Source organism: Anomaloglossus baeobatrachus, chromosome 7, assembly GCF_048569485.1.
Source record: "Anomaloglossus baeobatrachus isolate aAnoBae1 chromosome 7, aAnoBae1.hap1, whole genome shotgun sequence".
Taxonomy (NCBI): Eukaryota; Metazoa; Chordata; class Amphibia; order Anura; family Aromobatidae; genus Anomaloglossus; species Anomaloglossus baeobatrachus.
This window is the reverse complement of record NC_134359.1, coordinates 48,694,684-48,838,862: the sequence shown is the minus strand read 5'-3', so window position 1 is coordinate 48,838,862 and position 144,179 is coordinate 48,694,684. Positions and strand designations below refer to the sequence as shown.

At 44.5% G+C, this 144,179-nt stretch overlaps 1 protein-coding gene across 2 annotated transcripts; it reads left to right on the top strand.

Moving 5' to 3' along the window:
* Positions 1-34,377: 34,377 nt before the first annotated feature.
* GRB14 (growth factor receptor bound protein 14) lies at positions 34,378-124,160 on the top strand. 2 transcript variants are annotated; one of them, XM_075318843.1, is made up of 13 exons: positions 34,378-34,517; positions 56,179-56,335; positions 60,756-60,877; positions 79,051-79,125; positions 80,822-80,959; positions 86,089-86,199; positions 92,263-92,358; positions 100,835-100,912; positions 102,193-102,309; positions 104,873-104,942; positions 109,629-109,716; positions 118,933-119,026; positions 123,747-124,160. In XM_075318843.1, exons 1-13 carry the CDS (start codon positions 34,455-34,457, stop codon positions 123,891-123,893), a joined length of 1,356 nt encoding a protein of 451 aa, XP_075174958.1. In that variant the 5' UTR covers positions 34,378-34,454; the 3' UTR covers positions 123,894-124,160. The 2 variants fall into 2 exon arrangements, with proteins under 2 accessions (XP_075174958.1, XP_075174959.1); XM_075318844.1 differs by lacking the exons at positions 79,051-79,125; positions 80,822-80,959.
* Positions 124,161-144,179: the final 20,019 nt, after the last annotated feature.

Below are 144,179 nucleotides of genomic sequence, written 5' to 3'. Positions count from 1 at the left end.
GGACACTACCATGCTCGGGTGCTCAGTACTGGTAACTAGTGATGACCGGGCACTACCATGCTCGGGTGCTCTGTACTCATAACTAGTGATGAGCGAGCACTACCATGCTTGGGTACTCAGTACTCGTAACTAGTGATGAGTGGGCACTACCATGCTCGGGTGCTCGGTACTCGTAACTAGTGATGAGCGAGCACTACCATGCTTGGGTACTCAGTACTCGTAACTAGTGATGAGTGGGCGCTACCATGCTCGGGTGCTCAGTACTCGTAACTAGTGATGAGCGAGCACTACCATGCTTGGGTACTCAGTACTCGTAACTAGTGATGAGCGGGCGCTACCATGCTCAGGTGCTTGGTACTGATAACTAGTGATGAGCGGGCGCTACCATGCTCGGGTGCTCTGTACTCGTAACTAGTGATGAGCGGGCGCTACCATGCTCGGGTGCTCAGTACTCGTAACTAGTGATGAGCGAGCACTACCATGCTCAGGTGCTCAGTACTCGTAACTAGTGATGAGCGGGCACTACCATGCTCAGGTGCTTGGTACTCATAACTAGTGATAAGCGGGCACTACCATGCTCAGGTGCTCAGTACTCGTAACTAGTGATGAGCGGGCACTACCATGCTCAGGTGCTCAGTACTCGTAACTAGTGATGAGCGGGCACTACCATGCTGAGGTGCTTGGTACTCATAACTAGTGATGAGCGGGCACTACCATGCTCAGGTGCTCAGTACTCGTAACTAGTGATGAGCGAGCACTTCCATGCTCAGGTGCTTGGTACTCGTAACTAGTGATGAGCGGACACTACCATGCTCAGGTGCTTGGTACTCATAACTAGTGATGAGCGGGCACTACCATGCTCAGGTGCTCAGTACTCGTAACTAGTGATGAGCGAGCACTACCATGCTCAGGTGCTTGGTACTCGTAACTAGTGATGAGCGGGCACTACCATGCTCGGGTGCTCGGTACTGATAACTAGTGATGAGCGAGCACTACCATGCTTGGGTGCTCAGTACTTATAACTAGTGATGAGCGGGCACTACCATGTTCGGGTGCTCAGTACTTGTAACTAGTAATGAGCGAGCACTACCATGCTTGGGTGCTCAGTACTCGTAACTAGTGATGAGCGAGCACTACCATGCTCGGGTGCTCAGTACTCGTAACTAGTGATGAGCGAGCACTAGCATGCTTGGGTGCTCAGTACTGGTAACTAGTAATGAGCGAGCACTACCATGCTCAGGTGCTCAGTACTCGTAACTAGTTATGAGTGAGCACTACCATGCTCGGGTGCTCAGTACTCGTAACTAGTGATGAGCAAGCACTACCATGCTCAGGTGCTTGGTACTCATAACTAGTGATGAGCGGTCACTACCATGCTCAGGTGCTCAGTACTCGTAACTAGTGATGAGCGAGCACTACCATGCTCAGGTGCTTGGTACTCGTAACTAGTGATGAGCGAGCACTACCATGCTCGGGTGCTCAGTACTCGTAACTAGTGATGAGCGGGCACTACCATGCTCGGGTGCTCTGTACTCGTAACTAGTGATGAGCGGGCACTACCATGCTCGGGTGCTCAGTACTGGTAACTAGTGATGAGCGGGCACTACCATGCTCGGGTGCTCTGTACTCGTAACTAGTGATGAGCGGGCACTACCATGCTCGGGTGCTCAGTACTGGTAACTAGTGATGAGCGGGCACTACCATGCTCGGGTGCTCTGTACTCGTAGCTAGTGATGAACGAGCACTACCATGCTCGGGTGCTCGGTACTCGTAACTAGTGATGAGTGAGCACTACCATTCTCTGGTGCTCAGTACTCGTAACTAGTTATGAGTGAGCACTACCATGCTCGGGTGCTCCGTACTCGTAACTAGTAATGAGCGAGCACTACCATGCTCGGGTGCTCAGTACTCGTAACTAGTGATGAGTGAGCACTACCATGCTCAGGTGCTCAGTACTCGTAACTAGTGATGAGCGGGCACTACCATGCTCTTGTTCTCAGTACTCGTAACTAGTGATAAGCGGGCACTACCATGCTCGGGTGCTCAGTACTGGTAACTAGTGATGAGCGGGCACTACCATGCTCAGGTGCTCAGTACTCATAACTAGTAATGAGCGAGCACTACCATGCTCGGGTGCTCGGTACCCGTAACTAGTGATGAGCGAGCACTACCATGCTCGGGTGCTCAGTACTCGTAACTAGTGATGAGTGAGCACTACCATGCTCGGGTGCTCGGTACCCGTAACTAGTGATGAGCGAGCACTACCATGCTCGGGTGCTCAGTACTCATAACTAGTAATGAGCGAGCACTACCATGCTCGGGTGCTCGGTACCCGTAACTAGTGATGAGTGAGCACTACCATGCTCGGGTGCTCAGTACTCGTAACTAGTAATGATTGAGCACTACCATGCTCGGGGGCTCAGTACTCGTAACTTGTAATGATTGAGCACTACCATGCTCGGGGGCTCAGTACTCGTAACTAGTAATGATTGAGCACTACCATGCTCTGGTGCTCAGTACTCGTAACTAGTAATGAGTGAGCACTACCATGCTCTGGTGCTCAGTACTCGTAACTAGTAATGATTGAGCACTACCATGCTCGGGTGCTCAGTACTCGTAACTAGTAATGATTGAGCACTACCATGCTCTGGTGCTCAGTACTCGTAACTAGTAATGAGTGAGCACTACCATGCTCTGGTGCTCAGTACTCGTAACTAGTAATGATTGAGCACTACCATGCTCTGGTGCTCAGTACTCGTAACTAGTAATGATTGAGCACTACCATGCTCTGGTGCTCAGTACTCGTAACTAGTAATGATTGAGCACTACCATGCTCGGGGGCTCAGTACTCGTAACTAGTAATGATTGAGCACTACCATGCTCGGGGGCTCAGTACTCGTAACTAGTAATGATTGAGCACTACCATGCTCGGGTGCTCAGTACTCGTAACTAGTAATGATTGAGCACTACCATGCTCTGGTGCTCAGTACTCGTAACTAGTAATGATTGAGCACTACCATGCTCGGGGGCTCAGTACTCGTAACTAGTAATGAGTGAGCACTACCATGCTCGGGTGCTCAGTACTCGTAACTAGTAATGATTGAGCACTACCATGCTCTGGTGCTCAGTACTCGTAACTAGTAATGATTGAGCACTACCATGCTCTGGTGCTCAGTACTCGTAACTAGTAATGAGTGAGCACTACCATGCTCGGGGGCTCAGTACTCGTAACTAGTAATGATTGAGCACTACCATGCTCGGGGGCTCAGTACTCGTAACTAGTAATGATTGAGCACTACCATGCTCGGGGGCTCAGTACTAGTTCAAGGTTTGGTTCACCCATATTTATTATTGGTCACATCGATATTATGTTGAGAAACAATGTTTCTCTCAAATACCTTGTGTTGCCAGTAGTGCCCGTGAGCAGCAGTACTGTGGGCCGCTCTTCCCCATCGCTTGACCCCCGGGGCTCCATGACTTCGGGGATCCGGTGATGTCACGTCAACTTCCTGTTCACCTGTCATCACCGAGGCATGCCCTAGTCTTCCTGAGTGACTGGGCTGTGGGCAGCGTTTCACCGCTCAGCACAGCCCAGCGTCACAGTCCATCATCAACCTGCTCCCTCCTCCACATCACAGCCAAGCAGGAGACATGCTGAGCTGTGACGAGCGGTGAAACTCCGTCCTCAGCCCAGTTACTGAGGAAGACAGGGGCCGGCCGAGTTGTTTCAAGCCTTAATCCTACAATTTTACGATGGTGCTAGCCTAATGAATTGTCCCTCTTTCTGTGATATATATTGCATAAGAAAAATAAATGTTCCTTAGGGAATCATTAATATGCGAGCTCCTTTTTTAGATAACCTGAAGGCTTTCTTCAAATCACACAACAGCTATACCTTGGAGGTATTTATATATCCAGATAATTCTGCAGTCGATTCTTCTGTATGACACTGTATACCCTATGGACACACATTTTACGGGACATAAGTGTCTTCCTCTGGCATGATTTTCCTGCACTTAAGGCTACTTTCACACTTCAGTCTTTTTGCATCAGTCACAATCCGTTGCTTGAGAATATACGGTATCCTGCAAAATATTTTGCAAAATTCAGTTTTTTCCCCATAGACTTAATAACCTTGCGTTGCATCCGTCGCGCGACGGGTCAGTCGTAGAATGACTGACCATCGGGCAGAAGGAACTGACAATGTAACGTTTTTTGGAGCGTCAAAATAACTCACTGAGCAGGATTCCGTCACAATCCGTCAAGAGGTATAATGGTTGTCTATGGTGCTGGATTCCATCATGTTCTACTGAGCGTGCCCAGTATGTACACAATCACATTGCAAGGCTCCAGATAGGCATATTCCAAACACAATTTTAGCTATAACAACATTTATTCTGCCCCTTTCTCTCCAAACTACAGATGGCCTATGAAAACACAGTAATAGGTCACCAAAATGTCTGGCACTCCCATTGGGCTGTCCCAAAAACAAATGAATCATGACGGATCGGTCGTAAAACGGACGCACAGCGTATGTAACAGACGCGACGGATCAGTTATTTCACAGGATTCCTGTGAACGGAATCCTGTGAAATAACACATCCGTTGCGTCCGTTGACAGCTAAAAAACGACGGATCCGTCGTTCTGTCGCAACGACTGACCTGACGGATTTGAAACGACTGAAGTGTGAAAGTAGCCTTAAGGGTACTTTACACACTACGACACTGCAGCAGTGACGCACATCTGGCGTCACTGTCGACATCAGAATGTGTAAATCGTTTTTGATACGATTAACAAGCGCAAAAGCGTTGAAATCGTATCATCGGTGTAGTGTCAGTCATTTCCATAATGTGGTGGCAGCGACAGGTCCGATGTTGTTCCTCGTTCCTGCGGCAGCACACATCGCTGTATGAGAAGCCGCAGGAGCGAGGAACATATCCTTACCTGCATGACCGCGGCTCACGCCGGCTATGCGGAAGGACGTAGGTGGGCGGGATGTTTACGTCCTGCTCATCTCTGCCCCTGCGCTTCTATTGGACGCCTGCCGTGTGACATCGCTGTGACGCTGCATGACCCGCTCCCTTAGGAAGGAGGCGGTTGGCCGGCCAGAGCGACGTCGCAGGGCAGGTAAGTGCATGTGAAGCTCCCGTAGCGATAATGTTCACTACAGCAGCTATTACAAGATATCGCAGCTGCGACGGGGGCGGGGACTATCGCACTCGGCATCGCTAGTATCGGCTTGCAATGTCGTAGTGTGCAAAGTAACCCTTACACTGGAAATATGCTTCACAAATGTACTTTTTGCAGTTTTGAGCAAATCTGTATGTGTTGTTCTAATTTTCCTCACTAATATGTCCATTGAGCTGGTGATGAACCTATTATTGGTCTGTGGATCAGTTTTTACAATTCTTGTTGCATCTATTTTTCACATATGAAAAATTATATATTTTTTTCTGCTGCCCATTAAACAGTAAAGCATGGACAGCGCAAGGATGACATCTGTGCTCTATCCAAAACAGAAATTGCTTGCAGCACCTTCGATAGAATCCTTTCTTTAAGGAAGGGACGCAAGTCAGGTCCAAGAGATCCACTTGGCATCTATTGTATGTCCAAAATGACGGACATCATCCCACAGGAGTATTTCATATCTTTATTCTATCAAAGCATACGTGACGTTTCGCCTCACAAATGGGCTTTTTCAAGCATGTGTAACATGGATTAAAGCAAGACGTGTCTCCAGTTTTTTTTGGTTTTTTTTGTACAATTGTTCTTCCCCCTTCCCCCCCAAAAAAGAGACAAATTCATTGTAACGTGTTTCATTTATTTGCAAAAGTAATAATGATCTAGCACATGTACTAAAAAAAACCCTAATATGTGAAACTTTTCTTACTGTTATGCTGTTCCGAGTATTAATTTATTGGCTTATGCCCACATTCAGTATCTGTCAGGGACATTACCAAGGATAATGATTTCTGTGAATAAAATGTGGAGCTTTTTCTAAAAATATAAGATAGATAATTGCCCTTTTTGAATGTGTTGATAGTGAAACATCCAGGAAGATGTATGTACAATGAATTCTATACATGCAAGTTTATTTTTTTAGTCCTACTTTGTACTTTACATATTTAAGCTTATACTTAAACCCTTGTAAAATTTACATCTAAATTTTGTTATTATAGTAGGTAAAAAGTAGTTTGCCCATCACAGATAGGTGATAAATTGCGGGTACAACTGCTACCAGGATCATGCAGGCACACCACCTATCCAATCTATATACTAATGGAGATAGCTGAGTGCTGTGAATAGCAAAACAAAGTAACAAAAAGGAGACAGTGCTAAGATATTTGGAACATTGACTATGGGAATATAGACATGCATTACTGCTATGAAAACCATGCAAAAATTGAGATACTTAGTGCACAAAAATAGCCAGTTTTATGTGAGCCCAACAGCCAGCGGCAAGGCAACCTCTTTTTGTTGGGTCTCTATCAAACTAATACCTTTTTTTGTGTTAAAAAAACCCCTACAATTTATGGGCGGACAGGAACCTGCAAATGGAGAATTAAAATAGCCTAAAGACCCTGTCACACACAAAACCCCGGGGTCACAGGTCATTACACTCACCAACTACACCCCCACACTAGAAAGGTACCACCAGTCAACCACAAAGACCTGATTGCCTCCCTCCGAGTCAGACAGGCACACCAGGTGGGTGGAGTCAGGTGGAAAGACACGCCCCCCAAGGAGTCTGCTGGCCTGAGGCAGGAACACAGTGCAGTGCACAGAGAGTCCAGTTCAGTACAGTGGATTAGAGAGTAGTGCCGTACAGTTCTGCTTGGGGCCTGGGCTGGAGCCTAGGACCCCAGATCAGTCAGGCAGGCAGACGGCAGTGGCCGCCTGCAGGAGACCGGGAATATGACCGGTGGAACCGTGAGGGACCGGGACAGGGCATTAGCCCTCCGGAACCGAACCGGGGAACCAACAGGATACCGGAGCACCAGGCAGAGTACTCAGACCCTGAACTAGGCTGTACGCCACCACCATAGTCGAATTAACTGATTGCGGTCTGGACCTCAGGGGTTTATTCCCACCAAAGTCCCGATTGAAGGCAACAGCCCAACCCGTCCGGATAGTAGCCACCGCCAGAGGCCAGAGATCCAAGGGCCAGTGTTTGCGGGCAAAAGGGGCTCCTACGACACATACACGCCGGGGAGCGGACTACCAGTGCCCAGGCACAGTGGTCACACTACAAACACAGGTGCAGGAGAAAGGCGGACATTGCCAACCCGACTAGGAAGCTGCAGCCGGCTGCGGGCCCCGTCCATCCCTCCGTTTGGTTTACCAGTGACTCTGTGTGGTTTAATCGTGAGTACACCAGTGCCATCTGGCACCGCACCACAACCCTGCACCCTGTACCCCGGCCCTCGCACAACCGGGCCCCGGGACCAACATCCCCTACCCACGGAGGGGTCAACACCTAGCTGCACCACTACACCACTCCCGGGAGTCCCCGTACCTTCACCGCAATGGTCGTGTCCACCATCACCACAACCCGTGGGTGGCGTCATGAACAGTCATCCCAAAACCAAACACCCGCATTCCCCCGTGCGTAGCGCCAAACCCCCCTGCAGAGCGACGTGACCCCCGGGTCCGTGAGAGGCTCAAGCCACCGCCCGCAGTGCGAGCACGGATCCGAGTGGCTCGGCGGTCACAGCCGAGGCCGCGGGGCGGTACACTATGAAAACCATGCTACAAATTGAGATACTTAGCGCACAAAAATGGCCAGTTTTATGTGAGCCCAACAGCCAGCGGCAAGGCAACCTCTTTTTGTTGGGTCTCTATCAAACTAATACCTCTTTTTGGGTTAAAAAACCCCTACAATTTATGGGCGGACAGGAACCTGCAAATGGAGAATTAAAATAGCCTAAAGGCCCTGTCACACACAGAGATAAATCTTCAGCAGATCTGTGGTTGCAGTGAAATTGTGGACAATCAGTGCCAGGTTTGTGGCTGTGTACAAATGAAACAATATGTCCATGATTTCACTGCAACCACAGATCTGCCAAAGATTTATCTCTGTGTGTGACGGGGCCTTTAGTCTAAAGACCAGGAGTGCTCAATCAGAAAGTATAACCCTGTATTTTAAGAAAAAAACTGATGGCACATCCTATCTTTCCAACGTGAACAGATGCAAACGGAACATGAAACATATTAACAAAAAGAAGACAGTTGCACACTGCAGTGCTAAGATATGTGGAACAATGAGTATGGGAATATAGACATGCATTACTGCTATGAAAACAATGCAAAATTGAAATACGTAGCACACAAAAATGTCCAGTTTTATGTGAGCCCAACAACCAATGGCAAGACGATACCTTTTTGATGGGTCCCTATCAAACTAATGCCTCTCTTTGGATTAAAAAAAACAACAATTTATGTGCAGACAGGAACCTGCAAGTATAAGAATTTAAATAGCCTAAGGCTGAGGAGCAGGAGGGCTCAATGAGAAGACATAACCCTGTAAGCTAATAAAAAAAAATGATGGCACAGCCTATATTTCTAATGTGAACAGGTGCAAACTGAACATGAACCATAGTAACAAAAAGGAGAAAGTTGCCCTTTGAAGCGCTTAGATATGTGGAACAATGAATATGGGAACATAGACATGCATTACTGCTATGAAAAACATGCAAAAATTGAGATGCTTGGCACACATAAATGGCCAGTTTTATGTGAGCCCAACGGCCAGCAGCAAGGTGACCTCATTTTGTTGGGTCCTTATCAAACTAATGCATCTATTTGGGTTAAAAACGTACAATGGGTGGACAGGAATTGGCAAATGGTGAATTAATAGGTTCTGTGATTACCTATCAGCCAATAGACATTGGATTGAGCAGTGGTTCGCATCATCCTCACTCAGGAGAACTCCAGGGTTTCACTCTCTTGTGGATGGGTAAAATTACCTACAAGCCAACTGATGCTCTTACTAAAAAAGCAAAATGCTTATTTGTTGAGTGCAATTTCTATGTCAGAATAAAAATCATTGACATCTCATTGCACCTGTGTAAAGTTTGATTTTGTCCACAGCTCATCTGCTGCTCGTTTTGCTTCCCAGCTTGGTGATGCACCTCTGATGCTTGACAGTTCGTGTCGGAAGCATGGCTGAGCCACTAGCCAGTACTGCAAAGGAACCGGAGTGTGATGTGGTGTCTATCTGCACTGCTGGAGGAAATCAAATAGCCAAATGCTAATGTGGTTTATTCAACATGTTTCGAAGTGATCCTCACCTCTTCCTCAGGAAAGCCACCAAGTTACCGGAGGACCCACTCTTTTTGTATTTACCATATTATCGCAGATAAGACCCTACTTTCCCACATTTTGTTCAGTTTTTTAATCAGCCATTGCTGGTAGTTCTCTAAGGGGTACTTTGCACGGTGCGACATCGCTACTGCGATATCGTCGGGGTCAAATCGAAAGTGACGCACATCCGGCGCTAGTAATGATGTCTCAACGTATAAAGCCTAGATGCGCCAATAAACGATCACAAAAGCATCGTAAATCGGTGATCTGTGTAGCGTCGGACATTTTCATAATGTCACACCAATAGGAGATATGATGTTGTTCCTCGTTCCCCTGCGGCAGCACACATCGCTGTGTGTGAAGCCGCAGGAGCGAGGAACATCTCCTTACCTGCCTCCACCGGCTATGCGGAATAAAGTAGGTGGGCGGGATGTTTATGTCCCGCTCATCTCCGCCCCTCCGCTTCTATTGGCTGCCTGCCATGTGACGTCGCTGTGACGCCGCACGACCCGCCCCCTTAGGAAGGAGGCGGGTCGCCGGCCAGAGCGACGTCGCAGGACAGGTATGTGCGTGTGAAGCTGCCATAGCGATAATGTTCACTACAGCAGCTATCACAAGATATTGCATGTGCGACGGGGGGCGGGTACTATCACGCTCGGCATCGCAAGCATCGGCTAGCAATGTCGCAGCATGCAAAGTACCCCTAACGCTGCAAGTAGAGGCAGATTTGTTTCTGCAGCATTGAAGAAGCAGAGGGGCTCTGAGGCTGACTGGGTTCAGCCAACTTAAGAGCAAGACTTGCAAACTGGGTAGCAAACAGCTTGTAAGTGCACACTACTTGAGTAAAAACCCAGACACCCATGAAGTGTCTGGTAACTTTGACAACAACAAATTAGGTGAGGAACCGGCTGTCAATCAGCGTGATGTCAGCAATGACGCCCCATTGACACAGCAGAGCGGAAGAGGATGAGCTGCTCTGTGGACATGAGTTCAAATGAAACTGCCGATTTGTTGGCAGGAGCAGTCCGTGACTGTCACAAGGAGGTTTTTTGGAGGCACTGTTGACTGTCATGGTGGCTTCAGGATCTGTGGAAACTTCAGATTCGTGCACTCGGCCTGCTAACTTCTCTATGTCTATTTGCAGCTTAGGGTGACTCAGGCGTCAACTCACAGACCTACAGTTCATAGGCAGTCTAGCTAGAGTTAATCTCTGCTGGACTGCTTGTTAATTTTCTTTAGTTACACGGTATGGGAGAGCCAGTCATATTCTCTCTACCCCTATACAGTGCCTTGTGAAAGTATTCGGCCCCCTTGAATTTTTCAACCTTTTCCCACATTTCAGGCTTCAAACATAAAGATAAAAATGTTAATGTTATGGTGAAGAATCAACAACAAGTGGGACACAATTGTGAAGTTGAACGAAATTTATTGCTGATTTTAAACTTTTTAAAAAATAAATAACTGAAAATTGGGGCGTGCAATATTATTCATCCCCTTTACTTTCAGTGCAGCAAACTCACTCCAGAAGTTCATTGAGGATCTCTGAATGATCCAATGTTGTCCTAAATGACTGATGATGATAAATATAAGCCACTTGTGTGTAAACAAGTCTCTGTATAAATGCACATTCTCTGTGATAGTCTCAGTGTTCTGTATAAAGCACAGAGAGCATCATGAAGACCAAGGAACACAACAGGCAGGTTTGTGATACTGTTGTGGAGAAGTTTAAAGTCGGATTTGGTTACAAAAAGATTTCCAAAACTTTAAACATCCCAAGAAGCACTGTGCAAGCGATCATATTGAAATGGAAGGAGTATCATACCACTGCAAATCTACCAAGACCCGGCCGTCCATCCAAACTTTCATATCAAACAAGGAGAAGACTGATCAGAGATGCAGCCAAGAGGCCCATGATCACTGTGGATGAACTGCAGAGATCTACAGCTGAGGTGGGGGAGTCTGTCCATAGGACAACAATCAGTCGTACATTGCACAAATCTGGCCATCATGGAAGAGTGGCAAGGAGAAAGCCATTTCTCAAAGATATCCATAAAAAGTGTCGTTTAAAGTTTGCCACAAGCCACCTGGGAGACACACCAAACATGTGGAAGAAGGTGCTCTGGTCAGATGAAACCAAAATGGAACTTTTTGGGTACAATGCCAAACAATATGTTTGGTGTAAAACTAACACAGCTCATCACTCTAAACACACCATCCCCACTGTCAAACATGGTGGAGGCAGCATCATGGTTTGGACCTGCTTTGCTTTAGCAGGGACAGGGAAGATGGTTACAATTGATGGGAAGATGGATGGAGCCAAATACAGGACCATTCTTGAAGAAATCCTGCTGGAGTCTGTAAAAGACCTGAGACTGGGACAGAGATTTGTCTTCCAACAAGACAATTATCCAAAGCATAAAGCAAAATCTACAATGGAATGGTTCACAAATAAACATATCCAGGTGTTAGAATGGCCAAGTCACAGTCCAGACCTGAATCTAATTGAGAATCTGTGGAAAGAGCTGAAAACTGCTGCTCACAAACGCCTCCATCCAACCTCACTCAGCTCCAGCTGTTTGCACAGGAAGAATGGGCAAGAATTTCAGTCTCTCGATGTGCAAAACTGATAGACACATACCCCAAGCGACTGCAGCTATAATCGCAGCAAAAGGTGGCGATGCAAAGTATTAACTTAAAGGGGCTGAATAATATTGCACGCCCCAATTTTCTGTTATTTATTTTTTTAAAAAGTTTAAAATAAGCAATACATTTCGTTCAACTTCACAATTGTGTCCCACTTGTTGTTGATTCTTCACTAGAACATTAACATTTGTATCTTTATGTTTGAAGCCTGAAATGTGGAAAAAGGTTGAAAAACTCAAGAGAACTGAATACTTTCGCAAGGCACTGTATATGCTGGCTGAACTTTTGTGTTAGTGCCAGCTATAGCTTGACTATACTGGCCTGGAGAGGTGGATTTATCCAGGATTACTGTTGGTTGTTATATTATTGTGTGCAGTTATGGTGTTAACCCTTGTTGCCTTTTTGTTGCTGCCTTACTTTACTTTCTTTTATTTCTAGTATCTTACTGTTTATTTCTGAGCATGTGCAGTGTGACTGAATTTCTGTTATCCCTGTCTGTTTTATTTGTGTTTTCATCACACTCTTCTCCCTTCCTTCCTGGGAAAAGTGGGGGACAAATTAGCTTTACTCAGGAGTATAGAAAGGCACAGGACTCTGGCATCTCCACCATCAGGGGTAATCTGGAAGAGAGAGATAGTCTAGAGCCCTCTAGTGTGAGGGACAGTATATGAGCCTCTGTCCGTAGCTATCCCACAGTCACATCATGACAATGATAGAATAAAAAAAATCCATCTATTGTTGAGAATGGAGAGGATTTTAAATAAAAGGTAAATTGAAAAGTTGCTTATCTTTACAAACATTGTGCAGTTTTACACATTAACCCAGAAGATACAACCCCTTTAAAAGGATCACCCCAGTCAAAAATAATACAACCTATGTCAGGACCTCAGGCCCTTCGGTTAGTTGCTTTCATTTTTCATTTTTCGTAATGTTCTCATAGGAGTCTGTTAAGTTAAAATTTAAGTAACTTCGATATACATTCATGTTTAATTAGTTGTATTCATATTATTGTGACTTATCCAAGTCTGAAATAAAGAGATAAGAATTAGAAAATACCTTTAACAAGAACCTTTACAATATATTTCCTTGTCCAGTAGGTTATCCCTGTACATTAAACAGTATTATGTTTGTACAGTATGTTCTACCATATTTGCGTAGCTCCATAGTTGGGAAGTAAAGCAAACAGTGAGAATCCTATATTAGTTTACTCTGCTGTAACATAGAAATGTAAAAAAAAATGCAACTTTGAAACAAAGCAAAGATTTTTCCATGACATGGCAGCACATAAAGGTGAAAAATATCAAAGAAAAATAGTGCAACACCCTTTAGCGTCTAGGAGCTAAGACCTCAATCTGTGGCTGTTATACCCAAAAAGAATGTCATGTCCCTGCACTGTCCTAATGTAACATAAATACTATATAAATCAGTGCTTGAGAAGCCTGGGGAGGTATTTTTTGAGAAACAGGTACTAGAATCAAGCATTGGTATTGTTACACACCTGTCCCAGGTCTGGGCTCTGCTCCCTTATCCTTGGTGTGCTAAGTTTCCTTGCGCTCCATGTCAGGCTTTGTAAATAACCTGGTGTGCTCCAATGAGATGAGCTTCCTAGGCCTATATTATTATTATTATTTATTATTATAGCGCCATTTATTCCATGGCGCTTTACAAGTGAAAGAGGGTATACGTACAACAATCATTAAGAATACAAAACAGACTGGTATAGGAGGAGAGAGGACCCTGCCCGCGAGGGCTCACAGTCTACAGGGAATGGGTGATGGTACAATAGGTGAGGACAGGGCTGGTTGCGCAGTGGTGTACTGGACTGAGGGTTATTGTAGGTTATAGGCTTGTTCGAAGAGATGGATCTTCAGGTTCCTCTTGAAGCTTTCCACAGTAGGGGAGAGTCTGATATGCTGAGGTAGAGCGTTCCAAAGTATAGAGGAGGCACGGGAAAAATCTTGTATGCAATTGTGGGAAGAGGAGATGAGAGAGGAGTTGAGAAGGAGATCTTGTAAGGATCTGAGGTTGCGTGCAGGTAGGTATCGGGAGACTAGGTCACAGATGTAAAGAGGAGACAGGTTGTGGAAGGCTTTGTAAGTCATGGTTAATGTTCTGAACTGGAGTCGTTGGGCGATGGGAAGCCAGTGAAGGGATTGGCAGAGTGGCGAGGCTGGGGAGTAGCGAGGGGAGAAGTGGATTAAGCGGGCTGCAGAGTTTAGGATAGATTGGAGGGGTGCAAGAGTGTTGGAAGGGAGACCAGAGAGCAGGAAGTTGCAGTAGTCGAGGCGGGAGATGATGAGGGCATGCACTAATATTTTTGCTGATTCTTGGTTAAGGAAAGCATGGATCTGGAAGATATTTTTGAGTTGTAGTCTGCATGAGGTGAAGAGGGCTTGGATGTGCGGCTTGAAGGATAAAGCAGAGTCGAGGGTTACTCCAAGGCAACGAGCTTGTGAGACTGGGGAGAGTGAGCAACCATCAAGTTTGATAGAAAGGCTTGTTGGAGGAGTTGAGTGAGAAGGAGGAAAGACAATAAGGCCTACCACTCACCTGTGTCTTGGTATTAAGAATTTTAGTTTGTCTCTGCATGATGACCTGTTTGTGGTCTCTAGAACATCTACTGTATATCTGTGGCTTCCAGTGCCTCAGCTACCTGTTTCCAATCTTCCAGGACTTCTGCTACCTGTCTGAGGTATCCAGGACATCTCCTTTCTGCCTGCCAGCTTCCAGTAAAACTGCCACCTATTTCTAGTATTCCAGGACCTCTGTCACCTGTCTGAGGTCTCCAGGACATCTCTTTTCTGCTTGCCAGCTTCCAGTACCTTTGCCACCTATTTCCAGTATTCCAGGACCTTTGCTACCTGTCTGAGGTCTCCAGAACATCTCCGGTTTGCAATGTATTTCTGCTACTTGTGTGCAGTCTTCCAGGACCTCTGCTACCTGTTTGAGGTCTCCATGATATCTGCTGTTTCCAATGTGACTCAACTGCCAGCTTTGTGGATCCACCTCACCTAGTAAGTCTAACAGGTATTTAACACTCTAGAAAAGTCTGATTTGTCATATAACAAGCCACTCTGCTTAGCAGAATGATCTGGTTTTCCCTCATTCACCCCTATATAGTTTTCTGGTCTTCATTTTAAAGGCCCCTGGGTTGCGTCCATGGAGTAGCTTCTGACCGGTGAAGAAAATTGGAAATTATAATTTTCCAGGTAAAAACTAGACGGATGGAATCAATGGCAGAATCACAAAGCAGTCTGGCTATAGAAAAGTCCACGGGCAAGTCCAAAAACGCAATCCATTGGGCTAAACAACAAGGAGCTGAGTCAGAAATTAGGGTATGATATAGGAGTAATTGGAACAGGGAACACAATAACTGGAACTGGGTTGGTGACACAAGTAATTAAATAGAGAGCCATGACCGCCTTATGGCCACAGAACTTATGCCGGCGTCACACGGTACGATATATCGGGCGATATGTCGGCGGGGTCACGTCGTAAGTGACGCACATCCGGCATCGTTTGATATATCGTAGCGTGTGACAGCTACGAGCGATCGTGAACGAGCAAAAATACTCACTTTATCGTTGCTCGTTGACACGTCGCTCATTTTCAAAAAGCCGTTTCTTCTTCTGTGCGCTGGTTGTTCATCGTTCCTGAGGCAGCACACATCGCTACATGTGACACCCCGGGAATGATGAACACAGCTCACATGTGGCCGCCGGCAATGCGGAAGGAAAGAGGTGGGCGGGATGTTTACGTCTCGCTCATCTCCGCCCCTCCGCTTCTATTGGCCGGCCGCTGTGTGACGTCACTGTGACGCCGAACGTCCTACCCCTTTCAGGAAGTGGATGTTCGCTGCCCACAGCGACGTCGTCTAGGAGGTAAGTGCATGTGACGGGGGGTTAACGACTTTGTGCGACACGGGCAACTAATTGCCCGTGACGCACAAACGACGGGGGAGGGTACGATCGCTTGTGCAATCGCACGATAGATCGAACAGTGTGACGCCGGCATTAGTCCTGTCATTGGCCACAAGAATAGTCCTGCTGACTGGCCATGCCAATGGGAGGGTAGCAGAACCTAATGACAATACATATAAATAAAGTTAAATGGTTTGGTATAACACTTAATTCACCCAGGAGCAATTCAATGAAATAATGCTGGATTTGGCAATGACAGAGCCCTCCGGTTCATGCATATAAACATCCAAGAGTTGATGACAACATCGCTACCTTCCCACTGTTAGTTCTAGGTCAGAATGCTTATGTGCAATATCGGAGACAGATGGGGCTGGAACAAGGAGAGGGGAGTTTGTAACTTTATGAACATTGTCACTACAGGGTTACATTGCAATAGAAATTATCTTGTGTAGCACAGATCCGTGTATGTCTTTGCCAGTAGTCAAAACACCAAACCTCAGAATAGTTCATTAAATGTAGTTTTGTCTACACCAGAGATCAACTATTTTAGCTTAACTCTTATAATTCAGATATGTTTTCTCAGAAACAGAAATAAAGTAACCACTTAGACTTAAAGGGAGTGTGTCATGATAAAATAACTGTTCAAACCAAGCACAGGTGCTCAATGCACACTGACCAACCAGTGAACGTACTTGTTTTTCATCTGTCGTACCCCTCCTTTTTATTGACGACTCTGGTTAGACAGAAGCTAGAGAATGGGGGACATCGATGAGAAATACACAGGTGGGAAGGTGCACTGAACTGCCTGGCCATGGCAAGAGTGCACCAAGCTCTTGTGTTTGGTTTGACCAGTCATGTGCTGATAAGCTCCCTATAAAGCATACCTCCACTTATGCTACTGGGCTCACGGACAAATTTTAAAATATGATAGCGTGTTTATGGGAATATTTGCCGTGTTCATCCAGAAGAGCATTTGTATGGTCAGACACTGATGTTGGATCAGGGCTCCGTGGTCACAATCTCTGTTCTAGTTAATCCCACCAAATATGTTGAATGGGGTTGAGGTCTGGGCTCTTTAATGTTCTTCCACACCAAACCCCACCATTCTGGTCTTTATGGACTTTGCTTTGTGCGCTAGGGCACAGTCATGCTGGAACGTAAAAGGGCCTTCCCACAAATTTGGAGGCTATAATTGTCCAAACTGGACATCACTGGAACTAAGGGGGGGCAAGTCTAACACAGGAAAACTAACACCTTAGCATTATCCTTCCTACACCAAACTTTACAGCTAGCACAATGATAGGTAACATTCTTCAGGCATTCACCAAACCCAGAAAGTACCAGATAGAAAATCGTATAATATGGTGTTCCACCAAACATTTCCACTGCTTCTCTGGGTTCAGTGGTGGTGCTCTTTACAATACTCCATTGCTTTATTCATACACTCGGTATTTTGCTTGGTGATGCGAAGCTTGCATGCAGCGGTTCAGCCATAGAAACCCATAATAAAGTTTTGGACACACCATTTTTGCACTGTTAATGCCAGAAGAGGTTTGGATTCTACGGTTATTGAGTCAGCAGAGTGCCAGTGACTTTTATGAGCCGGTGACCCTGCTCTGCAACTTTATGTGGTCTCCACTTCATAGTGGAGTTTCTGCGGTTCCTTACTGCTTTCATTTTTGCAACGGTGGTCTCCTTTTATCGGACAATGCTGGTATCAGTGAGCTCTTTAGAACCATCATGTCACGGGGTGTGATACGTTAACTTGGAGTAGGGGCACCTAAACTGGCCTTCAAACTAGAGACCCAAAGCTGTCCATTATTCAAGAGGTACGCTAGATGGTGGCAAGGTCTGGACCACCACAGTAGCCCTAACTCCTGACTAGCCCTGGTCTAACACCCCCTCTCCCCTACCCCTGGTAGTTGATTGTTGATTTTTGGTCCTGAGGAAGAGGTTGTATACCTCGAAACGTGTAGACCTATAGAATAAAAGAATTATTAGTTAACCAAAAATTTTAAATCATTTTTTGTGACTGTGCGTTGTTAACCCCTTCTCCTCTACTGCTTTGAAGATGACCCCTGGGGAGGGCTGGGGCAGGAGTAATGAATCCCACAAATACCAACAGACAGGGGAAAACCAAGACTTAAACTAACTGCAAGCACACACAAGGGAAAATACAATACATGCTCATGGAGAAATAAGGTACAGGGAGGAAATTAACAAACAACAAGGATATTTCCACAGCACACCAAATAGAATACAACCGTTTGCCACACACTGGATCACCACCCACAAAGACCGGTATCGCTGGAGCAAAACTAGAGCTATAATTGGCAAGCGGGACCAGGTTGCAACATCTTTTAAAGGGCAGAGGTGGCTGTGATAGGACAGCAGTAATTCACAAACCAGTAGGAATTAAGGGCGGCGTTACACGGTACGATATATCATGCGATATGTCATTGTGGTCACGGAATTCGTGACGCACATCGGGCATCGTTAGAGATGTCGTACCGTGTGACACCTCCGAACGACTGTTAATGAGCAAAAATACTTATCGTTGCTCGTTGACATGTCGTTCATTTCCATAATGTCGTTCCTCCTTCTGCGCGCCGGTTGTTCGTCGTTCCCGTGGCAGCACACATCACTACGTGTGACACCCCGGGAACGACGAACAACTTACCTGCATCCTGCCAGCAATGAGGAAGGAAAGAGGTGGGTGGGATGTTACGTCCCGCTCATCTCCGCCCCTCCGCTTCTATTGGGCGGCTGCTGTGTGACGTCGCTGTGACGCTGAACGTCCCTCCCCCTTCAGGAAGAGGATGTTCGCCGCCCACAGCGACGTCATTAGGGAGGTAAGTACGTGTGACGGGGGTTTAACGACTTTGTGCGACACGGGCAATGAATTGCCCGTGACGCACAAACGACGGGGGCGGGTGCGATCGCTTATGCGATCGCACGATATATCGTCTCGTGTAATGCCGCCCTAACTCCTGCTAGACCGATCACCAGTGAACACAAAACCGGTCGATGCTCGGCTCTGACAGAGTAAGGGTGGCTTTACACGCTGCGACATCGCTAGCTGATGCTAGCGATGGCGAGCGTGATAGTACCCGCCCCTATCGTTATGCTGATATGTGAAGATCGCTGCCGTAGCGAACATTATCGCTACGGCAGCGTCACACATACTTACCTGCTCGGCGAAGTCACTGTGACCGGCGAACCACCTCCTTTATAAGGGGGCGGTTCGCTCGGCGTCACAGCGACGTCAGTAAGCGGCTGCCCAATCAGAGCAGAGGGGTGGAGATGAGCGGGACAAACATCCCGCCAACCTTCTTCCTTCCTCATTGCTGGCGTGTGGCAGGTAAGGAGAGGTTCCGCGTTCCTGCGGCGTCACACGTAGCGATGTGTGCTGCCACAGGGACGAGGATCAACTTCACCCAAGCGACAGCAGTGATAATTGGGAGAGGACCCCGATGTCAACGAGGAGCGATTTTGGACATTTATGCAACGATCCAAAATCGCTCCTAGGAGTGGAGTCACACACAACGAGATCACTACAGCGGCCGGATGTGCGTCACAAAATCCGTGACCCCAACGAGATCGCTGTAGCGATCTCGTAGCGTGTAAAGCCCGCTTAACTCAACAGCACCAGATGTCATGTAAGACTCTGCAGTGTGAACAGAGTCTGAAGACGCCAAAACACCTGATGAGATTAGTGCAGAACACCGCATGACACATTATTGTCTTCACAAATGTTAGGAAAGACAGACTCATGGCGAGTGGCTGGATTTTATATACTTGGGGCTACCGGACCAGATAAAAAAAAAATCTGAATTCGACGATGATGACGTTTGTCCCAGTAGAGTGGGTCCATGTAGGGTATTTATAATGTAATGTGCTGATACAATGACTTTTTAAAAGTTTTTGTAATTTTTACTTTTCATTACTTTTTGAGTTCCCGGAAAATGGAAAAGAAATGAGTATCATTAACGTGCACTGTTAACTGGCATGAGGCAGATTTCTTCCTGCCAAGTTTACTTTAAGCATTTCAAGGATGAAAACAGATTAGCAATTTGCTAAATGTGCATTTATTTTGTAGCATTTGTAGTTTTTGAACGCCTGTCAAATATTATTTAAAAGCGTTTTCTAAATACTGGACTGGAGGAAAGAAATCAGATCTTAGGCCCTGGATATGTTCATTGTAGATAAATAAATGACACAGAATATTTCCAAGTTTACTGACAAATGAATGGATGTTTGCTGTGCGCTGTTTATCTTTCAGATATGTTTGGCTTTAGCATCAACCGAGAACATGAAATGATGATTAATTTGTAAATCCTCATGTGAGCGCAGTCAGCACTGCACTTGTTTATCTAATTAATAGACCTCTACGTTTCGGAGGCGCCAGTAAACTTGTAGATATTAAACGTAGCGAATAGTAATCAGAGCTCATAAAATATATTACTTTACATGGTTTATAATGAAAAATAAAATGGCTTTTCTGTCCCTTGTGACGCAGATACTTGCAGGATTGTTTGTAGTATATCAAACTTGGCCATCGAGGCTGCAGATATTAAAATAGCCAAAAACATTAGATTAAAGTCTATAAACATCTGGTGACTACTGTACAACTGCTTGTATGTGAAACCAGAAGAAGAGTCAAAAACCTGCCAACAATACAAACCGACTCATAATAAATGGACAAAGATATCAAACTCCAAGAGCATCTCAAGCCGGAGCGAGCGTTACAGATCTTTCAAGAAGTAGGAGGCAGTTCTAGGAGGCCTCAGAGTGTTAAAGGGAACCTGTCACCAGATTTGGGGGAAACCAGGTGATCCAGCTCTACTGGGGCAAAGTCCGGCATGCACGGATACACTCTGACAGTGCAAGGGTCCAATGAAAGAGAAGAAAAAATGTCCAGCTTCCGGAATATTAGTAAAACTGCTGCAATTTTATTTAAGGACGTGAAAATTGACACAATGACAAAAATAGGGAGCCCATATGTGGCATAAGGCTACTCGTTTCGTGACAAAGAACGCAGGCAGCGTTTGAAACGCGTAGCCTTATGCCACATATGGGCTCCCTATTTTTGTCATTGTGTCAATTTTCACGTCCTTAAATAAAATTGCAGCAGTTTTACTAATATTCCGGAAGCTGGACATTTTTTCTTCTCTTTCACCAGATTTGGGGCCTATAAGCTGCGGCCACCACCAGTGCACTCTTATATACAACATTCTAACATGCTGTATATAAGAGCCCAGGCCGCTGTGTAGAACATAAACACTTTATAATACTCACCTAAACGGTCACTGTGGTGGAGTTGGGTCATATGGGCGTCATCGTTCTTCAGTGCCGGTACCTCCTCTTTTGGCCATCTTTGTCGTCCTTCTACTGAAGCCTGGGTGCATGACGCATCCTACATCATCCACACTCTCTGGCATTCAGGTCCTGAGCAGGGCAGAACAAAGTATTGTAGGGCACCTGCGCACAACCGGCAAGTATGTATGACGTAGGATGCGTCATGCACACAGGCTTCAGAAGGAGGACGAAGATGGCCGAAAGAGTAGGCTCCGGCACCGGAGAACGGAGACGCCCATATGGCCCAAGTCCACTGCAGTGACCATTTAGCATAAGTATTATAAACAGATTTTTACGTTCTACACAGCGGCCTTGGCTCTTATATACAGTATGTTAGAATGCAGTATATAAGGGCTCACTGGTGGTGGCCGCAGCTTATAGTCAACAAATCTGCTGACAGGTTCCCTTTAAGGATATTTTTCATGGTAAACATAGGCCTTGTGGTCTAGTGATTTAGAGCAAATTGATTTGCCACGAATCAAATGTTTTGGAAAAATTTGTCAAAGTTGATGAATTCTAATTTCAAAAGATTGATCACCTCTAATAAATTGTCACGGGTGTGTCACGGGTGACAGACAGTCACGTGGTTTCTGGCCATAGAAGGTCACAGCTTTTGGCTGCGCAGTATGCTCCCTGACTTTCCATTGCTCCTGCTGTCAGTATTGACTGGTATAGGTAGCTTTCCTGCTGGATTCATCTTTTCCTTGTGGACCCAGCAGGAGCTCGACTTCCACCCAGCTGCTGATCATCAGCATGATCTTGGTGCTTAAATACCCCTTCCTTCCTTGGACTGGTGCTGGTGATATTTTAAGTACATTCAAGCCTTGGTTGCAAGCAAGTCGCGTGTACTCCTCTTTGTTGTTGCTGAAAACTTTGCTGAACTTCTACCTGAGTCATCTTTGGATAAGTAGTTCATGCATTTTCTCCTGTGTGTCCTTCTTGTGTCTTCTATAGTTGTTTAGTGGTGTTGACGAAGAGCTCATCCCATCTGTTCCCTACTTAGGGCCCAGCTCTAGGGATACCCAAGGTCAGGTACCCGGCTCGGCGCATAGGTGCAGAACCTATCTAGGATGGTGAGGGACCCCAGGGACCAGCAGTAGTTTAGTCAGTGGTCACCATCTTCCCTTTCCCTAGACACAGGGCTTCCCTTCCCTTGCACAGTTTGCTTGGCACTTCCCTGTACCTAGTGTGACACAAATAAATGATTCTATAGTTGGAGAAAAGTGCCCTCAAAATAATTTTTTCTGGTTGACTCAAGGAACCTCAGTCTGATACTACCAGAATTATCTAAAGACTATTGAATAACTGTTCGTTTGTAGAACCAGTTGGACAGTCAAAAATCTCATTAACAATGTAGACTGACCTGATATAAATGGACATAAATTCTGGATAAGGCTCCAAAAGTAAAGAGCTCCAGAGGATTCTCCTGTGTGCCCATGAGCTGATACAATTTTAGGTAACAGAGGTTCACCTGAGTATAATCTTCACTGGAGTAAGCTATGGAGCTGTACTTGCCAATAGGATCGTTTTTTTTTGCTATGAGTTAATTAAAAAATAACCTTTTTCACACGTTCTGTATAGATGGTTATTATGACCTCAAACCTATGGAACCCTAGTCCATTACTGTTAACAGTATCTCCAATTATTTTAACACCACCATTTCACTTATGACTGTGGTTGAAAAATTAACTACAATGCTGATTGAACAAATTGGATTAAAGTGTAATAACGTCAAGTAGTCTCACGGGTGTGTCACGGGTGACAGTCATGTGGTTTCTGGCCATAGAAGGTCACAGTGTTTGGCTGTGCATAATGCTCCCTGACTTTCCATTGTTCCTGCTGTCAGTATTCATTGGTATATGTAGCTTTCCTGCTGGATTCATCTCTCCCCCTTTTGGACCCAGCAGGAGCTCACCTTCCACCCTGCTGTTGATTCCCTTGGTGTTTAAATATCCCTTCCTTCCTTTGGACTGGTGCTGGTGATATTTTCAGTTCCTTTAAGCTGAGGTTGCAAGCAGGTGGTTTATTCTCCTCTGTGGTGTTGTTGCTGAAAGCTCTGCTGATCTCCTACCTGAACCATCTAATGATAAATAGTTCATGCTTTTCCCCCTGTGTGTCCCCCTTGTGTAATCTATAGTGTTTAATGGTGCTGACGAAGAGCTCATCCCACCCATTCCTTATTTAGGGCTCAGCACTAGGGATACCTAGGGTCAGGTATCTTGCTCGGCGCATAGGTGTGGAACCTATCTAGGGTAGTGAGGGACCCCAGGGACTAGCAGAAGGTATGGTCAGGGGTCACCATCTTTCCTTTCCCTAGACACAGGGTTTAGATCCTTCCCTTTCACCGTGCTCTTGGTACTTCCCCGTACCTAACGTGACAAGTAGGTACTGACCATCTGCTCAGATGTAGAACCAGAAAGACAGTGAACAACCTGTTAATATTATTGATGGCATCGACACTTATATGTATCCCAAGGTACCAACATGGTCGAAAAATGGTATAACTTCAAAATAGCGCTTCACGTGACTTATAGCTCAGCTTTATTTTGGAAAAATACTACTATAGCTGGCTGAAGACATTGGATTAAGGTTTATCAAAATGGGCGATTATGAGTGACCATTTCTGGCATTTCAATGTTTAAATATCCCAAGCAAAATATCAATGGTGAAAAGGTCAGAATTTGTTTTGACTAACAGAAGTCCATGATCCATGATCCAATCTGATTGACTACTCACATGTGTATGGTCAATACATTTTAACCAACACAAGTTCTTAACCATAGCCTGAAAAGTTTCCCACAATTTAAACTAATTTTTATCATGAAACGCAGTATAAGGCCCTGTGCGCACTCTGCGTTTTTTGCTGCGAATTTGCTGTGGTTTTTGCTACAGAAAAGATGCGGTTTTTGTTCATAACCTTCCCGCAGTCCTTCCCCGGCAAAATCTATGGGAAATCCAAAATGCTGTGCGCACAGTGCGTTTTTTTTCCTATAGGTTTGGCTGCAGAATTTCTGCAGCAGAAAAGAACTAGCATGTCACTTCTTTTCCGCAGGTACCTGCGTTTTTGCCATAGCTAATAGTAAAAAAACGCAGGGACCAACCTGTAGAAAAAACGCGGCAAATCTGCAACAAACCGCGGCAAATATTTGGCTGCGGTTTTGGTGCGGTTTTTGCCACGGGTGCGGAATTCTGCCAGAGGGTGCAGAATTTTCTTAAGAAAATCAAAATTCCCAGTGCGCACAGACCCTTAATGGGTATAACACACTATATTGAAAAAGACATGGATCGCACATCCCAAAAAATACAATGATCTAAAGCCGCTAGGCAAAAAATTAAATAGAACATGAGATTCTTTGTTACCATTCTAATCAGATTGTATTAAGCCCACTGCCACGTCACGGCGAACCTCTTGAGTGGGTCCCTATTCTAAACCTTATAGTGCGGCACTGTGCACTGACCACCGCTGCAGCGACAAAGCGCCAGCAGGGCAGGCGACCTGGTGCCTCACAGCACCCATGCTGCAAGGCAAAGCCCCCAAGGCTCCAGGCCCCACTGCCCCACTGACATGACACCACCACAACAGCGGCCAGCACACACTGAGTGACCAACTCAGAGGTTCACCGTGACGTGGCAGTGGGCGTAATACAATCTGATCAGAATGGTAACAAAGAACCTCATGTTCTATTATTTAATTTTTTTGCCTAGTGGCTTTAGATTATTGTATTTTTGGGATGTGCGATCCATGTCTTTTTTTCTTCATAGTTTCTTAATGGGTATTATAATATAAACTGGTACCAGGAATGTAACATGCAATAAAGTGGTGACTCCAAACAAGTGCAGGAACAGGGAGTTAGGAAAGGGATAGGTATCTAGTAGGTGGTAAAGAAATACATATGAGACAAATCAAATCACAGTTGGAAATTTACACAGTAACAAGCAACGGATCAGTTGAATAAAATCACTTGAGATTCTGGTTAACAGATTTCACTAACCTTAACCTGATCCTAGTCTTTCTGTCAGGGGAGCGTCAAGGCGGGAACTAACGGCCTGGCTCCCTGGAACACTTCACTGGAGCAAATGTTTATTTCTTGGCCTCCTGTCTTTCATATTCAGTCTTTGGTGCTTGACCGCAAAGTCTGGTCCACCTTTGGTAACGGTACTTGGCATTCATCGGTGTCCCTCTGGAACCGGTATTCGGTCTTTGGGTTCCTCTGGAGACGATAGGACTCATTTCATCTTTGAACTCAATTCTCTTCCAGATACTTTCATTACAGATGACACAGGCCTGCTCCTCTGTGTACACATATGTCTTTTATATTTTGTTACTGCCCCAAAGTTGTCACCTGACCATGAGTTCCCGTCTAACTCTTCCTTCGAGGAAACACACTCTTTACACTTTAGTTCCTGTCAGTTCTGGCCCACAGGCAGAGCAATGGATGTAACAAAATGCCTGAATCGCAGAAGACTAGTGGGTTTGACTTTGCCATTCTAAATGTATGGATGCTCTAAACAAAGATCAATTGTCAACGTTTAGGGGGTATTTTTTTAATTTAAGATTGTATGCAATGTCCACATCTGTGAACTTTGTACTCACAATATAACGAGCATCAAGAATTACACTAAACACAGTATATACGTTTTGGAAGACTAACTTGTTTAAGGCAAACCTCAAACCTCTGCTAAGCAGGTCTACATGGTTTTTAACAGAGGACATTTATTGCTGAAAGGGGCCCAGGATGGGGACAGTACACCAGGAAAGAAAGACCTTATACCAGGAAGAGGCCCAGGATAGAGATATTATACCAGGAGAGAGAGACATTATACCAGGAAGAGGCCAAGTATGGAGACATTATACCAGGAAAGAAAGACCTTATACCAGGAAGAGGCCCAGGATAGAGATATTATACCAGGAGAGAGAGACATTATACCAGGAAGAGGCCAAGTATGGAGACATTATACCAGGAAAGGGAGACATTATACCAGGAAAGGGAGACATTATACCAGGAAGATGCCCAGGATGGAGACATTATACCAGGAAAGGGAGACATTATACCAGGAAAGGGAGACATTATACCAGGAAGATGCCCAGGATGGAGACATTATACCAGGAAAGGGAGACATTATACCAGGAAGATGCCCGGGATGGAGACATTATACCAGGAAAGGGAGACATTATACCAGGAAGATGCCCAGGATGGAGACATTATACCAGGAAAGGGAGACATTATACCAGGAAGATGCCCAGGATGAAGATATTATACCAGGAAAGGGAGACATTATACCAGGAAAGGGAGACATTATACCAGGAAAGGGAGACATTATACCAGGAAGATGCCCAGGATGGAGACATTATACCAGGAAAGGGAGACATTATACCAGGAAGATGCCCAGGATGGAGACATTTTACCAGGAAAGGGAGACATTATACCAGGAAAGGGAGACATTATACCAGGAAAGGGAGACATTATACCAGGAAGATGCCCAGGATAGAGATATTATACCAGGAAAGGGAGACATTATACCAGGAAGAGGCAAAGGCTAGAGACATTATACCAGGATGAGGGACATTATTACTGGAAGGGACCCAGGATGGGGGACATTATTACTGGAAGGGACTCAGGATGGGGGATGTTATACCAGGAAAAGAAACAGGATGGAGAACATTTTTCTTGGAAGGTGCCCAGGATAGGGGATATTATTGCAGGAAGGGTCGGGATGCAGGACAATATTACAGGACTAGGCCAGGATAGGGGACATTACAGGACAAGTGCACAGCATGGGGGGCAATATTATAGGAGGGGGGACTTTGCTACATCAGAGGGAGAACATGCATGTTTTCAGCGAATCTGGAACGCTACAAGCACCCATACATCTAATTAACATGCAGGTGGGGGCCTAGGTCCAAATTTTGCATCGGAGCCCATCGAACTCTAGTTACACCATTTTTGGCAGATGTGTAAAATTGTTGGTGATTTGTCTGCAATTTGTATATTAATTATTAAACAGAGGCTACCCAACCAACATGTTATAAATGTTAAGTGCATAATATATCTTACAACTTCAAAAATCTGACTACTTAATATGGATAAGAGCAGGTTCAGGCTCCATCTTCTGCAGCTAATCTCCCGCTATGGAGTAAATGTGTTGACATTCTTTTATTTGCTCTTTTAAGAAAAATTTCTTTAGTAGATATCTCATGGGAAATTTCATTATGCAAAGTCACAGCTATAGCTACCTAATGACTACGGTTTTATGATATTTATGACATAAAGTATAATTTAAAATTTGCTTATGGATCCCGACTGTACCGCTGTGTTTCTGATTTCTATTAAAAAAGTAATATATTCTACCTCTAGGGATATTATGGAGGCTTTCCCTCTAGGAGCAACTGAGCAGTAAGTTACCACCACACAGGCTCCCTTTCTACCTTTCTCTATTCCAGGGGCACACGTTAAAATTTGCACCTCAACTGCTAACAGTGACGTCATGCTGAGCAAAGTTGCACTTGAACATTTCTCCCATATTTTTGTCCTTCACTCAAGGGGCATACGGGCCCCGGGTCAATAAGCTATCATAGTATACAGTGTGTCCACCCACATCCTGTCCACCGTCATTAACTTGAGAACGGCGGCAGCTATAGGCATAGAAGTGGTGTCTAGGTATAGTAAAATAGCCATGCGCTACGCAATGAAACCACCTATAGCGCCACCTGGTAGAAAACAACGGAGTTAGCATTTTTATCTCGAAAACGGAACAAGATAGAGAAAAAAAGTGAATTATTACGAAGTTGCAGGGTATCATCGATTTAATACGAATCTACACCTTGCATACAGAAATGCTATGATATGAAACCCATGACCCCCCCAAAACATTGAATGCTGGTCACGCATATGACGCTCATTTAACTTTGATGCTCAAAGTGGCCACCGTCAGCTGCAATGCACATCTGGACTCTGCACAGCATACTGTATCGTGCTGCACGTTGTGCAATATGGTAGGTGACACGTTTGCACAAGCTTCTGTGATATGTCGTCGTAGATCCTGCAATGTTGGTGGAGGGGTCGCATACACCTGCTGTTTGATGTGACGTCACAGAAAGAAGTCCAATGGGGTCAGGTCAGGTGAGCGTGGAGGCCACTCCACACAGCCACCATACCCAATGACTTGTAGAAAGGTCTCCATGAAGTATCGCTTCATGTCCGCAGCCTTGTGAGTTTTACACGTTGTAATCATAGCATTTCTGTATGCAAGGTGTCGATTTGTATTGAATTGATGATGCCCTACAACTTTGTAATTCACTTTTTTCCTCTATCTCGTTCCGTTTTCGAGATAAAAATGCTAACTCCATTGTTTTCCACCAGGTGGCGCTATAGGTAGTTTCATTGCATAGCGCATGGCTACTTTACTATACCTAGACACCACTTCTATGCCTACAGCTACTGCCATTCTCAAGTTAATGGCGGTGGACAGGATATGGGTGGACACACTGTATACTGTATATACATTAGACATTACGGACACATCGAACTGTAATAGACATGATGACACTAATATGAAAAGGAAAAATATGTGTCACATCAGCTCACCAGTTCCATATAGACATTCTTGTTGTAGTTGCAGTGCATGGAAAGGAATCCAAGGGCCACACCCCGATTACAAATGTACAATATTTAGAAAAAAAATTCCAGCTCCAACAAAAGAAAAAATGTTTCTTTTATAAAAATATCATGTTTATTGATATGTCGGCATACTTGCAGTATCAGGGACTGGTAGTGACTTGGCGTGATCGCCTGGAGATGGTGGGCTGAGCAGAGACAATGGGTAGGATCGACTAGAGTTAATGGGCGGGAGAGGAGATAGGGTGGTCGTGACCAGCTTAGGTGGTACAGAGTTTCCCTTTGCTGCACAGTGGAATAAACATTAATTTTTAAGTTCACGTGATCATGGAGTTTTTTATAATAGAAGCAGGGGTCTGAGGGTAAGACGACCAGGCGGAGGGATGCTGAGAGAAGAACGAAGCCCTTTCTTACATAAACCTTGGACCCCCACCTGGGGGTCTTACCCCTAGATCCCCGCTTCTATTATAAAGAACTCCATGACCACGTGGACTTAAGCTGGCTTTACACGCTACGATATATCTAACGCGATGTCGGTGGGGTCACGTCGTAAGTGATGCACATCCGGCATCGTTAGTGATATCGTAGCATGTGACAGCTATGAACAAGCAGAAATACTCACCTTCTCATTCATCGTTGACACGTCGCTCATTTTCTAAAAATCGAACGTCCGGTTGTTCATAGTTCCTGAGGCAGCACACGTCGCTCCATGTGACACCCCGGTACCGATGAACACAGCTTACCTGCGTCCCACCGGCAATGCTGAAGGAAGGAGGTGGGCGGGATGTTTACGTCCCGCTCATCTCCGCCCCTCCGCTTCTATTGGCCGGCCACTGTGTGACGTCACTGTGACGCCGAATGTCCCTCCCCCTTCAGGAAGTGGATGTTCGCCACCCACAGCGAGGTCGTTTGGAAGGTAACTATGTGTGACGGGGGCTTACAGGATTGTGCGACACGGGCATCAAATTGCCCGTGCCGCACAAACGATGGGGGCAGGTGTAATCGCAAATGCAATCGCACGATTAATTGTAACATGTAAAGCAGCCTTTACGCTCACTCTCTCCACTCCTGCCTACTAACTCTGGCCGCTCCCGCCAACTAGCTCCGCTCCATCCATGATTTCCACGTGGTCCCGATACTGCCGATACATCTTAAAACGTTCATGGATAAATTACAATAGTCAGGTCAACCCATGTCAGCGAAACTCAGTCTCCTTCATCAGGACAAAAGAAGAATCAACAATCTGTCCAAAACGCATTGACCTGAATAAAATAAAAAAGATGTTGATATAATCAACATCGTGTCATTTTGGCGACAGCACAGCATTAACCTCTCCTCTCCTCTTTCTCAGCATTCTCCTCTCCACCATTGACCTAAAAAAAATAAGGGCATTGGAACCAGAGAATACCCAACATAAATAAAGCTACTTTGTAAGCAACTGTCCTGTCCATTGCAAGAAGATCAACAGTAACCAGCTGTAACTGCAATGATAGGAGTCTTTTACAGTCCAGGTTGAATTGAACTGGTCTTTAAAGAGGACCTGCCTCTTGTAATAAATATTTTTATTTACATGGTGTAAAGCGGGCTTTACACGCTGCGACATTGCTAATGCGGAGTCGTTGGGGTCACGGAATTCGTGACGCACATCCGGCCGCATTAGCGATGCCGTTGCGTGTGACACCGATAAGCGTTTTGCATCGTTGCAAAAACGTGCAAAATCGCTAATCGGCGACACGGGGGTCCATTCTCAAATCTCGTTACTGCAGCAGTAACGAGGTTGTTCCTCGTTCCTGCGGCAGCACACATCGCTGCGTGTGATGCCGCAGGAACGAGGAAGCTCCCCTTACCTGCCTCCCGGCCGCTATGAGGAAGGAAGGAGGTGGGCGGGATGTTACGTCCCGCTCAGCTCCGCCCCTCCACTGCTATTGGGCGGCGGTTCAGTGACGTCGCTGTGACGCCGCACGGAATGCCCCCTTAGAAAGGAGGCAGTTCACCCGTCACAGCAACGTCGCCGGACAGGTATGTATGTGTGACGGCTGTTGTGCGACACGGGCAGCGATTTGCCCGTGTCGCGCAACAGATGGGGGCGGGTACCCACACTAGCGATATCGGGACCGATATCGCAGTGTGTAAAGTAGCCTTAAATATCGCTGTTCTCCTGATTCTGGTGTTCTTTTTCTTTTTTTCCTCTGCCTCTCCGTTCCTGAGATAGGAGCCCTTTTTCCCTTTTTGTAACCCTTGTCTTTTTAACCAAGTAGGCGTAGTTCTGAACTCATCTCTGTGGAAGTCTTCTTGAGGGCCATGCCCGCTTAGATAAAAGGACCATATGTACGTAGAGGTAAGAAAAGGCCATATCTCAGGAACGGAGTGGCGCAGGAACAAAAGTAAAACAGCGCCTGATTCAGGAGAACAGCGGCATTTACACCAATGTAAAAACAATAAATAATTTTTCTGACAAGTGACAGATCTTTTTAATTCTTATGAGAAAGAGATGGACTCTATTTCAACCCTTTTGCCCTTGGGTTAGTGATTCCATTTCAATTGATAAATGGATTATAAAGAAGCGATAAGGTGCAGTAGATACTGCTGATATTGGATTTTTAAGGAAACTAAAAACTGGAAAGACAAGGATGCAATAGAGTCTTACCCGAGATGGAAATTGTATAAAACTACTTCATCAGGACCAAATCAGAAATCAATCTTGGAAATCCTGGATAGTGATTTATTAATTCTATGCTTTTCAGAGATAAAATTCTTTCATCAGGACCAAATCAGATATTAATTTTGGGAATCCCGGATAGTGATTTATTAAGTCTACACATTTCGGAGATAAAACTCCTTCATCAGGACCAAATCAGAAATCAGTCATGGAAATCCTGAATAGTGATTTATTAAGTCTATGTGCTTTGCAGATAAAACTCCTTCATCAGGACCAAATTACATTGTAATGTGATTTGGTCCTGATGAAGGAGTTTTATCTGAGAAACAAGTAGACTAAATACGTCACTATCCAGGATCTCCACAATTGATTTCTTCATAAGAGCCCCGCCAAACCCCTTTCTCCTCGTATATGATCTTTGATATTGAACTTTTAGAAGATGGTATAATTTCTATCTTATTTGTTCAGTTTATGCAAATATTTCACTCACAATCACCAAAGAGTGCATTGAAAAGTCTTTTAGGGCAGTGATCGTCTCCAAAAAGAGAGTGAATATGTGTAATATAGGGTGGAACTGAATAGCTGTCACCAGAAATCTGTTCTGGATAAGGGAGAAGCCTACGCGTTTCAAAGATAAAATGTCTTGATCAGGACCAAATCAGAAATCAATCTTGGAAATACCGGATAGAGATTTATTAAGTGTATGCATTTGGTAATTAATGTGATTTAGTCCTGATGAAGGAGTTTAATCTCTGAAATGTGTAGACTTAATCACTATGCATGATATCTGAAATTGATTTCATTACAACAGCCCAGTCAAACCCCTTTCTCCTCTTGTCTGATCTTTGATATTGGACTTTTCTAAGACTGTATAATTTCCAGCTTATTTGCATAGTTTATGGAAATACTTCACTGACAATCACCAAACCTGCACTAAAAAGTCTTTTAGGGCGGTGATCTTCACCAAAAAGAGGGCAAATATGCGTAATATAGGGTGGTACTGAATAGCCGTCACCAGAAAACTGGTCTGGATAAGGGAGTAGCCTACACGTTTCAAAGATAAAACCTTTTCATCAGGACCAAATCTAAAATCAATTTTGGAAATCCTGGATAGCAATTTATTAAATCTACACGTTTCGGAGATAAAACCCCTTTATCAGGACCAAATCAGAAGTCAATCTTGTAAATTGTAGATAGTGATTTATTATCTCTATGCGTTTCAGAGATATAATGCCTTCATCAAAACCAAATTCGAAATCAATCTTGGAAATCCTGGATAGTGATTTATTAAGTCTATGTGTTTTGGAGATAAAACTCCTTCATCAAGACCAAATTCGAAATCAATCTTGGACATCCTTGGATATTGATTTAAGTCTATGCATTTTGGAGGTAAAACTCTTTCATCAGGATCAAATCAGAAAATCAATCTTGGAAATCCTGGATAGTGATTTATTAAGTCCACACGTTTAGGATATAAAACTCCTTCATCAAGACCAAATCAGAAATTAATCTTGGAAATGCTGGATAGTGATTTATTAAGTTTACGTGTTTCAGAGATAAAAATCCTTCCTCAGGACCAAATCAGAAATCAATCTTGCAAATACTGGAATGTAATTTGTTAAGTTTACGTGTTTCAGAGATAAAACTACTTCATCAGGACAAAATCTGAAATCAATGTTGGTAATACCGGATAGAGATTTATTAAGTGTGTGCATTTGGTAAATAATGTGATTTGGTCCTAATGAAGGAGTTTTATTTGCGAAACGCGTAGACTTAATAAACACTATCCAGAATTTTTAAAATTGCTTTCTTCACAACAACCCAGTCATACCCCTTTTTCTTCGTGTCTGATCCTTGGACTTTTATAAGACTATAATTTCTGGCTTATTTGGGCAATTTATGCAAATATTTCACTGACAATCATCAAAAAGTGTGTTAAAAAGTTTTTTAGGGCAGTGATCTTCTTATAAAAGAGGACGAATATGTGTAATATAGGATGGAACTGAAAATCTGGTCTGGTTAAGGCTAGTTTGACACTTGCGTTGTACGGCATCCGTCGCACTGCGTTGTGTGACTGATGTAACGGATGCGTTGCATATAGTGGCACAACTGATGCGACGGATACTGCAAAACAACGGAATCCGTTGTAACTTTTTTTTTCAACAATTACTCAACTGAGCATGCGCAGTTGTGTAAAAACGGATGCGTCACAGGAATCTGTCAAATGACGCATTCCGACGGATTCCGCCACCATAGGCTTCCATTATAAAAATGACGGATGCGGACGGAATCCTGCGTTTTTTTGACGCTCTGGGAAGTGCAGAAAAACGCTACATGCTGCGTTCTTTCCACACGACGGATGCAACGCAGCGTCGGCCGGCAGATGCAACGCAGAACCATCAGTTGCAATGCATCGTCCATACAAGTCTATGGGAAGCAGCGGAATCCGTTAATGTTAACTGATTCCGCTGTTTTCCAAAACGGCGGATTGCGACTGAAGGAAAAAAACGCAAGTGTGAAACTAGCCTTAGGGAGCAGCCTTCTCAAAGAGTTGGTGATTTGGGAAGGTCATGCTCACTTAATTGAGACGTCAGTATGACAATGTGGCTTTTTACTGTTCTTGGCTGCGAGGGTTAACACAGTCCTGTGCCAATGGATGTCTCTCCTGACAATAGACGCTTTGATATTACGGAATGGCGCTGATCGTTGTCGGCTTTTCTTAAGTATTATAAACAAAGTATCAGAATGTATCAGAATGTGCTTCCAAGGACAAAAGAAGAACGCTGGGACGGCCGTGATTGGCCGAGCGCTGAGCTCTCCCACAGTTAGTGTTAATTGGCTTTGAGTAGGTTCGGATCACAGTATTTTAGTTGTGTAGTGTCGGTGCCATATCTGACGTGACTGCACATCCTGGACTATTACTCCCAGTGTAAACTACTTTATGAAGTGCAAACATGAGCCTGTATGCAAGGAGAGTGACACTGCCAGCAATCACCCCCCTGGTGCTCCAGAAAAGGGTAGGACAGCTCAATATTTGCCTTGCTTTAACTCCACGACAAGTTCTGTTAATGATTTTACAGAAGGGACGAGCAGTAATGTCCCTATTTATCTTTATTCTTTAGTTTTATAACTATAAGTATTACTATTGTATTCATTGCTCTTTGTATACTCTTTCCGCACAGCTACGTCCTGTACAGGTGTAGCAGAGCTGAGTTTGCCATGTCTAACAACTTAAACTGATCCGATTTATATTATCTCTCGTCTCTCACCGTATTCCAAGCAAATTTCGTTATTTAATCACAGTGCGTACTACTTTGCAGATGTAGCAGTGGTGAGAGTGTTATTTTGCACGGCTGTATATTTCTTCTGGAATGCGAAAGAAGCTACAGAAGTTATTTCCAAAAACACGGGGATGTTCAGATACGTCGTAGCAGATTTGTCGTTGGGTAAAAGCAACAACAAATCTGCTACAATGTATCTTGAGATTTAATTTATCTGTTTAATTAAAGGAGTCTTGTGTATCGTTAAGGTTCCGTTTAGAGATTTTGCTGTTTGTTAGAATTAATGTTCGAAACAGATTTGTTGCTTAACTTGACACAAATAGAAAGAGTGGATCCTATTCATTATTAGAGGATCCGGTTTGTCTGTTTTTAAGTTGACGCATCAATGAGAACTTTTTCCCCAAATGGACACATAATGGAAATCAGATGTCCCCCATAGACCTCTGTTTCTGTTCGCATGAGACCCGTTTTGGATATTAGGCTATGTGCCCACGGGACAACGTACCCGCGGACGTTTCCGCAGGTTCCCGTAACTGCTGCCCGGAATCCGCAGCTATTCATTGATGCGGGATTCGAGCATTTTTGTTGCGGTAAACCTACGGAACAAGTGCGGAAATATCTGCGGAATTCCCGCCCTGTATCTCCATAGTGGAGGAGCGGGAATTCCGCAGATATTTCCGTATGAATAATTGACAAGCAGTTACGTGCGGCTGCGGGAAATCCGCAGCATATTCCGCAGCCGCACATAAAGCAGCATTGATACAGCACTCCTCAAATCCCATAGGATAACATGGTGAGTGTCTGTACTTGTGCAAACCTGTGGATTTATCTGGAAAATCCAGATAAATTCGCAGGTTTTCCTCGGCAAAATCCGCGGGTACTTTGTCCCGTGGGCACATAGCCTTAAAGGGAACCTGTCACTTGTAAAAACATTATTAACCTGCAGATATTGGGTTAATTTGCAGATTATTAGCATTCTACATCTGCCTGATGCCAGCACATTGAACCCTGCTGCCGGGAGGAAATTAATTTTAATCCTCCAGGCAGTGTTTGGGTTTCAGTCATAGGGGCGGTGGCGGTGCAGGTTCAGTCACTGCTCTGTGCATGGAGAGCAGCAGCTGTAGCCGTATCCCCTGCACTGACTGACAGCAGCTTCGCATTAGAATCAGCTGTCAGTCAGTGCGGCGAGCGCGGTTACAGCTGTTGCTCTGCATACAAAGAGAACTGGCGCCACCCCCCATGACTGAAACACGAATGCTGCCGGGAGGATTAAAGCTCATATCCTCCTGGAAGTGGGGTTTAATGTGCAGGATTCAAATGCTACTAATCTGCGGATTAACCCCATATCTGCAGGTTAATAGAGTATTTACAGGTGACAGGTTTCCTTTAATTCCATTTGTCTGTTCCCCAAAATGAGACTGTGACCACACCCTAAGAGAGTGTGCACACAACATCTTTTAGAGACTACATCTTGTACCTCCAAGTTTTCCAAGGCGATGATGTTTAAAAAGCCAGTGGTGGTTTTTTTTATGACGGGTACTTGTTGGCGATTTTTCCGGCAGGTCCACCACCGGCTTTTTAGTTTTTTGTAATTTAAACTTTAAATAGTGAGCAGCTTCCAAGCGACAGCCACACAAAGCATGAACTGTCCAGCTATCAAAGCCTGATGAGGTTAAATCACCAAATCTGAACATATGCAAAGTAATTCGTTTTACATTGCAGTGTATTCTGTTCATTCTTTGAAGCAGTTTTTTTGCACTTTTGTAGATGGATTTCACCTTGTGTGTAAGTACCTTAAGGTTAAGTTCCCACAATGAGTTTTGATGCCCTATATTTTCACAAACACGCAAAGTCTTAAGGCTGCTTTACACGCAGCGACATCGCCAGCGACGTTGCTAGAGATCGCACCCGCTCCCGTCGTTTGTGCGTCACGGGCAAATCGCTGCCCGTGACGAACAATATCGCCAGTACGCGTCACACCAACTTACCTTCCTAACGACGTCGCTGAGGCCGGTGAACACACTCTTTTTTAAGGGGGCGGTTTGTGCGGCGTCACAGCTACGTCACTCAGCGGGCCACCAATAGACGCGGAGGGCGGAGAGCAGCCGCATGAAAGTCACTCCCACCTCGTTGCCGGTGGACGCAGGTACGCTGTTGTTCATCGTTCCTGGGGTGTCACACATAGCGATGTGTGCTGCCTCAGGAACGACGAACAACCAGCGTCCAGAACGAGCAGCGAAAATGAACGACGTGTCAACAATCAACGATTTGGTGAGTATTTGGGATCGTTAGCGGTTGCTCGTAGGTGTCACATGCAACAACGTCGCTAACGAGGCCGGATGTGCGTCACGGAATCCGTGACCCCAGCGACATCTCGTTAGCGATGTCGTTGCGTGTAACGGGGCCTTTACAGTTCCAGCAAAGTGGATGGGGTTTATAGAAATCTCCTGCCCGCTGTAATTTTTGTTATGCAGCATAAACTGACCTGCGGTGCATTTCAAATCCGCAACATATCAATTTCTCGTACGCTGAGATTTATGCTCAGATTTTACCCATAGAAGTAAATTTAATGTAGAAAATCTGCAGGTAAAAAAAGGGCATATGTTGTTTTACTGAATTTTCAGGATTTCCTTAGAATTGCACAGGTGATAAGTAAATTACCTGAACAGGTGATGATTGCATCCCCTTTGCAATACTAAGAAATGCTGAAAACATGTTGGTGACTCTTGCTCTTGAGGACTGGAGTTGGAGAACATTGATCTAGACGATCAGACTTCTGGATTAAAGGATTTTTTTTTTAATTTTAGGCCAGAAAAATCTTTGGAATAAAACAAAATACCAACATTATATATATATATATTATATATAAAATTATATATACAATATACTGTATGTTTGCATAGAATGTGACCCAATGGACTTATGACATGTCCACTGAAGCCCCTCACTCATAATGATAATAGGCTGTTGATGGTCAAAATTGTTGGCACCCTCAATTTAATATTTGGTTGCACACTCTTAGGAATAAATAACTGCAATCACTTACTGTAACCATCAACAACCTTCTTAATCTTCCCAGTTGGAATTTCAGACTCTTCTTTTGCAAAGTGCTCCAGTTCTTATATTTGAAGGCACCTTCTCACAACAGCAATTGTAAGATCTCTCCACAGGTGTCAGCGGGATTTAGATCCGGACTCATTGCTACCACTTCAGAATTCTCCAGCTCTTTGTTTCTATCCATTTTTGGGGTCTTCTTGAAGTCTGCTTGGTGTTATTGTCCTGCTGAAAGACCCATGATCTAGGACACAAACTCCTGACACTGGGAACTACATTGTGACCCAAAATATTTTGGTAATCTTCAAATTTCATGATGCCTTGCACACAGTCAAGTCACCAAGTGCCAGACACAGCAAAACAACCCCAAAACATTTTTGAACCTCCACCATGTCTGACTGTAGGTACTGTTTTCTTTTCTCTGTAGGCTTCATTCCATTTTTGGTATGCATTAGAATGATATGCCTTACCAAAACGTTCTATCTTGGTCTCATCTTTTTCCAGAAGAATTATTTTGGCTTACTCACAAACATTTTACTGCAGTCTAGCTTTGGTATGTCTTTGTGTCAGCAGTGGGGTTCTCCTGGATCTCCTGAAATAGCATTTCATTTTATTCAAATGTGAATGGATAGTTTATGTTGACACTGATGCACCCTGAGCCTGCAGGATGGCTTGAATCTCTTTGGAATTTGATTGGTGCTGCTTATCCTCCATCCAGACTATACTGTGTTGCAACCTTTCATCAGTTTTTCTCTGCCGTCCACGTCCAGGAAGATTAGCTACAGTGCCATGGGTTGTAAATTTCTCGAGTATGTTGTTCATCGTGGACAAAGGAACATCAAGATCTTTGGATGTATTTATAACTTTGAGATTGTAGAATTTTTGAAGACTGTGAGCCCTCGCAGGCAGAGTCCTCTCTCCTCTTTTACCTTTCTGGGCCTTGTATTATTCATGAATACTGTACTGTCTCTATAATGTATACCCCTTTGCACATGTAAAGCGCCATCAAATTAATGACAACAATAATAATAATAATATTTTTCAACAAATTTGGTTCTCAAGTTATCAGACAGTTCTCTTCTCCTCTTACTGTTCTCCATGCTTAGTGTGGCACACAGACACCCGATGCAAAGACTGAGTCAACTTCTCCCCTTTTTGTCTGCTTTGAGGTGTGATTTTCATATTGCCCACTCCTGTAACTTGCTACAGATGAGTGTGAACAAGCATCATGCTTGAAACAAAGTTGTATACTAAGAATTTTGGGAAGGTGCCAACACTTTTGTCCAGCCCATTTTTGTGTAATATTATGTCCAATTTACCTTTTTTCTATGTTTTTTTTTTTTTTTTTATGTGTTGCTCCAATACACAAAAAGGAAATAAACGTGTTTGACAAAACATGTGCAATTGCAATTATTTACTAACAGACATTTTCTGGAACAATTTCAAGAGTGTCAACACTTTTGGCCATGACTGTATATGAGATTGATGGGGGTGAAGGGAGGGTGCAGATTTCTTGGTTTAGTTTTATTTATCATCCTCTTTCTTTATTCGTTGGCTGCTCGCATTCATTACTAATTTGTAACCTTAGGAATGATTCTGTCTTTGGTTTATCATTAACGTATAATAATTTACTGGTCCGTTCAATGTACTTTACTGCTGATATCTCTAAAACCAGACTCACCTGTAGAAGTTTACACCTCAAACCCGCACAATTTGCAGTAAGGTATATACATTACATGTGGGGTGGATATACAGTGGAATTTCGTCTATCACAGTAACAGAATTTGAGATGACACTTAAGCGGGCTTTACACGCTGCGACATCACTAGCATTTGTTGGCGATGTGGAGCGTGATAGCACCCGCCCCCATGGTACGTCCGATATGTGATGACCGCTGCCGTAGCGAACATTATCGCTACTGCAGCGTCACACGCACATACCTGCTCTGCGACGTCGCTTTGGCCAGCGAATTGCCTCCTTTCTAAGGGGGCGGTTCGTGCGGCGTCACAGCGACGTCACACGGCAGGCGTCCAATAGAAGCGGAGGGGCGGAGATGAGAGGGACGTAACATCCCGCCCACCTCCTTCCTTGCTCATTGCCGGTGGAGGCAGGTAAGGAGATGTTCCCCGCTCATGCGGTGTCACACATAGCGATGTGTGCTGCTGCAGGAACGAGGAACAACATCGCTAATAAGCTGAAAATGATTTTTTGCTTCAGGACGACCTCTCCGCGGCAAACGATTTTGACCGCTTTTGCGATCGCTTAAGGTCGCTCATAAGTGTCACACGCTGCGATATCGTTAATGACGCCGGATGTGCGTCACAAACACCGTGACCCCGACGATAATTCATTAATGATATCGTAGCGTGTAAAGCCCGCTTAACTCCTACAAACTGCGAAGAAAGTCCGGAAATTGTCCGAATCTGCGAATTTGAAACAAACAAAATGTCAATTTATGGATCAGATATTACGCTTTCACCGAAGCGTGATAAAACAAAATCTGCAAGCTTTGGTTCGTATTTGCCACTATGGAAAAACTACGGTAAATTAGTCCTATGTGGTCATATCCTAAAATTCACACTATTGTGCTGTGTTAATTGGTTGAGCGGTAATATCCGGTACTTGTGCCATATTGCTTGTTTTGAAGGAACCTAGTTACACAATAATTACAGAAACATAATCACATTCAATTAAACTTTAGACACAATTGTTCGGAGAGGTAAAAATTGACTGATTTCGATTGATTGTTAGCAGTGATGAGACAGCACTACCATGCTTGGAGCTCGGTACTCGTAACGATTATTTTTATGCTCGGATGGGCTCGTGTCACGGTCGTCTCCCTGTTTTTGGAGACTAGTGACAGCTTTAGGAGTGGAGCCTCTCATCTTCATCTGGGACTCTACACTTAAGTATGGTTTCATTTCTCTTGATACTGAAACAGTTAATGCCAGTGCAGCATTCCAGCAGTGCAGGTCAGCTGCAGCTGATCTGTAGCCACGCCCCCTTATGTTTAAGTAGCTAGGTTTCCCAGCAACCTTTGCTGATTATACAAACCCATTTGTATTCTGGCCCCCTTAGTGGAAGGAGCTGTGAAGGAGTGTTCCAGAAGCCGACTTCATCCTTTTTGTTGCTGTCTCCCCTATTTGTCTTATCTTTCCTTGTGTCATCTTAGTGGAGTGGTGGAGTGTTAGCATCTCCCACCTGCCAAGGCACTAGCCAGGGCAAGGACTGGGTTTTTTCAGGGTTTCAGGTTCCTGTTCGGCGACATTTGAGGAGACTGTATAGGGATAGGAGAGTAGGGACAGCTGCAGGTGAGGATAGGAGGTGTCCTATCTACCCCTCTCACTAGACTTAGAGCGCACCATTGTTATTGTATCCCCGGTGTTCCCCCTTACTTGTTGTGTCGCGGGCGGGGAGGAGGGTGTCAGCACTGTGCTCACCCCTCTGCTCGGGTCTGGCTGCTGCTGCTCAGTGGTGGCTCGAGCGGTGGGCCGGATCCCGGGGGTCTCGAGCGGCGGTCCTCGCCCGTGAGTGAAAGGGGATTGAGTTTTGGGGTATTTTCTATTGTCCGTGACGCCACCCACGGTTGTGGTGATTTGTTGACACCACCGCTGCTCTGTATGGGGATCCCGGGAGTGATGGCGTGGAGCAGCAAGTTGTTGTGTTGCCCCTCCGTGGGTAGGGGTTGGTGATCCCGGGGCCCAGTGATGTGGTGGGAGATGCAGGGCTTGGTGGGCGCAGGGACGCGGGGGCAGCGCTGTGCCTTGCGGCACTGTGGTACTCACTCAGCCTGAGACGATGACACAGTTCTCGGTAAAACACACGGCTGGAAAGACGGTTCCCACGGACGGCTGCACTTGCTTTTCCCCAGTAGTTGACGGTGACGGTCCCTTTGTCCTGCACCTAAGATGGTTGTGGTTGAGATGGGTTCCCACCGGTAACCCGCTCCCCGGCTTGGATATGGGCCGGAGGAGCCCTACTTTGCCCGCAGGCTCTGGCCCTGAGAAACTGGTGCCCTGGCGGTGGCGGTGTCTCTCCGTACTGGTTGGACTGTTGCCTTCAATCGGGACTTGGTTGTTGGGAGACAATCGTCCCCTTCACTGACGGATTTGGCAAATTATGACGACTCCTAGCCTTGCCGGGATCCGAAAGGCCCCTGCCCTGGTGCTGACTGTTCCTTGTACACTGCTTCAGACCGCCGGGTCACCACCCGTCCGCGGTCCTTCCAGTAACTTCCGAGCAGTCACCCCTGCGGACAATCACCGCCGTCTGCTGACCTTGCTGTCTCTCAGCCCGGGGCACACACCCGGACCAACTTCAGGCTTTACAAACTGTCACTTTTTACTTTACTTCAGCTTTTCTCCTAAGCTCCTCTACCACTTCACTTCCTTCTACTTTCACTTCCAAACTCTATCTGCCTGGTTCTTCCCGCCTCCAGAGCTGTGAACTCCTCGGTGGGCGGAGCCAACCGCCTGGCCCACCCCCTGGTGTGGACACCAGCTCCTGGAGGAAGGCAACAAGGATTTTGGGTTAGCTGTGTGTTCCTAACTGGGGTGTAGGGTGTGGTGGTGTAATGACCTGTGACCCCTGGCTTGCCCAGGGCGTCACAGTTGTAATGGTTTGTTGTATTTTTGTCATGTGTCAGGCATCAGTTGGTCTGAACGCACCTGCCACGTGTAAAAACATTTATCGAGTAAAAAGGAAATCTATGTGTGCATTTTTTTGGACGATCTTCTACAAAAATGCTCAATTTCCTCATTAACAACCATTTACTCGATAAATGAGTTGACCCATCTGAGCATGAAAATACTCATTGCAAGTCCCGAGCACTCGAGCATGGTAGTGCTCACTCATCAATAGTTCCGAGTACTGAGTACCCGAGCATGGTACTGCTCATTCATCACTAGTTACAAGTACCGAGCAGCCGAGCATTGTAGTGACGCGCCCACAGTCAGGGGTTACTTGTCGCCGGGCTGCGGTGCTTCTCCAGGGATGCCGCAGTGGCCTCACCCAGTTCCGTGAACCTGGGTGTTTATAAGAGGCTTTTTGGGATGGGGGATGATGGGGTAGTGGTTCGTGACGCCACCCGTGGTGTGCGGCCAATGTTAGCCGCCGCTGCGGGAACGCTTCTCTCTTCTGGGACGGATGACTATGCAGCTGAGTTGTTACAGCTCTCCAAGGGCAGAGCTATGCCCCAGGGAGGATGACGGTGGTAGTAGTCTCTTAGGCGCTGATGGCGCCGGGGCACGATGGTGAGGGCGCCGGCAGTAACAGGATAACACAGATGGTGCAGTTCAAGTTCTTTACTCACAGGAAGCACACTGTCATTGGAGTCACGGGCTGCACTGTGATAGGCCTCAGCTGATCCCGGATACTTCGGAGGTCGAGGACGGTGTTTCCTTCTGTGCGTCACCTTTCGATGGTTTCCCTCCACTCCCAGATCCTGGGCCATGGAACTGGTCACAGGCACTTTCCGCACTCCCTGCGAACTCTGGGATCCACCTTCTTTCCTAAGAACCCGGGTTGAGCCTCCAGCTCGAGACCACGATCCCCGAACTATTCGTGTCTGCTTCTTTCTCCTCCTGAGTGTGACCTCACACGGACACTGTCTGGTGCTGACTGCCTATTGTGTATAGGATGACTCCGCACTTCCCCTGTGGATGCGCCACCTCCCGGGTCCTTTACTAGTGGGCATGAGGTCCCATACCTCGTGATGGCCACTCCAGCTCCTACCCTAGCCCGGTCCCAGTGACAATACACCCGTGTTATGTGTTGGTTGAGTGTGATTGTGGTTGTTACCAGAGACCACCTCCTCTGCATCCAAGATGAATACTGCACATTAAGTGAGGTGGAGTACCCTGTGACGACTGCAGCCTCAGGGGCACCACAGTAGTGCTCGCTCATCACTAGTTACGAGTACCAAGCACCTGAGTATGGCAGTGCTCGCTCATCACTAGTTATGAGTTCCGAGTGTACCACCCCGCGGCCTCGGCTGCGGCCGCCGAGCCACTCGGATCCGTGCTCGCGTTCTACGGGTGGTGGTTCGAGCCTCTCACGGACCCGGGGGTCACATCGCTCTGCAAGGGGGGTTGGCGCTACGCTCGGGGGATGGGAGTATTTGGTTTTGGGATGATTGTTCGTGACGCCACCCACGGGTTGTGATGATTGTGGATACCACCACTGCGGTGAAGGTACGGGGACTCCCGGGAGCGGTGTAGTGGCGCAGCTAGGTGTTGACCCCTCCGTGGGTAGGGAATGTTGGTCCCGTGGCCCGGTTGGCGAGGGCCGGGGTGCAGGGCGCAGTGTTGCGGTGCAGCGCTGTGCGGTGCCTGAGGGCACTGCTGTACTCACTCTGATACAAGACACTGGAGGCACTGGTAAACCAAACGGAGTGATGAATGGGGCCCGCAGCGGGCTGCAGCTTCTCCAGTCTGGTTGGCATTGTCCGCCTTTCTCCTGCACCTGTGTATGTATCTTGACTACTGTGCCTGGGCACTGGTAGTCCGCTCCCCGGCGTATAAGTGTCGTAGGAGCCCGTTTGCCCACTGACGCTGGCCCTTTGGATCTCTGGCCTTTGGCGGTGGCTCCTATCCGGACGGGTTGGGCTGTTGCCTTCAATCGGGACTTAGGTGGGAATGAACCCCTGAGGTCCAGACCGCAATCAGTTGATTTGACTATGGGGGTGGCTTATAGCCTAGTTCGGAGTCTGAGTACCCTGCCTGGTGCTCCGGTATCCAGTTGGCTCCCCGGTTCGGTTCCGGCGGGCCACTACCCTGTCCCGGTCCCTTACGGTTCCACCGGTCGTATTCCCGGTCTCCAGCAGGCGGCCACTACCGTCTGCCTGCCTGACTGATCGGGGGTCCTAGGCTCCAACCCAGGCCCCATGCAGAACTGTACTCCTCTCACTGCTCTCTCCTAACTCAATCTCGAACTATCTGCTTGTGTGCCCTGCCTCAGGCCAGCAGACTCCTCGGAGGGTGTGTCTATCCGCCTGACTCCGCCCACCTGGTGTGCCTGTCTGACTCTGAGGGAGGCAATCAGGTCTTTGGTTGACTGATGGTACCTTACTGGGGTGGGGGGTGTATGTGGTGTATGTAGTGACCTGTGACCCCTGGGTGTCCAGGGCGTCACACGAGCACCCGAGCATGGTAGTGCTCACTCATCACTTGTTATAAGTACTGAGCACCCGTGCATGGTAGTGCTCATTCATCACTAGTTACGAGAACCGAGCACCCGAGCATGGTAGTGCTCACTCATCACTAGTTACAAGTACCGAGAACCCAAGCATGGTAGTGCTTGCTCATCACTAGTTACGAGTACTGAGCAACTGAGCATGGTAGTGCTCATTTATCACTAGTTACGAGTACTGAGCACCCGAGCATGGTATTGCTCACTCATCACTAGTTACGAGTACCGAGCATCCAAGCATGGTAGTGCCTGCTCATCACTAGTTACGAGTTCTGAGCACCCGAGCATGGTAGTGCTGCTCACTCATCAGTAGTTACGAGTACCGAGCACCTGAGCATGGTAGTGCTCATTCATCACTAGTTACGAGAACCGAGCACCCGAGCATGGTAGTGCCCCCTCATCACTAGTTACGAGTACAGAGCACCCGAGCATGGTAGTGCCCGCTCATCACTAGTTACGAGTACGGAGCACCCGAGCATGGTAGTGCCCGCTCATCACTAGTTACGAGTACAGAGCACCCGAGCATGGTAGTGCCCGCTCATCACTAGTCACGAGTACAGAGCACTTGAGCATGGTAGTGCTCACTCATCACTAGTTACAAGTACCGAGACCTGAGCATGGTAGTGCTCACTCATCACTAGTTACAAGTACAGAGCACCCGAGCATGGTAGTGCTCACTCATCACTAGTTACAAGTACAGAGCACCCGAGCATGGTAGTGCTCACTCATCACTAGTTACAAGTACAGAGCACCCGAGCATGGTAGTGCTCACTCATCACTAATGGTTAGTCATAATTTTAGAACAATTGATGTTATAGCGATCTGTATTAAAATTGATGAATCTCTGCCCATAGAGATATTTCAACTTGAGATTTAGTGGCTGAAATATCAAGCAGTGTTGTAACAAGCATTTTTTTGGGAACTTTTAGGGATTTTTACAGCCGATTTAGCAAGTTCCACTAACTGTTTGAAAATGTGGGCACAGCTTGGCTGGATTGGGGTGAGAACAATTGTGACCAACAAATTAGTCACCAGAAAAGTACATCAGTTCCAAACTAGAGTAACATTTATTTTGGTGACGGATAACACTTGAAAGAGGCACTATATTTATGAAAAGGGGCGAGACTCTAAATTAGGCTCCAGCCCACACCATCTCTCAGTGTCTGTATGATTTATTATACAGCTCCATAATATTCTATAGCACTTTACAAACATCTTCATCACTGTCCCTGATGGGGTTCATAATCTACATTTTTTATCAATATATCAGGAAATCCACACAAACAGGGGGAGAGCATACAAACTCCTTGCAATGTAGAGGTGTTATCAGTTATTGTACAGGAGGGGGAGGAGGTGAGCTGTGACATCACTTATTATGAATGAAGGAAGGCCCCTGCATTATCTACTGTATATAGAGGTGTTATCAGTCATTGTACAGGAGGAGGTGAGCTATGATATTATCTATTGTAAATGGTAATGGTATATCTACTGTATATAGGAGGTATTATCAGTCATTTTAAAGTAGGAGGAGGTGAACTGTGAACTGTGACATGACGTATTGTGAATGGTGGAACCACTGTTATGGTATCTACTGTCTAGAGAGGTGTTACCAGTCATTGTATAGGAAGAGGGGAGCTGTGGTGACATCACCTATTGTGAATGGTGGATGCAGTGTTATCTACTGTATACAGAGGTGTTATCAGTCATTGTACGGGAGGAGAAGGTGAGCTGTGACATCACCTATTGTGAATAGTGTACTCTATGTTACTGTATCTACTGTCATGTGTACAGGAGGAGAAGGTGATCTGGTGGCTGAGACACGGGACGACCGATCGTGCGATTTCACGATCGATCGTACCCGCCTCCGTCATTTGTGCGTCATGGGCAATTGATTGCCCGTGGCGCACAAACTCATTAACCCCCCGTCACACGTACTTACCTCCCAAGCGACGTCGCTGAGGGCGACGAACATCCACTTCCTGAAGTGGGAGGGACGTTCGGCGTCACAGTGACATCACGCGGCGGCCACCCAATAGAAGCGGAGGGGCGGAGATGAGCGGGACATAACATCCCGCCCACCTCCTTCCTTCCACATAGCTGGCGGGAGCCGCGGGACGCAGGTAAGCGATGTTCATCGTTCCCGTAGTGTCACACGGAGCGACGTGTGCTGCCACGGGAACGATGAACACCCGGCGCCATGTTTCATAAACGATTTTATGAAACCTAGCGACGAGTACACGACTCACGATTTGTGAGCGATACTGCGTCGCTAGGAGGTGTCACACAGGCCGACGTCGCAAGCGACGCCGGATGTGCTTCACAAAGACTGTGACCTCGATGATCTATCGCACGATAGATCGTCTCATGTAAAGCACCCTTTAGGGGAACATCCACCGTCATTTTCCTCAAGTGGCTTCACCTGGGAAAACTTGGCGGTTGCGCAAGCATTTACCCTAAAAAGGGGAAATGTGGTGACCAGGGATCAGTGGTGAGAGACAAATATAACTGTGATGATCCATGTGGTTTTTTAACCGGATGCATTGTACAGTGCCTTGCGAAAGTATTCAGCCCCCTTGAATTTTTCAACCTTTTCCCACATTTGAGGCTTCAAACATAAAGATAAAAAATGTAATGTTATGCTGAAGAATCAACAAGTGGGACACAATTGTGAAATTTATTGCTTATTTTAAACTTTTTACATAAATAAATAACTGAAAATTGGGGCGTGCAATATTATTCGGCCCCTTTACTTTCAGTGCAGCAAACTCACTCCAGAAGTTCATTGAGGATCTCTGAATGATCCAATGTTGTCCTAAATGACTGATGATGATAAATATAATCCACCTGTGTGTAATCAAGTCTCCGTATCAATGCACCTGCTCTGTGATAGTCTCAGTGTTCTGTTTAAAGCGAAGATAGCATCATGAAGACCAAGGAACACAACAGGCAGGTCCTAGATACTGTTGTGGAGATGTTTAAAGCCGGTTTTGGTTACAAAAAGATTTCCACAACTTTAAACATCCCAAGAAGCACTGTGCAAGCAATCATATTGAGATGGATGGAAGGAGTATCATACCACTGCAAATCTACCAAGACCCGGCCGTCCATCCAAACTTTCATTTCAAACAAGGAGAAGACTGATCAAAGATGCACCCAAGAGGCCCATGATCACTCTGGATGAACTGCAGAGATCTACAGCTGAGGTGGGAGAGTCTGTCCATAAGACAACAATCAGTCATACACTGCACAAATCTGGCCTTTATGGAAGAGTGACAAAGAGAAAGCCATTTCTCAAAGATATCCATAAAAAGTGTTGTTTAAAGTTTGCCACAAGCCACTTGGGAGACACCAAACACGTGGAAGAAGGTGCTCTGGTCAGATGAAACCAAAATCAAACTATTTGGGAACAATGCCAAATGATATGTTTGACGTAAAAGCAACACAGCTCATCACCCTGAACACACCATCCCCACTGTCAAACATGGTGGTGGCAGCATCATGGTTTGAGCCTGCTTTTCTTCAGCAGGGACAGGGAAGATGGTTAAAATTGATGGGAAGATGGATGGAGTCAAATACAGGACCATTCTTGAAGAAAACCTGTTGGAGTCTGCAAAAGACCTGAGACTGGGATGGAGATTTGTCTTCCAACAAGACAATGATCCCAAACATAAAGCAAAATCTACATTGGAATGGTTCACAAATAAACGTATCCAGGTGTAAGAATGGCCAAGTCACAGTCCAGACCTGAATCCAATCGAGAATCTGTGGAAAGAGCTGAAAACTGCTGTTCACAAACGCTCTCCATCCAACCTCACTCAGCTCCAGCTCTTTGCAAAGGAAGAATGGGCAAAAATTTCAGTCTCTCGATGTGCAAAACTGATAGACACACACCCCAAGCGACTGCAGCTGTAATCGCAGCAAAAGGTGGTGCTACAAAGTATTAACTTAAAGAGGATGAATAATATTGCACGCCCCAATTTTCAGTTATTTATTTTTTAAAAATTTTAAAATAAGCAATAAATTTTGTTCAGCTTCACAATTGTGTCCACTTGTTGATTCTTCATCAGAACATTAACATTTTTATCTTTTATGTTTGAAGCCTGAAATGTGGGAAAATGTTGAAAAATCCAAAGGGCCAAATACTTTCGCAAGGCACTGTACAAGAAACAGCTTGACATTATTCTTTTTAGGGGCTAGTATTTTGCAATAATGGAAGCATGCAGGAAGGTATGTGATAGTTTATGGTTAGAATTTGTTAATGAGGTTGTCCACTACTTTTACATTCATAGACCCTCCTTAGCATCAATGTCTGATCGGCCGGGGTCCGACACCGCGCACCTCCACCGATCGGCCGTTGTCAGTGCCAGCAGGCAGCCGGAAATTCTCAGTTCCGAAGCTGTACCGTCAAATAATAGTGGCTGCGGACGGGTACTACACATCCTCTTCCCATTCAAATCAGTAGGAGGAGGTGTGCAGTACCCGGAAGTGGTCGCCATCAGTTGACAGGGCAGCTCCGGAACTGAGCATTTACATTCAAATTATAGCCTACAGTAAAGAAGGTGGAGGCAGGGGTGTAATGATCGCTATTGCAACCATGACCTGCAGAGAAACAGTTAGCTCCTCAGTGAGAGGGGAGCTGTGCTGTTCCTTTATTTTTGGCACTGTGCTGTGAATTCAAGCTGGCTGTGCCATAGTGCCTCCCAATCTAGCCAGACTGAGGACATTATCCCAAACTGTTAACCAGATGATATTGGGATGGAGCCAGCAGAACTGTATTTTAAAGGGGTTGTCCACTACTTTAACATTGATGGCCTAGTGTTACGATAGGTTGGTGTCCAACAGCCAACTGTTTTTGGTGGCTGGAATTGCTCAGTTCCGGAGCTACCCCCTCTTCTGAGAGCGACTGCTCCATGGTACTACCCATCCGCCTTCCATTCAAATCAATCGGAGGCGGACGTACAGTACCCGGATGTGGCCACTATCAGAAGACGGAGAAGCTTTGGAACTGAGCATTTCTGGCTGCATGTTACCGCCACCGGCACTGACAATAGTTGATCGGTGGGGGTGCGAGGTGTTGGACTTTGATGACCTATCTTAAGGATAGCCCTTCAATGTAAGAGTAGTGGACAACCCCTTTAGGTCTAAGGCGGGCTTTGCACACTACACCATCGCAGGTGCGATGTCGGTGGGGTCAAATTGAAAGTGACGCACATTTGGTGTCGCAGGCGATATCGTAGTGTGAAAATCCTAGATGATACGATTAACGAGCGCAAAAGTGTCGTAATCGTATCATCGGTGTAGCGTCAGCGAATTCCATAATTACGCTGATGTGACGGTCCGATGCTGTTCCTCGCTCCTGTGGCAGCACACATCGCTGTGTGTGAAGTCGCAGGAGCGAAGAACATCTCCTACCTGCGTCACCGCGGCTCCCGTCGGCTATGCGGAAGGAAGGAGGTGGGCGGGATATTTACATCCCGCTCATCTCCGCCCCTCCGCTTCTATTGGCCGCCTGCCGTGTGACGTCGCAGTGACGCCGCACGACCCGCCTCCTTAATAAGGAGGCGGGTCGCTGACCAGAGCGACGTCGCAGGTCAGGTGAGTGCATGTGAAGCTTCCGTAGCGATAATGTTCGCTACGGCAGCTATCACAATGATATCGCAGCTGCGATGGGGGCGGGGACTATCGCGCTCGGCATCGCAGCATTGGCTTGCGATGTCGCAGTGTGCAAAGTACCCCTTAGTAGGACAAGATAGTATTATTTTACTATGATGGAAAATTGTATAGTTGTTTTACTTTCCTTTTAGTTACCTTCCCCTGATAGGCTTATCTAATATATGGCAGATTTTATACATGGTTGTTTCGATTCTCGTGCTGCATATCTACCGTCTACTATCTTCCTCAAATAATGTAATAATATGGCTTTCCTGACTCAACCGTCTAATTGTGGAAAGACAAACAAAGGCAAAACACAGAAGTTTTGTACAGAAATTTCTAATCATCAAAGTTAAACAAAACAAAAGAAGAAAACAGAACGAGACGTTAAAAAAGACCTTTAGCAATAAAAAGCTTATAGTGTGTGTTGAGCATGACTAATTATACCATCCCCTGCTTGATACATGTCACCCGGAACTAGGATGAAACAAGGGCTGCATTGTGATGTTTTCAAGGAAATCCATGGCAATGACAGGGGTTGAGAAATGAGAATGTGAAGGTCAGAGAATAGAAGACGTTAATGACAACTGTACACATTTTTTGAGAAGTAAATGGTCTGCATATGCAGGACTGGATCTCAATAAAAGTCAGCTTTGAGGAATTAATCATACTAATTCAAATTCATATTAAGGGTCTGCGTTATCTGGATTAAATGGCATCTGTAATGTACTAATATAGCGAGCAAAAATCCCGCTACAGAACTTAAAGGAGGTTTCCGATTGAATAGACTTGTTTGGGGTCTAACTGATGAGACCACCCTCGGATCCCAAAATGAAAAGTGGTCTGAATGGGAGGTGGATGTGCAGTACCTGGTCGTGGCCACTATCAGAAGACGGAGCAGCTCCGGAACTGAGCATTCCGGCTGCCTGCCGCTGGGGCCAAGAACACCTAATGGTTGTCGGACCCTGGCTGATCAGACATTGATCCCCTAGCCTAAAGGGTCATTTACACGCTGCGACATCGCTAACGATATATCGTCGGGGTCATGGTGTTTGTGACGCACATCTGGCGCCGTTAGCAACATCGCAATGTGTGACAGGCAGGAGCAACCTTAAACGATCGCAAAAGAGACAAAAATCGTTGGTATATGAGAGGTCATTCATTTACCAAAAATCGTTGTCTCGTACATAGCGAGGTTGTTCCTCGTTCAAATATGTGACACCGCAGGAGCGACGATCATCTCCTTACCTCCGTCCACCGGCAATGAGGAAGGAAGGAGGTGGGCAGCATGTTCCGGCCACTCATCTCCTCCCCTCCACTGCTATTGGACGGCCGTTTTGTGACTTCGCTGTGACACCGAACGCACCTCCCCCTTGAAGGAGGGATTGTTCGGCAGGCACAGCGACGTCGCAGAACAGGTATGTATGTGTGTGTGACGATCACCACATATCACACCAACGACGGGGGCAGCACCCTTAAGGTACACCATCAATGTCCATGTAGGGGACAACCTCTAAGTCTATGTTCACATGCAGCAATTTTTTTTTTTCTGCAGCCAAAATATTCCCACTGGGCAGTAAAAATGTTTCATGTAAAATGCAGTATTTTTGGGGTTTTTTTCTGCATTTTTTACTGTTTTTTTGTGACAATTACATGTGGTTTGTGTACAATCCATGTTTAATAAAGTTAGTTTTATTCAGCAAAAAATGCTGGAAAAATGCAACAACAATGGTTTGCTGTGTTTTTTCTTTAGTGTTTCTGCATTACTTTCTAAGGGTGAAAAATGCTGCTATCGACATAAAAAATGCTGCAGTTCTCAAATTCAGTCACGAAAAAAAGCAAGAAAAAAGCAAGAGGGTGAATAAGATTAATAAAATCTCATAGCCTTTGCTGGCACTGTAACCTGCAGCTTCTTTTCTGCAGAAAAAAATACAGGAAAAATACTGAAAAACTGACATGCTGTAGACTTCAAAAACGCTGCAGTTCTCAAAATCAGTCAGGAAAAAAGCAAGAGGGTAAATTAGATTTATAAAATCTCATAGCCTTTTCTGGCACTGTAACCTGCAGCTTCTTTTCTGCAGAAAAAAAAATGCAACAAAAAAATAAAATGCAAGAAAAACGCTGCTTGTGAACATAGCCTAATAGGAACTGTCCTGCAGTGTCTGAAACCGGCCACTATGCTGACTATGGAGCTGTATTGTTCTGCATATGTCCACTTTACACAATCTGTGGGACCTGCTAACATGTGATTAGTGAGTTTGCCGTTTGTTGAATCCTCACTGATTGGATATTGATGACCGCTCTGACTACTGCAATCGCCACTGTTAAAAACTATGGGGAATTGAAATACCCATCAAAATGGAGCATGTGCATCAGTGCTCCATTCATTCTCTATGGGACTGCCAGAGATAGCAGAGAACAGTGCTTATGTTTTTGGAACAGTTCCATAGAGTATGTGTGGCCCCCACGCCATGCTATTGGAGCTGGGGCATTTTAGAACCCCGTTTTTGGGATTGGTTCTAGTTCCAATAGATTAATCCCTACCAATCCATAAGTTATCACTAGTGATGAGCAAGTACTACCATGCTCGGGTGCTCAGTACTCATAGTCAGCAGTCGGATGCTTGGACAGGCTTGACTCATGTACCAAGTATAATGGAGGATCTTTGCGAACAATGCTCATGTGACGCCCTTGCAAAACCAGGTAGTCACACACTAGGCCCCCGCATAACACCTTCCCTCACAGGGTTCCATACAGCCGACCTGAAACCCTAGTCACCCCCCCTCAGGGCAAGACGGGCGCACCAGTGGGCGGGACCAGGCAGTTAGGAAATGCCCACCTAGGGATCTAGACAGCCTGGGGCAGGAAAACAGCAGATTTTGAGTCAGTCTAAGTTTGTAGTTCAAGTTGAGAGGAGTGGAAGCTGGGGGCTAGGTGTAGCCCCAGCAGGAGGAGAAGCTCAAGTTGAACGGTGCCAGGGTTGGAGCCCTGGTACCTTGGCTAGGTGGCAGACGGTGGCTCCGTCGGCAGGCGATGGGAAGACGGCAGCCGGAGATCCGAGGTGGACTGGGACAGGGTTGGAGCCCGCCGGTACCGACACCAGAGACCCGACCCGGAAACTGTGCTCAGAGGGGGTACTCAGACCCTGAAGCCAGGACTGGGACCAATGGCCTAGCTAATTAACCGATTGAGGGCAGGATTATAGGTCCTGTCCCAACCTAAGTCCCGAAAAGTAGACAACCACCCACAGAGAAGGATAGGGCCACCGCCAGGGCCTGCAGATCCCACGGGTCAGCGTCAGATGGGCACAGCTCCTCAGGTACACAACAAGCCGAGAGCGGACTCCCGTGTTCCATACCTGGAAGTCCAACACAAGCAAACACAGTGCAGAGGGAAAAGACGCCATACCCTGCACAGAGACACTGAGTCCCGGGGCAACCATCCTTACCCACAGAGGGGTTAACATCCAGCTGCTACTACATCTCCCCCAGGTGTCCCACAACAGCAGCGGTGGTGTCCCACTTCACCACACACCGTGGGTGGCGTCACGAACTGAATACGGCCAAGCCCGTACAACTACGTCCCCCTTTTCATTTGGCGTGTCCGCGTGACCCCCAAGTCCGGAGGATCCCTCGAGCCACAAAGCGGGTCCGGATCCGAGCAGCCCGGCTGCTACAGGTGTGGGGGCGGCACACCCCAGCTTCCCTTTGAACTCCATATACTCGGTACACATTTGCCATGGAAATAAACCAGTTTTTTGTGCCAAAATTTTGCTACTTTCACGATGTGATTGCATTTGTCATGCCACGTCCGAGTGGACACCCAGCAAGTGGCGTAACACAGAAGGAACACTAGTGTGACACTATAACAGAAGGCCCCGGCACTAGGGAAAGGGGAGTGGGGTCACATCCTAATACTGACCTGTGGTTGATTCCTAACCACGTCTTTAACCACGTACGCCAATCACGTGCCTATGCCCTCGCTGACCCTGAACTCCCCCTGACTAGTGAAGCATCATCGTGACACTAGTCTTGCCACTGCAATAAGACAACACGAGGTAGGAAAGACAAATAGGTGGGGAAAGACACAACAAATAACACTCCAGCTGGAGCTTCTCATCTGCAAATGAAGCGACACGTCAGCTTTCTCCAGAATTTAGCTCCTTTCAAGTGAACAGCATAGGTATGAGCTATAGCCAGCATAGGAAGGAGTGAGGAGTGGATACTTATTTTAAAAGGAAGTGAGATTAAAATTATCTGTTAGATCACTGCAGGATGGAAATGGACCTTAACCCATTCAGTACCAGAAATAATTAAATTTGATCCAACTGAGGGTAAACGACAAGGGGGCACTAAAGCAGATTTGTGATTAACAACATGCTGTGACCTACTGATCCCAGATTCCCCTGAGATCACATCAGACTGTGAGACACTTGTGACAGCTACATCCTTTTCTGGTTACACCATGCTTCTTTTTTGAGCGTGGAAGGATGAAATGTTTGAAACATTTAATGAATATGGACCATTAGCCTATATATTGTTTCCACAGGCATGGCGGCTTGGCTATACAAGTGGCTGTGTCTGTGGTAGGTGAGCGCCACTTCTACATTGTAAACCTTCTATGCAGTCATATTGTTGGATTAACTGTTTCAGCCTGGAATGGAACTGATGCATCTATTGATAGACGAGTTGACCAACAAAGTTAGTCTGGTACTAATTTTATTGATGATCTGATTATTAGTAGGCTACTTTGATTTTTATGTATCTTATAAATCTCATGAATTATTCCCTTCATGCGATGTTCGGCTTTGCACTTGCTGTGTGTCCTGGTGGCGTCGGACTCTGTTCACACTGCAGAATCTGACAAGTAGCCTGAGATCTCTTAGTTGTACAGCCTGTAACGGGCGTCGGCTGTGTTTTGCTTCACTGCTCTCCAGTACAGCAGGAGTTAATTCCTGCTGGCTTGTGAATGGTTGATAGGAGCTCAGGCTACTAATGACCATTCATAGCCACCTTCACCCTTCATAAGGTTTTAGTTCCTGATGCTGGATATAGCTTCAGCATTGCTCCTGCGTTTTGCGTTTTATTGTTGTGATCCAGAACCTGGTGACCTGTTGTGTGCGGTGGAAATATTCCTGTTGTTAGTTTACTTACTCCCTGTGTTTTAATTCCTCTTGGGTTCATATTGTCTCTCCCTCATGTCTGTTTGCAGTGTACATGAGTTTTGGTTCTTTACAGTGTCTGTGTTATTTGTGGGGTTTACTCTTCCAGTCCCAACCTTCTCCTGGGGTGGGGGAGAGGGGGGGGGGGTAAGATCAGGACTGAAACAGGAGTTAGGGACAAACTGGGGGCCCAGACTTAGCTACCATCAAGCCTACCTCTGGGATAAGGGACAGCTTAGGGTCCCTAGTTTGAGGGTCAGCTTAGAGGTCCATCTTTTGTTACTCTGATTCCCTGTGACAATTCCCAAGTTTATTACAGAAGAATCTGTGATCTCATTCCAGGTGATTAAAGTCTACAGTGAAGATGGGACCAGCAGAGCCCTGGAGGTGCCAAATGATACCACAGCTGTGAATGTGTGCCAACTTCTGATCGAAAAGAACCACTATATAGATGACCAGAACTGGACATTGTTTGAGCAACTGCCTACATTGCGTCTAGGTTAGTAGTTGTGTCCATATGTTAATGAGAATATGGAAATGTGAGTGAATTAATACAACTACCCCATCTTAGCACTTTATTTCCATTGTCCTGGTTAAAGCTTGTTGTTTTTTTTTTCAAATGGTTCTTTCGCAATAATTCAGAATTCGTAGACTTGATGAGGCCATTGTACTTACTTTGAAAATCCATGTTAAAAGGGCAGATTAATATTTACATGAAATAGCTAGATAGCTGATTGGTTTAAGAGTATTCAGTCTCCACCCACTAAGACTGACTGACAGTTGCAGCTTTCACTGAGCGGTGTGAGAGCTCAGCAACAGCAACAGGGAGAAGGGACACTGAGGAGCTGTCAATCAGGCTGGATAGGTGGAGATTGAGATCAAACATTAAAAAAGAGTCATACAGCCATCTTTAAACTTATTTTCAAAGGAATTACACCAGCCTCATCCAGTTTAAGAGATTTATTTAATAATGTATTCCTTGTTTATTCTAAAACCTGGTGACAGATCAACTATGATTTTGTTTGCTGCTTTGGCACTTTAAATCTAAAGGCCACTATACACGCAGCGACATCGCTAATGCGATGTTGTTGGGGAATTTGTGACGCACATCCGGCTGCGTTAGTGATGTCGTTGCGTGTGAAACCTATGAGCGATTTTGAATCGTCGCAAAAAACGTTCAAATTCGCTCATCGGTGACATGGGGGTCCCTTCTCAATTATCGTTGCTGCTGAAGGCACGATGTAGTTCGCTATGTGTGACACCGCTGGAACGAGGAACCTCACCTTACCTGCGTCCCGCCCACAATGAGGAAGGAAGGAGGTAGGCGGGATGTCTGTCCCGTTCATCTCCGCCCCTCCGCTTTGATTGGGCGGCCACTTACTGACGTCGCTGTGACGCCGAAAGGAACTGCCCCCTTAGAAAGGAGGCGGTTTGCCGGTCACAGCGACGTCGCTAGGCAGGTAAGTATGTGTGACGGGTCCGTGCAATGTTGTGCGCCATGGGCAGCGATTTGCCCGTGACGCACAACCGAAGGGGGCGGGTACGCACGCTAGCGATCTCGCTAGCAAGATCGCAGCGTGTAAAGCGGCCTTAAGGCCCCTGCTCCCTGTCATATACTCACCTTCTATTGGCTTCATCTATTACTGATGCCGCTCCGGTCCAGTGGTGCTATCTTGTGCCAGTAGCTTTTGAGTGGCCGGAAGTTAGAAGTTACATCATAAGGTCTTTATGCATCTCTGAGACAGCCAGATCAAGGCCAGAACAAGGCTCTTATAGACTCGTATTGAGTTGTGATCTCCGGCGTGCTCCATGAAACATCGAAGCTGCCAGCAGGTGACAAATTACAGTATACTGATCGGAGCAATGCTCTAAATAAATAAAAATGCCGTAAAGTGAGTAAGAGACAGTGGGCATGGGACTTAAATTTAGAGCAGCACTCGAACGGTGCAATAACAACAACTCTGGAGTAGTTCTTTAAAGGAGCTCTCTGAGAATGAGATAAAATAGCATCCCTGATGTATTTCAAACGGTAGCCCATACTAGTAATGGGTCAGGACAGACTGCAGACTGAAGATGTACAACTCTCAAGACCTGTGTTTCAACTGACAAGAGCTGTTTCCCACATAACGCAATTGGCAGGGAACAGGTCTCTCATTTGTAAAGAAATATATAATGGATGAAATAAGTATTGAACACTTTAACAATTTTCCAAGTAAATATGTTTCTAAAGGTGCTATTGACATGAATTTCTCACCAAATGCCGGTAAGAACTCATCCAGTCGACATAGGCAAATAAATGAAACCATAGATGTCCATAAATTTAATTCTGTGTAATAATGAGAAATGACACAGAGACAAGGTATTGAACACGCTCAGGTTGGATTTTGGCCCATTCTTCCATGCAAACACACTTCACATCCTGCAAGTCCCGTGGGCTCCTTCCACAAACTCTGAACTTTAGTTTCTCCAAACTATTTTCCATTGGATTCATGTCCGGTGATCGGCTCGGCCATTCTAGCAAATTTATTTTCTTTCTATGAAACCAACTAAGAGTTTCCTTGGTTGTGTGTTTGGGATAATTGCCTTGCTGAAATGTTCACCCTTGTTTCATCTTAATCATCATCATAGATGGCAGCAGATTTTTCTTTTTATCAAGAATGCGTTGGAACATTTGACCATTCATCTTTCCTTTAATCATTCGAAGTCTGTCAGTGCCGTATGCTAAAAAACAGCCCCACACCATGATGTTCCCATCTCCAAACTTCACTGTCAGTATGAGGTTTTGGGGGTCATATGTAGAGAATTTTGGCCTCTAAACATGATATGTATTGTTTGATTCTTTGGTCCTGAGCAAGAGGTCCTATACCTCGAAACGCGTAGACCTATGGAAAAAATAATTTTTAGTTAATCAACAATTTTACATCTTTTTTTGGTGACTGCATGGCATTAACCCCTTTTCCTTTGCTGCTTTGAAGATGGTATGTATTATAGCATCCAAAGAGTTCAATTTTGGGCTCATCTGAATAGACTATATTCTCCCCACATTTCACAAACTTGTCTAAATGTTGTTGAGCAAACTTTAAGCGCTCTTGAACATGCTTTTTATTCAGGCATGGAGTATTGTGTGGTTATCATGTAGTCAGACAATGGAGGTTGAGTCCATTACTAATTGTTTGTTGTCTTTGAACAATTATGCCTGCTGGTTCCAGGTCTTTAGGTGGCTTTACACACTGCAACATCGCAAACGACATCGCTGTAACGTCACCGGTTTTGTGACACAATAGCGACCTCCCCAGCGACATTGCAGTGTGTGAAACACATCAGCGACCTGGCCCCTGCTGTGAAGTTGCTGATCGCTACAAATCGTTCAGGACCATTCTTTGGTCCTTTGTTTCCTGCTGTGCAGCAAAGTCTCAGTGTTTAAAAGGACTTTACAGCGACTTTGTTAGCGACTTCCCTTTCAAAAAGCTGCTTTACAACGTCCCCAAAGACTAGCTAGGTTGTTCTGGAGGTCCGGATCGCTGTTGCGTCATTGGCCAGGTTTGCCTGTTCGACAGCTCACCAGAGACTTTGTAGCGATCCCGGCCAGGTTGGGATCGCTGGTGGGATCGCTAGAAAGTCTCAGTGTGTAAAGGGGCCTTTTCTGTAGCTCTCTAGAGGTGGTTATCGGCTCTTAGAAAACTTTTCTGATAATTATTTTCACTTTTGAAATCTTGTAGGGAGCATCTGGTCGTGGTCGGTTTATGATAAAATTATGTTCTTTCCACTTCTGGATTATGGCCCCAACAGTGCTCACTAGAACTACTTCTGTAGTTTTAAAAAGTCTTCTGTAACCAATGCTATCAGTATGTTTTGCAACAATAAGGTTGCAAAGGTATTGAGACAGCTCACTGTTTTTACCCATCATGAGATGTTTCTTGTGTGTCATTTTAGTAATGAGACACTTTTTTATAGGCCATCAGTTGAACCATCTGATATAATTTTTCAATAAGTGGCAGGATTGCTTTCTATTTACTGATGGATTTCAGCTGGTGTCATGATATTCCATGACTTTTTGCCCCTCTCTCTCTTTCTTCATGTGTTCAATATTATTTCCTTGTATCGTTTCTCATTATTACACATAACTTAATTTATGACCATCTATAGTTTGATTTATTTGCCTGTGCCGATTGGATGGGTTGTTACTGACATCTGGGGAGAAATTAATATTATTAGTATTTATTATTATAGCGCCATTTATTTCATGGCGCGTTACAAGTGAAAAGGATATACAAAAAAAACCAAGTACAACAATCAAGAACATTACAAAAACAGACTGGTACAGGAGGAGAGAGGACCATATCAATTAATCCTAAATATAAATTGAACCAAATATCAATTGAACCAAAATATATTTACTTAGAAAATTGGTGATGTGTTCAATAATTATTTCACCCATTGAATCTATTCTTCGGCGATTACAAATCATATTTATTCCCATATCACAGCCGTTCTTTTAGCTGCCGACTGAGGTATGTGTGATACAGCTCTTGTTAGTTAAGACACAGGTCTCAGGAGCTATATATTTTCTGTCTGCAGCCTGTTCTGGCACATGAAAAGGATGGGCTGCAGTTTGAATTATAGTAGGGATTCCATTTCATCTCATTCTTGGATAACTCCTTTAATGAGTATCAGCTTTTTTATTGTAATGAGCTGAACTTAACAAAGCCATAATTCAATATAAATCAAAGATGAGATAAAATCAACACATAATAAGGTCATAAGTACTGGTGGACGTCCATCATGATTCCTAATTAAATGACCCCCAGTTATATGACTCTTTCTAATTATATTTTTCTTTTAGAGAAGATCATGTACAACCCCATAAATGGATTTGGTCACCATGGGCAATAGTATAATACAATATTATATATTTCCAGAAAGAATTATAGAAGATCATGAGCTGGTAATCGATGTACAGTCAAAGTGGGACATGGACGAAGACTGCAGATTTTGCTTCAGAAAATATTATGCAAAATATGAATTTTTCAAAAGTCCGGAGGTAGGATCAAAGTCAATGACTTCTAAATATTAAAGGAAAACTGTTAGCAGTTTCAGGATACCTGAAAAACGATGAAATAATGGAAAGAATCTCTCAATTTAAAGCACTAAGGGTCATATTTATTAAAACTAGTAAAAAGCTGGTCATGGGGAGAAATCCCCGTTGGGCGTCCCCCTTCTGGCTTCATCTGATTTAGTAGACATGTCAATCGCCACATGCAAAGAAAAGAAAAAAGTTAGGCAGGGAGAAGCCTGAGGGGAGACACACAACGGAGACTTCTCCCTGTCATAAATTTTCTGAAATGCTGAAATATTTTTTGGGTCTATTTCACGACACTCACCATAAAACTCTGACAGATTGCCTTTAAGCTGCACATACTGTAAAAGGATAGAGAAATATGCTAGTGTGTAACATTTCCCTTTACATCAATTTTTTGGTTTAAAAACTGATGAAAACCTCAAATATTTTGATAAAATGTTGAAGAATTGGAGAGTTTCTACTCAATTTTTCTACAAAAACTCCACAGAAAATTCTGTGTCTACATAGGAACTGAGCGAAATCTCAAAGGTTGTAGATAGTTTTATAGTTTTGAAGTTTGGAGGAGGATTTGGACTGTTCATGCTGAGTTTGTGCTCCAAAACCTCTTTAAAAAACTCCATGTTCACATAGCCTAAAGAAAGACAAATGCTCAAAAACTTCACAAATGAACAGAAAACAAAGTGGACATCACATAGAAAGGCATAGAAAGTTTTCCAAGCATTTTTGAAGAATGTGAGCACATTGTCTTTTAAAGGCAAACCCAACAAATTTTTCAAGCAAAAGGAAAGTGCCGTTTTTATTTCCTAAAGAGTCTTTGGTGTTTTTTTCTGAAGTTTTATTAGTGTTTTTCCAAATTTTTTTAAGCTCACCAAGTGCCAGTATAGCACTGGCTTTAGTTTATATAGGAAAATACTGGTGATTCACCAGGATTTTCCTATATAAACTAAACCCAGTGCAATACTGGCGCTATCATGCTGATTTTATACATAACCTTAGTTGTCAGCTAGGATGTATAGGTTTTGAAACACAAGCAAGTAAAATTTGTAAAATGAGCAGCTTTTTCAGTGGCAGCAGCTGCCAATCAGCTGATAGCTGGGGTGGGTATTCATAGTGATTCTCACCCCCTGTCTGTTCATCCTCCCCTTGTTATATATGCTAATTCTATTATAGAATCGTTTTACTAAATGGCTAGAAGGACCTGTGCTGACGTCATACCCATGTGACCAGAAGGGGCGGGTCCTCAGCCAACATAGCTGATACCAGGAAGCAACATTATTTTTCTGTTGGCTGAGGCACCACCCCTTCTGGTCACATGGGTATGACATCAGCACAGGTCCTTCTAGTCACTTAGTAAAACGATTCTATAATATAATTTGCATAAATATCAGGGGGAGGACGGACAGGCAGGGGGGCGGGAATGACTATGAATACCCAGAATACCCACCCCAGTTATTAGCTGGTCGGCAGCTACTGCCACTCGCTCATTTTAGAAGCTTTACTTGCTTGTGTTTCAAAACCTATACATCCTAGCTGACAACTAAAGGCATGTATAGAGTCAGCCTGATAGCGCCAGTATAGCACTGGCTTTAGTTTATATAGGAAAATCCTGGTGATTGGAGCACTTTAAGGGGTTTCCAATAGTTTTTGTGATGTATTTTTAAGGTTTTATGTGCACAGAGTCCTCTTGATTACGATGAAGCCATTGAGTTTTCCTATTCGAATGCCCACTATGAGAATAATTGTTGGTCAGCAATAGAGATTGTTACAATAGATGCCATTTTATATGTTATCTTAGAGTAAATAGACAGACAGGGACGTGTCCTCATACAACCTAGAAAAGCTATTATTCACATAGATGCACTGATTAATCCCAGCATCGAGTGCTCCAACACTGCGAGAAGCTGTGATGTTTTATATGATAAGATATTTAAAGTGGAATCCGGATATCACGCTATAAGAGCTAGCGGCCTATAAGGTTTTATTTATTTGGCTTACATAAAGCTCCAAAATATTGTACAGAATTTTTCAGTTATTGGGTCCAATTTTTTCAAAATGGTGCACCTTGTTTAAGAATTGTCTTATATTTTTTGCACCTTTTTAAAACAAAATGTCACGTTTTACTAAAATTTGCACAATATTTTAGGCATACATGAAATCATACTAAGGAGATGGGGGGATGAACTGGAGTACATTTGTAGAAACATTTTGTGACTTTTCACATGTTGAGTATTTGTTCAGTATTTTGTGGCCAAAACTAGGAGTGGAACAATCAGAGGAAAAGTATAATAGAAACATGAGGACCACTTCTGTATTGTTTACCCACTCTTGTTTTTGGATTACCAACATTGAAGTAAAATACTGAACATGAAAATGTGGCCTAAGGGCTATTTCACACATCAGTCCAATTAGGTCCAATGTCATATTATAATGCTCGGACTGGCTGCGGCTCTATCGACCTAAGCGTAACTGTCACGAAGGACTATGAGGATAGAGGGAAACGGGGGCCCCTAAAATGACCATCAGCATCAGATTAGGAGGCCCTGTGCGTTTCTTATTCTCAGAGATACTCCTAATGGTGGGGATGTCTGAGTCACCTTCCTGGCCCTGCTCTTGACCAGCCCTGACCTTATACCATCTCCCCCTTCCCTAGGGGGGCTGGCACAGGAGTGTGATTTAACCCACAGAAATAGACAAACGAGAAAGCAAAACTCTGTCACACAGCAAGCACACACAGAGGTATAAGACAATAAGAGATTAGAAGAAAAACAAGAATAGGGTGGAAAAAACAAGATGACAGTTAAACTCTACAACAACACCAAGTACAAAGGAACTCTTTCTCCAGCAAGTTTGGGACACAACAACTCACAAACCAACACAGCATAAACTATAGTTGGCGTAGGTAGAAGATTTCCTCCAGCCTAAATATGAGAGGAGCAGCAGTAATTGGCTTCCTTGCAACGTATGATCAAAGGAGACAAACAAGCAGCCTAGCAGAGATTAACTCTTGCTAGTCTGTCTATAAAAGAGCAGACAGCAGGTTGACACCCGGGACTGGGTGAGTTGATCAGAAACACCAGAGAAACCATCGGACGGAGTGTCAGAGTCTGCAATGTGAAAAGAGCCTCACACCGCCATGACAGTCGGCGAGTTTTGTGCAGTGAGAGCTTCATAGAAATATACTGTACAAAGCTGTCATGCTTGGGTCAACAGAGCAGCGGTCAGTCTGTGCATTGCAATCCAACTTCAGACCAAATTGCTCGCGTGGAGGAGCCCTAAAACATCTGGAATCCCCACATTGACATACAAGAAAATACAAAAAAACAGGTGAATACATATAAAATAGACTTTAAAAATTCCACACATTTAAAAGAAGAATAAGGTGAAAAACAAAAAAATAGATACGAAAAGGAGCACATGCAGTAATTAATCCAGCCTAAAGTAATCTAAATGCCCTAACGGTATGTCTTTGGATTGTGGGAGGAAAAACATGGAGACACAGGGGGCACATACAAACTCACTGCAGATGTTGAACCTGGAACAGATTTGATCCCAGGACCCAAGTGCTACAAAGCAACTGTGCAAATCACTGAGTCACATTTTTTGTACATTTCCCATAAAACATTCTAGCCTAAAACAATTAATGAGGCATATTATTATTGGCTATGTGTCTAAATTTTGGTATATTACTGATTATATCTATTTTCCAGTTGTTAATAGAGATGTATAAAAAGTTTCAAATAATACTGGTCCAGAATCCCATTAGTTCTTCCGTGGCAACTCGAGGCTGGACCAGGGTAGCGTTCACTTCGGCACCAGGAATCTTCTGGCCACCATCCTGGAGCCTCACTTGACAGTAAAGCCCACTTTACACGTTGCAATTAGTTGTACAATCGCATTTGCGATGTGACACGCCCAGGTTGCATACGGGATCTTATGAGATAGCACGTAGGTCGTTCATTTGCTGTCACACGGGCGTTAGTAGTCTATGTTAAATTGGTCAATTTTGTGTGCGATCCTTTAGATCATGTGTTCTGTGACGTATGCATTGGGCACCTTTTTTTTTTTTTTTATTTATTGACTTGCCAAGCGTGTGTAATGTGTAGGGATTCGTTTTTACTATGTCATCTGCCATTCAGCTCTGCTACATGGCCGCTAACAGCAGACACAGACAGCCATGTAGCAGAGCTGAATGGCAGATGACAGCAGACACAGACAGAGCCGCACTGTCAGAATGAACTCGGGTGAACCTCACCCGACTTCACGGTCATGCTGCGGCTCTGTCTGTGTCGCGCCCTGATTAGCGGTCACCAGTGAAGGACTCACCGGTGACCGCTAATCTCCTAAGTTACTGAAGTTAGCAGCCCTCTCTCATATACTCACCAATCCCCGATCCCCGGTGCTGCACGGCATTCACACTGCTCCAGCGGCTTTTACTGTTTTGAAAAAGCAGGCCGCCCATTAAACAATTTCGTATTCCCTGCTTTCCCCGCCCACCGGCGCCTATGATTGGTTACAGTGAGACACGCCCCCACTCTGATTGACAGGTGTCACACTGCACCCAATCACAGCAGCCGGTGGGCGTGTCTATACTGTGTAGTGAAATAAATAATTAAATAATTAAAAAAAACGGCGTGCGGTTCCCCCCAATTTTAAAACCAGCCAGATAAAGCCATACGGCTGAAGGCTGGTATTCTCAGGATGGGGAGCTCCACGTTATGGGGAGCCCCCCAGCCTAACAATATCAGCCAACAGCCGCCCAGAATTGCCGCATACATTATATGCGACAGTTCTGGGACTGTACCCGGCTCTTCCCGATTTGCCCTGGTGCGTTGGCAAATCGGGGTAATAAGGACTTATTGGCAGCCCATAGCTGCCAATAAGTCCTAGATTAATCATGTCAGGCGTCTATGAGACACCTTCCATGATTAATCTGTAAATTACAGTAAATAAACACACACCCGAAAAAATCCTTTATTAGAAATAAAAAACACAAACATACCCTGGTTCACCACTTTAATCAGCCCCAAAAAGCCCTCCATGTCCGGCGTAATCCAGGATGCTCCAGCGTCGCTTCCAGCGCTGCTGCATGGAGGTGACCGGAGCTGCAGAAGACACCGCCGCTCCGGTCACCTCCACGCAGGTAATGAAGACAGCCGCGCGATCAGCTGCTGTCACTGAGGTTACCCGCTGTCACTGGATCCAGCGGTGGCCGCGGGTAACCTCAGTGACAGCTCAGCTGATCGCGCTACTCACCTCAGTTGCTGCGTGGAGGTGATAGGAGCGGCGGTGAGTAGCGCGATCAGCTGAGCTGTCACTGAGGTTACCCGCGGCCACCGCTGGATCCAGTGACAGCGGGTAACCTCAGTGACAGCAGCTGATCGCGCGGCTGTCTTCATTACCTGCGTGGAGGTGACCGGAGCGACGGTGTCTTCTGCAGCTCCGGTCACCTCCATACAGCAGCGCTGGAAGCGACGCTGGAGCATCCTGGATTACGCCGGACATGGAGGGCTTTTTGGGGCTGATTAAAGTGGTGAACCAGGGTATATGTCTGTGTTTTTTATTTCTAATAAAGGATTTTTTCGGGCGTGTGTGTTTATTTACTGTAATTTACAGATTAATCATGGAAGGTGTCTCATAGACGCCTGACATGATTAATCTAGGACTTATTGGCAGCTATGGGCTGCCAATAAGTCCTTATTACCCCGATTTGCCAACGCACCAGGGCAAATCGGGAAGAGCCGGGTACAGTCCCAGAACTGTCGCATATAATGTATGCGGCAATTCTGGGCGGCTGTTGGCTGATATTGTTAGGCTGGGGGGCTCCCCATAACGTGGAGCTCCCCATCCTGAGAATACCAGCCTTCAGCCGTATGGCTTTATCTGGCTGGTTTTAAAATTGGGGGGAACCGCACGCCGTTTTTTTTAATTATTTAATTATTTATTTCACTACACAGTATAGACACGCCCACCGGCTGCTGTGATTAGATGCAGTGTGACACCTGTCACTCAGCGTGGGGGCGTGTCTCACTGTAACCAATCATAGGCGCCGGTGGGCGGGTAAAGCAGGGAATACGAGATTGTTTAATGGGCGGCCGGCTTTTTCAAAACAGTAAAAGCCGCCGGAGCAGTGTGAACGCCGTGCAGCGCCGGGGATCGGGGATCGGTGAGTATATGAGAGAGGGGGATAGACTGACATGGACAGAGAGTGAGGGACAGAGATAGTGACCGACTGATAGAGATTAGTGAATGACAGACATTGTGAGGCGCTTCAGAACGCAGCTTTTCTGCTGCGCTCTGAAGCGGACCTTTTTTAAGCTGCGGTGCAGAGCGCACACCTGCGCACATAGCATCAGACACCGAAATCGTATGAGGGATGTCACACGTTACAATTGACTAGGTTCGTGCAACAAAATGCTCAATTCTAGAGAATGATACGATGTGTTTGCGATCAACGGTTTTGCGTTCAATCCTGATCGCACGTAGCTGTCACACGCAGATACCTCACAAACGATGCCGGATGTGCGTCACTTACAACTTGACCCCAACGACGGATTGTGAGATATATTGAAGCGTGTAAAGTGGGCTTTAGAGGCAGAATCACCCATAATTCCGGACAGAGGACTGTGAGCGGAAGTGAACACTGCTCTGATCCAGCTCCCATGGAGGGCCAAATTGGATGTCGGATCAAAGTAGTTTGAATCTTTTTGCTCATCTCTAGTTTTCATGTCTATGATTAAGCTACCCCTTTAAGTTTATAGGATTAAGACTGGTAAAAAATTATAAAGCAAGTAATACTCAACCTAACTGATCGGCCTCCCGTTACGACTCTCACCCAATCACCACTGGTCTCTACTTCCTATTTCCATCTCCACACACTTGAAATGGACAGAAATCTCCGTTCACTAACCATTTGCAGCTACCACAGATTGGCTAAACTGGAATTTCCATCCAATACTTCTGCATCGAGACTAGGTTAGAAAGTAGATCAACTGAAATTGGATGAACTTTGTAACACCAGCTGTGGGGGATCAGAGAGGGGGTGTACAACCTTTTTTGGGATCAGTCTAAGCCTATAAAAAATAAATAAATAAATTAATTCCCTGAACTTCCCCATATAAGCCAGCCCTACACTATTGATATTGGATGGAGATAAGACTTATGTACACCATTTTCTACTGATGAATGCGAAATATATTTGTTGAAAAGTTGACAGTAGCATTGGGAGATATCTTTAAAAATCCACTCAGCTGTATTTCCCTTTAGCATGTTGTTATTCATCAGCAATTACTATTTTGTGCAGATCAGTAGTAATGGTTCTCAACCAATGAGATAAATTTCTCCTCAAAGGAAACCAAAAAATATGGGCAAATACCCTATTATTGTCAAAAATACCAACCCCAATAGACCAAACATGAACAATAAGTTCCACAAGCTCAATGACCAGCGTTAGGCCAGAGTCACACTTGCGAGTGACTTATGTGTAATACGCGTGAGTCTCGCATAGCATCACCTGGCATGGCCTGCTGCTCTCGGGACAGGAGTGTCTCAGCTACAAAGAAATACATGTAGCTGACCCACTGCTGTCACGAGAGTGTGCGGCCGTGCCGGGTGAAGCGACGTGAGACTCGTGCGTATTACACATGAGTCACTCGCAAGTGTGACTCTGGCCTTAAACTGTGTCTGCTGTAATTTAGAGCAAGCAGTCCTGGACCTTAAGGCCACGTGCAGATGTTGAGTATTTGGTGAGGGTTTTTTTTACCTCAGTATTTGTAGCCAAAACCAGGAGTGGGACAACCAGATGAAAAGTATAATAGAAACATGAGCACCACTTCTGATCATATTATTTTAAATAGGCCATGTGCACACATTGAGTATTTGGGGAGTTTTTTACCTCAGTATTTGTAAACCAAAACCAGGAGTGGGTAAAAAATTCAAAAGTGGTGCCCGTGTTTCTATTATACTTTTCCTCTTATTGTTCCTCTCTTGGTTTTGTCTTATAAATACTGAGGTAAAATCTCACCAAAAGCTCATAGTGGGAATGTAGATTTAGGCCATGTGCCCACATTGAGTATTTGGGCAGTTTTTTACCTCAGTATTTGTAAACCAAGACCAGGAGTGGGTGATAAATCCAGAAGTGGTGACGCGTTTCTATTATACTTTTCCTCTTATTGTTCTACTCCTGTTTTTGACTTATAAGTAATGAGGTATAATCTCAACAAAAACTCATAGTGGGAATGTAGCATTGGGCCATGTGCACACGTTGCGTATTTGGTGAGTTTTTTACCTCAGTATTTGTAAACCAAAACCAGGAGAGGGTGATAAATACAAAAGTGGTGCCCGTGTTTCTGTTATATGTGTCCTCTGATTGCCCAACTTCTGGTTTTGGCTACAAATAGTGAGGTAAAAAAAACCCTCACCAAATACTTAACCTGTGAACGTGGCCTAAACCAGCTTTGCCGCCTTTACGAACCCAATGGTGAAATGACTGATCATTTGATTGGCATTATCCTCCTGCTCATGCGAAGACTGCAGTGAAAACAGATAGGATAAGAACTGGCCTGGATGTCACAGCAAGTTACAGTTTCTGCATCAAGATATTTTTCTATCTTATGGTACAATTAAGACACCTTGGGCCTGATTCATCAATACCGATGTTGCTCATGCCGGTGTTGCTGAGGAGTTGTGCTGGAGGCAGATGCTCCTGATTCATGAAGAGGCATATGCCACCTCATAAATCAGGAGCATTGGACGAGTAATGTGCACTCTGTGTGTGTGTGCGCCTCTCCAGAAACCTTACTCCCGTCCCGCACGAATTTGACAAGCGGCTATCACCATGCCTCTTTACCACCCCAGCTCATTCCATTTTATCAGAGCTGGGTAAAAATTGGCGTGAGAATGCTAAAAGTCGCATTATATAAGAACAGCCTCCAATTACAGTAAATTGATGTGACTTTTCAAAGCTTTTTACCGTAGCCTCCTGGCGTAACAGCTTTCATGAATCGGGCCCTGTGTGTTGAAAAATGCAACATTTGGACATGCCAGAAAAAATCTGTTAATTATCACGTTCCTAATCTAAAGAAAAATAAATATAAAAAAAATATATATTTTGTATCACAGTCTGCAAAAAAATAATTAACTCATAGGGCAAATGCTAGTTTAAAAAAGTATTTTAAAACAGTCTAGATGCCTGAATTGGAGTATTTAAAAGCAACCAAAATAGTACCAATAAAAAGTATATTAATGGAAATATAAAAAAAAGTCATCACGGCTCATAAAAAGGTGACATAGGCCATTTTTTTTTACCAATTTCAGAATTTTTTTTTACTGAAATTTAAAAAAAACAATCTCCATTTTCTTCATTCTGTGACTCTCCAGAAATCGGACTATACTCAGATGTCATCCGAGTGTAGTCAGATAATTTCTATATGCCCATAGAATTTAATGGGTGTGCGTGTTACGATTTGCGCTGTAACCCGAATGGGCATGAAAAAAAACCCACTGCTCAACACTGTCCCATAGAATAACATTGGTCGGATAGTAGTCATCTGATGACTACACTCATGTTAGCAATTATCTGCAGCTGTTCTGTATAATATCACCTCCAAGAAATCAGATCAATGTTAATAATTTCTTTAGCACTGAATTTGTAGAGTGTAGTGGGGCGGTAGTTGTGAGTAAGGGATTGACTCCAACAATGGTCCTGGCTGGGTGTGTGGACTTGTGTCATGTGGGCCTTATGCCCGTGTAGGCTGCATGTTTCTGTTGGTGTCAGCTGGCTGGGACCAGATGATGATTCGCTTCTGCAAGTAGACCACCAGATCAGTTTCAGCAACAACTTTTTACTTAATGGTCCACCTTTATCAACTTTATACACGATATAGTGAGCACAGATTTTCTGTTCCTGCTGGATTGTTTCTTACTGATCCTGTGAGTATCAGCACAACCCAACCTAATGCTACAGTCCATTTCATGACAGCCACTCTCCCTTTCTGCGGCTCCACATCCAAGACTCTTCCATATCCACTTCTTCTCTCCTTGTAGAGTAGGGGTGCAAGAAGCCAGTAATGCCAGTGTAGAGCCTTGCACTCTCGGACACTAGGGGAGACTCTGCCTAAGAAAGTTGACTTCGCTCACGTACCAGTCTGTCTCGATCTGTTACCTTTTAGGCCTGGGGTCTCGTTGCTAAAGTACTGTCCTCCGGACCCTTCTGTATGGGGCCACTTCATTGGACGGTCAAATTCTAGCCTTAGCGTTTTCTCGTGTTCTGTGTCTCGATCACACTCCAAGATCATGCTATCTCAATTAGAATGTCTTCTTCCTTTTGGTGCCACAAATCACCCACTCCAAAAGGCCTTGATATATCACACTTTACATCACAGTTCACATAATACCGACTGCCTAAACCCAACACAACCACCCCATAAAAGTCCCATATAAAGAAAACACCAACAAATTATACAGAAACTCCTTTAATGGAAGGAGGTTGGTCACATTAACTCTAAAGGGCCATTTACACACTGCGACATTGCTAACAATATATCGTCGGGGTCACGGTGTTTGTGATGCAAATCCGGCGTCGTTAGCAACATCGCAGCGTGTAACACCTATGTGCGATCTTAAACGATCGCAAAAGAGGCAAAAATCGTTGGTCTGTGATACGTCGTTCATTTACCAAAAATCGTTGTCTGGTCAGTAGCGAGGTTGTTTGTTGTTCCTGCGGCAGCACAAATCACTATGTGTGACACCGCAGGAACGACAAACAACCTCGTACCTGAGGAAGGAAGGAGGTGGGCAGGATGTTCGTTCCGCTCATCTCCGCCCCCCCGCTTCTATTGGACGGCTGCCGTGTGACGTTGCTGTGACGCTGCACGAACCGCCCCTTAGAAAGGAGGCGGTTTGCCGGCCACAGCGACGTCACAGGGAAGGTAAGTCCGTGTGACGGGTGTAAGCGATATTGTGCGCCACGGGCAGCGATTTGCCCGTGACGCACAACAGACGGGGGCGGGTATGCTCGCTAGCGATCTCGCTAACGAGATCGCAGCGTGTAAAGCACCCTTTAGGCCACAAAAAGGCCAAGTGGAGGGAGGGTGGAAAAGTTGCCTCCAGGTCCTAGTGGCAGGGAGAGGCCGGAAACAGTGGGATCACCCCCTTATAACGGGGGGGAGGGAGTTAATCCCATCGGCAGAGCCAATATGGGAGGGTAGACATATGGGACAAAACTTATTAACCCCTCTTAAACCTGGGCCCGGCAGTCAGGGAGGTCACTGATTATAGCCACAGTGCCCCCTCTACATTATTAATAAAGACGCAGGACACAATTCACATGACCATTCAATAACACAATTGATGTCTTCAGGGAAAAAAATGCGACAGCAACAGTCCACTTCCTTACAAATTCACCACTGATTGAACGTCTCCATTTATATACTGTAGTTTTATAGTCTAGCTTTATCAATTCCTGGTCATCTGGTCCAATATATCTTAGGGTTCATGGACCAGAACAGTAATTTGCAAGGAAAAGGACAGCATCATTAAAAAAAAAAAAAAAATCTAATATAAGTTTGTATGTATTTTCTCCTATGTTCTATATCACTTGTTTCCTTTACGTGTCTAGCAAAGATCATGATATTTTGGTGACATTTGTCACATCCGCGCTGGTAGATTTAGCTTTTAATAACTTTTTCCACTGCAAAGGTGACCTGATTTGTACAAAAAGTAGTTCAATGAAAAAGTATAGCGTGATGCCCAATTACTAACACGTCCAAGGACAAGCAGGAAAAAAGGTCTTTATATGAGGGAAGGTAGTTAGGCAATGTTGAAATACACGGCTGGAGAAGGTAAAGAGGAGATATTTCAGCACTATGACAAAGAAAACCACTAGTGGCCGTCATAGGAACATCATAAGAACAAAATGATAGAATTGACTTTGTTGCTACATGAACTATTGATTTTTGAGCGATGAAGAGTCTCATTCACACGAGCATTTCTATAGGGTGATTCAAATAGGAATGTATACAGGCATAGGGGTCATTCACATAGACAGGGGCATTTATACAGACTTAGGGGTCATTCACATGGGTATTTTTACAGACCTGGGGGTCATTCACATGGGCATGTCCATTTATACAGACCTAGGGGTCATTTACATCGACGTGGCCATTTATACAGACTTAGGGGTCATTCATATGGGTATTTTTACAGACCTGGGGCTCATTCACATGGGCATGGGCATTTATTCAGACTTAGAGGTCATTCCCATGGCCATAGACATTTATGAAGACTTAGGGGTACTTTGCACGTTGCGACATCGCTAGCATCAGCTAGCGATGCCGAGCGCGATAGTACCCACCCCCGTCGTACATGCGATATGTGGTGATAGCTGCCGTAGCAAACATTATTGCTACGGCAGCTTCACACGCACATACCTGCTCAGCGACGTCGCTGTGACTGCTGAAATATCCCTCCTTCAAGAGGGAGGTGTGTTTGGCGTCACAGCAACGTCACTGCGACGTCACTAATCGGCTGGTCAATAGAGGCGGAGGGGCGGAGATGAGCAGGACATAGCATCCCGCCCACCTTCTCCCTTCCGCATTGCCGTCGGGACGCAGTGCTGCCACAGGAGCGACAAACAACATTGTACCTGCGGTCGATCCGACATTATGAAAATGTCCGACGCTACACAGATCACCGATTTCCGACGCTTTTGCGATCGTTTATCGGCGCATCTAGGATTTACACGTTGCGATGTCGTTACCGGCGCCGGATGTGCGTCACTAACGACATGACCCCGATGATATTCCAGATGCGATATCCCAGTGTGTAAAGTACCCCTTAGGGGTCATTCACATGGGAATTTATACAGACCTAGGAGTCATTCACATGGGCATGGCCATTTATACAGACTTAGGGGTCATTCACATGGGCATTTTTACAGACCTGGGGGGTCATTCACATGGGCATGGCCATTTTTACAGACCTAGGGGTCATTCACATGGGCATTTATTCAGACATAGGGATCATTCATATGGGCATGGGCATTTATACAAATCTAGGGGTCATTCACAAGGGCATGGGCATTTATGCCGACTTAGGGGTCATTCATATGGGCCTTAATAAAGACGAAGAGGTCATACACATGGGCATGGGCATTTATACAGATCTGGGGGTCATTTGTGTCGCCCTGGGCAAGCCAGGGGACACAGGTCACAACACCACCACACCCCACACTCCAGGTAGGCACATCTGCTAACCAGAAATCCTTGTTGCCTTCCTCCAGGAGTCTGTTGATGCACACCAGGGGGTGGGCCAGGCGGTTGGCTACGCCCACCAAGGAGCTCACAGCTCTGGAGGCAGGAAGTTACCAGGCAGTTAAGCCCGGGGAGGGCAAGAGTAAACAACAGAGAAGTGAAAGTGGAGGAAAGAAAAGGAGTAAAGGAGGAAAGCAAGAAGTGGTGACAGCGCAGAGAGCGTGCAAAGCCTGAGAGCCCAGCTGTGTGTAGGGCTAGAACAGCAAGGTCAGCGACGGCGGTGACTGTCCGGAGGGGGACCGTTTGGAAGTTCCTGGAAGGACCCCGTTGGCTGTGTGCCCGGTGGTCTGGAGCAGTGTTCCGAAGGACAGTCAGCACCAGGGCAGGGGCCTCTCGGACCCCGGCAAGGCTGGGAGTCGCCAAATTTGCCGAATCCGTCAGTGAAGGGGACGTAGATCCCCCAGCAACCAAGTCCCGATTGACGGCAACAGCCCGACCATTACAGGGGAGACACCGCCACCGCCAGGGCACCAGTTTCCCCAGGGCGAGCGCCTGCGGGCAAAGTGTAGAGCTCCTCCGGCCCAGATTGCAGTCGGGGAGCGGGTAACCGGAGGGAATCCACCGCTACCATCAGTCAACACAGGTGCAAGGAAGAGAGACATCACCGTCACCTACCGGGAGTGCAGGTGCAGCCGTCTGTGGGACCGTCCTACCAGCCGTTTGGTTTACCGTACAAACTGTGTCCAAGTCTCAGGCTGAGTGAGTACCACAGTGCCGCAAGGCACAGCGCTGCCCCCGCGTCCCTGCGCCCTCCAGGCCCTACACTTTACATCTCTTCACTGGGCCCCGGGATCACCAACCCCTACCCACGGAGGGGCAACACAACACCTGGCTGCTCCACATCACCATCCCCGGGACCCCCACACTGAGCAGCGGTGGTGCAATCACCACAACCGTGGGTGGCGTCACGAACTATAACAATCCCCACACCCAACAAACACCCCCCTTTCACTCACGGGCGAGGAGTGTCGCTCGAGAAACCCCGGGATCCGGCCTACAGCTCGAGCCACCAGGAGCAGCTGCCGGACCCGAGCAGAAGGGGTGAGCGCGGTGTGCTGACACCCTCCTCCCCGCCCGCGACAACTTGGCGTCACGAACAGGATCTTACCGCTCTGCCGTCTGGTAGAGCTGCGCCTTGTTACCGCCGGAGGTATCCGGCAGACAAATTTCAGAAGCCGCGATCTTTGGCGCGAAAAGTTCCCGCTCGAGCGTCTTCTCGAGCAGTAGAGGCGTGAAGGCCAAAACCCCGCCCCGAGAGAGGAGGGGCCGGAAAGAGCTAAGGGGGACGCGATGGCGGCTGGCCGCATGTAGCTGCGGCTATAAGAGCAGGGACGCCAGGACTCTGCAAACATCCCGTTCCTGGAAGCAAACGAACCAGCCGTCATGTGGATGCCGTCCCGCGACACCGTGCCCCCCGCGCCTGGAACCGCGGCGTGGGTGGAGATCCGGACCGCGCAGCTCTACCAACGGCTGCAGGTGAAGATGCAGCTCCTCATGGAGGAGTGGGAGGCCGACATGGCGGACGTTGTAGCCACCGTGCGGAGACGCGAGGAGGAAGCGGAGAAAGGGAGGGTGAGTGACCCACGTCCCGACGCCCTTGAGGGGCCGGTCATCGCGGCTGTGGGGCCCGGTCCAAGCCCTCTCCCTTCGCTGCCTCCCTCGCCACCCGTCCCGGAGGCCGTGACCCCGCCACTAGGCCTGCTACCACCGCAACCGGTAGCAGTACCCAGCGTCACCGCCCAAGCGGGCCAACCTGTAGCCGGAGCCTGCAGCAAGTCAGCGGTGTTGCCGTGGAAGACTCCGAAGACCGAACCGGAGGCATCCCCTGAGAAACTCCCCGAGCCGGAGCCGATGACCCGCTCCGGGCCGAAGGCCCAGCAGCGGAAAGCCCCTAGGCCCATCCCCCACACCTCGGCTGAGGTAGCGCCGGGTTGTTGCTGCAGGGCAGCGCCCAAGGCCATGACACCGCGGGATACGCCGCCCACCTTCCTGACAGTGGGTAACGTTCTGGATGTCCCGCGGGGCCCGACCCATGCGCCGGCGCTGGCAGCAGCGCCGTACTGGGATAGGGAGCCGGTACCGCTGGGCCTGGAGATCGCCGAGAGAGAGAGGAAGAAGGCCGAGCTGGTGGCCAGAGCGATCCGTGAGAAAGAAAATCTCCGGCAAGCGACCTTCCGTTCCCGGGGACCGCTGTACGAGGGACAGGTGAGGCGGTTTGATGTCCGCCGGGGCTACGGGTTCATCTATGAGCCGGGCCTGGAGGCCGAGGTGTTTGTAGCCCGGCGGGACGTGCATGCTCACCTGCCCGAAGAACATCCCGGCCGTAATCTGATGCCGGGAGATATTGTGCGGTATACCCGGCACTTTGGGGAGCGAGGCTGGTTTGCGCTGGACGTTAACCTCAGGTGGGGCCCGGAGGCCCGAGCGAGCGCAGACCTCTACCCCTTGCCAGCAGCCCCAGCGCTTGAAAGACCGGAGTAGGGCAATGGAGGCCCGCAGCACCGTCCCCGTTGGGACCACCTGCTTGTTTGCTGTTTGAAAAAGTTGAAAAGTTTTTGAAAGTTCTGCAATGATAAGTGAAAATGATTACCGAGTGTTCACCTGATTTTGTTGTTGATTTGCAACCGGCTGGAGCCGGCACCGTTGTCCCCGTGGGGACCGTTAAAAGTTTATGCATGGGAACTAGCCATGGACAAGCCCGTGAACTCTGCAGGGCAACCACAAATGTTAGTGGCTTGTAAATATGTTGGGTACCGTTACCGTTTCCGCAATGCCGCCTCCGGAGAGGCAGGTTGGAGGGAGGGCCCTGAGCAGAGCAGGCCAGGGCCCAGCCACCAAAGGAACCGGTGGCTACCCTCTGGAGGGAAGGACAGATCCCGCTCGGGTACCGTGTGCTGGACTGTGGGTCAAGGGGTGCTGCCTGGGTTTTAGGGGCAGCATCAGGGCCAGGTTACTTGGGTGGGAGAGAGCGGAAACCGTGACCGTATACCGTTGAAACGTTAAAAAGTAAATGTGCCTCCCGTCTTGGGAAGAGTTTATTAAAAATGTTATGCATGTTGTTTAACCCTGTTATCCCCTTTTTACAGAAAAATAAAACCGGTGTAGGACGGCAGCCCGCGGACGGTCTGCATTTTGCTATGGGGGAATGTGTCGCCCTGGGCAAGCCAGGGGACACAGGTCACAACACCACCACACCCCACACTCCAGGTAGGCACATCTGCTAACCAGAAATCCTTGTTGCCTTCCTCCAGGAGTCTGTTGATGCACACCAGGGGGTGGGCCAGGCGGTTGGCTCCGCCCACCAAGGAGCTCACAGCTCTGGAGGCAGGAAGTTACCAGGCAGTTAAGCCCGGGGAGGGCAAGAGTAAACAACAGAGAAGTGAAAGTGGAGGAAAGAAAAGGAGTAAAGGAGGAAAGCAAGAAGTGGTGACAGCGCAGAGAGCGTGCAAAGCCTGAGAGCCCAGCTGTGTGTAGGGCTAGAACAGCAAGGTCAGCGACGGCGGTGACTGTCCGGAGGGGGACCGTTTGGAAGTTCCTGGAAGGACCCCGTTGGCTGTGTGCCCGGTGGTCTGGAGCAGTGTTCCGAAGGACAGTCAGCACCAGGGCAGGGGCCTCTCGGACCCCGGCAAGGCTGGGAGTCGCCAAATTTGCCGAATCCATCAGTGAAGGGGACGTAGATCCCCCAGCAACCAAGTCCCGATTGACGGCAACAGCCCGACCATTACAGGGGAGACACCGCCACCGCCAGGGCACCAGTTTCCCCAGGGCCAGCGCCTGCGGGCAAAGTGTAGAGCTCCTCCGGCCCAGATTGCAGTCGGGGAGCGGGTAACTGGAGGGAATCCACCGCTACCATCAGTCAACACAGGTGCAAGGAAGAGAGACATCACCGTCACCTACCGGGAGTGCAGGTGCAGCCGTCTGTGGGACCGTCCTACCAGCCGTTTGGTTTACCGTACAAACTGTGTCCAAGTCTCAGGCTGAGTGAGTACCACAGTGCCGCAAGGCACAGCGCTGCCCCCGCGTCCCTGCGCCCTCCAGGCCCTACACTTTACATCTCTTCACTGGGCCCCGGGATCACCAACCCCTACCCACGGAGGGGCAACACAACACCTGGCTGCTCCACATCACCATCCCCGGGACCCCCACACTGAGCAGCGGTGGTGCAATCACCACAACCGTGGGTGGCGTCACGAACTTTAACAATCCCCACACCCAACAAACACCCCCTTTCACTCAAGGGCGAGGAGTGTCGCTCGAGAAACCCCGGGATCCGGCCTACAGCTCGAGCCACCAGGAGCAGCTGCCGGACCCGAGCAGAAGGGGTGAGCGCGGTGTGCTGACACCCTCCTCCCCGCCCGCGACACATTCACATGGTCATTTATACAGACGACGGGGTCATTCCCATGGAAATTGGTTCTGTATGGCTAATTATTTTGTACTCTCTGTGTTGGGCGCTGGATGAACTCTTGGAGTAATGCTTCAAGGGAAAAATTCTTCTGAATGTTCAAAGTCCAATAGAGCATGCCATATTTTGTATCAAATTGTAGACATACAGGGGACAGTAAAATTGTCACAAACGTCCATGGCATCCCTGTTGTGACCACTAACAGAACAGACCTGTAATTTGGCCGTATGATGATCCCTTAGGCTAGAAATACAGCAATGCTTTAGTTGTGTAACATCAATAGGTTTCTGGATGCATTATTAAGTTGAGGCTACACTACAATTCTAGTGCCTATTTTGTGCATGTGCTGTACGTATACTGTATATAGTGTATGTGTATAAGAGTCATTTCTGTATATGTTTTCATTCATTCCATGTTAATAGGACTATTTTCCAGATTTAATGCTGTCTTATTCTACTGAAGTTAATGGTACAGTAAAGTCCTTGGATACATTAAAGGTGAGTAATGATCTAGATACTTTTCATTAGCTAGGTGCTACATGCAAAAAATTATTCATTTTATTCGCCTCCTGTTATAATTGCACTAAACAACTGGAATGCAATGTACTGTAATGGATATTACTTAAAGTGGTTGATTATCTTTATTTTAAAGAATATGTTGTGGACATTATTTTATGTCATAACTAAAGCCTGCTTTACACACTACAATATATCTTACAATATGTCGGCAGGGTCACGTCGTAAGTGACGCACATCCGGCATTGTAAGTTACATTGCAGTGTGTAACTGCTACGTGCGATTGCGATTGAACGGTAAAACGTTCATCGCACGCACGTCGTACATTCCTCATGAATTGTACGTCAGATTGTTCATCGTACCCGGGGTAGCACACATCGCAGTGTGTGACACCCCAGGAACAATGAACAAATCTTACCTACGTCCTGCGGCTCCAGGCCGGTAATGCGGAAGGAAGGAGGTGGGCAGGATGTTTACGTCCCGCTCAGCTCCGCCCCTCCGCTTCTATTGGCCGGCTGCCGTGTGACATCGATGTGACGCCGAACGTCCCTCCCACTCCAGGAAATGGACGTTCACCGCCCACATCGAGGTCGTATGGAAGGTAAGTATGTGTGATGGGGGTTAATCATTTGTGCGGCACGTTCAACAAATTGAACGTGCCGCACATACGATGGGGGCGTTGCAAATCGCATACGATATCGTATGCGAAATTGTAACGTGTAAAGCAGGCTTTATATACAGTGCGTCCACTCATATCCTGTCCATCGCCATAAATATGAGAACGGTGGCAGCTATAGGCATAGAAGTGGTGTCTAGGTATAGTAAAGTAGCCATGTGCTATGCAATGAAACCACCTATAGCGCCACCTGGTGGAAAACAACGGAGTTAGCATTTTTATCTCGAAAACGGAACGAGATAGAGAAAAAAAGTGAATTACAAAGTTGTAGGGCATCATCAATTCAATACGAATCAACACCTTGCATACAGAAATGCTATGATTAGAATGTGTAAAGCTCACAAGGCTGCAGACGTGAAGCGATACCTCATGGAGACCTTCCTACAAGTCTTTGGGTATGGTGGCTGTGTGGAGTGGCCTCCACGCTCACCTGACCTGACCCCATTGGACTTCTTTCTGTGAGGTCACATCAAACAGAAGGTGTATGCGACCCCTCCACCAACATTGCAGAACCTACGACGTATCACAGATGCTTGTGCAAATGTGGCGCCCTGGACTAGCCAGGTAGCCACAGACAAAACACACACACACACCCCACCCCTCAGACAGTTACATTAGTCAGACAAAAACCCTTGTTGCCTCCCTCCAGGGTCTGATGTCCACACCAGGTGGGGCGGAGCCAGGCAGTTGGCCCCACCCACCGAGGAGCTCACAGGCCTGGAGGCAGAAAAAGCAGTAGTTCAGTCACCAAACCAAAGAGGAGTCAGGAAGGCCAGCCGGTAGGTGGCGCTTTGTAGGGCTCTTTCGGAGGCTGCAGAATACTAACCTGGGTTCTGGAAATGTATTTTCTCAACTGTAACCACCACTTAAGAACAGTTGCACAAACTGAGCATTCATGTTTAATGGGGGGTTGGTAATATTAAGTTGGCACCTTAAATATATTTGGTGCATGTGTAAACTTTCTAATACAAGCTCTATTGCTTGTCTTTTCTTTTTCTATAGATGTTTCTTAGTACAACCACCTACCCAGAAGTGCACAGCTACTTGTATATGTCAGAAAAAGGAAAGAAGTCATGGAAAAAACTATTTTTTGTGCTACGACGCTCTGGACTATACTTTTCCACAAAAGGAACATCTAAGGTAAAGCAAATCCTGACAACAAAATCCTAAATTTATTTTTTTTTTCAATCAATGTTTATAGAGTATGTCCATGTCAAGAAAGGATGGAGGATGGGGCAAAGCATTATGCTGATTTTTGGATAAAGCAGACATGTTTTTAAAAAATTTACTTTTTTTGCAGAACCCCTTTGAGGTTGTCCACTATTGTTATATTGATGACTTATCCTAAGGATTGATCATCGATGTAAAATCAGTTGGGGTCTGACAACTGGCAACCATGACATATCAGGGGGCTTAAGTATACGTAGAAGAAAACCTACTAAAAAGAAAAGGCGCTGATCTTCAATACCCGGCAGTGGGCACTAAATAGTGTACAGATCTGTTTTGTACAATATTTACATCCTGCCATCATCAGAGGTGATAGCAATTTCTTGGAAGGGGTGCCGGGTGTCAGACCTTCACTAATCTGATAATGATGATCTATGCTGAAAATAGGACACCACTCTAAAAGTGCAAGGTGTTTGCCGAAAGGAGGTCGCCCATATTCGATGCTCCATGGCATTTGTACATCAACATCGCCATCTGCTAGTGGACCAGAATCCCCATGAACTGGACTGTAATAAATGTGTTTCTTTGAGGGAAGAGCTAGAAGAGGACGGCAAATCAAGTGACAAATCTGACACTGGCTGAAATTAAATGAAATGGCTGAGTCGGCAGCAAAGAAACGGAATTGGTGCCGAGATTACCAAGGGAGCAGACATGTAAGCATTGGACCAGGCCGGTGTCATCTCTAGTGGAATCATCTGGAAGTGTACTGGGTTTAAAGACGACCTGAGGCCTACTGTCTCCATAGAAACTCGAAGACCAAATGCCGTTGGCAGATGAACCCAAGGACTTCATCAGAGGACAGACTACACGATCAAGTACCGAAGCCAGAACATCGAGAAACGGAGACTGGGGAACGAACATTTGCTCCATTGCAGTATCCAAGTGAGCTGGGCTGTTACTTTCTCCCTGATGTACGGTACTTACAGAGAAAAGCTAGTTACTAGAGTTAATTGTTGTTGTAGGGAATTGCAACGCAACTGCGCCAAGTTTAGTGTACCATTAAAACAGACTTAAAGCTTAAGTTTTCTGACTTAATTGTTTTTTGTGACAAAAAGTAGGGTGGCACTGATGCTCCCCTGAAAGAAGGATCGGGATTGGGTTAATAGTTAGGCAATTTGTTCATCATAATCTTCTATAACTGAATGCAACTGCACAGTCGATTGCAACTGTGAAACTTGCCAACTGTGATTTGATCTGTTTGTTTTTAATCTCTGTATTGCCTTCTGCTTACTCATTCCTATCCTATCTCCCTGTTCCCGGCCTATAAATACATGTTGGAGTCACCACTGAGTTGCCTTTATTACGTCTTGCATTCCTGACACCTGTGTCACAAAAGTATTGGAATATCCCTGGTCACCTGGCCAAAAGTGCAATTTTTTGCTCTTATTTCTTTTTACCGTTGTTTGCCTTTTTTTTTTTTAAATCCACCATACAGTTCCAAAAATATTGGCCTTTTTATTTAGTGCTAATGTTATTGGTCTTTACCAAGGGCGGTCACAGGATTCTATGGGGTCATGTCTTTAGGCTTCTCTAAATTATTTCTCTGTAAGCAATGCCCCTTTGTGAAAGATCATAAATAAGTGCACACCAAATAAAAATGTGCCTGCACCTCCCCCCCAAAATAAAAAAATGAACTATTCAGAACATCAACAGTAATAACATTAGAGGAAAAACGGAATACTTTTGACCTGGTGACAGAGGTTCTCTTTACAGAGAACCTTTCACCAAAGTTTTCATGTTGAACTAGACAGATGATGTAATAGAAGCTGCAGAGCAGAATAACACATTTATTTATTATTCCTTTAAATTTTCATTCTCAGTTGCGGAAACATTAGCAATCAAAGTATTTGGCAACTAAACAGTTAATTTTCTTAAAGTTCAAGTGGGCATTAACAGAGAGATTTCACTGGGGGCGGGTACTTCTTCCTCATTCTGATACTGACCAATCATAAGCAGGCAGCAAAACACTGGGGAAAGAAGAACACACCTCCTTGACTATTGGACCACTTCTCGAATCTGAGAATATCCTGCTGGATCCAAGACCAAGTGGTAGGTAGGTTCTACTCAATGATGGCCAAATGATTCAGAGGAGGAGGAGATTAGACATTAGGAAAAACTTTCTGACAGTGAGGGCAGTCAGAGAGTGGGACAGGCAACCGCGGGAGGTAGTGAGGGCAGTCAGAGAGTGGAACAGGCTCCACGGGAGGTAGGGAGGGCAGTCAGAGAGTGGAACAGGCTCCACGGGAGGTAGGGAGGGCAGTCAGAGAGTGGAACAGGTGACCACGGGAGGTAGTGAGGGTAGTCAGAGAGTGGAACAAGCTACCATGGAAGGTAGTGAGGGCAGTCAGAGTGGAACAGGCGAACACGGGAGGTAGTGAGGGCAGTTAGACAGTGGAACAAGTGACTACTGGAAGTAGTGAGGGCAGTCAGAGAGTGAAACAGGCAAACATCGGAGGTAGTGAGGGCAGTAAGAGAGTGGAACAAGCTACCACGGGAGGTACTGAGGGCAGTCAGAGAGTGGAACAGTCTACCACGGGAGGTAGTGAGGGCAATCAGAGAGTCGAACAGGCAACCGCGGGAGGTAGTGAGGGTAGTCAGAGAGTGAAACAGTTGAACATGTGAGGTAGTAAGGGCACTCAGAGAATGGAACAAGCTACCACAGGAGGTAATAAGGGCTGTTAGAGAGTGAAACAGGCTACCACGGGAGGTAGTGAGGGCAGTCAGAGAGTGGAACAGGCTACCACTGAAGGTAGTGAGGGCAGTCAGAGAGTGGAACAGGCTACCACGGGAGGTAGTGAGGGCAGTCAGGAAGTAGAATAAGCGACCACGGGAGGTAGTGAGCTCTCCATCAATGGAAATCTTTAAGCAGAAACTGGATAAACATATAGCTGGGATGATTTAGGAAAACCCGCACTCACAGGGGGTTGGACCTGATGGCCCTTGAGGTCCCTTCCAACTCTACCATTCTATGATTCTATAATATGTACTATTAGGGAATAGGGATCGGGGTGGGCTATATTCTTTAACTTAGAAGTATTGGTTGATTTTCTTGGATGAATTGCTCCTTTTGGGTCATGGCACACTATCTTTACTGGATGGTCACTAAAAAGGGCAAATTTAAATTTTACTTTTGTTTAAATGTTTAGATTTAAATCCTTAATACATTTTCTCTTCTTAGACACGTTTCATTCCTGAATATAGAAGTCACATGAATATCTAGCAAATGTATTTTCTAATACACATCACCCTGTACACAAGATACCATGCAGCATAGGAACCACCTATTGATCTTTTGTTTCCTGTCTTTGCCGGAGAGGGTAAAAAGTTGAGTAAAACATGACCACAAACTTTATTAGTAAAACTTTAACATGAATACATAATACTGCGAGGGATGTTTTGCCCTATTACCATCCAAACTTGGCAGAAAACAATGCTTATTGCCTGTTTAATAATCCATGGAGTCAGGGTTATGCAGGAGTCAGCCAGCATTGTTTCTTCCATGGATGATGGAAATTCACAATCATAAATTCAGGAAAACTCAGTTATTTCAAATAATACTCCATTTATTTACTTATCCGTAGATATTCATAAGTGCTTTATAAATTATGTATATTTTACATATCTTTGGTATGTCTGCCTAGGGTTGTATATATGAAAATGCAGAAACTAATGGGCAGAATTTCTGGAAATTCTGGAATTTGCCTTTTTTTTCTGACCAAATGATTTGAAAGTGAATGTTGCACTGAATATTTTCATCATATATCTTAATGGTAGTTGAAGCTCCTGGTTTTTTTTATCTAATATCCCCTGTATACACACAAGTATGTATTTTATTTATTTATTGTACTCATATAATTTTACAGATGTGTCTGTCTGACTGTGGCCATCACTAGGGGGTTTCTACTTCATACATTTACACATTGAAATGTATTTTATCACAGTATGCATCCAGCTCCTTGTCTCCCTCTAGTGGTGACTAATTGCGAACAGAATTTTATAGTTTAAAGGGAACCTGTCACCAGGTTTTTTCCCTATAAGCTGCGACCACCACCAGTGAGCTCTTAAGGGTGCTTTACACGCTGCGACATCGCTAACAATATATTGTCGGGGTCACGTCATTAGCGACATTGCAGCGTGTGACACCATGGAGCGACGATCAACAATCGCAAAAACATCAAAAATCGTTGATCATTGACACGTTGCTCCTTTTCCCAAAATCGTTGGTGGGGCATGCCGCTGGTTGTTCGTCGTTCCTGTGGCATCGCTATGTGTGACACCGCAGGAATGACGAACATCTCCTTACCTGCATCCACTGGCAATGAGGAAGGAAGGAGGTGGGCGGGATGTTCCGGCCGCTCATCTCCACCCCTCCTCTGTTATTGGACGGCTGCTGTGTGACGTTGCTGTGACGCCGAACGAACCGCCCCCTTAGAAAGGAGGCGGATCGCCGGCCACAGCGACATCGCAGGGAAGGTAAGTCCATGTGACAGGTGTAAGCGATGTTGTGCGACACGGGCAGCGATTTGCCGTGACGCACAACTGACGGGGGCGGGTATGCTCGCTAGCGATATTGGTACCGATATCACAGCGTGTAAAGTACCCTTTATATACAGCATTCCAGAATAATGTATGTAAGAGCCCAGGTCACTCTGTATAACATAAAAAGCAGCTATTATTATACTCACCTGCGGGGCGGTCCGGTCTGATGGGTGTTGCTGCTCTCGGTCCGGCGCCTCCTCTCTTCCTTCCATCGCCGTCCTCCTTCTCACCTTTGTGTGGCTGACAGATGCACACGGAGGCCTCCATTTCACTCATGTGCATGCACACTTCTCTCTGTCCTGCTGAGGGCAGAACAAAGTATTGTAGTGCGGTCTTTGACCTTTCCCTGTGCCTGCGCATTACAGTACTTCCCTCTGAGGGCAGAGGAAATCACTGTTTTCTACTAAAATCCAGCTAGAAGAAAAAAAAAGTACAACTTAATTATTTTATATTATATTGCAAAAATATTATACTGATAACCTACATTTTATTTTTCTGTCTAGGACCCTAGACATCTTCAGTTCTTCAGTGACTTGAGCCAGACTAACATATATATGTTACTATCTACAAGAAAAATGTATGGAGCTCCAACAGACTATGGATTCTGCCTGAAGGTACAGCATCATGTATTTACTACTAATTTAATAGCTCAATAATTTACAGCAGGCGAAAACTTATACCACTACAACTTTGCTATTGTGTTTTATATATATACAGTGCCTTGCGAAAGTATTCATCCCCTTTGAATATTTCAACCTTTTCCCACATTTCAGGCTTCAAACATAAAGATAAAAATTGTAATGCTATGGTGAAGAATCAACAACAAGTGGGACACAATTGTAAAGGTGAACGATATTTATTGCTTATTTTAAACTTTTGTAAAAAAGAATAAACTCAAAATTGGGGCGTGCAATATTATTCATCCCCTTTACTTTCAGTGCAGCAAACTCACTTCAGAAGTTCATTGAGGATCTCTGAATGATCCAATGTTGTCCTAAATGACTGATGATGATAAATATAAGCCCCTGTGTGTAATCAAGTCTCCGTATAAAGGCACCTGCTCTGTGATAGTCTCAGTGTTCTGTTTAAAGCGCACATAGCATCATGAAAACCAAAGAACACAACAGGCAGGTCCGTGATACTGTTGTGGAGACGTTTAAAGCCGGATTTGGTTACAAAAAGATTTCCACAACTTTAAACATCCCAAGAAGCACTGTGCAAGCGATCATATTGAAATGGAAGGAGTATCATACCACTGCAAATCTACCAAAACCCGGCCGTCCCTCTAAAATTTCATCTCAAACAAGGGGAAGACTGATCAGAGATGCAGCCAAGAGGCCCATGATCACTCTGGATGAACTGCAGAGATCTATAGCTGAGGTGGGAGAGTCTGTCCATAGGACAACAATCAGTCGTACATTGCACAAATCTGGCCTTTATGGAAAAGTGGCAAGAAGAAAGCCATTTCTCAAAGCTATCCATAAAAAGTGTTGTTTAAAGTTTGCCACAAGCCACCTGGGAGACCCCAAACATGTGGAAGAAGGTGCTCTGGTCAGATGAAACAAAAATCGAACTATTTGTGAACAATGCCAAACAATATGTTTGGTGTAAAAGCAACACAGCTCATCACCCTGAACACACCATTCCCACTGTCAAACATGGTGGTGGCAACATCATGGTTTGAGCCTGCTTTTCTTCAGGAGGGACAGGGAAGATGCTTAAAATTGATGGAAGATGGATGGAGCCAAATACAGGACCATTCTTAAAGAAAAGCTGTTGGAGTCTGCAAAAGACCTGAGTCTGGGACAGAGATTAGTCTTCCAACAAGACAATGATCCGAAACATAAAGCAAAATCTACAATGAAATGGTTCACAAATAAATGTATCCAGGTGTTTGAATGGCCAAGTCAAAGTCCAGACCTGAATCCAATCGAGAATCTGAGGAAACAGCAGAAAACTGCTGTTCACAAACACCTCCATCCAACCTCACTCAGCTCCAGCTGTTTACAAAGGAAGAATGGGCGAGAATTTCAGTCTCTCGATGTGCAAAACTGATAGACACATACCCCGAGCGACTGCAGCTGTAATCACAGCAAAAGGTGGCGCTACAAAGTATTAACCTAAAGGGGCCAAATAATATTGCACGCCCCAATTTTCAGTTATTTAATTTTTGTAAAAGTTTAAAATAAGCAATAAATATAGTTCAACTTCACAATTGTGTCCCACTTGTTGTTGATGTTTCACAATAAAATGTAATTTTTTTTATCTTTATGTTTGAAGCCTGAAATGTGGGAAAAGGTTGAAAAATTCAAAGGGGCCGAATACTTTCGCAAGGCACTGTATATATATATATATAATTTAATATAAAAAGGTCACAACTGAAGATGACCGAACTCAAGGTTTGATGTTCAGTGTTCGTACCAAACATAGAGTTTACCAAAAAAACAGAGTTCAGGTGCTTTACATATGAACACTCAAGTGTTGAATGGTTCGCACTGGGAGTAACAACAGCGAAATCAAAAAATGGAAAACCCCCACACACTCGCCCCTGGAAGTGATTTATTTATGGCTGGCTGCATGTCAGCGGAGACCCAAACTGCCCAATTAATGACTTCAACTGGGGTTCAGGTCAAGTCCGTGTCCTAATCCCAACTTTATCTAAAGTTCGGATGAAGCCTCTGAACTGAACTTCAGCAGGTCCGCTCATCTCTAGCCACAACTCAATACAAGTCTGTGAGAGCCTCGTTATGGCCTCATTCTGGCTTGAAAGCTTGTGATATAACTTCTGACTTTTGGCCATTCAGAAGTTACGATCACAAGATGGTGCCATGGTAGCGGAGTGACGCCAAAAAGGGTATAGAATCGGGAACAGGGGACTTTAAAGCGCCACACCAGCACTGAACTCCACCCCCCGCTGGAGTTCTTCTTTAATCAAGACTGTATATCTTTTTAATTTTAGATGCATTACAAGGAAAAAAATACCGTAAATGCTAACAACAGTTCAAATGTACTGGCAGCTTTGTATTTCAGTGTAGCATGCCTATCTGTGTATCGCTGACAGGTATTCTATTGGGACTGGTCTCTGGCAACAGCCCCATATATGCCCGGACTATCCCAAATTTTTGGAGCGAATCTCTGGAAATCCGTGCATTTCACAGTCTGAAAGGAGCAGAGTTCAAATAAATCACATCCAAAATTGGGAATTCTCGCCTTATTTGGAGATATTCTGGGGTGGGTCTTAAATGTTTCAATTTTACCAATTTTGGTAACTATAGGCGGAGTGGGAACTCTCATAGGCTGCAATAGAAGCCAACATGTACCTTAGAATTATGCCATATTGGTGCCCATGAGGTACCTATGAGATGACAGAGGAAGCCCCCCTTTTAACTACTGAGATGTCACATGAGATATCGTACACAGTATCTAAAACGTTAAAAGCTGGGATCAAGATATCTATAACCCCTGATATTGAAGTAGGTTGTCAGCAATATATTACAACTGAGAAGGCCACATCTGGAATATGGGGTCTAGTTTTGGGCTCCACAATTAAAAAAGGACATTCAGAAGTTAGAGTCAGTTCAAAGGTGGGTAACTAGACTACTACAAGGAATGGAGGCCGCTCATATGATGAGAGGCTGAAAATGTTAGATATGTTTAGCTTAGAAAAAAGACGTCTCAGAGGAGATCTCATTTATATATAAATACATGTGTGGTCAATATAAAGGACTGGCACATGACTTATTCCTTCCAAAGACAATACTAATGACCAAGGAATATTCCCTGCGAGTGGAAAAAAAGAGAGTCCGGCAGCTAAGTAGGAAAGGGTTCTTTACAGTTAGAGCAGTCAGACTGTGGAATGCCGACCACAAGAGGTAGTAATGGCAGACACTATAACAGCTTTTATAGAAGGGCTGGATGATTTCCTCAGTATATAACATTGTGGGTTATAAATGACTTAGCGACAAAATATATAATTGGTGGAAGAAGGTTGAATTAGATGGGCCGAGGGCTTTTTCAACCTATGCAACTATGGCAATGGCTCAGCTTCTGAGTTTGTAAATGCATGTAAACATTTGGGCCCCTGGTCAAAATTACTGCTATTGTGAACAGTTAAGCCAGTTGAAGATGAACCGATCTCTAAAAGGCATAATGTTAAAGATGACACATTTGCTTTGTGTTTTAGGTAAAAAAAAATATGTATATTTTCATCTTTTACATTTTTAAAATTAACAAAATAGGAAAATGGGCTGATGCAAAAGTCAGTCACCCTGCATAGTTAGTACATAGTAGCACCCCCTTTGGCATGTATTACAGCTTGTAAGCCCTGAATCTTTCAATTCTTGTTTGAGGGATTTTCATCCATTGTTCCTTGGAAAATTCTTCCAGTTCTGTGAGATTCCTGGCTCGTCTTGCATGCACTGCTCTTTTGAGGTCTAGCAACGGATTTTCAATGATGTTCAGATCAGGAGACTGTGAGGGCCCATGTAAAACCTTCAGCTTGTGCAATTTGAGGGCTATTGTGGATTTTGTTTAGGATCATTTGTAGAATCCATCCTTTTTTCAACTTCAGCTTTTCCACAGATGGTGTTATGTTTGCATCAAGAATTTGTTGAAATTTCATTGAATCCATTCTTCCCTCTATCCATGAAAAGTTTCCCGTTACATTGGCTGCAACACAACCCCAAAACATGATTGATCCACCCCCATGCTTAATGGTTAGTGATATGTTCTTTTCCTGAAATTCTATACCCTTTTTTCTCTACACATACTTTTGATCATTAGGGCCAACAAATTCTATTTTAACCTCCTTAATCCAGAGAACTTGTTTCCACAATTCATCAGGCTTGTTTAGATGTTCTTTTTCATACTTCTGACACTGAATTTTATGCTGAGGACGTAGGAGAGGTTTTCTTCTGATGACTTTTTAATGAAGGCCATATTTGTGCAGGCGTCTATGAACGGTAAAACAATGTACCACAACTCCAGTCTGCCAAATCTTCCTAAAGGTCTTTTGCAATTATACAGGGGTATTGATTTGTCTCTCTAGCAATTCTATAAGCAGCTCCCACAGACATTTTGCTTGGTCTTCCAAACCTTATCTTGACCTCCAATGTTCTTGGTAACTGCCATTTCTTAATTACATTTCGAACTGAGAAAAAGGCAACTTGATAACGCTTTGCTATCTTCTTATAGCCTTCTCCTGCTTTGTAGGCCTTCACCTTTTTCATTTTCAGAGTGCTGGGCAGCTGCTTAGAAGAACCCATGGCTGCTGTTTTTTGGCAGAAGGTTAGAGGAGGCTGGGTTTTATAAAGCTGTGAAATTAGCATCACCTGGCCTTTCCTAACGATGATAAGAACAAGCCATAACCCTAACAGGCAAATTAAGGTTTGTAACCTTGGTCAAATTTATCTAACCTCCCAAAATCTCCAAGGGTGTCTAAACATTTGCATCAGCCTATTTTCCTTTATGTAATTTTTACAATGTTTTTTTTCTTTTGGCCTAAAAAACAAAGGAAATGTGTCATCTTTAACGTTATGCCTTTTACAGATCATTTCATCTTGAACTTGCTTAACTGTTCACAATAACAGTAATTTTGACCAGGGGTGCCCCAACTTTTACATGCCACTGTATGTGTCATAATTCACATTTAGGACTTTCCATCTTCAGGGAAGCTATTTGCTATCTCAAACATTTATGGCATATCTGAGATAACCCTGTCACACCCAATGTACCGTATATGCTCTAAAGCGGGCTTTACACGCTGCGACATCACTAGCGATGTCACAAGTGATAGGACCTGCCCACGTCACTGGCGCATCACGGGGTGATTGCTGCCGTAGCGAACAATATCGCTACGGCAGCGTCATGCGCAATTACCTCTTCACCGACGTCGCCGTGGCCGCTGAACAATCTCTCTTTTAAGGGGGAGGTTCGTTTGGCGTCACAGCGGCGTCACTAAGCAGTCGCCCAATAGAAGCGGAGGGGCGGAGATGAGCGGCCGGAACATCCCGCCCACCTCCTTCCTTCCTCATTGCCAGCGGCCGCAGGTACGATGTTGTTCCTCGTTCCTGCGGTGTCACACATAGCGATGTGTGCTGCCTCAGGAACGACGAACAACCTGCGTCCTGCAACAGCAACGATATTTTGGATTAGAACGACGTGTCAACGATCAACGATTAGGTGAGTAATTTTGATCGTTAGCGGTCGGTCGTGAATTTCACACGCAACAACGTCGCTAACCAGGCCGGATGTGCGTCACGAATTTCGTGACCCCAACAACATCTTGTTAGCGATGTCATTGCGTGTAAAGCCCCCTTAAGCCCCATGTAGTTACTTACTCCCTGTTCGGTTATCAGTGGACACTTCCGACTGTAGAGTGATTCGAGTTTAGTAATAAAAAAAGCTAAATAATTTAGTTGACTCCGATTCTCCCAACAAGTGTGGATTGGACAGTTCCATTTACAAGATATTTATGCTATATTGCATGGATATGCTATAAATGTCTGAGATATGAATATCCCATTAAAATTAAAAGGCTTATTAGAATTTATAGTTCTGTTCAAGAATAAAGTATATTTCTGCCTTGGCTGTTTACATAGGAGGATTTTAGTGACTTTTATTTCAACAGGTTTTGACTGCAAGACATGCATTAATCAAAATGTGCTGTGGCTTTCTAGCCTCACAAGACAGGAGGAGCCAAGGAGATGAAAATGCTGTGCGCGGAGAGTGAAGAGACCAAAGGCTGCTGGGTGACAGCAATACGACTGTACAAGGTAACGTGTTTATGGTATGCAATCTAGTTGTACAGATATGGCAGAGCTTCATAGACCTTGTTGTAGTAGATCTTCATACCTCCCAACTTTTCAAGATAGGAAAGAGGGACAAAGTATGCGGCGCGCGCAGCGCGCCGCGGCAAATTTTGACCACGCCCCTAGCCACACCCCTAGCCACACCCATTTGGCCGTAAGGGTCATTCAGCAGATGCCCCGGACTGTTCATTCATATTCATAGCAGTCAGATTTTTTTTATATTTCTGTGTCACTATATGACATTGCTTATTTGTGCCTATCAATCCGTGTTCACACGTTGCATAAATTCTGTTTCTTTTTGTTTCTGTCTGCACCAAACTACACAATAACTATCTTCTCTGTTTTTTTCCATTTTTGCTGCATTTTTTCTGCCTTTTCTCCATTATTTAATGCGTTTTTGGTTTAGATGTGAATCTGCGTTTTTAAGTGTTTTTATTGTACAGAGAAGCTTTTTCCTGCATTTTTTTTAAGCTCCATATAGAAACCTCCAGAGAAACCCCCTCCCCCCGAAAACCGCAGAATTCAGCAGCGTTTTTTCATGGATTCACATCCACTTTACTTGGACAATTAAACACTGCAGAATAAATGTGCAAAGACACAGCAGAAAAAAATGCAGCATTTACACTACATGTGAATATGGACTAATTGTCCAAGCAAAGTGGAGGAGACGTCCTGAAATCTCCGCCCCTGGTGCGTGGAAAGACGCCTCTGAACTGTGCGGATTTGGTGTTTCTTTCTTTATAAGCTTCAGGATTCACATCAGCAACAAACATGTATCAAATAAGGGGGACAATGTATAAAAAATACCGCAAACACGCAATAATCAGAGAACATTGTTATTGCACTCGTGGCGCTGACACCTGCAGAAAAAATGCAGCATTTACGCTATGTGTGAACACGGCCTCAGTGATCCATTTTTATTACATTTTTTATGGGTTTTAATAAAGAAAAATAATAAATTGCGCCTTTTTTTCCCGCCATTTACCGATCCCCATAAATAATCTGATCGCTGTGTTGTTCAGGTCATTACCATTACAGGGACACCAAATATGTCCATGTTATTTGCTGATTTGTGATGTTTATTATTTTATAAAAAAGTGTAATAAAATTACATTATTCTGCTGCTGGACACAAGTTTTGAACGTTGCTGGTTTGAATCCATGGTGGTGAAGATAAAAAAAAAAAATTGTATTTGTATTTTTTTTCCTCATTTCTTTATAGTAGTTTTATGGGAACAAATCAATCTGACTCTTTCACCTACATTGAGATACAGTATTTATCTATCTATCTCTATCCCTCTATCTATCTATCCATGATTCTATCTATCTATCTATCTATCTATGATTCTATCTCTATATCTATCTATCTATGATTTTATCTATCTATGATTCTATCTTTCTATCTATGATTCTATCTATCCATCTATCTATCTATGATTCTATCTATCCATCTATCTATCTATGAGTCTATCTATGATTCTATCTATCTATGATTCTATGATTCTATCTATGATTCTATCTCTATCTATCTTTTATCTGTCGTGTAGCTATATATCCCTCTATCATCCATCCCTCTATCATCCATCCATCCCACTATCATCCATCCATCCCTCCCTCTATCCCTCCCTCTATCTCTCCATTCATCCCTCCATTCATCCCTCTATCCCTCCCTCTATCCCTCCCTCTATCCCTCCATTCATCCCTCCATTCATCCCTCTATCATCCATCCATCCCTCCATTCATCCCTCCATTCATCCCTCTATCATCCATCCATCCATCCCTCCCTCTATCCCTCCATTCATCCCTCTATCATCCATCCATCCCTCTATCATCCATCCATCCATCCATCCATCCCTGCCTCTATCCCTCCATTCATCCCTCCCTCTATCCCTCCATTCATCCCTCTATCATCCATCCATCCCTCCCTCCCTCTATCCCTCCATTCATCCCTCCATTCATCCATCCCTCCATCCATCTTTGCAGCTGAATAATCTACTTCTGGTGTCTGCAGTATAGAGGTCAAGATAACAAAATCTTCCTATTGCTTTCAATACAGGCAGTAGCTCAGTGGTAAAGCTGCTGCCTTTGAAACAATGAACTCACAGTTCCATGAGTTCGAGTCCTGGCCGCCCTGAAAATCCAGAGCCGATGATAATTTAATTTAATTTATTCACTCCACTGAGGGGAGGAGCCGGGACATCAGCTGTGAGCCGCAGGAGTGCGGGACAGACCTGACAAATCGTGCAAGTTCCGCAGAATCCGGGACGGTTGGGAGGTATGGATCTTTGTCATCTCCACAGTGTAGAAGAAAGGCTTGAACATTTCCTTTTCCGATACTCACTTATTAAAGGGCTGATTTACTACCTAGCTTTAATAGACACATTGATATAATGTTCAGAAACAAGGCTTCTCTCAAATACCTTGTGTTGGCAATAGTGCCTCTGAGTGGTGCTATTGCGGACCACTCATCCCTAACGCATGACCTCTTAGATCCGGTGATATCACATCAACTTCCAGTTGACCCGACATCACTGAGGCCAGCCCCAATCTTCCTGAGTGACTGGGTTGTGCTCAGAGTTTCCACGCATATCACAGCCCCGCATCGCTCCTGCTTGCGGCCCTCTGCAGTGAAGGACAGAACGTGTGAGATGCTGGGCTGTGACGAGTGGTGAAACTTCGCCCACATCCCGGTCATTCAGGAAGACTGGGGCCGGCCTCGGTGATGTTAGGTCAACTAGAAGATGATGTGACATCACCGGATCTTAGAGGTTATGGAGCCCGTGGGTCACGTGATGGGGATGAGCAGTCCGCAATAGTGCCGGTCACAGGCACTATTGCCAACACAAGGTATTTGAGAGAAGCCTTGTTTCTGAACGTAAGGGGTAATTCTCACATAGCGAGATCGCTATCAATATCGCTGCTGAGTCACAGGTTAGGTGACGTACCAGTGACCTCATCAGCGATCTCGCTGTGTGTGACACTAAGCAGTGACCTGGTCCCTGCTGTAAAATCACTGATCGTTACACACTGTTCCGGTTCATTTTTTGCTTGTTGGTCTCCCGCTGTGCAACAAGCATCGGCGTGTTTGACGGCGGGAGACCAATGATCACTGACTCTGTGTAAGCAGCGTACACTGGTAACCAGGGTAAATATCGGGTAACTAAGCAAAGCGCTTTGCTTGGTTATCCGATATTTACACTGGTTAACAGCGGACACCGCTTAGCGCTGGCTCCCTGCACACGTAGCCAAGGTAAATATCGGGTAACTAAGCAAAGCGCTTTGCTTAGTAACCTGATATGTACCATGGCTACGTGAGCAGGGAGCCAGCGCTAAGCAGTGTACGCTGGTAACCAGGGTAAATATCGGGTAACTAAGCAAAGCTCTTTGCTTGGTTACCCAATATTTACCCTGGTTACCAAGCGCAGAGTCGCTGGTGGCTGGTGGCTGGTCACTGGGTAGATCTGCCTGATTGACAGCTCACCAGCGACCATGTAGCGATGCACCAGCGATCCTGACCAGGTCATATCGTTGTCGGAATCGCTGGTACGTCGTTTAGTGAGATGGTACCCTTATATCAATGTGCCTAGTAAAGCTAAGTAGTGAACCAACCCTTTTAAGTGGGAGTTCATACTTACCAACAATGCCATTGGCAATGTAGGATCGGTTAGGTCACATCTTGGGTAACATTCCTAATCAGAAACACTCTGAATGGTTAAAACCACCCGATTGACATGGGGTTTGTGTAACCTTGCCCTCTCATAGCCCTGGACAGCCCAGAATTATCCGGGTTTGTCTTTAAAAAAATGAAGACAGTCAGGACTCGCTCACATGAGAATATAACTCGGACGGTATCCAATGTTTTATAAGATAGCACTCGGCTCAATTTTATACTATAGGGCACTGCTGTTCAGCACTTTTATTTTAATGCTGAACCGGCATGCTGCAAGTGGCAGCATAAATAGGACAGCACACACCCATTTAAGTCTATGGGTGGGTAGAAATCATCGGATGACATTCGAGGGCAGTCCTATTTTTGCAGATCCACAAAGTAGAGAAGATGGAGAAATTTTGTTTACCATCTTCTCCTAACAATGTGCTACATATGTCTCATGCAAGATACTTGTATCACACTAAACTGACACTCTGATCAGAATTTGATCGGAGTGTCATTTGCCTAATTGATTGGATTCTCATGCATGATAGAATCTATAGGTCGCGGAAGCGAGCCCTCATGGCAAATTCAGGATTGTTTGCATCTATGGTAGGTCCAGCCATAAGCGTAGCTAAAAGAGTCTGGCAGGTATGTTTCCGGTGCAGTGGAGGGGAACTCAAAATAATTATTGTGCCTTGAACATAGTATTGTAAATATTTTTTTCAACTCGTGACATGGTTGTTCTTGGCACAATGTTGCCTCCTTTGGAATTCCATTTGTCAGATCCCACAGTCAGTGGAATGGCACTCCTTTAATGTTTAAGGACATCAAACCTAATAGGTGGCGCTCGGCTTCCAATGCAACTGGCTCCTACCCCATCACTTAATGTTTCCTGACACTGCCAAATTTCCTAGTGGTCTATTTTTTAATTTTTATTCATCTTTGTGGACAGTTTTTATTTTCCTACTTAAACACCTGTGTTTCCAGATAACAATGATTTTTATAATGGGGTTATATTAAAATTTAGCACAATTTGCCCTTCTGGAGCCTCTGTGTTGCACTGTCTATTGCTGGCTGCAAAATAGTTCGTTGACAACCTGCCAGTGAGGCTGTTCAGATGGTCCAGTGGGAAAGTTTCTAAAGGCTGCTTGCGATGTCGCTGGTGAAAGCACCTACCCCCGTCGGTTGTGCGTTACGGGCAAATCGCTGCCCGTGGCGCACAACATCGCTAGGACCCGTCACACGTACTTACCTGCCTACCGACATTGCTGTGGCCGGCGAACCGCCTCCTTTCTTAGGGGGCGGTTCGCGCGGTGTCACAGCGACGTCACACAGCAGTCGTCCAATGGAAGCGGAGGGGCGGAGAGCAGCCGAAAGAAAGTGATGCCCACCTCGTTGCTGGAGGACGCAGGTACGATGTTGTTCCTTGTTCCCGGGGTGTCACACATAGCGATGTGTGCTGCCTCAGGAACGACGAACATCCTGCAACAGCAACGATATTTGGGATTAGAATGACGTGTCAACGATCAATGATAAGGTGAGTAATTTTTATTGTTAGCAGTCATTCGTATGTGTCACATGCAACAACGTCGCTAACAAGGCTGGACGTGCGTCACGAATTCCGTGACCCCAACGACATCTCGTTAGCGATGTCATTGCGTGTAAAGCCCCCTTAAATCCTTTATATTTTTTTTTCTTTAGCTCCTCCCAGCTTATTTAAGACCATAGACTACATCAAGGTTGAATGTCCTGGAAACAGAGAGCCTGATACAGCAGAAGAGTGCAACATTTTTAATTAGATCAAATTGTAAAAATAATTTAAAACCCTAAATCCATGCAATTAAGTAAAAAAAAAAAACCTGTCCCCAGAGGTGTAAAATGTCCAAGGAAACAATCTGACACCCAGTTTCTTTAAAGGGAACCTGTCACCAGATTTGTCCTCTATTAGCTGCAGCCACCACCAGTTAGCCCTAATATATAGCATTCTAGAATACTGTATATAAGAGCCCAGGCAGCGCTGTATAACATAAAAAACAGCGTTTAGTAGTCTCAGCAGTCCAGTCCGATGAATATTGCTGGTCTCAGTCTGGTGTCTTCTCTCTTCTTGGATCACCGTCCTCCTTCCCTGCTCCGTGTGGATGATGCGTCCTACATCATCCACACAGTGGCCTTCATTACACTACTGCGCACGCACACTTCTTTCTGAGGTGATGCAGGGAGATCAAAGTATTGTAGTGCATATGCGCGGGCCTTCTTTGACCTTTCCCCGTGCCTGAGCATTACAGTACTTTGCTCTGCCCTCATCAAGGCAGAGAGAAGTGCGCATGAGCAAGGAGAGGTCAAAGAACGCCTGCTCACTACAATACTTTGATCTGCTGAAAGCAGGGCACAGAGAAGTGCGCGTGTGCATGAGCAAGGAAAGGTCAAAGAACACCCGCACATACGCACTACAATACTTTTATCTGCCATCAACAGGGCACAGAGAAGTGCGTGTGTGCATAAGCAAGGAAAGGTCAAAGAACACCGGCGTATGCGCACTACAATACTTTGATCTGCCGTCAGCAGGACAGAGAGAAGTGGTCATGCGCAGGAACGCTACTCTTGACACTGTGTGGATGAAGTAGGATGTATCATCCACACGGAGCAGGGAAGCAGGACGGTAATTGCAAGAAGAGAAGAGGTGTCGGGCCAAAACCAGCAACGTCCATGGAACTGGACCGACCAACAGGTGAGTATGATAAAACAGTTTTTTTTTAATGATATGTAGCTCACTATTCTACAACGCTGTATATAGGGGCTTACTGGTGGTGGCCGCAGCTTATAGGGGACAAATCTGATGACAGGTTCCCTTTAAAAAAAACTCAAACTACTGTAATGTAGCGTTCCGTTCACTACTATCTACATCAAGTCATGGGGGATATACAGTATGTGGGTTATAGTAAGACATTCAGATCTAACTAACGATCCACTTACGTTTTGGAACCTGTTGTCCTCTGACTTTAGAATTTCAGATCAAACTCTTTATTATCTTGACCTGATCTGTCCGATTGATGGTCATTTAAATAGTTTTCCAGCTCCTGACATAGTTGTACTTGGCACAGTGCTGCCTCCTCTGGAATTCCATTTGTCAGACCCCACAGTCAGCTGAATGACATTCCTTTAATTTTTAACTGAAGGGCACAGAATATAAATTATATAACGTGTGTATATAAACTGTATACAGCAGGGTATATAGCGTCCTATGTGCTTCAAAGCATTTCCCAAAAGTGATTAATGGTCAATCAGTAATGATTATAAATATTTATCCACTCTTTTTTCCAATCTTTAAAAGATTCTGCCTGGACTTATTTAACCCTTTCCTACTTATGACAATTTTTTTGGTCTTTTTTTTCTCTCTCCTTCCAAGAGCCACAGCTTTCTTTTATTTTTCAGACAAAGATGATTTTTTTTTTTTTTTTTGTGGGATTGAGTTGTATTTTCAGTTGTTGCCATTAAATTTGTTCAAAAAAGGGGGTTAAAAATATTCTTTCTGGAAAGAAATAAGAATAAAAACTCATTTCCACCGCTGCTCCTTAGTTTTCTTCTTGTTTTGGTGTTTAATGTGTGATAAAAAATGGCATTAACTTTAATAGTAATATTACAGAGAATCACAGTTTGTGTAGTTTTTTTATGTTTTACTGCTTTTGAATGATAAAAAAAATTGTCAAAAAAATAAAATTTGATTTGTGCTACCATTTTCCAAGACCTATAATTTTTTAGTTTCATGTCGATTGAGCTAAAGGAGGTCCTGTTACTGAATGGACTCGCTGTAGTTTTTACTGGTACTGTACAAATTTTGTCATTTATTTAGTTTTTTGCATTGGCGTTCAACATGCAAGATAAATATTGTGATACAAATTTTTGGATATTAACCTTTTTATATCCTGGTTTCCCCCTGGGCAGAGGGGGCATTCCAAAAATTCCGTTACGCTCCTTTGTCCCCTGGCAGGGGACATCAATAATTCATATGCATTATTATTCACATGTGAATAAATTGATTTCCTGTTGATTTATTTTACAAAATTCATTCATATTGCAAAATTCTGTTTTGACATTTTTTCCCTAATTATAATAGGACTTCAATGGGCAGAACAGGAAGTTTTATTGGATAGCAAAAAAGGTTAAATATGCAGATATACAAAATACTGTTTGTTTCTTACCATTTTTTAACAGTAGAATGGATTTTTTGAATTTGTAATTTTTGTTTACATTTTTAATTTTTTAATTTTTTAGTCTCCCTGAGGGACCTAAATCTAAAAAAATTTAGATTTGACATTATTGCTTGTACAAAATATTACCATACTTCTGTATTGTGCTGTATTGTAATTTTTTTTCGAGCCCTTTATTAGTCACAAATATGACAGACTACAGGGCTTTCAGTTGACCACCTTTCCCCTGTTTCTGACCACAGAGATGCTGGGGTTGCTATTGATTGTCGGTCTGTAACATTTTTTGGATGCTTGTGAAACAGTCTAGACAGTTTAGTAGAAATATTGCAGAAGACCCAATGTTTAATTTACCGCTTACCTCTTCCATTTCTTATTAGTGATCTACTCAAAAGAGTGGGACTTAGCAAGATTTGTGTTCTACTGCAAGCAGGTCAATGGGGGGAGGATCATGCTGCAGCCAGTTGTCTAACAGCCAGACACCAGATTATGAGGAGTGAAAACATTGCTAGGATAAATTAAGAAGATTTCTTTAGTATTAGGTAATAATAATGTAATTGCATTTTGTCTTTGTTCATTTTCAGCACGGTAAACAGATTTACCAAAACTACCTCCGACCCCACCAAAAAAATGACTCGAATGGACACAATCTGTCAGCGATGGTATGTATTGTAAAATAATGAATACTTGTCTAAAACTTTCTATGACTGATCATACTGTTGTAACCCATCCAGAGATATAATGCCATGCCATTATTTATATATATATATATATATATATATATATATATATATATATATATATATATATATATATATATATATGTATATATATATATATATATATATATATATATATAAATATATACAGTACAGACCAAAAGTTTGGACACACCTTCTCATTCAAAGAGTTTTCTTTATTTTCAGGACTCTGAAAATTGTAGATTCACATTGAAGGCATCAAAACTATGAATTAAAACATGTGGAATGAAATACTTAAAGTGTGAAACAACTGAAAATATGTCTTATATTCTAGGTTCTTGAAAGTAGCCACCTTTTGCTTTCATTACTACTTTGCACACTCATGGCATTCTCTTGATGAGCTTCAAGAGGTAGTCACCGGAAACGGGTTTCCAATAGTCATGAAGGAGTTCGCAGAGATGCTTAGCACTTGTTGGCCCTTTTGCCTTCACTCTGCGGTCCAGCTCACCCCAAACTATCTTGATTGGGTTCAGGTCTGGTGACTGTAGAGACCAGGTCATCTGGTGTAGCACCCCATCACTCTCCTTCTTACTCAAATAGCCCTTACACAGCCTGGAGGTGTGTTTGGGGTCATTGTCCTGTTGAAAAATAAATGATGGTCCAGCTAAACGCAAACCGGATTGAATAGCACGCCACTGTAAGATGTTGTGGTAGCCATGCTGGTTCTGTATGCCTTCAATTTTGAATAAATCCCCAACAGTGTCACCAGCAAAGCATGCCCACACCATCACACCTCCTCCTCCATGCTTCACTGTGGGAACCAGGCATGTAGAGCCCATCTGTTCACCTTTTCTACAAAGACACGGTGGTTGGATCCAAAGATCTCAAAATAGGACTCATCAGACCAAAGCGCAGCTTTCCACTGGTCTAATGTCTATTCCTTGTGTTCTTTAGCCCAAACAAGTCTCTTCTGCTTGTTGTCTGTCCTTAGCAGTGGTTTCCTAGCAGCTATTTTACCATGAAGGCCTGCTGCACAAAGTCTCCTCTTAACAGTTGTTCTAGAGATGAGAATGTGTGTCCAAACTTTTGGTCTGTACTGTATATATATATATATATATATATAATATATATATAGATATATATCTATATATATAGATATATATATTAATATTTAGTACCTGAAATGTATCTACTAACTGTATGACTGTAGGACTTCACTGACTGTTTTTCCGCACTTGTAGAGAAGTATATCCGAAAACTCGCTTGTGGCGATGGACTTCTCAGGTCATAAAACCAGAGTCATTGAAAACCCCACAGAAGCGTTGTCTATTGCTGTGCAAGAAGGACTGTTATGGAGGGTGTGTATAATACCTACACTGCTAATAAGTGTTGGGTAATTTTGGAAAAAATTTAAATATTTTTTAATGAATTTGCACTTATAACTTTGTCTAATCTTTGGTCTTTTTAGCTTCCTTAGATTTGCACCAATTCTGTGATTTGATTAGAATTTTTCCCGATGCCTATATGTGTTCACTTGTCTCTCTCTCTCTCTATATATATATATATATACAGGGTGGTCCAAAAGTAAATGGACAGTAATAGGGTTATGAAGGGGGAGATTTATCAAACATGGTGTAAAGTGAAACTGACTCAGTTGCCCTTAGCAACCAATCAGATTCCACTTTTTATTCTTCACAGACTCTTTGGAAAATGAAAGGTGGAATCTGATTGGTTGCTAAGGGCAACGGAGTCAGTTTCACTTTACACCATGTTTCATAAATCTCCGCCTTCATAACCCTATTACACATACTGTCCACCTACTTTTGGACCACCCTGTGTGTATATATATATATATATATATATATATACGAGGAACTGCAGATAAGACTTTGGCTTTACCCAGAAAAAAACGAGATAGGATGATGAAACTTTACATTTACTCCTCATACTCTCCACTGATGTCAACACACTCCTTTCATCAGTATTTCAAGTTCTGTAAGCCTAGTAAATAGAAGGATTTTGGTTGTGCCTCAAACCTGGCATCCGCAGCAGCCATGGCATTAGAAATGGTGTGAAATTTGGTACCCTTGAGGTGTTTCTTCAGGTTTGGAAACAGATGATAGTCGGAGGGAGCTAGATCTGGTGAATAAGGTGGGTGTTCAACCAGCTGGAAGCCCAGCTCTGCCAGTTTTGCCGTGGTCACTTGTTCAGTGTGACTGGAGGCGTTGTCTTGCAGGAACAAGATTCCTTTGGACAGCTGGACGTGCCTTTTGGGCTTCAGAGCTGCTTTCAATTGGTCCAAAAGTTCAATGTAATACCTTGCATTGATGGTGGAACCCTTTTGAAGGTAGTGCACTAGCAGCATACCCTCCTTAACCTTGAACACAGATGCCATCACCTTAGTGGCTCATTTTTGCACCCTGAACTTCTTTGGATGAGGAGAACCACGGTGCCTCCACTCTTTTGATTGCTCCCTGTTTTCAGTGTCATACAAATAAATCCAGGTCTCATCCATAATGACCAGTTGATCCAGGGAGTTATCAGTCCGGAAACGCTGACATATGGACCGGGAAGTTGTCACTCGCTGCTTCTCTGATCTATTGTCAAACATTTGAGGACCCACTTTGCAGATCGCTTCCTCATGTCCAAATGTTCATGGATAATAACACAAACACGTTCATGGGAAATCCCCATGATGTCTGCTATTGCTTTAGCTGAAATTCGTGGATTCTCCAGTATGAGGTTGTTCACAGCATCGACGATTTCCAGAACAACAACCACTCTGTCATCCAGGACGTTCCTCATCATTGGTGCTGAAGTGGCCCATTTTAAATTTGACAACCCAGATCTTATCTGTGGAATATGAAGGGCATTGATCCCCCAATGTCTGCGACATATCACCATAAATATCCTTCACGGACTTTCCTTGCAGAAACAAGAATTTTATCCCTCCTCTGCTCTCAGTTGCTGTGAATATCGCATTAGACTCTGCCATTTTATTTTCCCGCGTGCGTAGAACACTGTTGCCATAAGCAAAAACACAACATTTTAGAAACATATATTAGACGCATAAGGCTTTCATGTGATGTAACATTCGTTACCATAGAAACAACAAAAAGAGATCACAAAGCCAAAGACTTATCGGCAGCCCCTTGTATATACAGTATATTGATTCCTCAATTGCCAATTTTTAAAAAGCTCTCAAATGTTTACGCCAATGTACTCCCAAATGTAACACCCTGATTAATTTTATGTATGCCCAAACGTTTTACGGAAAGTTTGGTGATGCATTAGCACAGCTTGAAACTTTTTGCTTTAAAATGTTCAACAGGAGTTAAAAGACAAAAATAAAGAACATTTTTTTGCCTTCAAAATTTATGAACTATGTGAGCCAGTTTGAGGAATTTGCTCCAAGAAATGTCAATAGAAACCATAAAGAAAAATAAAGAAAGATGACTTAGAAAACCACACAACTTGTGAATCGAGCGCTTAAAAAGAATCCGTCACCAGATTTTTGCTCCCCCATCCAAGAGCAGCATAATGTAGAGACAGAGACCCAGATTCCAGCAATGTGTCACTTACTGAGCTCTTTGCTGTCATTTTGATAAAATCCATGTTTTCTCTGCTGTAGATCTTGTTATGCAGAGCTTACGAATATGCTGGACTACCTGCAGCATGCCAAGTAGTCCTATAATGATAATATCCTGATAATTAAACAGTGATTTGATAAAAACTACACTAAGAAGCCCAGTAAGTGACACATCGCTGGAATCAGGGTTTCTGTCTCTACAGTATGCTGCTCTCAGATTAGGTGGCAAAAACCTGGTGACAAATTCCATTTAAAGCACATAACGCATTTGACAACCTACAATGCATATAACCTTTCAACTGATTACTTTTTAACTATTATATTTCATACAGAGGAAAAGCTGTGGACGAATCAGTGCCCATGGAATCCCAACAAGTTCTCAAAATTCAAAACTAAACATAGGTATGCATACAATACTGGTTTCTGATATTTGATTACTTAGAAGACTTAATTCCCTTTAACTTCACTAACTTTATTAATTAATTAATTAAAATAAATTTGTCAGCAGGTTTTTGTTGTGTAAACTGACAGCAGCATGATGTAGAGGCAGAGAAACTGATTCCTGTGATGTATCACTTAGTTTACTATGGGCAGCAATTATGACAGGATCACAGTTTTCATCTGCTGCAGATCAAGCAGAGCTCAGAATGCTGAGCTGTGTATAACCCCACCCACATCTCTAATTGGCAGCTTTCTGTCAATATCCAGTGAACACAGAAAGCTGTCAATCAGTTTTGGAGGGTTGGCTGGACCAGGAGACACTTAGTCCTGTAGTGATAATCTCCTACTGATAAAACACTGATTTAATGGAAACAGCAAAACACAGTCTAGTACATGACACATCACTTGAATCATGGGGTGTATGTTCCTATATCAGGTTGCTCTCAGTATATATAGCAAAAACCCGATGACAGATTCCATTTCAAGAGTATCTAATCTGAATTATCTTCCAGGTATTGCAAAGTTATGCATTTTTGCCTCCTTTTTCCCAAACACTGTGCTGAAGTACTGTTTTAATGCCGAGTTTCCGCTCCTTTATAAATTGCTTTTAATTGCTAATTGGCAAGATCTGTACAATATATTAAAACATTATCTGTATAGGAATTCCACAGTCTGTCCAGGGTGGGGACAGGGAGGCTCACACACGGGTATTTGCACAGACTATTTGAATATAATGTAAAGATATTAATGAGCAGCAGTTGAAGGGAGCATGTAAAGGAGCATAAAGTAATCATTGAAACCACACTTCAACATATTGTTTGTGAGAGAAAGAAGCAAAATATTTGAATGAAGAATATAACAAAAATTCCCAACTACACAATAAAATAAAAAATAAATCTTTATTTTTATATAGCGCTAACATATTCAACAGCGCTTTACATACATCAGGAACACTGTCCCTAAATTCCCTATCAGTATGTCCTTGGAGTGTGGGAGGAAACCGGAGAAAACCCAGAGGAAACCCCCGCAAACACGGGGAGAACAGACAAACTCCTTGCAGATGTTGTCCTTTGTGGGATTTGAACCCAGGACCCCAGCGCTACAAGACTGCAGTGCTAACCACTGAGCCACCACAAGACTGCAGTGCTAACCACTGAGCCACCATGCAGCCCCAACCCACAATACAAAGGATAATAATAAAAACAAATGTTAGTTTTAAAAAGGGGTTTTCCAGGACTTAAAAATCTGACTTTTGGATCAAAATTTAAAAACTAAATCAAATATACCTTCTTCATCTGATGAAATAATGTGATTTAACAATGAAAACAAGCCTTTAAATGTATCAAAATAATAAAAGGGAAAATTAGGAAAGAATAATGTTTATCTCTTTCTCATTTTCTCTAAATTTATCAGATGATCATATTCATTTTTTTTGGGGGGGGGGGGATAATTTGCACATAAAATTCAGCGTACCTGCAAAAGAAATTGCTAGATCTGTAAGACACGGGTTTTTTGATGTAGCAAAAATATGCAGCATCAAAAATTCACCAAAAGCTCATTGCAGGAGTGGAATCTGATAGGGTTTTAAAGATTTGGACCCTCTAACTGCTAATATTTGATTTTGCATGCCTGTTATCTATATATATAATTGCCTTATTCTGTCTGTCTGTCTGTCTTGCTCCAAAATTGTGTCCTTACGGTGACAAACAGTGGATTGGCCGCTGGGCTCGCCATGGCCCCCCCCCCCCCGCACGGATTGGCCGCTCGCCTCGCCTCGGCTCCGCCCCCTCGCACGGATTGGCCTCTCACCCCGGCCCCCTGCACGCATTGGCAACTCGGCCACGCCCCGCCCCCTCACGCATTGCACGCTCGCTCTGGCCCCGCCCCCCGCACGCATTCCCCGAACCGACTCCCAGGTGAGTGCTGTACCCCCGGGAGCCCACATCAGCGTACGCTGGTATGGGCTCCCGCGCGAGCGGGGGCGGGGTACGCTGGTAACCATGTAATATTGTAGCATGGTTACCAGCGTACACCAGCTCCCAGGTGAGCGCATCAAGGTCCTGCAGCAGCGGAACACACACACACACACGCACACATAAAAACAGACACACACACACACATCAGATCACACTCACTCTCACACACACCTCACACACACATCAGATCGCATCCACACACTCACAACATCCCGTGATATCGCTTGCTTCTCGGCGGCGATACTGTGCAGTGATCTTCCAGGACCTACCGGAGGATCACATGGCCGGAAGCATGTGGTATCTCCGGATGTTGTGATTGTGTGAGCGCGTATGTGCGATATCGTCAGTGTGTGTGTGTGTGAGTGTATGCGATCGGATTTGTGTGAGTGTGTTCTGATGTGTGAGTGTGTGTGTGAGTGTATGCGATCGGATGTGTGTGAGTGTGTTCTGATGTGTGAGTGTGTGTGTGTGTGTTTATGCGATCGGATGTGTGTGAGTGTGTTCTGATGTGTGAGTATGTGTGTGTGTGTGAGTGTATGCGATCGGATCTGTGAGTGTCGGCAGAGGAGCGTGGCGTGCAGCACAGCTGCTGGGACCGCCCACCGGTGGGCACAGGGAGAAGTGGGGTGTGTGTGTGAGTGTATGCGATCAGATGTGTGCGTGTTTACTGTCTGATGTGTGACTGTGGAACACGATGGGGAGTGCACAGCATGGGGGATGGAGCACAATGGGGAGTGCGCAGCATGGGGGATAGAGCACGATGGGGAGTGCGCAGCATGGAGCACGATGGGGAGTGCGCAGCATGGGGGATGGAGCACGATGGGGAGTGCGCAGCATGGGGGATGGAGCACGATGGAGAGTGCGCAGCATAGGGGATGGAGCACGATGAGGAGTGCACAGCATAAGGGATGGAGCACGATGGGGGGTGCGCAGCGTGGGGGATGGAGCACAATGGGGACTGCGCAGCATGGGGGATAGAGCACGATGGGGAGTGCGCAGCATGGGGGATGGAGCACGATGGAGAGTGCGCAGCATGGGGGATGGAGCACGATGGAGAGTGCGCAGCATGGGGGATGGAGCACGATGGGGAGTGCACAGCATAAGGGATGGAGCACGATGGGGGGTGTGCAGCATGGGGGATGGAGCACGATGGGGAGTGCGCAGCATGGGGGATAGAGCACGATGGGGAGTGCGCAGCATGGGGGATAGAGCATGATGGGGAGTACGGAGCATGGGGGATGGAGCACGATCGGGAATGCGCAGCATGGGGGATGGAGCACGATGAGGAGTGCGCAGCATGGGGATGGAGCACAATGGGGAGTGCGCAGCATGGGGGATGGAGCACGATGGGGGGTGTGCAGCATGGGGGATGGAGCACGATGGGGGGTGCGCAGCATGGGGGATGGAGCACGTTTGGGAGTGCGCAGCATGGGGGATAGAGCACGATGGGGAGTGCGCAGCATGGGGCATGGAGCATGATGGGGAGTGCGCAGCATGGGGGATGGAGCACAATGGGGAGTGCGCAGCATGGGGGATGGAGCACGATGGGGGGTTGCGCAGCATGGGGGATGGAGCACGATGGGGGGTGCGCAGCATGGGGGATAGAGCACGATGGGGAGTGCGCAGCATGGGGCATGGAACATGATGGGGAGTGCGCAGCATGGGGGATGGAGCACGATTGGGAGTACGCAGCATGGGGGATGGAGCACGATGGGGAATGCGCAGCATGGGGGATGGAGCACGATGGGGGGTGCGCAGCATGGGGGATGGAGCACGATGGGGAGTGCGCAGCATGGGGGATGGAGCACAATGGGGAGTGCGCAGCATGGGGGATGGAGCACGATGGGGAGTGCGCAGCATGGGGGATGGAGGCACAATGGGGAGTGCGCAGCATGGGGGATGGAGCACGATGGGGGGTGCGCAGCATGGGGGATGGAGCACGATGGGGGGTGCGCAGCATGGGGGATGGAGCACGATGGGGGGTGCGCACCATGGGGGATAGAGCACGATGGGGGGTGCACAGCATGGGGGATGGAGCACGATGGGGGGTGCACCCCCCCAAAACACACACACACACCGCCACACACGCACTGCACAACACACCACACACACACTGGGAACCACAAACACTGCCCTACACAGACACCCACACACACAGACAACGCCGCACACACACAACACCCAACACACAAACACCGCGGCACACACAAATATACGCACATACCGCACAACACACACATTGCACAAAACATACCTCCCCCCAAAACACACACACACACCCCACACCCACACAAACCGCGCAACACACACACACAACGCTACAGACACACAGCGCTCTACAAACAACGCAACACAGGCAACACACATACAACACCGCTCTCACCCCCCGTCACACCCAGACAACACCCAGAACATGTACAGCGCCCTACACAAACACTTGGTATCTACACACAACAACATCTATATATATATATATATATATATATATATATATATATATATATACGGTATATATATAACAAAAATCATACATTAACTACACAATACGTAAATTCTAGAATACCCGATGCGTAAAATCGGGCCACCTTCTAGTATTTGATATAAACGGATATCATTTCATCTGTTTGCCCGCTCGATTATTACTACTGTAGTTTTGTATTATTATATGCAGCGGTCCATATGTCACAGCCCTGGTTCCACCATAAAATCTCAAGAGATGAAGCACAGAAACTGATACATCAGCAAGGGCTTGTAAATGGGTAAGTTACTACATAGCGGGAATTGGTGGTAAAAAATGTAAAATGTATAAAGTAGTTCTGCACCATATAAACTATAGTGTAGTTCTTCCTTATGGTACTATATTCTACACAAGAGGTAATAACCATCCAAAGGAGCATGCTATATGACCGAATACAAATTTTATGAGAAAAGATACTGTAATAAAACTCAGGTAGTGTTCTGCTAACCAAAGAAACACCCAAAATTCCAAAATTCATCTGATCTCAGTCTCGGTTGTCAATGGATTAGTGACTGTGCTTGCTTGATGACCCTATCAATATGTATCCAAACTAGCAAGAGTTCTAATGTCTCATATAGAGTTATTACAGACTTGAAGCTTAAAACAGGACAACTCCTTTAACATGTTTATCTCTGGCTGCTTCATAGGCTATATTCATATTACGCTATTGTCTGTCTGAGTGCTGCCCATCTAAAAAACTGACAGCACTCAGACTAGTTCAGTAGATGAATGCAATCCCAGAACCACTTTCAGTATATGAAGGTAGCAACAGAACCATGTAAGTACATGACTGCAGTGCCCGAACAACCATCAGTATATGAATGCAGCACCAAAACCACAATCAGTAGATGAAGGCAATGCCAGAACCAACGTCAGTACATGAATACAGTGCCAAGTTTAGTACAGTGATCAATTTCAGTGTTAGGTCAGCCACATATGCACATGTATCACATGAACCTATACCCCTAGTATGTCTTTAAAAATGGTAAGGATGAGCTTGGAGTTATGGTTACCAGCCATCAGACTGTGGACCATACAGGAATCACAGTACTGATGACACACAGGCAGGACCACATAAACATTTATATCCAGGTACCTTATAGCTGACTCTGATTGGAGTCATGCCCCTCCTTTTGGTCTCCATGTAAAACAGGTTTCATGATGAGAGGTCATACAAAGACCTAATTTCTCCAGACTTCCATTTAAAAGTAAAATTATCATTATACTGCCCAAAAATATAAATATTTCCCATGCTATGCTCCTGCATAAGTAATTGACCCTTACTCTGCTTCCTACACAAATTCCCCACACCGATCCTCTCTGTAATATCGCCCCGATAGTGTCCCTCTTTGTAATAACTCCCCACACCACCCCTCTCTATAATATCCCCCACATCCCCCTCTGTATAATATCCCTCATACCACCCCTTTGTATAATATCCCCCACAGAGTCAAACAATTAGTACAAAAATTTCCATCTGACAATACTGGCGGCAGAGGTCATAATTCCTTGGGCAACCTAGGAGGAGAGATGAAGGAGGCACACACGAAGTCCAACAGAGGCAGGGCAACACTATCAAATGTCTGGGATAGTTTCATTAGATACTCCCATCACCTAGGCTCTGATACGCGAGGTAGTTTGTCAAGGAAGAAAAAGTTTTGGATGATGGTGAAGGACTATCTAGCCGACTGTACCAGTGTCCTCTGTGATTGTATGTAAATATTTGACTTTGCAGAAAGTAATAAAAATGCCTTAAAAATTTCTCTCTCTCTCTCATTATTCTGGCGTTTGGCAAATATAAATAATTTTGGTTCCTAAATGACCTAAAATGGGAAAGGTTTATTCTGATTTCATGTCAGATTGTAAGAAAACCAGGCCTATTTGTCTTTTTAGATAGTGTAGGTAAACTTCAATTGTATATACCCCCCAGGCTGCATAGGCTTTGTCACTTTAGGAGTCCAACTTCTTAATAATGGGGAAATATTTATTCTGAGGCCTCCCTCTTAGTGTCTTCCAGGGTGTATTATAGTCCCTCCTTCTAATTTTTGGAAGACCTTGTATTGGAATTCCTCCTTCTACTTTTTGGCAGCTATTGGAAAAAGGGCATAAAATTTACTAGTCTAGGAGTCCTACACTTTAAACATGGAAAAAAATATATTCTGAGGCCCTCTTCTACATGTCTTCCAGGGTGTATTGGAGTCCCTCCTTCTTCTTTTTGGCAGCCCTTGTGCACAATGCATAGGTTTTACTAGTCTAGAAGTTCTACTCCTTAATAATGTGAATTTGTTTTTATTCTAAGGCTCTCCTTTATGTTTCTTCCAGGGTGTATTTCAATCCCTCCTTCAAATTTTGGCAGTCCTTAAGTGGGCTTTACATGCAACAACATTGCTAACAAGATGTTGTTGGGGTCACGGAAATTGTGATGCACATCCGGCCTCGTTAGCGACATATGAAACGCACGAACGACCGTTAACGATCAAAAATGCTCACCATATCGTTGATCGTTGACACGTCGTTCTAATCCCAATTCTCGTTGCTGTTGCAGGACACAGGTTGTTCGTCGTTCCTCCGGCAGCACACATTGGTATGTGTGACACCGCAGGAACGTGGAACATCACCGTACCTGCGGCCACCCGCAGTGAGGAAGAAAGAAGGTGGACGGGATGTTCGGCCCACTCATCTCCGCCCCTCCGCTTCTATTTGGCGGCCGTTTAGTGACGCCGCTGTGGCGCCGAACGAACTGCCCCCTTAGAAAGGAGGCGGTTCGCCGGCCACAGCGACGTCGCTAGGCAGGTAAGTCCGTGTGACGGGTGTTAGCGATGTTGTGCGCCACCGGCAGCGATTTGCCCGTGACGCACAACCAATGTGGGCGGGTGCTTTCACCAGCCCGCTTTACACATAGTGCATAGGCCTCAGGAGTCTAGGAATCTTACTACGGGAAAGACAGACAGTGGGATGGCACCACCCACGGGGATCTCCTAGGTACACTGCGTTACGTGGCAAGAACAAGAAAAAGACATACCTAAAAAATGGGATCACCACTTATGAAGTATTATTAAGAATCATCAATGTTTTATTGTCAATAGAACACACATAAAACACATAGTGAAAGAGAAAAAATACCGATAAACGAAACGAATACACACAGACAAATACGGACATCTAAAATCAATTAAAAGCACTAATGCACTTGAGAGATACCCACATTGAAAAATGTATATTCTTGGTCCAATGGCAATAGGCTGTAATCAATATTGAACAAACCCTGAGATACCCCTATATTTGTGCCACAAGGAGAGGAATTTCCACAAAATAGAATAGCAGCTTATGCCGAGGATCCCACAGGTACTCAAATGAAATTAACTGGTTGGCCCATGGCAGAGTGAGCAGCAGAAAATAAATGAACAAGATTTTTCAATGTGGGTATCTCTCAAGTGCATTAGTGCTTTTAATTGATTTTAAATGTCCGTATTTGTCTGTGTGTATTCGTTTATCGGTATTTTTTCACTTTCACTATGTGTTTTATGTGTGTTCTATTGACAATAAAAATTTGATGATTCTTAATAATACTTCATAAGTGGTGATCCCATTTTTTAGGTATGTCTTTTTCTTGTTCTTGCCTAGGAATCCTACTACCTAACAATTTTAACAGAATATGTATGAGGTTCTCCTTTATGTATAATACAGAGTGTATCGGAGTCCCTCTTCCTCACAATGTTTGGCAGTTGTTGCATAGTCCACATAGGCTTTGTGAGTTTCAGAGTCCCTCCTTCATAAATTAAACAGGAGGTGTCTGACCATATCATATACACCACATGTCAAGATTAGGTAGTAAAATGTTAGAATTATATTTACCAGTGAGTGACTACTGGTGAGTGTAGTTTCCTTTCCCCCTCTACTATGTCTTCTACAGTAGTTGTAGGTGACATTGAAATATGGTAAGCAATGGAGTTGCCTTTAAGTCTATGTTCACACATTGCATTTTTTTGGTGTGTACTTTCACAAGTTTTATGAAAATTAAATGCTAATTTATCCAGTACCAGCAAAAGCTAGTAGATTTCATAATTGTAATGTGTACAATTGTTTTTCTTTTTCCTGTCTAAAATGGAAGACTGCTGCATTTCTGAAAAAAAGCATGTCAGCACCTTAGGTGTTTTTGCAGCTTTTTTCCAATGTTTTTTTCAACATTAAAAGCAATCATGCTACTTGTGAACACAGCCTAAGGGGTGGAGGAGGTTTTTTTTACTCTTTTTTATTTTGCCTTATATACAAGTCATTATACAGGAAATAATGTTTCTTAACATTTTTTGCTCTAAAATCCATTTTATCTTCAGTTTTGTTTGGTTTATTGTCAGTCCATAAAGGTGGAGTAATACTCTGACAACATTGTTCCCTGCAGCGACCTGGGAGTCAGAGATGCATCGAAGCATCTTCTCTATGTTCCCATTGCATTTTAGTGCCGTTTCCATTAATAACAGCAATTTTCCTGCCACCCCAAGACCTATTGTGGGGGTCTTCTGGAAGAATGCTTGCATTTCGCATTGACTAAGCCCGTTCAAGAGTCTGACCTGCTCAATTCGAGTATCGAGCACTCGAGCATTTTAGCATTACCCAGTATCAAAAATGACTTACTCTCTATATTAATGACCTTGTGGATGGGATTGATAGTACAGTGTCAGTCTTTGCCGATGACACCAAACTATGTAGGATATTAAAAACTGACCTGGATAGTACAATATTACAAAAAGATCTGGATAAGATGTCAGAATGGGCAGATACTTGGCAAATGAGATTTAATGTTGATAAATGTAAAGTAATGCACCTAGGACGGAGTAATCCTATAGCTGCGTATACATTAAATGGAAGTAAACTCGGGACTACAGAACAGGAGAAGGACTTGGGTATTCTCATTACAAATAAGCTGAGCAGCAGCACTCAATGTCAGGCAGCAGCTGCTAAAGCAAACAAGATTCTAGGGTGTATAAAAAGAGAGATTAGATCCCGTGATCCCAACGTATTGTTACCCATCTATAAATCACTTGTAAGGCCACATCTGGAATACGGGATCCAGTTTTGGGCTCCACATTTTATAAAAGACATTCAGAAGTTAGAGTCAGTTCAAAGGCGGGCAACTAGACTATTACAAGGAATGGAAGGCCTCCCATATGATGGCAGATTGAAAAAGTTAGATATGTTTAGCTTAGAAAAAAGACGTCTCAGAGGAGATCTCATTTATATGTATAAATACATGTGTGGTCAATATAAAGGACTGGCACATAACTTATTTCTTCCGAAAACAATACTAAGGACCAGGGGGCACTCACTGCGAGTGGAAGAAAAGCGATTCCGACATCTAAATAGGAAAGGGTTCTTTACAGTTAGAGCGGTCAGACTGTGGAATGCCCTACCACAAGAGGTAGTAATGGCAGATACTATAACAGCTTTTAAAAAAGGGCTGGATGATTTCCTCAGTACACACAACATTGTTGGTTATAAATGACTTAGTGACTAAATGTAGAACTGGTGGAGGAAGGTTGACCTAGATGGACCTAGGTCTTTTTTCAACCTAAGTAACTATGTAACTATGTAACTATGTAACTATGTAACTTGGTAACAAGTATTGGCCTAAGGGGTAATCAATAGGGATGATCGAATACCTCAAATATTCGGCTTCGTGAATATTTGCCTAATAGGTCACCGCTATTCGACTATTCGCAAATATTCGATGCACAATGTAAGTCTATGGGAAACCTGAATAACTATTCAGAACTATTCAGGCTTCCCATGGACTTACATTGCCCATTGAATATTCGCATATCGGCGACCTATTCATCGGATATTCGCAAAGCCGAATATTTGAGGTATTCAATCATCCCTAGTAATCAACCATTTAAAAAGAACCTGTCAGCAGGTTTTAGGACCCCCAACTGATCTAATCTGTGCTAAGTGGTTATAATGCAGATTATTTTCATACCTTCGTTTTTTCAATTCGTTATTCCATTCCACTTACAGCTCTCTGGCCTTTCTATCACTTTCTCTGCCACCGCAGTCCTTCAATCACTAAATAACAAGGCAATTTAAGCTTATTTACATAAAAATAATAATAATAATAAACAGCTTATTTGGGAATGAAATGAAACATTGAAGAAAAAAATAAAGATGCAAAATGAATCTGCGTTCCAGAAACCTAACATATATATTATTAGTTGGGAGTGATAAAATCTTCATGCAGGTTTCCCTTAAAGGGAATCTGTCAGGTGATTTTTTAGTACCATACTAATGTTATATTTAAATAGGGTTCAAGGAGACTTTTCAGGATCAGTAAGTTGTATTGTGCTACCTTATCCTGTTATCTTGCTGTAAGCTCCATAGAATTCAGTGTTTCCTGCAGGATAGTCAAGTGTATGTAAATACAAATTACATATTCACTGCTCCCCCACCTGCCTCCCTGTGCATTCACTATCACTGCTGAGAGGTGGGAGGCAGTATGGGTGGGGGCAGCGGTGCAAATTCAGTTCAAATTTACTATCACTGATGCCACCACTGAGAGGTGGGAGGGGGGAGCAGTGAATACGCAGTTGGTATTTAAATATGCTTGACTAGTTACTAAGTCACACTAAATTCTACAGCACTTGCAACAAGATAACAGGATAAGGTAGGGCAATGAAACTTAGGGCTTAAGGAGACCTTTCAGGATCAGTAAGTTTTATTGCTCTACCTTATCCTGTTATCTTGTTGGAAGCCAAGCATATTTAAATACCAACTGCATATGCCCTGCTCCCACCTCTCAGTGGTGGCATCAGTGATAGTAAATCTGAACTGAATTTGCACTGCTGTCTCCACCCATACTCCCTCCCACCTTTCAGCAGTGATAGTGAATACACAGGGAAATAGGTGGGGGAACAGTGAATATGTAATTTGTATTTACATACACTTGACTATCCTGCAGGAGGCACTGAATTCTAGAGCTTACAGCAAGATAACAGGATAAGGTAGAGTAATAAAACTTACTGATCCTGAAAGGTCTCCTTAAGGGTACCGTCACACTTTAGCGACGCAGCAGCGATCCAACCAGCGATCTGACCTGGTCAGGATCGCTGCTGCGTAGCTACATGGTCGCTGGTGAGCTGTCAAACAGGCAGATCTCACCAGCGACCAGTGACCAGCCCCCAGCCAGCAGCGACGTGCAAGCGACACTGCGCTTGCACGGAGCCGGCGTCTGGAAGCTGCGGACACTGGTAACTAAGGTAAACATCGGGTATGGTTACCCGATGTTTACCTTAGTTACCAGCGCACACCGCTTAGCTTAGCGTGTGCAGGGAGCAGGAGCCGGCACTGGCAGCGTGAGAGCTGCGGAGGCTGGTAGCGAAGGTAAATATCGGGTAACCACCTTGGTTACCCGATGTTTACCTTGGTTACAGCTCACTCCAGGCTGCCAGACGCCGGCTCCTGCTCCCTGCACATTCAGGATTGTTGCTTTCTCGCTGTCACACACAGCGATGTGTGCTTATCAGCGGGAGAGCAACAATAAAAAAATGAACCAGCACTGTGTGTAACGAGCAGCGATCTCACAGCAGGGGCCAGATCGCTGCTCAGTGTCACACACAGCGAGATCGCTAATGAGGTCACTGCTGCGTCACAAAAACCGTGACTCAGCAGCGATCTCGCTGTGTGTGAAGTACCCCTAAGCCCTATTTAAAGATAACATTAGTACTGTACTACAAAATCACCTGACAGATTTCCTTGAAATACCAGAATTTCATGTAGGGATGTGTAATTTGTATTGTAGTGATGAATGGATGATGTTGAGATGTAGATATTTTAGCAAATGTAGATGCTTTACTAGAAGATGCAAATCACATAATTTTTCCTTATTCATTGTTTTAAGCATTTTCATATCTTATTGTTTACTGAGCATTTGGCAAACATACTTTTAAAGTTATTTCTACCCAGAAATAGACGTTCTTTTGTTGAGCCAGGCTGCTGGATAATATACTGTAAAATTTGTAAGGAAAGTGTCTGAGTTAATGTTTTCATTTCTGGATCAGAGAGGCGTTTTGAAGTTCAGCTCTTATGCAGTGGAAGCCAGCTGGTGTACTACACAAACTTGACAGCTTGGACCTATAGAGATGAATCAATACTCAAGTCATTGAAGTTTCTCTGAAAGCATAATCATACTCTTCAGTATTATCTCCTTCCACTTCTAAGCAAAAGAAGTTCTATTTATAAACCCCATCTGATTCTTTTAAAACTTTCCAAATGCCGTGTAGGGCTATTGAAAGCCGATCTTCTGTGTCAAATAAGACTTTAATAAGCCCTTAGAAACATGGCATGCAAATTCTGCATTTTCAATACTACCATTGCTGATTTCGAAAGATTATTATTCCTTATAAAACAATTGAACAATTGACATTCTAATGATTGAAAATTATACTATTTTTGCTTTTTACTTTTTTAGATTTTTTTTGTGTGGAAAAACTAAAAATTGGAAATCACCTTTGAGTTTAATGACCTGAATATAAACTCTCGGCTTGTGGCGTGCTGCTTTTAAAAACCAACTGGACTCTCGAATAAGGAAGCACTAACTGTAAATCCCAAAATCACAGTTACATTCATTAAAGAATAAAAAATACTGCCTCTCCTTATATATTTAAATAATTAATTATTACCCAATAAAATTACAGTTCATGAATATCATAAAAGTGATGCTATAGGTGACTTGAGATAACAGGGAACCGGGGCTTCTAAACTGGCCCTCAGGCTATGGGAGCCCTAGTTGTCTCTGATCCCAGAGATACGTCTGATGGTGATGATGCCTGGGCGGCCTTCCTACCCCTGCTCCTGATCAGCCATGGTACCTCTTCCCTCCCTACCCCAGGGGTGGACAGGAGCATGTAAACACCAACAGTGATAGACAAACAGGGGAAACCAAGACTGTATCATACAGCACGGTCAAATAGAGTAATCAGACAACAAGTGATAAGGAGGAAAACTAAAGCAGGGAGGAATTAACCAGACAACAGGAGAAAGTCCACAGCACATGCAGTAAATCACCGGTGTAGCAGAAAGCTATAGTCGGCAAAGGAAGACAAATTCCTCCACCTTAAAATGGCGGGGAGTAACTGTGATAGGTCTCTTGTAACATGTGATCCAATAGATAACCAGCAATCTATAAGAAATTAACTCCAGCTAGTCCGATCACTACTGAGCACACAGCTGGTCAACGTCTGAGCCTGCCTGTGCAATCCAGAAGCACCAGAAAACATACAGTGAGAAGTATCAGTCTGTGGTCTGACCCATGTCTGATGCCGCCATGAAACTCCATGAAACGCCATGAAACGAGTTTAGAGCAAAACACTGTGTGACAACTTGAAAATTATACTATTAGAGTAATCAAAGCCATTGAGTAATATTTTTTATTACTGAGTATTAATCACATGACTTTTTTTTTTTTTAGAGTATTCCTGGTTAGGGACAGTCAGAGCACCCCAAAATCATTTGTCCTTTCTTTGTGCTATGGGCAGAAGATCAAGCACTTCCAGATTCTACCAGTAAGTTGCATTTCCTGTCTCCTTCACATTCAAGGATTCTAAAATTCAGTGGTATTTGTATTTTTCCTTGCTGATTTTACGGTAAACCAAAGTAACAACAGTAATGATCATTTTCATTCTTCATTAACATCTATAAGACTTGGTTATTGAGCAATGTCATTTTCTTTCTGTTTACATAACTTATAAGGAATATATTGTCAGTTTTTTTATACTTAAAGAGGATCTGTCACCAGGTCTAAAGTGTCCAATTACTCTTCATTTATTCCTGTTGCTCTCTTGAGTATTTGTTTTTTCTTTAAAAAAAAAAATAAAAATCTACCATACAGTTAAAGAGACATAGGTCTATTTATTACGTTTCTTTTATGATCTTTTCCAAGGGGGCGTGATTCACAGGTTTCTCTGGGGAAGGTCTGTAGACTGCTTTGCATTATTACCTTGTGAGCACCGCATCATGATTCCTCCTACAGGTGTGTCTGGTCTCAGTGAGTGACAGTTCAGCCATACAATCCAATCTTGGGCAGGGGCGTACTGAGCTGTCAGTATGGTGACGGGCAGTTCAGCAGTCCAATCAGAGGGAAGGGCATGCTGAGCTGTCAGTATGGGGATGGACAGTTCTGCCATCAAATCTTGAGCTGGGGCATGGTGAGCTGTCAGTATGGTGATGGACAGTTCTGCCGTCCAATCTTGGGCCCAGGGCATGCTGAGCTGTCAGTATGGTGATGGACAGTTCTGCTGTCCAATCTTGGGCAAGAGTGTGCTGAGCTGTCAGTATGGTGATGGGCAGTTCAGCCATCCAATCTTGGGCAGGGGCATGCTGAGCTGTCAGTATGGCGATGGACAGTTCTGCCATCCAATCTTGGGCCGGGGCATGCTGAGCTGTCAGTATGGTGATGGGCAGTTCAGCCATCCAATCTTGGGCAGGGGCGTGCTGAGCTGTCAGTATGGTGATGGATAGTTCTGCTGTCCAATCTTGGGTCGGGGCATGCTGAGCTGTCAGTATGGTGATGGACAGTTCTGCTGTCCAATCTTGGGCAGGGGCGTGCTGAGCTGTCAGTATGGTGATGGACAGTTCTGCTATCCAATCTTGGGCCGGGGCATGCTGAGCTGTCAGTATGGTGATGGGCAGTTCAGCCATCCAATCTTGGGCCCGGGGCATGCTGAGCTGTCAGTATGGTGATGGATAGTTCTGCTGTCCAATCTTGGGTCGGGGCATGCTGAGCTGTCAGTATGGTGATGGACAGTTCTGCTGTCCAATCTTGGGCTGGGGCGTGCTGAGCTGTCAGTATGGTGATGGACAGTTCTGCTATCCAATCTTGGGTCGGGGCATGCTGAGCTGTCAGTATGGTGATGGACAGTTCTGCTGTCCAATCTTGGGCAGGGGCGTGCTGAGCTTTCAGTATGGTGATAGGCTGTTCAGCCTATCAATCGGGGGCTGGGCATGTTGAACTGTCACATGTTGATGCTGTACAATCGGAGGCAGGGGCTTGTTGAGTTCTCAGCATGGTGGTTGACAGCTCAGCCATCCAGTCAAAGATTGGGTGTGCAAGGTTTCCTCCATTTGTCTACTGTTTGGAGTGATTACCTGTTTATTTATCTGCCTCTCTGCCTTCAATTACTGCCAGTCATAGCTTTAGGGGTGCTTCACACACAGCGAGCTCGCTGCCGAGATCGCTGCTGAGTCACGTTTTTTGTGACACAGCAGTGACCTCATTAGCGATCTCGCTGTGTGTGACACTGAGCAGCGATCTGGCCCCTGCTGCGAGATCGCTGCTTGTTACACACAGCCCTGGTTCGTTTTCTTCAAAGGCGCTCTCCCGCTGTGACACACACATCGCTGTGTGTGACAGCGAGAGAGCGACGAAATGAAGCGAGCAGGGAGCAGGAGCCGGCGTCTGGCAGCTGCAGTAAGCTGTAACCAGGGTAAACATCGGGTAACCAAGGTGGTTACCTGATATTTACCTTAGTTACCAGCCTCCGCAGCTCTCACGCTGCCTGTGCTGCCGGCTCCGGCTCTCTGCACATGTAGCTGCATTACACATCGGGTTAATTAACCCGATGTGTACTGTAGCTAGGAGAGCAAGGAGCCAGCGCTAAGCAGTGTGTGCGGCTCCCTGCTCTCTGCACTTGTAGCTGCATTACACATCGGGTTAATTAACCCGATGTGTACTGTAGCTAGGAGAGCAAAGCTAAGCGGTGTGCGCTGGTAACTAATGTAAACATCGGGTAACCATACCCGATGTTTACCTTAGTTACTAGTGTCCGCAGCTTCCAGACGCCGGCTCCGTGCAAGCGCAGCGTCGCTTGCATGTCGCTGCTGGCTGGGGGCTGGTCACTGGTCGCTGGTGAGATCTGCCTGTTTGACAGCTCACCAGCGACCATGTAGCGATGCAGCAGCGATCCTGACCAGGTCAGATCGCTGGTCGGATCGCTGCTGCATCGCTAAAGTGTGAAGGTACCCTAAGCTCAGTGTTGTCTGTGTGTCTTTTGTTCCTGTGCTCAGTCTGATCTATTGTTTACCCAACCATGGTCCTTGCTTTTTACGATGCCTAGTCCCTTTGTCTTGCTCTGCTACCTTCCTGGAATTTTGACCTCAGACAGTGACTTGGCTATGCCTTGTCTAATCCCTTTAGTTATTGCTAGCCCTCCTTGTATCTGACACCAGAACCTCTTGACTATTCAGCCTCATGGCTACCCTGTGAGTAGTGACTAGCGTTATGCACTGTCTCCTTAATAAACACTATAAAAATTAACACACACAAAAAAAGCACATATCTCGAGAACTGTATGAAGAATTAAAAAACAAACAAACAAATAAGAAACAATACTCAGGAGCGCAGCAGGAATAAAGTAAGTTATCAAACTGGACACTTTTGACCTGGTGACAGGTCCTGTCTAAATGGATGTATTTTGGGCTGAACATCTTTTATCTTTTTTTCTCTGAGTTCCTTTTAGCTGATTTATGAGCACAGAGAACATTAAAATTGAGATGAATTGTGTGTCATAAATCAGCTATAGGGCTCTTTACACGCTAGCGATGTCGCTGGTGAAAGCACCCGCCCCCGTCGGTTGTGCGTCACGGGCAAATCGCTGCCCGTGGCGCACAACATTGCTTGCACCCGTCACACATACTTACCTGCCTAGCAACGTCGCTGTGGCCGGCGAACTGCCTCCTTTCTAAGGGGGCGGTTCGTGCGGCGCTACAGCGGTGTCACTAAGCGGCCGCCCAATAGAAACGGAGATGAGCGGGCCGAACATCCTGCCCACCTCCTTCCTTCCTCATTGCGGGTGGCCACAGGTAAGGTGATGTTCCTCGTTCCTATGGTGTGCTGCCACAGGAACGACGAACAACCTGCTTCCTGCAACAGCAACGATAATCGGGAAAGGAACGACGCGTCAACGATCAACGATTAGGTGAGTAATTTTGATCGTTAACGGTCGTTCCTGCGTTTTACACGCTACGACGTCACTAACGAGGCCGGATGTGCGTCACAAATTCCGTGACCCCCAACGACATCTCGTTAGCGATGTCACCGCGTGTGAAGTCCGCTTAAGAGTTGCTCACAAAAAGTCAGGTAAAAGATTTACAAACTTGATGGATTCTCCCTTAACTGATTTAGCAGCACACAATTTACTGTATTTTTTGGACTATAAGATGTACTTTTCCTCAAACAAAATGGGAGGAAAACGAGGGGTACATTTTATAATCTGAATGTTGCTTACCAGGGATGGTGGAGAGGGGTCACAGGAACAATGCCGCTTGCGCTGTGCTGGGCCAAGGGCACTTTGCTGTACTGGGACTGCTGGCACTATGCTGGAGCTGTGGGTGATGTGTTGGAGCTGCGCTGTGCTAGGGATTCAGGCCGAGAAAGCTGTCTTGGGGCTGCGGACACCATTCTGAAAATGTCAGCAGTGCGGACTTCAAAATAATGGTGCCCGGAGTTGGCGCATGCGCAGATAGAGATCCAGGCTCAAGATCTCATCTGTGCACGCTCCACCTCCGGGTGCCATTTTCCTTTAGTTCGCTGGGAGATTAATTGGCCAGAACAGGCGCGTGCGCCAATAAGATCTTGAGCTCGGGGCCCAAGCACAGCGCCCTTGGCCCAAAGCTCCAGCCCATCCCCCGCAGCCTCAGCACAGCCCCTGAAGCATCGCCCTATTCCACCACCGCCTTTGCCTACTCTCACTCCGCTCCACCACCGCTGCCACCCTCTCCCAGTAAGATACCACCGGACTGTTATACGGACTCCATTTTTACCTTTTTTTCCTCTAAATTTGGGGTGTGTCTTATAATCCAGTCCGTCTTATAAACCAAAAATATATGGTACATTGAAACAAAGATCCTGCAAAAGCCAAGCAGTGCAAAATTTGTAATGATACCCAATTGCAAACCTAATTTTTATCATTTTTAGCCCAAAATATATGCTTTTTAAGAAAATAAAAAATGGCCCCAAAATGTGTTCATATCATATCCTATAATTTTCTCAGTTTCAATTTTCAGAAGATGTGTTAGATTGATGAGACCAACCAATCACAAAAATTGGGGTCTCATTTGAGAAGAAATTGTGTTTGCTATCTATATCGGTTTTTGCTACTTTGAATGGACCGTCATGTATGTACATGATCGCCTGACATCTCGTTAAAATGGGGAACATTACATCGTCCATTGATTGATAATTCACTTACTTTCTTAATTCAGGTATTTTTCTATTCTATCCAACAGATTGAAGATGGAGGAGAGCTGTTTTACACTTTAGATGAGGGACACACAAGATTTACAGATCTCACACAACTTGTTGAGTTTCATCTTCTGAACAGGGGGATCCTGCCGTGCACCCTGAAGCACTACTGCACCCGGGTTACTGTGTAACTGTGCTCATGAGATACTGTAAATAATACTGTATTAAGCCATTATTGCTGTTGTATATACATTGTGCCGAAAATAAATGAAATTAAAATATCGACGGTCACAGATGAAAATAAAAAAATATGAAGACGCATTCATTAGTCTGATAATAATGGGTGAAACCCCAAGTTCCCAAGTCACATGTCTATGAGCACCTGTGATTACACTCTGGGGTACAGGTCAAAATCTATACTGAAAAATGTATGTGCAGATTCTCTAATAAAATATGTAAAAGTGATCTCTCCCATGGATTCTTATCTTTAGGCCAAGGCTACATTATCGTATGGTATCCTATGCAATATAATCAGATGTGATATGCTAATGACACTTAGCTCAAACTCTGCTCGAGTATGAGGCGAGTGTCATTTACTGTGGTGTCTGATAGACACCTCCCCGTTACTAACCCCTGGGCTTGATGCCAGCTGTCAATTCACAGTTGACATCAACTCCACTATTACCAAGATTGCCACCACACCAAGGCAATCGGGAAGAATCGGGCAAAGCGCCAGAATTGGCGCATCTAAGGGGTGTGCCATTTCTGGGACAGCTGCAGGCTGGTATTTTTAGGCTGGGAAGGGCCAAATGACCATGGCCCTTTACACCCTGATAATACCTGCCCCCAGCTATCTGCTTTACCTTGACTGGTTTAAATTATTTTACTACTTTAAAAAAAAGGCATGGGATCCCCTTTACTTTTGATAACTAGTCGAGGTAAAGCTGACAGCTGAGGGTTGCAGCCCACAGTTGTCTGTTTTACCTGCACTGGCTATCAAAAATAGGCAGGAGCCCAGAAATTTTTAAAAATATTTTTTGTTTACAGCTGTGGACAGGCGACTTCCACATGCAATAAAGCTTTTTGATTGGCTGTGCTGTAGCCTTTCAACAAACTTTATTGACATATGAACATTAGGTGAACGCTGAACTCGGACACAGACTTTTTATTTAGTCTCTGTTTGACTCCAAAACTCGGACACCCAGTGTTCTGTATGAACCCCAAACTTTACAGTTCAGGTTTGTTCATCCCTAACTGTGATCCAATTCTCTTGCATATGAGAATCGGAGCATAGCAGAGAAGAAGATGGAGAGATTAATCTCTCCATCTTCTCCATTGCCTGTCTTGTTGTATATTGGACTGTACTTGGATGTCATCCGAGTGAAGTCCAATGTTTTCCTCACCCACAGACTTGTATGGAGATACGCTGCCAATCACAGTATTTTTGTAGTGTTTTGTTTTCATGCCGAAATAGCATGACAAAATAAACGCTGATTGGCACTGCCCCATAGTATAACATTTATCGGATAGCACACTGACCCATGTTATTCAATGGTGCAGCGTAGACCAGTAGTTTTAACTGAATAAAAGTCTGCATGCTGCAATTTAACTGAAATCGGTTGACACTCACCCATTCAAGTTTATGGGTACTAGAAAAAAAATTGGATGCGACAGTATAGGATCGGATATTATGGATACATTACAATTCTGGAATAGGAAACTGTAAATGGTCCTGTAAAGGATTAATAAATGCTAATGTAAAAAAAGGTATTACGCTTGGACTGCACACAGATAACAAGTGAGAAAAAAATTGTCCATTTTTTATACTGTCATGTGAACCTACCCTTAGAGTGAATCGTTCAGCATGATTCCAGCCTCCAAATCATTTATATGCACATGAGCTCTTTCGAAGACAAGTACAGCAATACTATTACATGGAAAGTCCATTCCTCTGTTGCTGAGAAATCAGTGTTTGATTTGCTATTCAAATGATGGACTATGGTAGGTTGGAAGCCTCTGCCACTCCAGCTCTATTCAACTTAAATGGCTTCCACTATTTTACACATTGCAGAGGAAGGCTGACATGGTCTCCCTCCAACGGGTTAGAATGTAGCTGCTGTCAGCTGTACCCTACAGCCGACACCTTGCTGCATCAGTCACCATCAGTGTTGGCACTGACCATGGCCATTTAACCCCTTAGATGCTGCTGTCCCCAAGTCACATGCCTATGAGCACTTGTTATTACAATTTGGGGTGTATGTCAAAATTTATGCCAAAAAATGTATGCACAGAATCTCTGATAAAATAAGCTATGGCATCTAGCTGTACACTGTGTAAGATAAAAGCTCACAAAGCATGAGAATGAAAGCAGATACAAAAAAAAAAAAAACAAAACAAGAAAATTGCAAATTTTCTTATTTACATGCTCTCCAACTAGCTATAGCAATTTAATAAAATGAGAATACCCTTTTAAGAACTGCTCACTCGAAAAGATTGGATAGCAAGTTACAGAGTTTGAAAATCAGGTATGTGCTACCAAAGCAATTTTATCTTGTTAGATATAAATGCAAAAATTAGTCTACAGGTTTAATGTTGATTAAAATTTCTTTAATCCAGTATTCTTTCTTTAGTATATCAGACATATGTCCTGTCTCTAGAGTATGTAAAGTATTTGCCTTTAACCCAGTATCAAATATTCTTAATTATAGGACAACTATAGAATATGGATTCATATCTTCCAGAAACATGTTAAATAAAACAGTAATATTAACGTTTTGCTTCTGGAATTTCAGATTATCAAAAATGACCAGATTAAAGGAATTCTACCTTTTCATTCCCATAATAAGGTCTGACTAGTAGCATCATTACTGTACTGCTTTCATGCATTTTAATCCCCATTGTACTTCCATGCAAACTAGGAAATATTAGCATGTTCCGGAACCTTTGTCCCTTATTACAGATGCACACAGCAAATGCAAACGAATTCCAATTAATGCAAATAGAAGGGAAGTGATTTTGAGAATTTCTTCTGGCTTGTTTCCTCTGTAAATAATCTGGAAGGAGCATGTTCAGCATTGGCCTCTGGATGTCAGCAGCGTACCATAAAGCAGCGTCCGTGCGCCGGTCTAGGCTCGTAATGCCATCATTAAACGTACACTCAATGCACACCTTTTAAGCAGCCATGCTTTTTTCTAATTGTATAAATTATTTACTTATTCTGTACCAATTAGTTCTACCAATTGCTAGGTTTGTTATCAAGTTAGGCTTTAAGATAAAAAACCTGGACTTGAACAATGATTAAAAATTCATCAGCTCAGAGGATTAAATATGCACATATTCCGCTTGTGAAGCTTGTTCTTAAAACCATTATGTTAACTTTTTATTCTAATGATTTCTATAATTAATATAAAGGAGCCTGAAAAGACTTTCGAAAGCGTAATGAGAATTTTCAAAAGGGGTGAGATGCAAATAAGGCAGCTAAGTTATTGCAAAGAAACCCCATTTAAATTGAAGTCGACACAGATGACCACCCTCTCCTCCCTAACATACTTTATCCTGCCGGACTTGTGACATTTCTACTGGCCTTAGTTTTCTTCCAATTGTAATTTTCGATCTTTAATATGGAACCGTGTAATGTGTTCACTCGACTTAATGAGATGACTCTGAAGTGGACCGGAGACCTGACGCTGAATCCACCTGGGAACTTAATTCCCAAACCTTGAAAAGGGGACCATCCAGGTATTAATCAGACCAATGCTTTAATTTGTTAGCATTTTTTCTAATCAGGGATGGGGTGACCAACATAATAGTTTAATTAGTAACCAGGTTGCCTCTCTGTCTATCTCTGGGTCATGTTCCATTTAAGTATTTACACTCATGTCCTTGGTAAAAATGTTTGAATATCACAGAGATGAAGGAGTTTTAAAGAGACACTGTACAGGAATATGCACACTTGTATTTCGCGATTATACAAGAATACATCATAAAAAAGCCCAATACCTAATGAATGGGTGGGCTAGCTCCTCATGGGCGGGATCTGTTTTTCCACAGTGATCTTTTCTGGCTCTTGAAAAGGGGACCATCCAGGTATTTAACAGACCAATGCTTTAATTTGTTAGGATTTTTTCTAATCAGGGATGGGGTGACCAAGATAATAGCTTAATTAGTAGCCAGGTTGCTTCTCTATCTATGTCTGGGTCATGTTCCATTTAAGTATTTACACTCATGTCCTTTGTAAAAATGTTTGAATATCACAGAGATGATGGAGTTTTAAAGGGACACTGTACAGGAATATGCACACTTGTATTTCGAGATTATACAAAAATACACCATAAAAAAGCCTAATACCTAATGAAAGTGTGGGCTAGCTCCTCATGGGCGGGATCTGTTCTTCCACAGTGATCTGTTCTGGTTCTTAAAAATGGGACCATCTAGGTATTAATTAGACCAATGCTTTAATTTGTTAGCATTTTTTCTAATCAGGGATGGGGTGACCAAGATAATAGCTTACAGTCATGAAAAAGTTTGGGCACCCCTATTAATATTAACCTTTTTTCTTTATAACAATTTGGGTTTTGCAACAGCTATTTCAGTTTCATATATCTATAACTGACGGACTCAGTAATATTTCTAGATTGAAATGAGGTTTATTGTACTAACAGAAAATGTGCAATCCGAATTTAAACAAAATTTGATCGGTGCAGAAGTATGGGCACCTCAACATAAAAGTGACATTAATATTTTGTAGATCCTCCTTTTGCAAAAATAACAGCCTCTAGTCGCTTCCTGTAGCTTTTAATGAGTTCCTGGATCCTGGATGAAGGTATATTTGGCCATTCCAGTTTACAAAACAATTCCAGTTCAGTTAAGTTTGATGGTCGCCGAGCATGGACAGCACGCTTCAAATCATCCCACAGATGTTCAATGATATTCAGGTCTGGGGACTGGGATGGCCATTCCAGAACATTGTAATTGTTCCTCTGCATGAATGCCTGAGTAGATTTGGAGCAGTATTTTGGATCATTGTCTTACTGAAATATCCATCCCCTGCGTAACTTCAACTTCGTCACTGATTCTTGCACATTATTGTCAAGAATCTGCTGATACTGAGTTGAATCCATGCGACCCTCAACTTTAACAAGATTCCCGGTGCTGGCATTGGCCACACAGCCCCAAAGCATGATGGAACCTCCATCAAATTTTACTGTGGGTAGCAAGTGCTTTTCTTGGAATGCCGTGTTTTTTTGCCTCCATGCATAACGCCTTTTTGTATGACCAAACAACTCAATCTTTGTTTCATCAGTCCACAGGACCTTCTTCCAAAATGTAACTGGCTTGTCCAAATGTGCTTTGGCATACCTCAGGCGACTCTGTTTGTGGCATGCTTGCTGAAACGGCTTCTTTCACATCACTCTCCCATATAGCTTCTCCTTGTGCAAAGTGCGCTGTATTGTTGACCGATGCACATTGACACCATCTGCAGCAAGATGATGCTGCAGGTCTTTGGAGGTGGTCTGTGGATTGTCCTTGACTGTTCTCACCATTCTTCTTCTCTGCCTTTCTGATATTTTTCTTGGCCTGCCACTTCTGGGCTTAACAAGAACTGTACCTGTGTTCTTCCATTTCCTTACTATGTTCCTCACAGTGGAAAGTGACAGTTTAATTCTCTGATACAACTTTTTGTATCCTTCCCCTGAACAACTATGTTGAATAATCTTTGTTTTCAGATCATTTGAGAGTTGTTTTGAGGAGCCCATGATGCCACTCTTCATAGGAGAGTCAAATAGGAGAACAACTTGCAAGTGGACATCTTAAATACCTTTTCTCATGATTGGATACACCTGCCTATGAAGCTCAAAGCTCAATGAGGTTACAAAACCAATTTAGTGCTTTAGTAAGTCAGTAAAAAGTAGTTAGGAGTGTTCAAATCAAGAAATTGATAAGGGTGCCATACTTTTGCACCGGTCAAATTTTGTTTAAATGCGGATTGCACATTTTCTGTTAGTACAATAAACCACATTTCATTCCAGAAATATTACTGAGTCCATCAGTTATTAGATATATGAAACTGAAATAGCTGTTGCAAAAACCCAAATTGTTATAAAGAAAAAAGTTTAACATTAATAGGGGTGCCCAAACTTTTTCATATGACTGTAATTAGTAACCAGGTTGCCTCTCTGTCTATGTCTGGGTCATGTTCCATTTAAGTATTTACACTCATGTCCTTGGTAAAAATGTTTGAATATCACAGAGATGATCGAGTTTTAAAGGGACACTGTACAAGAATATGCACACTTGTATTTCGAGATTATACAAAAATACACCATAAAAAAGCTCAATACTTAATGAATGACTGGGCTAGCTCCTCATGGGCGGGATCTGTTCTTCCACAGTGATCTGTTCTGGCTCTTGAAAAGGGGACCATCCAGATATTAATCAGACCAATGCTTTAATTTGTTAGCATTTTTCTAATCAGGGATGGGGTGAGCAAGATATTTGTTTAATTAGTAACCAGGTTGCCTCTCTGTCTATCTCTGGGTTATATTCCATTTAAGTATTTACACTTATGTCCTTGGTAAAAATGTTTGAATATCACAGAGATGATGGAGTTTTAAAGGGACACTGTAGAGGAATACGCACACTTGTATTTTGAGATCATACAAAAATACACCATAAAAAAGCCTAATACCTAATCAATAGGTGAGCTAGCTCTTGATGGGTGGGATTTGTTCTTTCACAGTGGGTCACATGGAGTAGCCACAATCAGTAAATATCTTTTATGGTGTTCATATGCCCTATTATTATGAGACAATTTCCTTAAAGTTCCGGCACGGTGGCTCAGTGGTTAGCACTGCAGTCTTGCAGCGCTGGGGTCCTGGGTTCAAATCCCACCAAGGACAACATCTGCAAGGAGTTTGTATGTTCTCCCCGTGTTTGTGTGGGTTTCCTCCGGGTACTCCGGTTTCCTCCCACACTCCAAAGACATACAGATAGGGACTGTAGATTGTGAGCCCCAATGGGGACAGTATTGCCAATGTATGTAAAGCACTATGGAATTAATAGCGCTATATAAATGAATCCAATTATTATTATTATTTTCTGGTACTATTATTATTAGGGTTTGGTTGTTATTATTATTGTTATTTCTTTTATTATTATTTCTCACAGACTTTCCCCTGTTGCAGAATTTTGTGACCTGTTCTGGGTCAGAGTCTCACTTTGTCTTGTGGGACTCTGCAAATTAAATGAATTCCCTTTCCTTTGGGAAGGAGAGGGTTAATTCCAGCAGCTCCTGACTCCTGGTCAGGTGTTTCCGGTGGGGACCATGTGCATGTTCTATAAATATTCTCTACGTCTACCAGAGGGTGACAGTTATTTTTCTATCATTAGGAAGCTTGGCCAGAAGGTGGAAGGAGCTGTGTTTTACTCTATCAGTTGTTCTGTTGGCTGCAGTATGCGAGTTTGCTGCAACATTCTCAGGTGTGTTCGTTCTGGTTTGGAAGTTCCTCAGTAGTCTGTTTATTCCCCCCTATTTATGTTGTCTCCCCTTGTGCACTTTTTGTGGCTCATTTGTGTGTGGTTGCCATGTGTATGAGTTGGTTTTGTTGTTGTTAATGGGGTGTTGACTCCTGTTCTTGCCCATTCGCCCTGGGTGATGGGTTGCGGAGGGGGGTCATAACATCAGGTACGAGAACAGGAGATAGGGTCTAGGTTGGTGACCTGGATCTCCCTACCATCAAGTGTACATCCAGGGTTAGGGTGAGCACAGTGGACCCAGCTTTAGGGCCAGTATAGGCCCCCCTGGGTTCACCTAAGTCACTGTGATATTATTATTACTACTACTACTACTTCTTCTTATTGTTATTATTATTACATCTACTGTGTTCTGCTCTTTATAATTAAAGTATATTAAAGACATTATTTTATCATATCCTACCCGGAAGTGCTCTTCCTATGGCTGGTTATATGTGGGTGGAGACTCAAACTACCAGTCAGTGATTCCGAAACTCTTTGGGCCAAGTTCGGACCAGTGGAGGTTCAGTTTGTTGCATCCAGCAAACTGAACCTCCAAAGATTGGGATCATTTCAATAAGAGTTGGCCATTAAATCCTCAACCGTGGTTCTCATATTTAACCATTGAGGCATTGAGTAACAGTTCCCAATCAATAGATCAATAGATGGAAAAATAGCCAGATATCCCTCCGGGAAGGACCTAGCCAAGGAGTGGCTCTTTTTAGGAGGCCACCATATCACCATATTCATATCCACCATTTTAAGTGGCCCGTTTAGGAAATATCCAGCTCTTGACGAGTTTAAAGATATGACAAGGGAAATACCTATGCCAGGTATCCATCCACAGACAGCTGTTTCGGGGTATGGCCCCTCATCAGTGTGGAGTAGGATTCTGGCTAGGTTATATTTTTGATCACTGATGTGCATCTGCTAACCTTGAGGGATTCTACATTTGCTTTGATTATCAATCAGAAGATGATAGACAGTCCTTTACATCATTCCATAGTTTACATATAGGATGCAAATAACATATTGTAGTAAGACCGCGGCTTATCGGATGTAAGAAGCCTGTAGGAAATGCAAATTCTCATTAAGAACCCTACTGCTTTTACGAATTGCTTCCATTACTGACATTGTATTAGCCTCTATACTTATGAATACAGTGTATTGTACAGTAATTATTCTTTTATAGGTGAAGCATTGGAATGCAAATATAGATAGAAGGTTAGGTCTGCCACAACATCATGGAAGAAATATCATCACTAGATTTAGCTTTGTAATTGGGTGGGCTACGAGGGGAAAAGTCATTGCAATTACCATGAAGCCTAAAGAACTCAGGTCAACTCCGACTTACTGGTCCTTACCCTATAAATGAGGCAATTGATAAAAGAGGTAGAGAAGGTATTTTTTTTATCTCTACCTCCCTTTGACAGCACATTGCCGAATGTAGTGTAAGGGTGCTAAGAATTATATATATTTCCAGTATGGCTGCCACCACCGTTGTCTTTCTTGAATGACTAAATGTGTGAAATATATACCCCTTTTTTGCTACAAGACTCTCTTTCTCTACAGTCATTAGTTAATGGCTTGGTCTGGGTTCACATTATTATACTCAGGATTCATCCCTATTTAAAGAGTTGTCAACTACTCTCGGCTGCTGATTGGCTGCAGGGATCTCGGGCCATAAAATGTCTTGAGAGCCCAAGGAGAGCCAATGTCGAAACTGCTGGAATGGCGTCTCCACTGGAGGTAACTATAAATTATATTATTTTACTTGCAGAAAAAATTGTGATTGACAAGGGGTTGTCCGAGTATTGGACACCCCCTTTAACATTACATCATCACATTACAAATTTATAGGGGTCCCAGAAGGCTGGTGATGCAGTAAGGATAGACATTGGTAAGATGTGTGTTGAATATACTCAATTTTTATAGAATTTTTGACCCATTATTTTTGTTTTTTATTTCACAAAAAAACCCTGGAAAAACTAATGTCTACTTTAGAAAAATAAAATGTGTGTTGTTATATGAAAGTGTAAACAAAACGAGTACAAAAAATAGCCAGATAACTAGACCCCTTTATACATATTACTAGTCAAATGGCAACATCGAAACCTTCTTGAACTAAAAGTCCACCGTGCCAAAAATCTAGACATCAGAGCTGAAATTCTGCTAGTATATTAATATATCATAGGGGTCAGCATTTGAAACCAATTTAAGCATATTTTTTTTGCTTTTGGCACACCCTTAAATGTATTGTATAGCTGTTGAGGAATTTTAACAGATCTGCTGTACATTAGCTTCATTGGTCAACCGACTGCTAATATCAAGTCCAAATACAATGAGAGAAAGAACTGTGAAATATAACAGTCTGTAAGGCAAGGTTCACATTTCCGTTGTTTATTATCAGTCACAATCCGCCGCTCTGATAAACAACGCAATCCGTTTGGCCGTTGTTTCCCATAGACTTATATGAGCGGCGGATTGTGACTGATGCCCTTGCATTGCATCCGCAACCTGACTGATCAGTCGTGGAACGACTGACTGTCGGGCGGCAGGAACGCAGCTTGTAACATTTTTTGAGCAGCGAAATCTTTATGATTTCGCTGCATGCTCTCTCTGGGCGGCCGAACAAGCAGCTGATCGCCCGGCAGCCATCTTCTGTGAGCGATCAGCTGATCTCCCGGCTACCGGCTTTTGAGAGCGATTAGTCGCTCTCAAAAGCCGGCGGCCGGGAGATCAGTCGATCGCTCGCAGAAGACGGCCGCCGGCGATCAGCTGATCACTCTCAAAAGCTGGCGGCCAGCTTATGAGCGGGATCAGCTGATCTCCCGGCCACCGGCTTTTGAGAGCGACTGCGCTCTCAAAAGCCGGCGGCCGGGAGATCAGCTTATCGCTCACAATAGCCGTCCGATCAGCTGATCGATCACAGAAGCCATTGTAAACGATCACTCATTTTACAACGGAATCCGCTTTCTCATGACAATGAATTCCAATTCTTGTCACCCGTTGTACAACGCATCAGTCAAAAGCGTCAAGCAATGCATGTGACTGATGCAAAACAACGGAAATGTGAACCTAGCCTAAAGTGTAACAAGGCAATTTCCAGGACTCTGGGACCAAAGTGAGAGCCACTATCACAGAACTACAGACCTTATTCTTAGCTCAGGACAGGGAGCATGACTCCACAGGAAGACATCAACTGGGGCACAATGGGATACATAGGAGAATTACAAAGCGGAAGCAATGGAAGAGTAATTTTAGTCTAAGTCAAGTCCATATTAAAAGGGGTTTAACACCCTCGGGGCAAGACAGACAAAAATGCAACCCTGGCGCACAAACTCCCATAGGCCCAAACATACCACCCCTTCACCCATCCATCAAGGAAAAATAGAAGCATGCAAATATTGCTTTACTTGGTCATGAGTCATGACCATCACCACTCCTTGTTCCGTCTCTCCCTTACTGCTCTTGTCTTTGTTGACAGGGGCACAGGGGGCGTTGTAGTCGTGGTCTGTGTTGTATATAGTATACAAGTCACACATGTCACAAGCACAGTGCACCCATACTGCAAACACAGCGCACACTCAAACAAATTGTACACATCCTCCCTTGAACTAGGCACACCACACAAGCAGAGTGCACCCATTACGCCGAGGCTACACAGGGGACTATTGCGATCCTTGCATGACACTCGGCTCACGCTGGCAACTCAGCGGGAGCCGAGTGTCATGCGAGTGTCACTGCAACTGAGGTCCAATCTTGCAATCGGACCACAGCTGCATGCGGGGGGGGGGGGGCACTAAGGAGGGGTGGTCTGTCACTGAGGAGGGGCAGGCCAGAGCTGAAGAGGGGAGGGAGGGATTTATCTCCCTCTCTCCTCCGTTGCCGGCTATTGCCATTCTCGCCCTGCACTCGCAGTACACCGGTGTACTGCAAGTGCAGTGCGATTTTTCTCTCGCCCCATAGACTTGAATGGGTACGAGAGAAACAAGGATCGCATTGCACCCGCAGCATGCTGTGACTATTTTCTCAGTCCGATTATGGCTGAGAAAATAATTGCTCATGGGTGCTGGCACATACAGTAGGCTAAAATTGGTCCGAGTGGAATGCAATGTTTTATCGCATTCCACTCGCTCTGATATTTATGCCGTGTGGCTTAGGCCTTATATTTAGCCTCAGCTTTAAGTATCATATTGCCGCAATTAAAGGCGCACTTTGATCTGCCCTGAGTAGGGCAGATCAAAGTATTGTAGTGCGCCTGCACGGGACCTCAATGTGTGTATGATCTAGGACACGTCATGCACCCAGGCTTCAGAAGAAGGAGGACAAATATGGCTGAAAGAGGAGGTGCCGGTATCGGAGAACGAAGACACCCATCCGACCAGTCTGCACCACCCATTAGGTGAGTATTATAAAGGGATTTTTATGTTCTACACAGCTGCCTGGGCTCTTTTATACAGCATGCTAGAATGCTGTATATAAGAGCCCACTGGTGGTGGCCACAGCTTATAGTCGTCAAATCTGGTGACAGGTTCCCTTTAAACACTAAAGGTTTCTACATACATATGCTTGAATTTTGTCAGATATTTGAACATATATCTTTGCAAATTGCCCCATTCATCCGATTACCCTCCTCAGACTGTACTCTGCTTATCGACTATGGGTATTCAAGTTGCACACATGCTTCTCAAGATAATATAATTACTTACCGCTATGAAAATTACAACCTCCTCCAAGAAGACAGACCATTTTCATATCACGAGAATCATTTTCAGCATAATCTTTGCAATAGAAAATGCCACAGGGAAAATTACAATTAGAACGGACTCTGTGTTGATTACTTTGTACTGTTAAGATTGAACATGCAATCAGTTTATTACAGCTATCATTACGTTTAATACTCGGCAATATGGCTTTCATAAAACTTCAGTCTTAATTACTGCTGCAGTTTTCTGTTCAGCACAAATAATGGCCAGAACTTTTACATCTAAATAGACTGTAGAATATTGTGCGGATACAATAAATGGTTCATATCAGTGGATCTGAAGAGGACGGGAATAGAAGATATTATATACATTCAAGTTGAATCTGTATATCATATTTATAAAAGTACTGCACTCAGATAGGAGTAAGGCTATGTGCCCACGCTGCGGATTTACCGCGAATTTTGCCGCGGATTTGCCGCGGATTTGCCGCGGATTTCCCGAAAATCTGCAGCAGTGGCACTTCCAAGCCATTTCAATGGCATTTTGGAAATGCTGTGTCCATGCTGCGGATTTTTCCGCTGCGGATTTGCCGCGGATTTTGATCCGGAAAAATCTGCAGCATGTCAATTGTTTGGTGCAGATTTGGTGCGGATTTTTGGTTTTGAATGGGAGAAAAAAAAAAATCCGCATCAAAATCCGCGGCAAATCCGCGGTAAATCCGCGGCAAATCCACGGGTGCGGATTTGCCGCGAAAGTCGCGGATTTTCAGGCAGAAAAATCCGCAGGTACATTCTACCGGGGACACATAGCCTAATACTGCTAATACTACTATGTTGTTACCATTATGTTGCAGCCATAATAGTAAAATGATACAATAGTTAACATACATTCTAATATTAAAAAGCTTGTCTCATAATATACAGTTATGCCATATACTTAAATCAGAATATGCCATAAATGTACAGTCATATGAAAAAGTTTGGGCACCCCTATTAATGTTAACCTTTTTTCTTTATAACAATTTGGGTTTTTGCTAGTGCTAACCACTGAGCCACCGTGCCGCCCATCAGATGCAGTGATTTCTTAGCTTCTCTTTCTGCTGGTATGCACAATCCAAACCACACAATTATCTGCACCTGAGGCTCTGGATTCTGATATATACAGCAGCTATGGCTGCTCCCTTACCTTCCCCCTCAGCTTCTCTAGAACGACTCACACACATATTAAATGTCTCCTCTCCTTCCCTGCTAAGTCCAGAGACATAATAATAATCTTTATTTCTATAGCGCCAATATATTCCGCAGCGCTTTACAATTCAGGAGGATCATATACAAACAAGTAACAGTTATAGAAAATACAATAATTAGAGGAGAAAAAAAAGACAACCCTGCTCGTGAGAGCTTACAATCTATAGTGAGATGGGGGGCAAGGTACAAGTGCTTATTTACAATGACAATCCAGCCATCTCAAGGAAATGGGGGATAGACAATGGATGCCTGGACCAGTTGGCCAGAACCTTGAGATGCATTTGGGTGACATGACCATATGGTTCTACCAGGTGACCTGTATGTCCTATATGGAAAGCAGGGCTGCCTCATTAATAAATTAACAATCTCCAAATAGCAGAAAAAAACAGGTAAGTCCTTTTTTGCATATATAATCCCCTTCTATGTGCTGAATTCTCATGCGCAATACCTGCAAAGGGAATTGCTAGCAAAGTGCAAACATAATAAGGTAGCTGTCTGCTCTGCTACATCTTTAACCCTTTCACGACCTAGGCCGTAACGGTACATCCTAAATCATGAAGGGGTGATCACCACCAGCTGCTGCAGTGAGCCAGTGGAGATCCCCGCATATGTCTGATGATTTCAATAGAAGACATGTGTGATTGCAGAAGTAGGTGGATCCACGATCCACCCGCACCTGTTAACAGCTTAAATCGCGCTGTCAAAATGTGCCATGGTAGCAACGGGTCATGTGATGACTCCTTTCGCTATCATGACGTAGTTCTTGTAACAGCTGACAGAGATCCGGCTGTAACGAGAACGCAGCATTTCTCCTGATTAGAGCGATGCTGCTCTGATCAGGAGAAATGAATGAGCGATCAGACTGCTGATCCTTATAGCCCCCTAGGGGGACTAGTAAAATTAAAAAAAAGTTTAAAAAAAATAAAAAAGTTAAAAAAAATTCTAAAAGTTCAAAACACCCCCCATTCACCCCACTGAAAATTAAAGGGTTAAAAAAAATAAAAACTATACACATATTTGGTATTGCTGCATTCATATAAATATAAAATCAATAAATCTGATTGGTAAAAGGAGTAGTGGCAAAAAAATTCCAAACGCCAAACTTACATTTTTTGGTTGGCACAAATTTTGCGCAAAAGGCAATAACAGGTGATCAAAATGTAGCATCCATGCAAAAGTTGTACCATTAAAAATGTCAGCTCGAGACACAAACAATAAGCCATCACTAAGCCCCATATCCTGAAAAATAAGAACGCTACAGGTAGCAGAATATGGCACAAAAAGTCTGCCACTTTTTTTGGACAAACGTCTCAGTTTTTTAATGCCTTTGATAAGAAGTAAGCTTAAACATGTTTGTTGTCTACGAACTCGTACTGACCTGAAGTATCACACCCACACATCAGTTTTACCACATAGTGAACACGGTGAATAAAATACCCCAAAACAATTGTGCAATCGCATTTTTTTGCAATTTTTCCCCACTTAGAATTTTTGTTTTACTTTTCCATTACACTTTATGGTAAAACTTACAGTTTCATTTAAAAGTACAACTCGTTCCTCAAAAAACAAGTCCTTATAGGGCAAGATTGACGGAAAATTAAAAAATTACGGCTCTCGAAAGAAGGGGGGCAAAAAAACAAACAAACAAAAAACGGAAAATCGGCCGGGGATGACAGGGTTAAGGCACATACACAACGACTTTAGGGTATTACAATTGCAGACTTAGAAAAAAATAAATAAATAAAAAAAATACATACATACACACAACATTTATAATAAAATGATATAAAAAATATACTTTTTAAAAGTTTAATGTCACTTGGAGGTAAGTGAATTGCTTGTAAGATGCATTCAAATGTGAAGGTCTGGACTTGGTGAGGTTTTAGCACCTAAACATGTAAATTATTTTTCATTGTAATAAAAGCAACTGAATAGCTAAACATTCCCAACCAAGCAGAGAAATGTATTGCTCTGAGTCTATTGTACTAAAATTCTTCATAATTAATACATTTACCTTGATTGATTTGACCTTAGATTAAAAAATGTTCTTAAGTGAAAAGCGCCGTGATTCATCTTTCTACATGTATTGTTTGTATAACATAAACATTCTGTCGGAATTTAAAATGACTAGTGTTTCACATGCCGGTTTCAACTGCGAAGAGCGGGAGTAAGGGGTACTTTGCACACTACGACATCACAGGTGCGATGTCGGTGGGGTCAAATCGAAAGTGACGCACATCCGGCGTCGCTGTCGACATCGGAGTATGTGAATCCTTTTTACTACGATTAACGAGCGCAAAAGCGTCGAAATCGTATGATCAGTGTAGCGTCGGTCATTTCCATAATTTCGCAAGGACCGATGTTATGATGTTGTTCCTCGTTCCTGCGGCAGCACACATTGCTGTGTGTGAAGCCGCAGGAGCGAGGAACATCGCCTTACCTGCGTCCCGGCTGCAATGAGGAAGGAAGGAGGTGGGCAGGATGTTTACGTCCCGCTCATCTCCGCCCCCATGTTTCTATTGGCCGCCTGCCGTGTGACATCGCTGTGACGCCGCACGACCTGCCCCCTTAGGAAGGAGGCGAGTCGCCGGCCAGAGCGACGTCGCAGGGCAGGTAAGTGCATGTGAAGCTGCCGTAGCGATAATGTTCGCTACGGTAGCTATCACAAGATATCGCAGCTGCGACGGGGGTGGAGACTATCGCGCTCGGCATCGCTACCATCGGCTTGCGATGTCGTAGTGTGCAAAGTACCCCTAAGATGAGACAGATTTATGAAGAGGAGCCTCTTGGAGCATCTTTGTCTTTTTGCAAGAAATTGGAAACTGCCCGCTAACAGCACGTGTACATTTCTACTTTAATTTACCCAAATTTCTGTTACAAATTACAGTAAATGGGTCAGTGCACAGAGGCTGTGTTCTCTCCCGCAAAACCTCACCTGTTTTATTTTTGAGAAAACGTGAAAGAGGTGTAAAAAAAAAAATAAAAAAACTGCAATTTGAGCATCAAAGTTTGCAACTTCTCAATGTCACACACATCAGATCGCACACACAAATACATCCGGCGATACCGATTACTTCTGGCCAGCAGAGAATCCTGGGATGCAGTGCGGTGCAATACATAGAGGACCTGCGGTGGAATGCATCGATGCGTTCTACTGCCAAGTCCTCCATGCATTCCATCACAGGTCTTCATGTTCCACTGCACTACATCCCATCTTCCCCTGCTGGCCAGAAGAAATCCATACCGCTGTTAAGGGGAGACACTAGAGGTCTCTCAAGGTCTGACTGCTCTTTCAGATTATAATGTCATGTGTGCATGCGGGAAGAAATAACAGACTCTAGACCGGTTATAAGATTTCTCTCATGACAGACGCCAAAGGAATTCTGCTCGTTTTATTGTTCACAGAACTTTTATAGTTCTAGATAAGAAAAGGGTGTAAACAAAATATAGTCCAACCAATTATCGCAGGTAGGGCTCGGGGCGTGTAGCAACTTGCATCGTCTCTACTTGATTGGTTGTTCCCAACTTTGGGTGTTTTCAATCTCTTTATCACCTTAGGCGTTGTCCACGATGCAGGTGCCATCTTTGAGTTACATGTGCTCGCATTTTGTATTAAGGAAAATCACTGAATATATTTATATATGTGTTAGTAGAAAACAGTTAGGCTACATCAACTAAACTACGTATCTGGGTCTGTGAAATAGCTGAATTAAGCATTTCAGGTTACTCAATTCTTATCCTCAACACCTCCAGATGTGGTGAGTGTGTGTGTACGATCTGATATGTGATTGTGTGTGTGACCTGATGTGTGTATATGTGTATGAGGGTGTGTGATCTGGGCAGCATGGTGGCTCAGTGGTTAGCACTGCAGTCTTGCAGCGCTGGGGTCCTGGGTTCAAATCCCACCAAGGACACCATCTACGAGGAGTTTGCATGTTCGTGTTTTCGTGGGTTTCCTCCATATACTCCGGTTTCCTCCCACACTCCAACAACATACTCATAGGGAACCTAGATTATGCACCCTAATGGGAACAGTGTTGCTATTGTATGTAAAGCGCTGTGGAATTAATGGCGCTATATAAATAAATTATTATTATTTGATGTGTGTGAGTGTTGGGCAGAAGCAGGGGAGGATGGCGTGGAGCTTACCTGATGGGAGCGCCTGCCGAGGATCGCAGGAGGACCAGGGAGTGACGCAGATATCCCTGGTCTGGTAAGTATGATTCTCCTGGGAAGGGGGGGGTTTGCTTTTCTGGGGGGGTACATGTACCCCCAACCGTGTTTCCCTAAGAATAAGACCTACCCATAAATAAGCCATAACGCTTTTTTTGAGACAAAAAAAGTGTAAGGCAGTGTCTTATTTTGGAAAAACACGGTAGGTGCCACACTGCATTTTGAATATGTATGAAAAATTTAAATAAAAAGTTAAAGATGTTGTAGCATGAAAAGTACCGTATTTTTCGGACCATAAGATGCACTTTTTCCCCCCCAAATGTTGGGGGAAAGTGGGGGATGCGTCTTATGGTCGGACTATAGGGCTGCAGCCGGGAATGTGGGTGCTGCGGTGGAGCGGGCCATCGGGGGCACGAGCAGGCTGCAGCAGCGCCTGCCGTGACTACGTGGGCCCGCTCATTACATATGCACGCCCATCCTCCCGCCCAGCATCTCTCAGCGAAACCGGCGCTGACAGGTGGGCGGGGTGATGGGCGGCTGGGTGCGCGCATAATTAACAGCCGGACGTGATCACCCCTGCAACTACAGCCTAGAGTGATCATGTGCGGCTGTATTCACTGCCCCCGTGCATCATTATCAGCGTGGGGTGCAGTGAATCAGTACACTCACCCGTCACCGCGTGTGGAGCCGTCCCCCTGCAGCATCGCGCGATGTCTTCCTGTCTGTGCCGGTCAGCTGATCTGGACACTAGCAGCGCGCACAACGATGACGTCATCGCTGTGCGCGCCGCTAGTGTCCACCAGCTCAGCTGACCGGCACAGACAGGAAGACATCGATTCGCGATGCTGCAGACACCGGTGACGGCTCCACACAGCGGCGCTGCAGCTGCAGAGATCGGTGCTTCAGGAAGTGAGGAAAGGTGAGTATAAACGTTTATTTTTTTTTCTGTGCCACAGGATACAGGCCATATACCAGGATGGGGGTATATCATGAGCAGGATGGATGGGGGTATATCATGAGCAGGATGGATGGGGGTATATCATGAGCAGGATGGATGGGGGTATATCATGAGCAGGATGGATGGGGGTATATCATGAGCAGGATGGATGGGGGTATATTATGAGCAGGATGGATGGGGGGTATATTATGAGCAGGATGGATGGGGGTATATTATGAGCAGGATGGATGGGGGTATATTATGAGCATGATGGATGGGGGTATATCATGAGCAGGATGGATGGGGGTATATCATGAGCAGGATGGATGGGGGTATATCATGAGCAGGATGGATGGGGGTATATCATGAGCAGGATGGATGGGGGTATATCATGAGCAGGATGGATGGGGGTATATCATGAGCAGGATGGATGGGGGTATATGTTGAGCAGGATGGATGGGGGTATATCATGAGCAGGATGGATGGGGGTATATCATGAGCAGGATGGATGGGGGTATATCATGAGCAGGATGGATGGGGGTATATCATGAGCAGGATGGATGGGGGTATATGTTGAGCAGGATGGATGGGGGGTATATTATGAGCAGGATGGATGGGGGGGTATATTATGAGCAGGATGGGGGTATATGAGCAGGATCATATACAAGGCAGGAGGATCCTTATCAGAATGAGGTACCTTAGTAGAGAATTTGGGGACATTACCCCCATAACGGTGTCAGCAGCAGATCCTCGCCCCATAACAGTATGTCATGACCATATTTTTTGGTTAAAATTTTATTTTCCTATTTTCCTCCTTTAAAACCAGGGTGCGTCTTATGGTCAGGTGTGTCTTATAGTCCGAAAAATACGGTATTATCCAAAACTTACTGCAGAGTGTGAAATAAAGTGTATTTGCAATGTACAGCTATTATAAAATTATGAGAAATTACATTTTCATTTGCTCCCTTCTATGCAGGGGTATACCTAGAATTAATGTGGCCCCACAGAAGAATTTATAATTGGGCCCTTCTTAAAAAAATCTAAATAGGATATTTGGCGGGGTCACAGAAAAGCATATACCACAACTGTGCTGCCCTAACAAAGTACTGTATTTTTCTGATTATAAGATGCACTTTTCCTCCCAAAAGATGTCTGTCTTTCTTGAATTGGAGCGCCCAGAACTGTACACAGTATTCCAGGTGGGGTCTGACCAGGGCAGAGTATAGGGGAATAATTACCTCTCTTGATCTTGATTTAATGCTTGCTTGAATCTTGATACATCCCAGAAATTTGTTGGCCTTTTTTAACTGCAGCACCGCATTGTTGGCTCATGTTGAATCTGGGATCTATGATATACTCCATCATTATATTAAAAGGTAGCAATGAAATGACAGAGCTAATGGTGTTAAGTTGTCCACCCTTTCTTAAAATGTTGTAAAATATTTGGAAAAGTATAATAAATAGAGTTGAGCGGACCTGTGGAAGTTCGGGTCCTCCGGGTTCATGCGGACTCCAAATTCATTTAGAGTCCAGGAATTGACCTGAATTTTATCCCGGAGCCAAACCCTATTGGAAGTCACTGATTGGGCAGTTCGGATCTTCGCCCACATACAGCCAACCATAAACAGAGCATTTCCGAGGGCGGGAAGGCGGGGTTGTTTTTGTGCAGACTACATCCGAAAATATTGTTTTTACCCCCCGTGAGAGCAAATCAGAGACTGCAAGCGAATCTCGCTTGGCCGAGCATCCAAGCATACCAATGCTCAATTGAGTGGTTAGCATACGAACAGCGCCGGAACTCCAAACTTGGACATTGATTTTCTTTTAAAGTGCGTGTTCGGTACGAACCCCTAACTTCACAATTTGGATTCACTCATCTCTAATAATAAATGATTGGGT

Excerpts from the sequence above, each read along its gene's own strand:
- GRB14 (XM_075318843.1), top strand. The coding sequence starts at position 34,455 with ATGAGCCTGTATGCAAGGAGAGTGACACTGCCAGCAATCACCCCCCTG. Across the intron at positions 86,200-92,262 it reads ACTATGGATTCTGCCTGAAG|CCTCACAAGACAGGAGGAGC; the intron begins GTACAGCATCAT and ends GTGGCTTTCTAG. Across the intron at positions 100,913-102,192 it reads GACACAATCTGTCAGCGATG|AGAAGTATATCCGAAAACTC; the intron begins GTATGTATTGTA and ends CCGCACTTGTAG.